The sequence below is a fragment of the Pristiophorus japonicus genome, chromosome 2 (genome assembly GCF_044704955.1).
Source record: "Pristiophorus japonicus isolate sPriJap1 chromosome 2, sPriJap1.hap1, whole genome shotgun sequence".
Lineage (NCBI taxonomy): Eukaryota > Metazoa > Chordata > Chondrichthyes > Pristiophoridae > Pristiophorus > Pristiophorus japonicus.
In genome coordinates, this window is record NC_091978.1 from 303,751,829 (window position 1) to 303,896,007 (window position 144,179).

General features: G+C 46.1%; 1 protein-coding gene and 1 non-coding gene across 5 annotated transcripts; one reads left to right on the forward strand and one right to left on the reverse strand.

The window, feature by feature from the left end:
• Positions 1–22: 22 nt before the first annotated feature.
• Positions 23–105, reverse strand: trnal-uaa (transfer RNA leucine (anticodon UAA)). The gene has a single exon. It is a non-coding gene; the product is annotated as a tRNA-Leu (tRNA).
• A 33,013-nt stretch (positions 106–33,118) lies between these two features.
• Positions 33,119–97,223, forward strand: tma16 (translation machinery associated 16 homolog). Of its 4 annotated transcripts, none has more exons than XM_070865167.1 (7): positions 33,119–33,223; positions 40,896–41,005; positions 48,397–48,434; positions 54,732–54,816; positions 85,385–85,533; positions 95,458–95,500; positions 96,591–97,223. In XM_070865167.1, exons 1-7 carry the CDS (start codon positions 33,179–33,181, stop codon positions 96,739–96,741), a joined length of 621 nt encoding a protein of 206 aa, XP_070721268.1. In that variant the 5' UTR covers positions 33,119–33,178; the 3' UTR covers positions 96,742–97,223. The 4 variants fall into 4 exon arrangements, with proteins under 4 accessions (XP_070721268.1, XP_070721287.1, XP_070721278.1 ...); XM_070865186.1 differs by lacking the exon at positions 33,119–33,223 and adding an exon at positions 33,259–33,587; XM_070865177.1 differs by lacking the exon at positions 33,119–33,223 and adding an exon at positions 36,368–36,423.
• The last annotated feature ends 46,956 nt before the right edge of the window (positions 97,224–144,179 follow it).

Consider the following 144,179-nt stretch of genomic DNA (forward strand, 5'->3'; position numbering starts at 1 on the left):
AATCTTTGTTTAATTAAGCAATTACCAGGAGTGGAGTACGAATCCACGCGGGTATAAACCCATTGGATCTTAAGCCCAACGCCTTAACCACTCGGCCATCCTGGTCCCGTTAGCATGATCTACATGAACAGGTAGAGAGCAGGTGGCTTCAACAATAGCGCAAATGTGTAACGCGAGATTGAAATCAATGATCCTGTATTTGTATTAAATTATGGACAAGGTCCCAAGTGGCTTCCCGGCACTGTCGTGGCCAAAGAGGGGAGCTGGGTGTTTTGTGTCAAATTTTCAAATGGACTCATTCACCGGAAACACTTGGACGAAATTAAACTCAGATTCATGGACTATCCTGAGCAACCCACCTTGGACCCTACCTTTTTTGATCCCCCAACATACACACCAGTGGCAACCGGCACCACGGTTGACCACGAAGCTGAACCCATCATCCACAGCATCCCTGCAGGGCCCAACACACCAGGCAGCCCAGCAAGGCCAGCTGTATAGCAGCCCAGCGAGAGCCCAACAATTGATTCAACAACATCAGCTTTCACACCAAGATGATTCACCAGGGGAAGAAGGGCCCCAGATCGACTCACATTGTAAATAGTTACACTATTGAATTTGCGGGGGAGTGTTGTTATATATGTATACTTGTATTTACTCTGTACAGCCACCAGAGGGCTCACCCCCTGGAGTCCCAAGGGATCCTAGGTATTTAAGGAGGCTTCACAGGTTGGAGAGGCACTCTGGAGACCTGCAATAAAAGACTACGGTCACACTTTACTTTGAGCTCACAATGTTCAGTCTGACTCTTTCTCCATATACTACAGTCTGGCCCATATGTGACTCTGGACCCACAGCAATGTGGTTGACTCTTAACTGCCCTCTGAAATGGCGGCTCTGGACCACTTTCTCAGGGGCAATTAGGGATGGGCAATAAATGATGCACTTTCCACAGGGGCAATTAGGGATGGGCAATAAATGATGGACGCCCACATCCCAGGAACGAATGTTAAAAAACATACAAAAAATGATGGACGGATAAAGACCCTCTGGTCCATCGAGCTTGTCCCTCATAATTGTGATACACAAGGTATCGAAATATATACACCCCACCCTACCCGAAACCTTGTGATTTCCCGGGAGAGGCAAAAAACAGATAAAAACCCAGAGCCAAGTTGATGGGGGGGAGGGTTTATTGGATATACCTCTCCGACCCATCTAGGCGATCGATGAGCAAGGGTCTAATGCTAAAACATCAGTGTTCTCGATCAGGCCAACATCCCCAGCATCGAAACACTGACAACACTCGATCAGCTCTGTTGGGAAGGCCACATCGTCCACATGCCCGACACAAGACTCCCAAAGCAAACGCTCTACTTGGAACTCCTACACAGTAAGCAATCCCAAGGTGGGCAAAGGAAACATTTCAAGGACACCCTCAGAGCCTCCTTGATAAAATGCAACATCCCCACTGACACCTGGGAATCCCTGGCCAAAGACCGCCCTAAGTGGAGGAAGAGCATCCGGGAGAGCGCTGAGCACCTCGAGTCTCGTCACCGAAAGCATGCAGAAAACAAGCGCAGGCAGCGGAAGGAGTGTGCGGCAAACCAGGCTCCCCACCCACCCTTTCCTTCGGCGACTGTCTGTCCCACCTGTGACATAGACTGTAATTCCTGTATTGGACTGCACAGTCACCTGAGCACTTCCTCGATTTCGAGGGACTGCCTATGATGATGATGATGATTGCTAGAACTCAAGCAACAGATTTTGAACATTATGTTAAATAGGCCAGCTTAACTACGATACTACTGAGAAACCACAAATTATGGAGAATCAAAGGTAATAAAATTGAACCAACAACAACTTGTATTTATATAATGCCTTTAATGTAGTAAAACATCCCAAGGAGCTTCACAGGAGAGTTATAAGATAAAAACAATTGACACCAAGCCACATAAGGAGAAATTAGGGCTTGATCAAAGAAGTAAGTTTTAAGGAGTGACTATGAACCAATGAAGAAAGGACCACAATAAGCATACTGATATTATTTTGTGGAGAAAAAGTTGCACCCAGTGGCCCTAATGGCATACCTACATCATTTTCTAAACAAAAATCTCTGTTAACTCAATGCAGCTCAGAATCACAAAAACTGTATTGCTGGTTGTGTGGAAAATGTAGATACAGTTCTCAGCAATTAAATAAATGTGGTCTCAATTGAATCATGATTTAATCAATTGCACAATAACAAGCATAGCAGGCTATCTTTCATTTGAAACAAATGTGGGTCTTAGGCATACATGTCAACAGTCCCAGGAGAGCAACAATTTGGAAGCATTCTTCCCACGCCAATGCCTCAGACCTAAATGGGATCAGATTAATTAAAAAAGTGCTAAGTGGGCTATTTGAGTCAGTTACAATCTACAGATGTGAGAATAAAGAAGTAGCAAATGGAACACAGATTTAACAAAACAGGATTGTAATTGTTATGTATTGTCCATGTACATTAAATGTATAGTTACAATGGTGCGCCACAAGGGGCACTGTGGTGGGAGACCCGAAAGTACCTGCGAGACAGAGTATAAATGGCTGCCCACCACACCTGAGGGGCACTCTGGAGTTACACAATAAAGGACCAAGGTCACAGCAGTTACTACAACACCAGACTGTGTGGAGTCAGTGATTTGAGTGCTACATACATCACAAATTGGCGACGAAGACACGGACGAGCTCTTCACGCAACCATGACTACTTTTGGCACGCTAAAGGATTTCACAGAGGGTAATGACTGGGATGCCTTTACGGAAAGGCTCGAGTACTATTTTATAGCAAACGACCTAACAGGGAACACGAACGCACTGATAGAGAAGTGTAAGGCGATATTGCTGTCCAGTTGTGGCAATGAGGTTTACCGTCTCGTCAGGGATTTGCTGGCACCCGCGAGCGCCAAGGACAAGTCATATGAGCAGCTGATTGAACTCATTCATAACCAACTGAAACCGAAGGCGAGCATCCTCATGGCCAGGCACAAATTCTACCACCACTGCAGACCTGAGGGCCAGGATGTCACAAAATATGCTGCGGACATCAGGAGACTTGCGCGGCATGCGATTTTGGCACTCACCTTAACGAGGCGTTGCGAGACGTCTTTGTTATGGGGATTGGCCATGAGGGTCTCCTTCACAAGCTGCTACCTACTGAACCTACAGTCAGCCTGCAGCAAGCCATCAACATCAGCCGGGCATTTGATGCACACGGTCTCGAACCCGGCAGGTACTATTCACAGGATAGCGCCCGTCACGGACAAAACTGCAGAACGTGGCTCTGCCCAGGGCAGAGAGCACGGACCTCAGGGTCCTGGAACTCAGAGGGGGGCTAATCGAGTAGCACCATGCTGGCGCTGCGGAGGAAGCCATGGGGCTCACCGGTGCAGGTTTGCGGAGTATACGTGCAATACCTGCCACACGAAAGGCCACCTTCAGCGTATGTGTAAAAGAAACACGACTCACCGTGTGGCTGAGGAGATGGTAGATGATCTGCTATCCAGTGAGGAGCATTGCGGTTTAGATCGACGGGAATCCCAGCCCCAGGTAGAAGAAGATGATGCGTTTGGACTGTATAGGTGTACCGACGATTCGGCCCCAGTGATTATGGAAGTCAAGATTAACGGAGTCCCAGTGAGTATGGAAGTGGACACGGGGTCGGGTCAGTCGCTGATGAGTCAGGAAACTTTTGATAAACTGTGGATCAACCCAGCTGCACGACCCAAGCTGGTCCCGGTCACGGAGAAGCTGCGCACCTACACCAAGGAACCGATACCTGTTCTTGGCACAGCGGATGTGCAGGTATCTCACGGTGGCGAGACGCACGGTTTACCTTTGTGGATCATTGCAGGCGATGGGCCGATGCTACTCGGCAGGAGATGGATGGGGAAGGTCCGTGGGAGCTGGGAAGACTTCATTCCTCCACAGACCGCTGACCCCGTGTTCACAGGCAGAGCAGGCCTCCACCTTCGGGTCGGATGGCAGCGAAGAAGCGTGTGTGGGGTTGGGCAGAGCAGTGGCGGCCGTCGACTCTGCCCTGCAAAGTCTGAGAGTGAGAAAGAGGCGCTGGAACCAGCAGCAGCGCCGAGCGAGCTGGAGAAGAGAGAAGGACTTCGATGGGCTGCTCCAGCAGGCACCATCAGCCCGCAGGCAGAGGCAGCCGTTCGCGGGGCTTGCAGCGGGAGGAGCGGTGAATTGGCAGTTTCGGGAGCGGGATTCACTCGGCGACGTTGTGAGGGCCGGTGCTCTGAGGAGCGGGGCTCGTCAAGGATTGGCTGACGCAGTGAGGAGGTCGGCTCCGGAGGACGTGTGTGTATGTGGCGGCTCCCGGGCAAAAAGGTCAGCTGCCTGGAGTGCTCCGGAGGATGCGGCGGTGCGGGGGCCGGTGCATTGCGGCTCCCGGGTGCTTTCAGAGTGTGGCGGCTCTCTCTCTCTCTCTCTCTCTCTCTCGAGAGAGAGAGAGAGAGAGTTCAAGATGGCGTCAAGCCTCGTGGCAGCAGAGTTCTACAGAGAGAGGAGGCAGGCACCAGCAGAGCACCTAAAATGGCGGCGAGTAGAAACCTCATGGGAAAAACAAAATGGCGTCTTAAAAGGGAAATTTACCTGGGAGTCTTAAAGGGGCCTTACCGTTGGCGGTCCCCACAAAGAGACTTTTGCAGGGCAAGAGTGAGTCAAAATGATTACTGTGATTGATATGATTGGTGAAAAGAGTTAATATCACAATGCACAGTTAAAAGGGTTAATGGATCTGTGACTAACATGACTAATGGATTAATGCGATTTCTGATTTTATGTGATTTATGCAATTGTTCAGCGGCTGCAGACAAGCCACAAAGGCAACTATTTTCTGAGAACAGAGGCAACGCACTAGTTGCCATACCCTGTCTCAGAGCAGCCCATTACCTCGGGCACAAAGGGGCAGTATGCCGCCACCATACCTCACCCAGTGGAGCTGGGATTTAATAACTGTTCAGTGTACCTGCAACCTTTTGATATAACTCTTCAACGCATCTATATGTATCATACAAATGTACTGTCTATGTGTACCTGCTTTCTACTGGAGATTATGTTTGTGTACTTGTATCACCCATGTAAGGACTGCAAATACCACATGCTGGCACCGGATCGCAAGCATAATCTCTACATGGGGGGGGGGGGGGAAGAGGGAAGTGGATGGTCATGGACTCCCATCGCAAATCAACCAGGCCGAACAAGGCCGAGGTTACCAGCAATTTGCTTTTGGAACTGGGGGGATGGGGGGGGGGAGTGAGATGTTATGTATTGTCCATGTACATTAAATGTATAGTTACAATGGTGCGCCACAAGGGGCACTGTGGTGGGAGACCCGAAAGTACCTGCGAGACAGAGTATAAAAGGCTGCCTACCACACCTGAGGGGCACTCTGGAGTTATACAATAAAGGACCAAGGTCACAGCAGTTACTACAACACCAGACTGTGTGGAGTCAGTGATTTGAGTGCTACATACATCACAGTAATCTGCAGCAAGACAAACAGATTCTGTATAAAGCCAATGTCAAGTCGGAACTTGACAGATTGCATGTTTGGGGTTTAGGACATGCGCTTAGAAATCTCGAACTTGCTGTGCATTTCCAAGGCAGTATAATGGCGTACTCTCAGTGTGTACCGTCATACACACTGCAAATTCTGGCCTATTATTTTATTGTGATTTTTGAACAATAATGCTAAAGATTATAGAAAAGGTTATTATAGAAGACAATCATGTACTATAATCTTACAGTCTAACAGTAAAAAAAAATGCTGGTCTTTCCAGACATAAAGCCAGGATTGTTTAGCTTTTTAGGGATGGTGAAGTGATAATTCTTATTTAGCCACACATTAATTGCTGGAAATAGCCAAGTTTAAGGCTATCTCTGATCACTTTAATAATCAGGATCGACTGTAAACCAATCTGGTCAGTATATTGTGTTTAATCAGTGTTTACGACAGAACAATATAACAGTTTGTTGTACAACTAATATAACACATTAGTTATACAACAAAAACATACGGTGGTAACAAGTAGTTGATACCGATCCGATCGGATAAACGGCTGGTGCAAGTGAGCAGTTCTCTGGCTTGCAGCCTCTTTCTCTTCATTTCGAGCTTCCTTCAGTAAAGCATGGGATCACTCAAAGAGCGTTCGACCAGTCTAACTTCTGTTTCGTTCTCCTCACACCGTTTGTGAGAACAGCCTTGAGGAGGCTTACTTTTACTCTCCTTTTTAGGGATGGCCCTGAAATGGAATATTGAGAAGACCTTTTGACCTATAGCGGTTTCCTTAAAACCTTAATACCCAATTAGGCCTCCATTCTTTGTCACGATTCTTGTGTCAAAGCCCTCCCTAAAGGTTTTGGTCACATGTCTTTCTTTGTTTCTACTTTCACACGGTTTCTTCCTGTGGAAATCATTTAATCTCTCTTGTCCCTATTCTCTCGGATACAATCATGAAGCTCAAAATAGAAAACTGCTCGCTTCAGAGTCGTTATCTCCTTTACGATGTGGAAAATGTTCACCATATTGTCTTAAAGATACATAAACAAAGTTTAAGTCTTAACTTGAAAACAACAGATAATGGTTGTCATAGTGCAGAATGCTATAACATCTCAGCAGGGTACCAAGAAAATTAGCATTTCAAAGCATCAGTCTGAGGAGATATTTCAGCTCCAATTCTAGCATAATGATTTAAACACAGTATTCTTCGTATCAGTTTTATACATTTTGAACCCCTGATTTCTAACATAATGGTGCATTGACTCCACTGAACATGTTATAAACCTATGAAGATATCAAAGAAGTTATTCTATTTGATCTAGATATTCGCTGATGATTCAGTTCCATTGGCAACTCCTCAGATAATGAAGCAGTCCATGCCCGCATGCAACAAGATCTGGACGACATTCAGGCTTACGCTGAAAATTGGCAAGTTACATTCTTGCCACACAAGTGCCAGGCAATAACCACCTCCAACAAGAGAGAGTCTAACCAACTCCCCATGACATTCAATGGCATTACCATCGCCGAATCCTCCAACATCAACATCCTGGGGGTCACCATTGACGAGAAATTTAACTGGACCAGCCACCAAGGACAAAGCAGCCCGCATGATTGGCACCCAATCCAACACCTTAAACATTCACTCCCTCCATCACTGGCGCACCATGTCTGCAGTGTGCATCATCTACAAGATGCACTGCAGCAACTCGCCAAGTCTACTTTGCCTCCCAAACTTGTGACCTCTACCACCTAGGACAAGGTCAGTAGACGCATTGAAACACAATCACCTGCAAGTTCTCCTCCCAAGTTACACACCATCCTGACTTGGACAGATAATACCATTCCTTCATCGTCGTTGGATCAAAATCCTGGAAATCCCTACTTAACAGAACCGTGGGAGTACTTTCACCACGTGGGCCGGTGGTTCAAGAAGGCAGCTCATCACCATCTTCTCAAGGGCAACTAAGGATGGACAATAAATGCTGGCTTTGCCAGCGATTCCCACGTGTTGTGCATGAATAAATAATAATAAAAAATTAATCATCTGGTATATATAATCAATAGATAGGAGTTAAGGAGATACTAAACTAAAGCATATAATTACATGTATATATATAACATAATTAGCCAGACTTTTAAGAAATTGATGGGACAGCTGAGCTTGCAATTCCTGTGCCATATGGGAACTCTGGAAGGCTTTGTGTGTCCTGGATAACCATGTGTGCAGGAGGAGCCTCCAGTTGCTCTAGCTCAAGCTGAGGGTTTCTGAACTTGAGGAACATAAGAACATAAGAAATAGGAGCAGGAGTAGGCCATTTGCCCGTTGAGCCTGCTCTGCCATTTAATAAGATCATGGTTGATCAAAGACCACCCTAAGTAGAGGAAGTGCATCTGAGAGGGCACTGAGCACCTCGAGTCTCATCGCCGAGAGCATGCAGAAATCAAGGGCTGACAGTGGAAAGAGCATGTGGCAAACGTATCCCACCCACTCTTTCCCTCAGCGACTATCTGTCCCACCTGTGACAGGGACTGTGGTTCTCGTATTGGACTGTTCAGCCACCTAAGGACTCATTTTTAGAATGGAAGCAAGTCTTCCTCAATTCCGAGGGACTGCCTATGATGATGATGATGGTTGATCTGATCATGGAATCAGTTCCTTTTCCCTGCCCGCTCCCCATAACCGTTTATTCCCTTATCTCTCAAAATTATGTCTATCTCAGCCTTAAATATATTCAATGACCCAGCCTCCATAGCTCTCTGGAGCAGAGAATTCCACAGATTTACAACCCTCTGAGAGAAGAAATTCCTCCCCATATCAGTTTTGAATGGGCGACCCCTTATTCTGAAACTATGCCCCCTAGTTCTAGATTCTCCTATGAGTGGAAATATCCTCTCTGCATCTACCTTGTCGAGCCCCCTCATTATCTTATATGTTTCAATAAGATCACCTCTCATTCTTCTGAACTCCAATGAGTACAGGCCCAACCTACTCAACCTATCTTCGTAGTTCAACCCCCTCCTCTCCAGAATCAACCGAAGTGATCCTTCTCTGCACTGTCTCCAATGCAAGTATATCCTTTCTTCAATAAGGAGACCAAAACTGTATGCAGTACTCGAGGTGTGGCCTCACCAATACCCTGTACAGTTGTAGCAGGACTTCTCTGCTTTTATACTTTATCCCACTTGCAATAAAGGCCAACATTCCATTTACCTTCCTGATTACTTGCTGTACCTGCATACTAACCTTTTGTGTTTCATGTACAAGGACCCCCAGGTTGCTCTGTACTGCAGCATTTTGTAATTTTTCTCCATTTAAATAATAATTAATTTTTTTAATTATTTCTGCCAAAGTGGATAACCTCACACTTTCCCATATTATACTCTATCTGCCTAATTTTTGCCCACTTACTTAGCTTGTCTATATTCTTTTGCAGATTTGTTGTGTCCTCCTTACAACTTGCTTTCCCACCCATATTTGTATCATCAGCAAACTTGGCTATATCACACTCGGTCCCTTCATTCCAAGTCATTAATATAGATTGTCAAGAGTTGGGGCCCCAGTTACAGTTACAGTTTGCCAACCTGAAAATGATCCATTTATCCCGACTCTCTGTTTTCTGTTAGTTAGCCAATCCTCTATCCATGCTAATATATTGCCCACAACTCTGTGAGCTTTTATCTTGTGCAATAACCTTTATGTGGCATCTTATAGGATGCCTTTTGGATGTCCAAATACACCACATCCACTGGTTCCCCCTTATCCACCTAGCTCGTTACATCCTCAAAGAACTCCAGCAAATTTGACAAACATGATTTCCCTTTCATAAAACCATGCTGGCTCTGCTTGACTGTATTATGATTTTCTAAATGTCCTGCTACTGCTTCATTAATAATGGACTCCAGCATTGACCAATGACAGATGTTAGGCTAACTAGTCTATAGTTTCCTGCTTTCTATCTGCCTTTTTAAAATAGGGGCATTTCATTTGCCATTTTCCAATCAGCTGGGACGTCTCCAGAATCCAGGGAATTTTGGTAGATTACAACCAATGCATCCACTATCTCTGCAGCCACTTCTTTTAAGACCCTAGGATGCAAGCCATCAGGTTCAGCGGATTTGTCCACCTTTAGTCCCAATATTTTACCGAGTACTGTTTCTTTAGTGATACTGATTGTTTTAAGTTCCTCTCTCCCTTATAGCCCCTGGATTATCTATTATTGGGATGTTTTTAGTGCCTTCCATCGTGAAGACTGATACAAATATTTGTTCTGCCATTTCCCTGATCCCCATTATTAATTCCCCAGTCTCATCCTCTAAGGGACCAATGTTTACTTTAGCTACTCTCTTCCTTTTTATGCACCTGTAGAAGCTCTTACTATCTGTTTTTATATTTCTTGCTAGTTTACTCTCATATTCTATCTTTTTTTTTTGTCGTCCTTTGCTGGTTTAAAAAAATTACACAATCCTCTGGTCTCCCACTAATCTTGGCAACGTTGTATGTCTTTGTATTCAATTTGATACCATGGATGGTTTTCCCTCTTAAAATCTTTCCTTCTCACTGGAATATATTTTTGTTGAGAGTTATGAAATATCTCCTTAAATGTCTGCCGCTGTTTATCAATTGTCTTACACTTTAATCTATTTTCCCAATCCACTTTAGCCAACTCTGCCTTCATACCTTTGTAATCGCCCTTATTTAAGCTCAGGACACTAGTTTGAAATCTGACTTTCTCACCCTCAAACTGAATTTGAAATTCAACCATGCTATGATCATTCTTTCCCAGAGGATCCTTTACTATGAGATCATTTATTAATGCTGTCTCATTACACAGTACCAGATCCAAGATTGCCTGATCCCTGGTTGGTTCTGCAATGTATTGTTCAAGTAAACCATCTCGGATACACTCTATGAACTCTTCCTCAAGGCTACCTTGGCCAATTTGATCTGTAGTGTGGTTGAGATGTTTAACTGCTCATCTGGACCCTACACTATAGAAAGGATGTGGTTGAGTGCAAAAAGGTAAACAGCTACAAAGATGATAAAGGGGTGAGAGGTTAAAATATATGAGGATAGGCTCAAAGAATTGGGACTCTTATCGGAGAGAAGACAGTTGGTGAGGCGCGAGTCCGGGGTCGGAGGCCTATAAAAGGCCCAGCGGCAGCGAGAGGCGGCGGCAGTTGGTGAGGCGCGAGTCTGGGGTCGGGAGCCTATAAAAGGCCCAGCGGCAGCGAGAGGCGTACTTGTGCAATTACCGGGAGAAGGCAAAAAAGTAGAAAGAAACAGAAAGGTAACGTCACAGCCAAGGGGGTAAGTGATTGGCTGGTGATTGGTGAGTAGTTTTTCTTTCTTCTCTTTTATAACAGCGAGTAAACTTTAACATTGTTGTTGCTTATCTAAGGGTTAAGTCATGACAGGACAGCTCGGTCACATGTTATGCTCCTCCTGTACCATGTGGGAACTCAGGGACGACTCCAGTGTTCCTGACGACGACGTGTGCGGGATGTGTATCCGCCTCCAGCTCCTGACGGACCGCGTTGTGGAGTTGGAGCTGAGGGTCGATTCACTCTGGAGCATCCACGATGCTGAGAATGACGTGAGTAGCACGTGTAGCGAGTTGGTCTTACTGCAGGTGAAGGGTCCACAGCCAGATAGGGAATGGAAGACCAGCAGGAAGAGCATTGCAAGGAAGGTAGTGCAGGGGTCCCCTGTGGTCATCCCCCTGCAAAACAGATACACTGCTTTGAGTACTGTTGAGGGGGATGACTCATCAGGGGAGGGCAGCAGCAGCCAAGTTCATGGCACCGTGGCTGGCTCTGTTGAACAGGAGGGGAGGAAAAAGAGTGGGAGAGCGATAGTGATAGGGGATTCAATTGTAAGGGGAATAGATAGGCATTTCTGCGGCCGCAACCGAGACTCCAGGATGGTATGTTGCCTCCCTGATGCAAGGGTCAAGGATGTCTCTGAGCGGGTGCAGGACATTCGAAAAAAGGAGGGAGAACAGCCAGTTGTCGTGGTGCACATTGGTATCAACGACATAGGTAATAAAAGGAATCAGGTCCTATGAAACGAATTTAAGGAGCTAGGAGCTAAATTAAAAAGTAGGACCTCAAATGTAGTAATCTCGGGATTGCTACCAGTGCCACGTGATAGTCAGAGTAGGAATCGCAGGATAGCGCAAATGAATATATGGCTTGAGCAGTTGTGCAGCAGGGAAGGATTCAAATTCCTGGGGCACTGGAACCGGTTCTGGGGGAGGTGGGACCAGTACAAAGCGGACGGTCTGCACCTGGGCAGGACCGGAACCAATGTCCTAGGGGGAGTGTTTGCTAGTGCTGTTTGGGAGGAGTTAAACTAATATGGCAGGGGGATGGGAATCAATGCAAGGAGACAGAGGGAAACAAAAAGGAGACAAAAGCAAAAGACAGAAAGGAGATGAGGAAAAGTGGAGGGCAGAGAAACCCAAGACAAAAAACAAAAAGGGCCACTGTACAGCAAAATTCTAAAAGGAAAAAGGGTGTTAAAAAAACAAGCCTGAAGGCTTTGTGTCTTAATGCAAGGAGTATCCGTAATAAGGTGGATGAATTAACTGTGCAAATAGATCTAAACAAATATGATGTGATTGGGATTACGGAGACATGGCTCCAGGATGATCAGGGTGGGAACTCAACATCCAGGGGTATTCAATATTCAGGAAGGATAGAATAAAAGGAAAAGGAGGTGGGGTAGCATTGCTGGTTAAAGAAGAGATTAATGCAATAGTTAGAATGGACATTAGCTTGGATAATGTGGAATCTATATGGGTAGAACTGCAGAACACCAAAGGGGATAAAACGTTTTGGGAGTTGTGTACAGACCTCCAAACAGTAGCAGTAATGTTGGGGAGGGCATCAAACAGGAAATTAGGGGTGCATGCAATAAGGGTGCAGCAGTTATAATGGGTGACTTTAATATGCACATAGATTGGGCTAACCAAACTGGAAGCAATACGGTGGAGGAGGATTTCCTGGAGTGCATAGGGGATGGTTTTCTAGACCAATATGTCGAGGAACCAACTAGGGGGGAGGCCATCTTAGACTGGGTGTTGTGTAATGAGAGAGGATTAATTAGGAATACCATTGTGCGAGGCCCCTTGGGGAAGAGTGACCATAATATGGTGGAATTCTGCATTAGGATGGAGAATGAAACAGTTAATTCAGAGACCATGGTCCAGAACTTAAAGAAGGGTAACTTTGAAGGTATGAGGCGTGAATTAGCTAGGATAGATTGGCGAATGATACTTAAGGGGTTGACTGTGGATGGGCAATGGCAGACATTTAGAGACCGCATGGCTGAACTACAACAATTGTACATTCCTGTCTGTCGTAAAAATAAAAAAGGGAAGGTGGCTCAACCGTGGCTATCAAGGGAAATCAGGGATAGTATTAAAGCCAAGGAAGTGGCTTACAAATTGGCCAGAAATAGCAGTGAGCCCGGAGACTGGGAGAAATTTAGAAGTCAGCAGAGGAGGACAAAGGGTTTGATTAGGGCAGGGGAAATGAAGTACGAGAAGAAGCTTGCAGGGAACATTAAGACAGATTGCAAAAGTTTCTACAGATATGTAAAGAGAAAAAGGTTAGTAAAGACAAACAATAGTCAGAATCAGGGGAAGTCGTAACGGGGAACAAAGAAATGGCAGACCAATTGAACAAGTACTTTGGTTCGGTATTCACTAAGGAGGACACTAACAACCTTCCGGATATAAGAGGGGTCAGAGGGTCTAGTAAGGAGGAGGAACTGAGGGAAATCCTTATTAGTCGGGATATTGTGTTGGGGAAATTAATGGGATTGAAGGCCAATAAATCCCCAGGGCCTGATGGACTGCATCCCAGAGTACTTAAGGAGGTGGCCTTGGAAATAGCGGATGCATTGACAGTCATTTTCCAACATTCCATTGACTCTGGATCAGTTCCTATCGAGTGGAGGGTAGCCAATGTAACCCCACTTTTTAAAAAAGGAGCGAGAGAGAAAACAGGGAATTAAAGACCGGTAAGCCTGACATCGGTAGTGGGTAAGATGATGGAATCAATTATTAAGGATGTCATAGCAGCGCATTTGGAAAGAGGTGACATGATAGGTCCAAGTCAGCTTGGATTTGTGAAAGGGAAATCATGCTTGACAAATCTTCTAGAATTTTTTGAGGATGTTTCCTGTAGAGTGGACAAGGGAGAACCAGTTGATGTGGTATATTTGGACTTTCAGAAGGCTTTCGACAAGGTCCCACACAAGAGATTAATGTGCAAAGTTAAAGCACATGGGATTGGGGGTAGTGTGCTGACATGGATTGAGAACTGGTTGTCAGACAGGAAGCAAAGAGTAGGAGTAAATGGGTACTTTTCAGAATGGCAGGCAGTGACTAGTGAGGTACCGCAAGGTTCTGTGCTGGGGCCCCAGCTGTTTACACTGTACATTAATGATTTAGACGAGGGGATTAAATGTAGTATCTCCAAATTTGCGGATGACACTAAGTTAGGTGGCAGTGTGAGCTGCGAGGAGGATGCTATGAGGCTGCAGAGCGACTTGGATAGGTTAGGTGAGTGGGCAAATGCATGGCAGATGAAGTATAATGTGGATAAATGTGAGGTTATCCACTTTGGTGGTAAAAACAGAGAGACAGACTATTATCTGAATGGTGACAGATTAGGAAAAGGGGAGGTGCAACGAGACCTGGGTGTCAAGGTACATCAGTCATTGAAGGTTGGCATGCAGGTACAGCAGGCGGTTAAGAAAGCAAATGGCATGTTGGCCTTCATAGCGAGGGGATTTGAGTAGAGGGGCAGGGAGGTGTTGCTACAGTTGTACAGGGCATTGGTGAGGCCACACCTGGAGTATTGTGTACAGTTTTGGACTCCTAACCTGAGGAAGGACATTCTTGCTATTGAGGGAGTGCAGCGAAGGTTCACCAGACTGATTCCCGGGATGGCGGGACTAACCTATCAAGAAAGACTGGATCAACTGGGCTTGTATTCACTGGAGTTCAGAAGAATGAGAGGGGACCTCATAGAAACGTTTAAAATTCTGGTGGGTTTCGACAGGTTCATTGCAGAAGAACGTTCCCAATGTTGGGGAAGTCCAGAACCAGGGCTCACAGTCTAAGGATAAGGGGTAAGCCATTTAGGACCGAGATGAGGAGCAACTTCTTCACCCAGAGAGTGGTGAACCTGTGGAATTCTCTACCACAGAAAGTTGTTGAGGCCAATTCACTAAATATATTCAAAAAAGAGTTAATGTAGTCCTTACTACTGAGGGGATCAAAGGGTATGGTGAGAAAGCAGGAATGGGGTACTGAAGTTGCATGTTCAGCCATGAACTCATTGAATGGCGGTGCAGGCTAGAAGGGCCGAATGGCCTACTCCTGCACCTATTTTCTATGCTTCCATGTTTCTAAGACTCAGATGAATATGTTTGTTTTCAAGACGAGTATTAGCTGAGAAGAGGCACATTGAGATAGGAAATATTACTCTACTGAGAGAGTGGTTTGTATTAGAGCAGCTCACCGAGGGCACAAGTAGTTCAGATCTTGAAGGTAAAATTGGACAAGTAGCTTGGAGAGAAACAGATTATCTGATACAACTGCTAGGGCAGCAGGAAGATGGACTAGGTGGATCTATGATTTCTTTTAGCCTTGCAAAGCAATTTGGTGTCCTATCCGTTTGAACAGTGCAATTGCCACATAATCTGCTCAACTGCCATCTTCAGATGTAGTGAACAGTCAGTTATAGTGATCATTTGGGGACCTGTCCAAATCAATTGTTTTAACTGAAATCCACTGTAATTATATCAACAGCTGGAATTTAAGTATATTCTGAATTTGTTGGTTTTGATTATTTCTCCTATTTCACGAAGACACAATTTGTGCTTGCAAGTCTTTTATTTATCTAATAACATTTTTTGCAAAGGAAGGCAGGTGTAGTGATCTAATAATATTATTTTGTTACATTGAAGTTCTTCCAATGAATGCAATATAATAACATTGCTCTTTCTGGTGCGACAATAGTTTCTGAAATGAGACTCACCTCCCCTTAAAAAAAACTTACAGATGAATGGAGCCCAGGGAGGAGATAGTGAGTGAGAGAGATTTGAAAGGAAGGAACAAGAGACTGTGACTGACAAAAGGAGAGTAAAAGAGTGTCAGGAAATGATAGGGCAGGAAGAGAGGCGGCAAGAAATACATAATGTAGAATAAAGAAACTGGAATACACATGGGGGTGTGGGCTGAAAGAAATGACTGAAATTATATGACGGTGCACTACTGTAATAGTTTCACTTCATCATATTCTGTATGTTTTAGCTACTGTGGTATAAAGCAGCTTACGAATCAAACCAGAAAATTGCCTCATCTAATGTTAACTCAGCCCACCTTCAGAGAGATTGAAGGTTTAATATGCTTGTGACACAGCGATCTGGTGCAGATCACAAGGGAGTTTCATTGTTAGACTTCCGGGTCCTGTAACCACACCAGTGGAAACAGGGCAGAGGAAGTCGACTTCCGTATAGAGCCAGGTGATCAGACCACTTAAGGGGGCGGCTGGTACTGCTGTATCTGAGTAGATTCCAGCGGCAGACTCAATTATTTCCAACACCACCACTCTTCCAACCCATGTCCATTATGTGATAACTTCTCCACTGCTCTACCATCAGCCATCAGGCCCCACACTCACTCCATAAACCTCCCATTTCCGTCTCCACCTTCAAAAGCCTCTTTACAGTTGATCTCTTCGACTGCACATCCCCTTCCCTAATTCCCGTCCACTTCTGCTTCAGTCTGTTGCCCAATTGTGAAGCTCTTCAGAACTTCTGCCCTGGGTTAGAAATACTGGATAAATTCAAACTGCTGTTTGCAGATTCAGAATATTGACAATGCTGCTGATATGCACCACTATTGGTAATGTCACAATGATTATTGATTCTGTAGCCAGTCCCTTATCATTGGTGATATCACAATCATGGCATAGAATTATAAGAAAGACTTACATATACATAGCGCCTTTCATGACCACCAGACGCCTCCAAGTGCTTTACAGCTAATTAAGTACTTTTGGAATGTAGTCACTGTTGTAATAGAAACATAGAACATAGAAATTTGCAGAGCAGAAGGAGGCCATTTCGGCCCATTGTGTCTGCGCCAACCGACAAAGAGCCACACGGCCTTCAGTCAGCAGCCCTGAAGGTTACATATAAACCTATGAACAATGGCAGACAGGTAAAGAGCACCCAGCCCAATCAATCTGCCCCACCCAACTGCGATACCCCATGTATTGCAACATTTTACACTCCACCCCACCCAGAGCCATGATATCTCCTGGGATAGGCAAAAAAACAGATATAAACCCAGGCCAATTGGGGAAAAAAATCTTGGAAAATTCCTCTGACCCATCCTGGCGATCGAAACTAGTCCAGGAGTTCACTCTGGCCAAATTAGATTCCATGATATACTTACCATCGTGTCTGCGCCAGCCAACAAGAGGTTATCTAGTCTAATCCCACTTAACAGCTCTAGGTCCATAACCCTGCAGGTTATGGCGCTTTAAGTGCACATCCAAGCACCTTTTAAATGTGGTGAGGGTTTCTGCTTCCACCACCCTTCCAGGCAGCGAGTTCCAGACCTCCACAACCCTCTGCGTGAAGAAGCTTCCACTCAAATCCCCTCTAAACCTTCCACCAACCAACTTAAACCTATGCCGCCTCGTAATTGACCCCTCCACCAAGGGAAACAAGCCCTTGCTATCCACTATATCCAGGCCCCTCAAACTTTTATACGCCTCAATGAGGTCTCCCCTCAGCCTCCTCTGTTCCAAGGAGAGCCAACCCAGCCTATTCAATCTGTCCTCATAGCTAAGATTCTCCATTCCAGACAGCATCTTCGTAAATCTTCTCTGCACCCTCTCCAGTGCAATCACGTCCTTCCTATAATACGGCGAACAGAACTGCATGCAGTATTCCACCTGTGGCTTAACAAGTGTATTATGCAATTTAACCTCCCTGCTCTTATATTCTATGCCTCAGCCAATAAAGGCAAGCATTCCATATGCCTTTTTAACCACCTTATCCAGCTGGCCTGCTACTTTCAGGGATCTGTGGACAAGCACTCCAAGGCCCCTTTGTTCACCTAGACTTCTAAGTAGCCTACTGGTTAATGTGTATACCCTTTCCTTATTAGCCCTCCCCAAGTGCATTACCTCACACTTCTCCGAATTAAATTCCATTTGTCACTGTTCTGCCCACTTGACCAGTAGATTCTTGAGTCCATGACTTTCCTCTTCATTATTAATCACACAGCCAATTTTAGTGTCATCTGCAAACTTTTTAATCATACCCCCTAAATTCAAATCTAGATCATTGATGTATACCACAAAAAGCAAGGGACCTAGTACTGAGCCCTGCGGAATCAACCATTACCCTTTGCCTCCTACCTCTAAGCCAATTTTGGATCCAACTTGCCACTTTGCCCTGAATCCCATGGGTTTTTACCTTCGTGACCAGTCTGCCATGTGAGACCTTATCAAAAGCTTTGCTAAAGTCGATATACACGACATCGTACGCACTACCCTCATTGACCCTCCTGGGTATCTCCTTGAAAAATTCAATCAAGTTAGTCAAACACGATCTTCCCTTAACAAATCCATGTTGACTGTCCCTGATTAATCCTTGCCTTTCTAAATATAGATTTATCCTATCCTTTTCCAATAATCTTCCCACTACTGAGGTTAGGTGGACAGGCCTGTATTTACTCGGTCTATCCCTTTCTGCTTTCTTGAACAGGGGTACCACATTAGCAGCCCTCCAGCACCATGTCTGAATCCAAAGAAGACTGGAAAATGATGGTCAAAGCCTCTGCTATTTCCTCTCTTGCTTCGCTCAACAGCCTTTCAAAGCTGCCATACCCCCCAATACCTCCTCTCTCACTATGTCTATTTCATCCAGAATTTCACACTCTTCTTCAATAGCAATATCTACATTGCCCCTTTCCTTTGTGAAAACAGATGCAAAGTATTCATTAAGAGGCATACCCACATCTTCTGACTCCACACGCAGATTACCCTCATGGTCTCTAATAGACCCTACCCTTTGTTTAGTTATCCTCTTAATATATTTATGGAACATTTTTGGGTTTTCCTTGATTTTACTTGCCAAGAATTTTTCATGCTCTCTCTTAGCATTCCTATCCTTTTTAATTTTACCTCTGAACTGCCGATATTCCTCCAGAGATTCTACAGTATTTAGCCGTCAGTATATGACATAAGCTTCCCTTTTTTCTTTATCCTCCCCTGTAAGACCTTAGACATCCTGGCAGCTCTAGAATTGTTATTCAAACCCTTTTTCTTTAAGGGCTCGTTTGGCCTGAGCCCTCCGGATTGCCTCCTTGAATGCCTCCCCCCTTCAAGTAGATGTTTCCAGTCCACTGTGGCCAAATCCCTTCTCAACTTAGCAAAGTTAGCTTTTCCTCAATTTGGGACTTTTATTCCTGGTCTATCCTTGTCCTTATCAATAACTACTTTGAATCTGACTGAATTATGGTCACTGGCACCCAAGTGCTCTCCCACTGATACCCCTTCCACCTGCCCAGCTTCATTCCCGAAAACTAAATCCAGAATCGCCTCCTCTCGTGTTGAACTTGTTACAGACTAAAAAAGTTCTCAACTGCATTTTAGGAATTCCGCACCCTCTATACCTTCACACTATATTTGTTCCAATCAATATGTAAGAATAAAAGTGTTTAGTAATGATAACATTGATTCTATATATATATATAAATGTTAAAAGTGTTGATTATATGGAAAGGCTGCAGTGTTAAAAGAAACAAAATTGATGATGTCCCCAAGTTCATGTCAGCATGGCTTTGAAACTCACCAAACTAGAAAAGATGTGTATTGGAAAGCCATTAACCTAATCAAGGAATGGTACCTGCGCTCCAGACAGACACATGTATGAGGAGAAGCCAATCTGGAATCGCCCTGGAAATCCTGAGGCTTGCTGAAATCCCCTAATATTACTGTCCTATGGTTTTTGGACTTCACAGAAATGTGCCTACATATTTGCTCCTCTATTTCCCTCCCACTGTTTGGGGGTCTATAATACATGCCCAGCAGTATGATCGCCCCTTTTTTATTTTTCAGTTCGATCCATATGGCCTCATTTGATGATCCCTCTAATATATCACCCCCCTTACAGCTGTAATAGTTTCTTTAATCAATACCGCGACCCACCCTTTTTACCCCCCTCTCTATCCTGTCTAAAAATCCTGCAACCTGGAATATTAAGCTGCCAAACCTGCCCCTCTTTCAGCCATGTCTCTGTAATAGCTATAATGCATACTCCCAAGTGTCTACCTGTGCTCTCAGCTCACCCACCTTATTTGCTATACTCCTTGCATTGAAGTATATACCATTTAGCACAGAAAGACCGCCTTGATTAATACTTACTAACCACTGTTTCCTCTGTTCTACAGATTCACTTTCTACATTCGTGCTTTGCAATTTCAGCTTTATTTCATTCCCTACTGAATTTGTTCTCAGGTTCCCACCCCACTGCCAAGGTAGTTTAAACTCTTCCCAATAGCACTAGCAAAACTCCCCGCGAGGATATTGGTCCCGGCGCTGTTGAAGTGCAGCCCGTCCGGTTTGTACAGGTTCCATCTCCTCCAGAAGTGGTCCCAATGCCTCATGAATTTAAAGCCCTCCCTCCTGCACCAACTCTCCAACCACGTGTTCATCCTTTCTATCCTTCTATTCTTGTACTCATTAGTACATGGCACCGGTAGTAACCCGGAGCTTACTACCTTTGAGATCCAAACCTTTAATTTTTCTCGTAGCTCCCTAAATTCTGCCTGCGGGACCTCATCCCTCTTTATACCTATGTCATTGGTCCCAATATGGACCACGACCTCTAGCTGTTTATCCTCTCCCCTCAGAATGCCCTGCGTCCGCTCTGTGACATCTTTGACCGTGGCACCAGGGAGGCACCATACCATCCTGGAGTCATGTCTACGGCCGCAGAAACGCCTCTCTATTCCCCTAACAATTGAATCCCCTACCACTACAGCTCTTTTATTCTTTGTCCCTCCCCCTGTGCAGCTGAGTCACCCATGGTTCTTTGGACTTGGCTCTGGCTGCACTCCGCAGAGGCCTGAAAAGGGATATAGACAAGTTAAGTGAATGGGCAATAAGGTGGCAGATGGAGTATAATGTGGAGTTATTCAATCTAGTAGGAAGAATAGAAACACAGAATAATTTTTAAATGGTGAGAATCTATTAAATGTTGGTGTTCAGAGAGAGTTAGGTGTCCTTGTACAGGAAACACAGAAATCTAGCATGCAGATACAGCAAGCTATTAGGAAGGCAAATGGCATATTGGCTATTATTGCTGGAGGGTTGGAGTACAAGAATAAGGATGTCTTGCTACAATTGTACAGGGCTTTGCTGAGACCACACCTGCACAGTTTTGGTCTCCTTATCTGAGGAAGGACATACTTACCTTAGAGGCTATGCAATGAAGGTTCACTAGATTAATCCCTGGGATGAGAGGGTTGTCCTATGAGGAGAGATTGAGTAGTTTGGGCCTATACTCTCTGGAGTTTAGAAAAATGAGATATGATCTCATTGAAACATAAAAGATTCTGAGGGAGATTGATAGGGTAGATGTTTAGAGGTTGTTTCCCCTGGCTCGAGTCTAGAACTAGGGATCATAAACTCCGGATAAGGGTTCGGTCATTTAAGACTGAGATGAGGAGGAATTTCTTCACTCAGAGGTTTGTGAATCTTTGGAATTCTGTACCCCAAAGAGCTGGGGATGCTGAGTCACTGAATATATCTAAGGCTGAGATCTATAGATTTTTGGACTCTAGAGGAATCAAGGGATATGGAGATCGGGTGGGAAAGTGGAGTTAGAATCATAGAATGGTTACAGCACATCGAGCCCGTGACAGCTCTCTGCAAGAGTACCTCAGCTGGTCCTTTTCCCCTGTCCTTTTCCCATAGACCTGCAACTTTTTTCCTTCAGGTAGTTATCCAATTCCCTTTCAAAAGCCATAATTGAATCTCCAGCCACCACCCTTTCAGGCAGTGCATTCCAGATCCTAACCACTCGCTACGCAAAAACGTTTTTCCTCAGGTCACCGTAGACATGACTCCAGGATGGTATGGTGCCTCCCTGGTGTCAGGGTCAAGGATGTCACAGAGCGGACGCAGGGCATTCTGAGGGGGAGAGGATATACTCTGTCCAGTCCCATAATTTTGAACACTTCTATCAAATCTCCTCTCAACCTTATCTGCTCTAAGGAGAACAATCACAACTTCTCCAGTCTATCATCCCTGGAACCATGCTTGTAAATATTTACTGCACCCTCTCTAATGTCTTCACATCCTTCCTAAAGTGCAGTGCCCAGAATTGGACACAATACTCCAGTTGAGGCTGAACCAGTGTTTTATTAAAATTCATCATAACTTCCTTGCTTTGCCTCTATTTAAGAAGCCCAGGATCCCGAATGCTGCTATGCCGCATTCAACGATTGGTGCACATATACCCCTAGATCTTTCTGTTCATGCACCCCCTTTAGAATTGTACCCTTTAGTTTATACTGCCTTTCCCCATTCTTCCTACCAAAATATATCAATTCGCACTTTTCTGCATTAGATTTCATCTGCCAGCCTGTCTTCTTGAAGTCTATCACTATCCTCCTCACTGTTCACTATACTTCCAAGTTTTGTGTCATCTGCAAATTCTGAAATTGTGCCCTGTACACCCAATTCTAAGTCATTAATATACATCAAGAAAAGCAGTGGTCCTAGTACCGACCCCTGGGGAACACCATTGTGTACCTTCCTCCAGTCCGATAAACCCCGACTCTCTGCTTCCTGTCACTTAGAAAATGTTGTATTTATGCTGCCACTATCCCTTTTATTCCATGGGCTTCAACTTTGCTGGCAAGCCTATTATGTGGCACTTTATCAAATGCCTTTTGGAAGTCCATGTACCTACATCAACTGCATTTCCCTCATCAACCCACTGTTACCTCATCAAAAATCTCAATCAAGTTAGTTGAACAAGATTTGCCTTTAACAAATCCATGCTGGCTTTCCTTAATTATTCCATACTTTTCTAAGTGACTTAATTCGGTCCCGGATTATCATTTCGAAAAGCTTCCCCACCACCGAGGTTAAACTCACTGGGTTTATCCTGACACCCTTTTTTGAACAAGAGTATAACATTTACAATTTTCCAGTCCAAGGAGGATTGGAGGATTAAGGCCAGTACTTCCACAATTTCCACCTTTACTTTCCTCAGCATCCTAGGATGCAACCCATCTGGTGCTGGTGACTTATCTACTTTAAGTACAGCCATCCTGTCCAGTAGCTCTTTATCAATTTTTTTATCCCATCCAGTATCTCAACTACCTCCTCTTTCACTGTGACTTTGGCAGCATCTTCTTCCTTGGTAAAGACAGATGCAAATTACTCATTTAGTACCACGGCTATGCCCTCTGCTTCCATTTTGGTCCCTAATTGGCTCCACCCCTCCTCTTACTATCCGTTTACTATTTATGTGCCTATAATTAAGGTCAAAGACCAGCCATGATCTTATTAAATGGCAGAGCTGGCTCAAAGAGCTGTATGGCATATTCCTGCTCCTAGTTCTGATGTTCTGAGACTATGCCCACTAGTTATGAACTCTCCAGCCAGGAGATACAACCTCTCAGCATCTACCCTGTCAATCCCCTTCAGTATCTTATATGTTTCAATGAGATTACCTCTAATTCTTCAAAACTTCAGAGCGTATAGGTCCAATCTACTCAATCACTTCTCATAGGTTAATCCTCTTATCCCAGGAATTAATCTAGCACTGCAAATTTTTCTTTTTCAAATATATATCTAATTCCCTTTTAAAAGTTAAAACCAGAACATGCTGGAAGCACGCGTCAGGCAGCATCTGTGGATACAGAAACAGAGTTAACGTTTCAAGTCATTGACATTTCCATCAACATTTTCTTTATACACAGATACTGCCTGATCTGCTGAGTGTTTACAGCATTTTCTGTTTTCATTTCATATTTCCAGCATCTGCAGTATTTTGTTTTACCCTTTTGAAAATGACTATTGGATCTGCTTCCACCACTCTTTCAAGCAGTGCATTCCAGATCATCATAACTCACTGCACAAAATGAATTCTCATCTCCCTGACTTTATTGCCAATTACTTAAATCTGTGTCCTCTGGTTACCAAGCCTTCTGTAAGTGGAGAAAACTTTTATGGCCATTCAGTCTATCATGTCTGTGCCGGTCGAAAAAAAGTTATCTAGCCTAATCCCATCTTCCAGCACTCCCGTAGCCCTGTAGATTATGGCTCTTTAAGTGCACATCCAAGTACCTTTTAAATGTGATGAGGGTTTCTGCCTATACCACCCTTTCAGGAGTAGGCTATCTGGCCCCTCGAGCCTGCTCTGCCATTCAATAAGATCATGGTCAATCTAATCGTGGCCTCAACTCCACTTCCCTGCCCTCTCCCCATAATCCTTGACTTCCTTATCCTTCAAAAATCTATCTATCTCCATCTTAAATTGATTCAATGACCCAGCCTCCACAGCTCTCTGGGGTAGAGAATTCCAAAGATTCACAACCCTCTGAGAGAAGAAATAATTCCTCATTTCCATTTTATTCTTATTCTGAGACTATACCCCCTAGTTCTAGATTCCCCCACAAGAGGAAACATCCTCTCTGCATCCAACCTGTCAAGCCCCCTCAGAATCTTATGTTTCAATATGATCACCTTTCAGTCTTCTAAACTCCAATGAGTATAGGCTCAACCTGCTCAACCTTTCTTCATATGACAACCCCTTCATCTCAGGAATCAAACTTGTGAACCTTCTCTGAACTGCCTCCAATGCATGTATATCCCTCCTTAAATAAGGAGACCAATACTGTACGCAGTACTCCAGGTGTGGTCTCACCAATGCCCTATACAGTTGCAGCAGGACCTCCTTATTTTTATACTCCATCCCCTTTGCAATAAAGGCCAACATTCCATTTGCTTTACTAATTATTTGCTGTACCTGCATGTTAGCTTTTTGAGTTTCATTTAAATAATCATTTGCTTTTTTATTTTTCCGACCAAAGTGGATAACCTCACATTTTCTCACATTATACTCCATCTGCCAAATTTTTGCCCATTCACTTAGCTTGTTTATATCCCTTTGCAGATTCTTTGCGTCCTCCTTACAACTTGCTTTCCCACCCAATGACATCTGTCATTGGGAACATGCTGGAGTCCATTATTAAGGAAGTAGTAGCAGGACATTTAGAAAATCATAATGCAGTCAAGCAGAGTCAGCATGGTTTTATGTTTGACAAATTTGCTGGAGTTCTTTGAGGATGTAACGAGCAGGGTGGATAAAGGGGAACCAGGAGATATCGTGTATTTGGGATGCTTTTAGTGTCTTCTACCATGAAGATGAATACAAAATATTTGTTCAAAGTCTCTGCCATTTCCGATTATTAATTCCCTAGTCTCATCCTCCAAGGGACCAATGTTTACTTTAGCTACTCTCTTCCTTTTTATATAGCTGTAGAAGCTCTTACTGTCTGTTTTTATATTTCTTGCTTGTTTACTCTCAAACTATCTTCTCTCTTTTATCATTTTTTTAGTCGTCCTTTGCTGATTTCTAAAAATTTCCCAATCCTCTGGCCTTCCACTGTTCTTTGCAACATTGTGTGCCTTTATTTTCAATTTGATACCATCCTTTACTTCCTTAGTTAACCATGGATGGTTCATCCTTTTCCTAGAGTCTTTCTTTTTCACTGGAATTTATCTTTGCTGAGAGTTATCAAATATCTCCTTAAATGTTTGCCACTGGTTATCTACCGCCTTACCCTTTAATTTATGTTCCCAGTTCACTTTAGCCAACTCTGCCTTCATACCTTTGTAACTGCCTTTATTTAAGTTCAGGATACAAGTTTGACACCTAGCTTTCTCACCCTCAAGCTGAATTGAAATTCGACCATGCTATAATCACCCTTCCCAAGAGGATCCTTTACTATAAGATCATTAATTAATCCCGTCTCTTTACACATTACCAGATCTAAAATAGCCTGCTTCCTGGTTGGTTCCACAATGTATTTTTCTGAGAAACCATCCCACATACACACTATGAACTCTTCCTCAAGGCTACCTTTGCCAATTTGATTTGTCCAATCAATATGAAGATTAAAATCACCTATGCTTATTGCCGTACCTTTCTAACAAGCCTCCATTATTTCTTGATTTGTACTCTGTCCTACAGTGTGACTACTGTTAGGGTGGCTGTAGACTATTTGCACCAGTAACTTCTTTCCCTTATTATTTCTTATCTCTACTCAAACTGATTCTACATCTCGATTTTCTGAGCCAATATCATTGCTCAGTACTGCACTGATCTCATCCTTTATTAACAGAGCTACCCCACCTTCTGTTCCTTTCTGCCTATCCCTCTGAAATGGCAAATACTCCTGACTATTCAGTCACTTTGCAACCATGGCCAAACTAGTGTTGTATACAGTTAAAGCATAATCTCCCTGCTCTTGTATTCTATGCCTCGGCTAATAAAGAAAAGCATTCCATATGCCTTTCTAACTATCTTATCAACCTGTCGAACCTTCGGAAAGATAGACAAAAGGGAAAGGAGGTGGGGTAGCTCTGTTAATAAAGGATGATATCAGGGCAGTTGTGAGAGACGATATTGGCTCTAATGAACAAAATGTTGAATCACTGTGGGTGGAGATTAGAGATAGTAAGGGGAAAAAGTCACTGGTGGGTGTAGTTTATAGGCCCCCAAATAAGAACTTCACGGTGGGGCGGGCAATAATCAAGGGAATAATGGAGGCATGTGTAAAAGGAACGGCAGTAATCATGGGGGATTTTAACCTACATATCGATTGGTCAAATCAAATCGCACGGGGTAGCCTTGAGGAGGAATTCATAGAATGCATACAGGATTGTTTCTTAGAACAGTATATTACAGAACCTACAAGGGAGCAAGCTATCTTAGATATGGTCCTGTGTAATGAGACAGGAATAATAAACGATCTCCTAGTAAAAGATCCTCTTGGAATGAGTGATCACAGTATGGTTGAATTTGTAATTCAGATTGAGGGTGAGGAAGTAGTGTCTCAAACGAGCGTACTATGCTTAAACAAAGGGGACTACAGTGGGATGAGGGCAGAGTTAGCTAAAGTAGACTGGAAACACAGACTAAACGGTGGCACAATTGAGGAACAGTGAAGGACTTTTAAGAAGCTCTTTCATAGTGCTCAACAAAAATATATTCCAGTGAAAAAGAAGGGCAGTAAGAGAAGGGATAACCAGCCGTGGATAACCAAGGAAATAAAGGAGAGTATCAAATTAAAAACCAATGCGTATAAGGTGGCCAAGGTTAGTGGGAAACAAGAAGATTGGGAAAATTTTAAACGTCTGCAAAGAATGACTAAGAAAGCAATAAAGAAAGGAAAGATAGATTACGAAGGTAAACTTGCACAAAACATAAAAACAGATAGTAAAAGCTTTTACAGATATATAAAACGGAAAAGAGTGACTAAAGTAAATGTTGGTCCCTTAGAAGATGAGAAGGGGGATTTAATAATGGGAAATGTGGAAATGGCTGAGACCTTAAACAATTATTTTGCTTCGGTCTTCAAAAACCATGCCAGAAATTGCTGGTCACAGGAATGTGGGAAGGGAGGACCTGGAGATAATCACTATCACTAGGGGGGTAGTGCTGGACAGGCTAATGGGACTCAAGGTAGACCAGTCCCCTGGTCTTGATGAAATGCATCCCAGGGTATTAAAAGAGATGGCGGAAGTTATAGCAGATGCATTCGTTATAATCTACCAAAATTCTCTGGACTCTGGGGAGGTACCAACGGATTGGAAAGCAGCTAATGTAACGCCTCTGTTTAAAAAAGGGGGCAGACAAAAGGCAGGTAACTATAGGCCGGTTAGTTTAACATCTGTAGTGGGGAAAATGCTTGAAGCCATCATCAAGGAAGAAATAGCGGGACATCTAGATAGGAATAGTGCAATCAAGCAGACGCTACATGGATTCATGAAGGGGAAATCATGTTTAACTAATTTACTGGAAATCTTTGAGGATATAACGAGCATGGTGGATAGAGCTGTACCGATGGATGTGGTGTATTTAGATTTTCAAAAGGCATTCAATAAGGTGCCACACAAAAGGTTACTGCAGAAGATAAAGGTACGCAGAGTCAGAGGAAATGTATTAGCATGGATAGAGAATTGGCTGGCTAACAGAAAGCAGAGAGTCGGGATAAATGGGTCCTTTTCGGGTTGGAAATCGGTGGTTAGTGGTGTGCCACAGAGATCGGTGCTGGGACCACAACTGTTTACAATATACATAGATGACCTGGAAAAGGGGACGGAGTGTAGTGTAACAAAATTTGCAGATGACACAAAGATTAATGGGAAAGCGGGTTGTGTAGAGGACAGAGAGAGGCTGCAAAGAGATTTAGATAGGTTAAGCGAATGGGCTAAGGTTTGGCAGATGGAATACAATGTCGGAAAATGTGAGGTCATCCACCTTGGAAAAAAATTGAATGGAGAGAAATTACAACATGCTGTGGTGCAGAGGGACCTGGGGGTCCTTGTGCATGAAACTCTTTTTGGAGTTTATCTGAAACACATAAAACATTAAACCGTGCCACCCGACCTGCATGACACACCAGACATTTACAAGGCCCTTTTTTTCTTTTTTGTGTTTTTTTTTTGTTTTTCTTTTATCTTTGTGTTTTTTTTTGGGCACTAAAATCAAATTTTTTCCAGTGCCCCCTATAAAAGGGGAGGGGGACACTAAAAGCACCGGCAATTAAAACAAATTAAACTTTAAAACATAAAATCAAATTAAAATTTGGTTGCCGGGCGTGATGATGCACTCCAGTCCCTCCGGTGCCCACCTCTCGCGGAAGGCCACGAGCGTACCGGTGGACACCGCGTGCTCCATCTCCAAGGACACCCTGGCGCGGATGTACGCGCGGAAGGGAGGCAGGCAGTCAGGTTGAACGACCCCCTCGACCGCCCGCTGCCTGGACCGGCTGATGGCACCCTTGGCCGTGCCCAGGAGCAGTCCTACGAGGAGGCCCTCGGACCTACCCGCTCCCCTCCGCACAGGGTGCCCAAAGATCAGGAGAGTGGGACTGAAGTGCAACCAGAAATTGAGGGGCAGCCCCTTCAAATAATAAAACAGGGGCTGCAACCTCGTGCATTCGATAAAAACATGGAACACGGACTCTTCCAGACTGCAGAAATTGCAGGCGGCCTGGGAGTCCGTGAACCGGCTGAAAAATTTGTTGCACGGCACTGCTCCGTGCACCACCCTCCAGGTCAAGTCCCCGATGAATAGTGGGAGGACTCCCGCATAGAGTGCCCTCCATCGGGGACCCCCGCCTCCTCCGGACGGCAAGATGGTACGCCATGGTGTGTCCGGACGGCCGGCGAGGATGGCAAAGTTGAGAGTGTGCAGGAGCAGCCCGTACAGGAAATCCCTCTGCGCGGAACTGAAAGGCACGGAGGGGATTTCCTCGAGGCGGCTCAAGTTGTGAGGCGCCGGCTCCCGAGGGAGGTTCCGGGGTTTGGCGCCGATGAGGAATTCCGTCCGGACGGGGGTCAGTTCAGACGGGATCTCCTCACGTGCTTGAGCCTCCTCGATGCACCTAACAGAGTCAGGGCCCAAAGCTGTTTTTAGCGACTCGATGGCTTCGGCCGCGCGGCGGACGTCTGCTGAATTTAGGCGCCGCGCCAGCGTGCCTGGCGCCATCCAGCCCGCTCCTCCGCCATCGAGCAGGTCCCTGACCCTGGTCACCTCACCAGCCACAGCCCTCTCTTCCGACCGCCACATAAAACCTCGGTCGTGGAGGTACGGATTCCCGAGCAGCGGCTCCTGCAGGACAGCCGCCACTCCAGCCGGCGGAGAGCTGCGCTTGGTGGAGACTTTGTTCCAGACCCTGATGAGTTCCTTGTAAAAGACAGGCAGCTCCTGGAGGGCGGTCCTGACACCCCCCAAGTTCACAAACAGGAGCTGCGTGTCGTAATTGAGGTCGCGCTGCTGGCGGAAGAAATACATCGCCAGAGCACACCACCTAGGAGGGGGCTCGACGTAAAGGTATCTCTGCAGGGTCTGAAGACGGAAAGTCGCGAGCTGGGCGCTGACGCACACCAACGACTGACCGCCTTCCTCAAGCGGGAGACTCAAGACCGCGGCAGAGACCCAGTGCTTCCTGTTGTTCCAGAAGAAGTCCACCAGCTTCTTCTGTATCTTGGCGACAAACGCAGGGGGAGGGGTCAAAGTGACCAGCCGGTACCACAACATTGCGGCCACCAGCTGGTTTATGACTAGCGCTCGACCCCTGTAGGACAGCACTCGGAGCAGTCCTGTCCAGCGCCCTAGGCGAGCGGCGACCTTGGCCTCCAGCTCCTGCCAGTTCGCCGGCCAGGCTTCCCCGTCGGGGCTAAGGTAGACTCCCAGATAGAGGAGATGGGTCGTGCTCCAGGCAAAAGGCCTGAGCTCCTCCGGCAGGGAGTCCACCCGCCACTGACCCACCAGGAGTCCGGAACATTTTTCCCAGTTGATTCTGGCGGAGGATGCGGCCGAGTAAATCTCCTGGCACTCACGCATCCTCCGCAGGTCAGCGGGATCCTCTACCGCGAGGAGCACGTCATTGGCGTAAGCCGAGAGGACGACCTCCACGCCCGGCCCTTGCAGAGCCAGTCCCGTCAACCTCGTCCGCAGGAGGCGCAGGAAAGGCTCCACGCAGATGGCGTATAACTGGCCGGACATGGGGCATCCCTGGCGCACCCCTCTCCTAAAGCGAAGGGGCACCATCAAGGACCCGTTAACCTTAATCAGACACTCCGCGGCGGCGTACAAAAGTCGGATCCGGGCGACGAAATGCGTCCCGAACCCGAAAGCGCGCAGAGTTCCGAGCAGATAGTCGTGATCCACCCTGTCGAACGCCTTCTCTTGGTCGAGAGATAGGAAGGCGACCGACAGACCAGCCTCCTGGGAATGATGGATGAGGTCCCGGACCAGATGGATGTTGTCGTGGATTGCCCGGCCCGGGACCGTGTAGGACTGGTCGGGGTGGATCATGTGGTCCAGCACGGTGCCAAGGCGAGCAGACATCGCCCTGGCGAAGATTTTGTAGTCCGTGCTGAGGAGGGAGACCGGGCGCCAGTTCTTAAGGAGGCGGAGATCGTCCTTCTTAGGCAGCAGGACGATGACTGCCCTGCGCCAAGAGAGGGGCATCTCCCCGGTCGCCAGACTTTCCCCCAGGACCCGCACATAGTCGCTCCCCAGGACGTCCCAGAACGCCCTGTGGAACTCCACGGTCAGCCCGTCCAGCTATCCCAGGCTAAGCAATGGTAGAGGGGTGCTTCAAAGGTGTGTGGGGCCTAGTTGTAAGCAAGGCCCCCACACACACACACACCCCCCGCGATGTTCCGGCCCCCGACTGGTCTTCTTTCCTCCCCCCACCGATACAGCAAAGTCTTTTAGGGACTGCACCAATACACCCACCTGTAGAATGGTAGAGTCTCCCTCCTTCCACACTGGATGTTGTTGTTGGTCTTTCCCCCTCTCTCCAACTCTTTGTAGAAATGGTGAAGTTGTTAAAGTTTTCTGCTTTTTCCTCCTCTCCCTCTGGGTGAAAGTTGGTGGTGAAGCCCCTTCCTTCCTTCCTTCTCTTCCTGGGCTGATTCACAGGCCCAGCCAGGAGCAAAAGCAGCAGCTCCTTCTCTCACTGCTCACAGCTCCAACTGTTTAGGCCACGCCTCCACTGCTCCACAATTGGCCCAGGTGCAGCAGGTAATCAGGAAGGCGAATGGAATGTTGGCCTTCATTGCGAGAGGGATGGAATACAAAAGCAGGGAGGTCCTGCTGCAACTGTACAGGGTATTGGTGAGGCCGCACCTGGAGTACTGCATGCAGTTTTGGTCACCTTACATAAGGAAGGATATACTAGCTTTGGAGGGAGTACAGAGACGATTCACTAGGCTGATTCTGGAGATGAGGGGGTTAACTTATGATGATAGATTGGGGTCTTTACTCGTTGGAGTTCAGAAGGATGAGGGGTGATCTTATAGAAACATTTAAAATAATGAAAGGGATAGACAAGATAGAGGCAGAAAGGTTATTTCCACTGGTCGGGGAGACTCGAACTAGGGGGCACAGCCTCAAAATACGGGGGAGCCAATTTAAAACTGAGTTGAGAAGGGATTTCTTCTCCCAGAGGGTTGTGAATCTGTGGAATTCTCTGCCCAAGGAAGCAGTTGAGGCTAGCTCATTGAATGTATTCAAATCACAGATAGATAGATTTTTAACCAATAAGGGAATTAAGGGGCGGGTAAGTGGAGCTGATTCCACGGCCAGATCAGCCATGATCTTGTTGAATGGTGGAGCAGGCTTGAGGGCTAGATGGCCTACTCCTGTTCCTAATTCTTATGTTCTTATGTCCTGCTACCTTTAAGGATCTGTGGATATGCACTCCAAGGTTCCTCTGCGGTATCTTACCATTTAATGTGTATTGCCTTGCTGTCCTCCCCAAATACATTACCTCACACTTCTCCTGATTGAATTGCATTTGCCACTTTTCTGCCCAACTGAGCCGTACATCGATATCTTCCTACAGTCTCATACTTTCCTCCTGTCAACCACATGGTCAATTTTTGTATCGATGACCTTATAGTCCTATTGACACCGCTCGATTTAGAGTTTAGGGTTGTGGTGATGATGAAGGAGTATATTTGGGTAGTAGTGTGTTAAGCTTAGGAATAGAAACACCTATTAACGACACCACTGTTACTAATGATGTCTCAACGATATCAACGATGTCTCTGCAAGATCCTACAAATCCCCTGGGAGGACAGACGCACCAACATTAGCATCCTCGACCAGGCCAACATCGAGGCACTGATCACATTCGATCAGCTCTGCTTGGCAGGCCACATAGTTTGCATGCCAGACATGAGACTCCCAAAGCAAGTGCTCTGCTCGGAACTCCTTCACGGAAAATGAGCCAACGGTGGGCAGCGGAAACGTTACAAGGACACCCTCAAAGCCTCCCTGATAAAGTGCAACATCCCTACCGACTCCTGGGAGTCCCTGGCCAAAGACCACCGAGCACCTCGAGTCTCGTTGCTGAGAGCATGCAGAAATCAACGCAGGCAGTGGAAAGAGCGGGCGGCAAACCAGTCCCACCCACCCCTTCCCTCGACGACTATCTGTCCCACCTGTGACAGGGACTGGTTCTCGTATTGGACTGTTCAGCCACCTAAGGACTCATGTTAAGTGTGGATGCAAGTCTTCCTCGATTCCTAGGAACTGCCTATGATGATGATACTAAACGTGTCCTTACACTAATTACTAAATTGAGCACCTAGCCCCTGCACCGTTCACCATCATCATGGTTTCGATACAGTTATTAACGTCCGGAGTCAATTCTGAGGAGAAGAAAATGAGCAACTGGCAGCAAAACAAAACATAAAGCGCCATCCTGCTCGCCGGACCTGTTCTCTCGGGCCAGCTGCTGCCGGGGACAGAGAACGAGTGATGCGCATCACTTCCGGCGGAAGGAGCGTGCTTGGTTTCAGCATGGTGAGTTTTAACTGTTTGAATTGGGTTTGAACTGTTGGTGTTTGTCCAGCCGCGGCTCGCGCCTATTGGCGCCACTCCCGGACCGCCGCCACTCCCGGACCGCGCCTATTGGCGCCACTCCCGGACCGCCGCCACTCCCGGACCGCGCCTATTGGCGCCACTCCCGGACCGCCGCCACTCCCGGACCGCGTCCATTGGCGTCACTCCCGGACCGCGGCTCGCGGCGGCCCGCACTGCCTGAGTATTTGTTTACCATAGACACATCCATCTGTTCAGTTTGCGTTGCTTATCTTAAACCCAACTCCCAGCTGAGTGAGACCGGGCACCCAGGGGCTGTGTTTATCTTGAAGAGGCACATCAAAAGGTGACATTTTATTCGGACCTAAGTGGGGCTCTGGCGATGGGTGTGAAGGTTTCCTGCCCAGGGAGCGGCTCTCAGTCAGGGAGTGAGTGCTGGCACTGCAGACCCACATTGCATGGCCCTGAGCTATTGATATAAATCCAGAGTGGGAGAGCTCGGAGCGGGTCATCTCAAATCACGTGTAGAAAAAGGCCCGTGTCAGCCGTAGCTCGGAGTTGCACCCTCACCTTAGTCAGAGTTCAGAGTCTTGAGCACAAAAATCTAGGCTGACACTTCAATACAGTAGACAGAGTGCTGCACTGTCTTAACATGTTCCAGCAATGTTTCTGCTCTAAAGATGAAAGTGTATGATCGTATTTTGGAGTCTTCCGGGCCAGCCCGGCAATATAAAGTTGCTTCCAAGTTACCTCTAGCATTTGGTTCCTTGTTCACTGCTGAGAAACTGCAGCTAGTGTTGGCACCTCTGGTAGGATGTATTCTTGGAGGTTTGATCATGTGACAGTTAAAGCAGCTGAACAGTCCAGCAGGGTCACGCGCAGAGTACTTGGACGCATTGGGATTCCCACTCATCACATTTACAATGGTGGGCAACAGGTCTGAGGAATTTCGGTCTCAGTAAGTCTCAATTTTTAATCGATCCAGAATGTGCAAGACTGCTGGGCAGAATTCCTCTGATTGCTTGTTTGAACCCTGGTAACCCTTGCATACTAACATGCAGTGTATCATCATCATCATCGACAGTCCCTCGGAATCGAGGAAGACTTGCTTCCACTCAAAGTGAGTTCTCTGGTGTTTGAACAGTCCAATACAGGAGCCACAGACTCTGTCACAGGTGGGACAGATATTCGTCGAGGGAAGGGATGGGTGGGACTGGTTTGCCGCGCGCTCCTTCTGTTCTCTGCGCCTGACCTCTTCACACTCATTGTGTTGAGACTCGAAGAACTCAGCGCCCTCCCGGATGCACTTTCTCCACATCGGGTGGTCTTCGACCAGGGTCTCCCAGGTGTCAGTGGTGGTGTCGCACTTTACCAGGGAGGCTTTGAGGGTGTCTTTGTAACGCTTCCGCTGCCCACCTTTGGCTCATTTACCATGAAGGAGCTCTGCATAAAGCATTTGCTTAGGGAGTCTCGTATCTGGCATGCGAACTATGTGGCCTGCCCAGCGAAGCTGATTGAGTGTGGTCAGTGCTTCAATACTGGGGATGTTAGCCTGGACGAGGACACTGATGTTGGTGCGCCTGTCCTCCCAGGGGATTTGCAGGATCTTGCAGAGACATCGTTGGTGATATATCTCCAGCGACTTGAGGTGCCTTCTATACATCGTCCAAGCCTCAGATCCATACAGGAGGGCGGGTATTACTACAGCCCTGTAGAGCATGAGCTTGGTGGTAGATTTGAGGGCCAGGTCTTCAAACGCTCTTTTCCTCAGATGGTCAAAGGCTGCACTAGCGCACTGGAGGCGATGTTGAATCCCCACATCAATGTCTGCCTTTGTTGATAAGAGGCTCAGTGTATACTGATTCTGTTATGTATGAATAAAGAGTCTGACTGGATACTGTGAGCTCAAAGTATTGCAGGCCTCCAGAGTGCCTCTCCAGCCTGTGAGGCCTCCTTAAGTACATATGCTCCAAAGAGATCATGGGATCCCTTGGGACTCCAGGGGATGAGCCCTCTGGTGGTTGTACAGGTTTACAACACTCCCCCGCCTCCCCCACCCCCAAAGTCAACAGTGTAACTATTTACAACGTGAGTCGACCTGGGGCCTTTCTTTCCCTGGTTGATCGTCTCGGTGCAAATGCTGGTTTTGGTGAATCGTTTGTTGGGCCCTCGCTGGGCTGCTGTACAGCTGGCCTTGCTGGGATGCCTGGTGTGGTGAGTCCTGCTGGACTGCTGCGGGTGATGGGGGTTCTGCTATGTGGCCAACCGCGGTGTCGGTTGCCACTGCTGTGTATGTTGGGGGGTCAAAGAAAGTAGGGTCCAATGTGGGTTGTTCAGGATAGTCCATGAATCTGAGTTTGATTTGGTCCAATGAGTCCATTTGAAAGTTTGACCCGAAACACCCTGCTCTTTGGCCACAATAATGCCAGGATGCCACTTGGGACCTTGTCCATACTTCAACACAAATACAGGATCATTGATTTCAATTTTGCATGACACATTTGCGCTATCATGTTATGTACTTTGTTGAAGCCGCCTGCTCTCTACCTGTTCATGTAGATCAGGGTGAACTAACGAGAGCCTTGTCTTAAGTGCCCTTTTCATGAGCAGTTCAGTGGGTGGAATCCCAGTGAGCGAGTGAGGTCTCGTGCGGTAGCTAAGCAGGACTCGGGATAGGCGAGTCTGCAGTGAGCCTTCAGTTACCCTCTTCAAGCCCTGTTGGATAGTTTGCATTGCTCTCTCTGCCTGACCATTGGATGCTGGTTTGAACGGGGCCGATCTAACATGTTTGATCCCGTTATGGGTCATGAACTCTTTGAACTCGGCACTGGTGAAACATGGCCCGTTGTCGCTCACAAGGCAGTCCGTGCGTGGCAAACATGACCCGCATGCTTTCAGTGGTGGCAGCGGACGTGCTTGCCGACATTATCTCACATTCAATCCATTTGGAGTACGCATCTACAACCACAAGAAACATTTTACCCAAAAACGGGCCTGCATAGTCGACATGGACCCTGGACCATAGTTTGGAGGGCCAAGATCATAAACTTAGTGGCGCCTCCCTGGGTGCATTGCTTAACTGCGAGCATGTGTTACATCTGTGCACGCAGGACTAAGTTCGCATCGATACCGGACCACCACACATGGGATCTGGCTATCGCTTTCATCATTACGATGCTTGGGTGAGTACTGTGGAGGTCACTGATGAAAGTGTCGCTGCCCTTCTTGGGGACCACTACCCGATTACCCCTCAGAAGGCAGTCTGTCTGTATAGATATTTCACCTTTGCGCCGCTGGTACGACTTTATCTCTTCCTGCATTTCCAATGGGACACTGGACCAGCTCCCGTGAAGCACACAATTTTTTATTCGGGACAGTAAGAGGTCCTGGCTCATCCAGGTTCTAATCTGTCGGTCTGTGACAGGTGATTGCTCACTTTCGAATGTTTCCATGACCATGACTAAATCTGTGGGCTGTGCCATTTCCACCCCCGTGGTGGGCAATGGCAGCCTACTGAGAGCATCGGTACAATTTTCTGTGCCTGGCCTGTGGTGGATGGCGTAGTTGTATGCGGACAACGTGAGCGCCCATCTCTGGATGCGAGCCGATGGATTCGTATTTATCTCCTTACTTTCGGAAAACAGGGATATTAGTGGCTTATGGTCAGATTCCAATTCAAATTTGAGCCCAAACAGATATTGATGCATTTTCTTTACCCCATAAACAAACACTGATGCTTCTTTTTTACTCATGCTGTAGGCTCTCTCAGCCTTAGACAGACTTCTGGATGCATAAGCAACCGGTTGCAACTTCCCAAATTCACTAGCTAGTTGCAATACACACCCGACGCCGTACGACGACACATCGCATGCTAGTACCAAACGCTTACATGGATCATACAAAACAAGCAATTTGTTTGAGTCTTAACAATTTTCTAGCTTTTACAAAGGCATTTTCTTGGCTTTTGCCCCATACCCATTTGTCTCCTTTACGCAGTAAGGCGTGCAGTGATTCTAACAGTGTGCTGAGACCCGATAAGAAGTCACCAAAGTAGTTCAGGAGTCCGAGAAACGACCGCAGCTCCGTCGCGTTCTGTGGCCTCGGTGCGTTCTCGATTGTCTCCGTCTTCAATTTGGTGGGTTTGATGCTGTCCACCGCGATTCTTCTCCCCAGGAGCTCCACTTCAGGCACCAGGAAAACGCACTTTGAGCGTTTTAACCTGAGCCCCACGCGGGTAAGTCGACTAAGAGCCTCCTTCAGGTTCTGTAGATGCTCCACTGTGTCCCGACCTGTAACGAAGATGTTGTCCTGGAAGACCACCGTGTACGGGACTGACTTTAGTAAGCTTTCCATGTTTCTCTGGAATATCGCCGCAGCTGATCGATTTCCAAATGGATATCTGTTATAAATGAAGAGACCTTTGTGCGTGTTGTTGCAGGTGAGGCCCTTCGATGATTCCTCCAGCTCCTGCTTCATGTAAGCCGAGGTCAAGTCCAGCTTTGTGAACGTCTTTCCTTCTGCCAGCATAGCAAAAAGGTCGAAGGTCTTTGGCAGTAGGTATTAATCCTGCAGGGAGAAACGATTAATAGTTACTTTGTTATCACCACAGATTCTGATGGTGCCATCTCCCTTGAGGACTCGTTGAATTCGATCGGCAAAATGATGCCCTCTCGTTGCAGCCGGTCCAGCTGCATCTCTACCCTTTCTCTCTCTCTCTCATCATGTACGCTACTGCTCTCGCCTTGTGATGGATGGGTCATACCCCCGGAATTAGGTAGTTCTGCACTTTTGCTCCTTGAAACTTCCCGATGCTGGTTCGACCTGCGAAGGGAACTTGTTTAAGATCTGGGCACACGAAGTGTCGTCCGTGGACGAGAGCACTCGGACGTCGTCCCAGTTCCAGCGTATCTTTCCCAGCCAGCTCCTGCCACGCAGCGTGGGACCAACGCCCGGTACCACCCAGAGTGGTAGCTTGTGCACCGCTCCATCGTAGGAGACCTTTTTATAGTAGCACTGCCGATTACGGGAATCAGTTCAGTTCTCAGTTTCGTACGAATGGGAGTCAAGACTGGCCTTGAGGCCTTGCTGCACCACAATTTATCGAAAGTCTTTTTGCTCATAATGGACTGGCTCGCGCCCGTGTCCAGCTCCATTGACGCCGGGAATCCATTTAATTCAAACTTCAGCATTATCGGGGGACACTTTGTGGTGAATGTATGCACCCCATATACCTCTGCCTTCTCGGTCTGAGGCTCTGGTTCGTCGTGATCTGCCGTGGATCTGTCCTCCTCTGCAACATGGTAGTTTGCAGGATTAACAGGGTTTGCAGATCGTCTGCACATATGTTGGAAGTGTCCCATTGTTCCACAGCCCTTGCAAACGTACCCTTTGAAGCGGCATGAATGGAAACGATGATCACCCCTGCAGCGCCAACAAGGTGTTAATGGCCTTGCATTCATTACCCTTGATGGTGGACTCAGACATCTGCGGACGTGCAGTTGCAGGCATGTGTGACCTGCCCTGTATGTTGCGATTTGAAAACAACATCGCTTTGTTCACAGTACTTGTAGCAGCACTCGTGTGCTGAGAGATTTGCTTAGTATTGTTACTGGTGGCAATGAACGCCTGGCCTACCGCTATGGCCTTACTCAAGGTTGAGGTCTCTACTGTCAAAAGTTTGCAAAGTATCACTTCATGGCCAGTGCCAAGTACGAAAAAGTCTCTGAGCATGTGCTCTAAATGTCCTTCAAATTCGCAATGTCCCGCAAGGCGTCTTAGCTTGGCGACATAACACACCACTTCCTGGCCTTCAGACCTTTTGTAGGTACCTCGCCATCAGAACGCTTTCCTTCGGGTTCAGATGCTCCCGAACCAGTGTGCACAAATTATCGTATGATTTCTCTCTGGGTTTCGCTGGAGCAAGCAGATTTTTCATGAGGCCATATGTTGGTGCCCCGCAGACGGTGAGGAGAATCGCCCTTCGTTTGGCAGTGTTCGCTTTTCCTTCCAGCTCGTTGGCCATAAAGTATTGGTTGAGTCGCTCTACGAACATTTACCCAATCATCTCCCTCCGAGAATTTCTCCAGGATGCCCACTGTTCTCTGCATCATTGGGTTCGTCATCTAGCTCAAAGTAATGTGTGACCTTGGTACTTTATTGCAGGTCTTCAGAATACCTCTCTTACTGTGAGACCTCCTTAAGTACCTGTGCTCCCAAGGGATTGTGGGATCCCTTGGGACTCCAGGGGATGAGCCCTCTGGTGTCTATACAAGGTATATACAGGTTTACATATATAACAGATTCACTGGATATTCTCTATATTGATTCACTGGATATCTCTGACTGGTGAGCACCACAGAATATTTAAATTTTCCATGATTTTGTTTGTCGGATTTTATTTTATTTTCTGTTGTTTTTTTGTTTAGACATCTCTTTGGTTGGGCCACTTCTTCCTCAAATTCTAATGGTGTCTCGTCTACGCTGTGGCAAGTAGCTGCTCTCCCTTCAGTCACTGGAGAACCGGCCACATTTAAAGGACCCATCATCCGCTAGCCCTCACCCCACTGTTGCCAAATTCAAATACCGATCCTGAACCCGAATCTCGCAGGCTGGTTATTTAGGGAACAGAGCTGAAATTCTCAGTGTTGAAAGCAGGCAGGGAATCCCTATGACATGTCCCACTCCACATTGTAACTTCGCTAGAAGTAACATGGTGACGGGATCAGGTGCGAAGTTCCGTGAACTTAAGGAATTTTGTCCTGTGTTGCTAATGGCAGCACTCAAAAGAGCAAACCTCAAATTCCGGGAGACTCCTGGACAATTTAGGAGGGTTGGCCACTCTAACTGTGCGTGTCAGTGTGGTATGAAAATGTCATATCAATGCAAGATGTGAAGAGTAACTGCTCCTTGAAACATTGATTGCCATATTATGGGGCGGACATGATGAGCCGAATGGCCTTCTTCTGTTCTGTAAATTTCTATGATTATCCAGGAGCTCACCAATTTGTGTACCCTGAATGATAATTGATGGGTCCTTACCTCTTGTTAATCTGATGGAACATGGATGAGAAATGTTTGTTCCCAATTGCTGATGGAAAATAGCTGTATCTATGTTGACCAGTTAAATATTGTATTAGTTAAAAGGTCGATTAATTGGAATTTCATTAACATTTTGTTAATCTACTTAGTGTCAGGACCAATAACCTGTTTATAGTAGGTATTTGGCTAATCTTGCTGCTATTTTTGTTGCTTCCAACTAAACAATCAGAGACAGATCTGTTTCAGGTATAATTAACTTTTTGTCGCCAATTTGATTGTATTTTGCATTTGGTGGTACAGGTATTTGTTCTTGCTTTGTTTGTTATGGTATATGGCACTAGCCAGCATGCACAATATTGTTGATACATTGTCCATAATGCTGTACTAATAAGAGCTATCTATTCTGTGAATGACGCACTGTAAAGCAATACTGCATAATCAATAATCGTCAAGGTATTGTGAGTGCTTTCTTAAGAGTACAGAAGGTCTCAGTTGGTGATAAACCACTTAGCAGATTGTACATCTCATGGGTTGAAGACCCTAAACTAAATATAAAGTTCATGAGCAAGAAAAAAATGTCAGTGCCTGTTTAAAAAAAATGTTTTTTTTTAAATAGCCGAAAGCACCAAAAGCTAAGAAAGGGCCGGAGCACAAGATTATCCATCCATATAGCAGAAAGGCTGCTCAGATGGTACGGGAGGCACATAAACAGGAAAAGAAGGACAAGTATGTGATTGTGTGCTGTTTTAAGAAGTCATTAAGACATTGCTATGTGAAACACCAGTGTGCATTTCTTCTATTGAAAGTGTTTTTCCTAGTGAAATCAGGAAAACTGACAAAACTTCAGCTCTTCCACAGTATTATCGCTGTTAAATATCCCATTAAAAGTTAGACCCTTTTGGATTAGGTGTAACTGGGTTTTAACAGCGTTTTGACTGTTAAACAAATGTTATGGCACCTGAAAAACTAATTTTAATTTTGTGGAGTGTCAAATTTATCCATTTGAATAAAAATTACAATTTTGTAAGAAACTTAAAAAAATATATTTTGTTTGAGTTTTCTCATCTTTATTTCAGGTTTACCTTTTGACCACCTGAGAGCCCAATCTTTGTTTTGCTCTCTAACATTTTTTAAAAAGTTAGAATCAAAGGAGCTTACTCACTTCCTGGTTATCAATCTGTGAAACTTCTGCATTGTGATTGGCTGCTTAGACAGCTTGTTGATTTCAAATATGCGTTGGAAACGCTGCACTTCTCGACACAGAGATAGCGAGATCTTTTGTGTGAAGCTTACTTCGGGGCCAGTGGTGAACGCCTTTGCTTTGCCGCTGACCGCAAATTACGGGCCATTATCTCGCATAACAACAGGGACATCACTTGACAAGTAATCCATTGGTGTGAAGTGTTTTGGGACATCCTAAGGATGTAATTAGGTGCTATATAAAAGCAGATTTGTTCTTCTGTCGAATGGTTCTTATGGAACTAGTTTCATTTTTTTTGTTTCTTGCTCTTGATGGAGAACTACCAATGCAAAGGAAGTAAACCCTTGATCTGAGACTCATGCCAGTTTTTAAAAAAACTGCTGTGTTTTTATATAATACCTGCACAACATAAGAACATAAGAATTAGGAACAGGATTAGGCCATCTAGCCCCTCGAGCCTGATCCGCCATTCAACAAGATCATGGCTGATCTGGCCGTGGACTCAGCTCCACTTACCCGCCCGCTCCCCATAACCCTTAATTCCCTTATTGGTTAAAAATCTATCTATCTGTGATTTGAATACATTCAATGACCTAGCCTCAACTGCTTCCTTGGGCAGAAAATTCCACAGATTCACAACCCTCTGGGAGAAGAAATTCCTTCTCAACTCTGTTTTAAATTGGCTCCCCCGTATTTTGAGGCTGTGCTCCCTAGTTCTAGTCTCCCCGACCAGTGGAAACAACCTCTCTGCCTCTATCTTGTCTATCCCTTTCATGATTTTAAATATTTCTATAAGATCACCCCTTATCCTTCTGAACTCCAACGAGTAAAGACCCAGTTTACTCAATCTATCATCATAAGGTAACCCCCTCATCTCCGGAATCAGCCTAGTGAATCGTCTCGGTACCCGCTCCAAAGCTAGTATATCCTTCCTTAAGTAAGGTGAACAAAACTGCATGCAGTACTCCAGGTGCAGCCTCACCAATACCCTATACAGTTGCAGCAGGACCTCCCTGCTTTTGTATTCCATCCCTCTCGCAATGAAGCCCAACATTCCATTCGCCTTCCTGATTACCTGCTGCATCTGCAAACTAACTTTTTGGAATAACAATGTTATTCACTAATTATTTGGCAACAATCACAATCCTAACCAATATTTTGCTCAAACACCACTCTGAGTAATACTGCGTCACTGAGTGAGAATATCATAGAAACATAGAAAATAGGTGCAGGAGTAGACCATTCGGCCCTTCGAGCCTGCACCATCATTCAATAAGATCATAGCTGATCATTCACCTCAGTACCCCTTTCCTGCTTTCTCTCCATTCTCCTTGATCCCTTTCGCTGTAAGGGCCATATCTAACTCCATCTTGAATATATCTAACGAACTGGCATCAACAACTCTCTGCGGCAGGGAATTCCACAGGTTAACAACTCTCTGAGTGAAGAAGTTTCTCCTCATCTCTGTCCTAAATGGCTTACCCCTTATCCTTAGATTGTGACCTCTGGTTCTGGACTTTCCCAACATTGGGAACATTCTTCCTGCATCTAACCTGTCCAGTCCGATCAGAATTTTATGTTTCTATGAGATCCCTTCTCATCCTTCTAAACTCCAATGAATACAGGCCTCGTCGATCCAGTCTCTCCTCATATGTCAGTCCTGCCATCCCGGGAATTAGTCTGGTGAACCTTCGCTACACTCCCTCAATAGCAAGAACGTCCTTCCTCAGATTAGGAGACCAAAACTGGACACAATATTCCAGGTGAGGCCTCATCAAGGCCCTGTACAACTGCAGTAAGATCTCCCTGCTCCTATACTCAAATCCCCTAGCTATGAAGGCCAACATGCCATTTGCCTTCTTCACCGCCTGCTGTACCTGCATGCCACCTTTCAATGACTGATGTACCATGACACCCAGGTCTCGCTGCACCTCCCTTCTCCTAATCTGTCACCATTCAGATAATATTCTGCCTTCCTGTTTTTGCCACCAAAGTGGATAACTTCACATTTATCCACATTATACTGCATCTGCCATGCATTTGCCCACTCACCGAACCTGTCCAAGTCACCCTGCAGCCTCTTAGCGTCCTCCTCACAGCTCACACCACCACCCAACTTAGTGTCATCTGCAAACTTGGAGATATTACACTCAATTTCTTCATCTGAATTGTTAATTGTTAACAGAAGAACCAAAGGCGACATGCGGAAAAGCATTTTTGTGCAACAAGTGATTAGGATCTGGAATGCACTGCCTCAAAGGGTGGTGGAGGAAGATTCAATTATGCTTCCAAAAGGGAATGCAGGGTACCAGCACTGAGCCCTGCGGCACCCCACTAATCATTACCTGCCATTCTGAAAAGGACCCGTTTATCCCGACTCTCTGCTTCCTGTCTGCCAACCAGTTCTCTGTCCACGTCAATACATTACCCCCAATACCATGTGCTTTAATTTTGCACATCAAACTCTTGTGTGGGACCTGTCAGTACCTCCAGGTCAGTATCTGTGACTTCCCCTACATGGTGAGATCCTGATTTCAATTATACCTTTGTAGACATTGTAGGCTTTGTTCCTCTGAGGGATGGTACAAAGGTGATCTATGGAAAACTATCATAGAATGAGAGAATGGTTACATCACAGAAGGCGGCCATTTGGACTGTCGAGCCTGTGCTGGTTCTCGGCAAGACTACTTCACCCAAATCTCAGCCCCCCGCCCTTTCCCTGTAGTTCTGCAATTTTTCCTTCAGGTACTTATCCGATTCCTTTTTGGAAGCATGATTGAATCTGCCTCCACCACCCTTTGAGGCAGTGCATTCCAGATCCTAATCACTTGTTGCGTAAAAATGCTTTTCCTCATGTCGTCTTTGGTTCTTCTGTTAATTACCTTAAATCTGTGTCGTCTGGTTCTCAACCTTTCCGCCAATGGGAACAGTTTCTCTTTATCTACTCTGTCTAGACCTGAAGTCCTTCATCCCTGGAACCATTCTTGTAAATCTTTTCTGCACCCTCTCTAAAACCTTCATATCCTTCCTAAAGTGCAGTGCAGTGCAGTGACTGTACAGTCACCTGAGAACTCGCTTTTAGAATGGAAGCAAGTCTTCCTCGATTTTGAGGGTCTGCCTATGATAGTGCAGTGCCCATAATTGGATACACTACTTTAGTTGAGGCCAAACCAGTGTTTTATAAAGGTTCTTCATAACTTCCTTGCTTTTGTACTCTATGCATCTATTTATGAAGCCCAGGATCCTGTATGCATTTTTAACTGCTTTCTCAACCTGTCCATAGCTTTGCTAGAACTCTTTCACATTCTCTTCATGCTGGGATAACCTTACTTCTTTATAGCATTCCCTTAATATACTTTTGTTGAAGAATTCCAAATTCACCAGCACCCCATACTGAGCAAGCTGTGAATGGAAGTCTAGAAGGAAATGGAACAACATAGCTGCCAAAGACTACATGAAAAGTAGAGGCAGGCCTCAAGTGGTCCTCGGGCCATATTATATACATCATAGGCAGTCCCTCAGAATCGAGGAAGACTTGCTTCCACTCTCAAAATGAGTCCTTAGGTGGCTGAACAGTCCAATACGAGAACCACAGTCCCTGTCACAGGTGGGACAGATAGTCGTTGAGGGCAAGGGAGGGTGGGACTGGTTTGCCGCATGCTCTTTTCGCTGACTGCGCTTGATTTCTGCACACTCTTGGCAATGAGACTCAAGGCGCTCAGTGCCCTCCTGGATGCACTTCCTCCACTTAGGGCAGTCTTTGGCCAGGGACTCCCAGGTGTCAGTGGGGATGTTACACTTTATCAGGGAGGCTTTGAGGGTGTCCTTGTAAAGTTTCCTCTGCCCACCTTTGGCTCATTTGCCGTAAAGGACTTCCAAGTAGAGCGCTTGCTTTGGGAGTCTCGTGTCTGGCATGCAGACAATGTGGCCTGCCCAGTGGAGCTGATCAAGTATGATCAGTCCTTCAATGCTGGGGATGTTGGCCTGGTCGAGGACACTAACGTTGGTGTGTCTGTCCTCCCAGGAGATTTGCAGGATCTTGCAGAGACATTGTTGGTGGTATTTCTCCAGCGACTTGAGGTGCCTACTGTACATGGTCCATGCCTCTGAGCCGTACAGGAGGGCGGGTATTACTACAGTCCTGTAGACCATGAGCTTGGTGGCAGATATGAGGGCCTGGTGTTCAAACACTCTTTTCCTCAGGCGGCCGAAGGCTGCACTGGCGCACTGGAGGCGGTGTTGAATCTCGTCGTCAATGTCTGCTTTTGTTGATGAGAGGCTCCCGAGGCATGGGAAATGGTCCACGTTGTCCAGGGCTGTGCCGTGGATCTTGATGACTTGGGGGCAGTGCTGTGCGGCGGGGACATATATACGCTATATTATATATACTACAATTATGTACATCAGGTGTTCTAAACCATTTTGCTTCTGAGGCCTCCATCCGTGTTATAAAAACTCCACAGACCCACTATAACACAACACAGCTATTTTTTAAGAATGGCTCCTGTCATGTGGTTTAAAAGCTAGCAGCAAATTTGCACACGGCAAGATCCCATAACAGAAAATCAGATGGATCACCTCCAGGCTCAGTTCCCAATGTAAAATGGTATATTTTTTTAGATATAACTTTCATGGCTGTCGCACCTCGCCTGCGTGATGCCCCGGGACTCAGATCCGGGACCACAAGCTCCGGCAGCGGGCAGTTTGATCAGCTGCCTGTGCCATGCTTGGCTCTGTAAACATCTGCCATGGGCAAGCAGCGGTCAGCCACACAAAGAGCGAAAGGTAAAGTCAGCTGAACATTCGCTGACACTCTGGTTAATTCTCTGCCCATTCCCCTAACAAAACAGACATCAAACCTGTTGCTCCGCCTACCCGATTTAAACATGGCGGGCAGGAGAATGCTGACGACTCTCATTAACCGATCTTTGGGAATAGAGGGGGCGGGATTTCCTTTCCTCCAACATCAGTGCTGGCAGTACATCGGCCCAACCTCGCATCGGTGCACTGAATTAAACTCTCCTTTTTGTTGGAGGAGGATTTTTTCCCCCTATTCCCCATCCGGAAGCCTGTAACTCTTGCTATGATATAGTTCCACGGGGACTGGCAGTCCTCTGGCCTATCACCAATGTGTTCATTCTTCAAGTTTGGGTTTGGACAGAGAGCGCTACCAGATTATTGGGCAGTATAGCTAAGCTTGATCTTGTCATCACCCAATGTTCTCACGTGCAGTCAATGGATATCAATATAGATTTGTGGGAATCCTGGATGATTGTTTTTTTTTCCCCTCGCCCTGTTGTAGCAAACCTATCACCTGGCTGAAGTTAACCAATTTAGCATAAAATGGGATGAAACCTCGAACCTTTCTGATCGTCTTAGCTCAGTTCCATACTAGACAGCTTACCAATTGAGTCATTATCGGGAGAGCTGTATATTCTTTTTTGATAACAAGAATCAAATAGTGTTTGAAAGTTCCTTTAGAATAAATGAGGCTTTTTCAGTTATACACGCACATGGCCAAAATTATTGGATTATTATTAATACACCATGCTTAACAAATTGCAATGTTGCTTCATTTTGGCATCAAGCATTTGAAATTGGGGATAGTGCAGCTTAGATTCAGAATTAACATTTTTACTATGCCCAGCAATGTGCCTTAGCCCCAGTGGATTAGTTTGCCAAAAAGGATTTGTAATGCTACAACAGCAACAACAAGTTGCATTGATACAGCGCCTTTAACGTAGTGAAACGCCCCAAGGCACTTCACAGGAGTACTATGAGATAAAAAATTTGACTCCGAGCCGCATAAGTAGAAATTAGCACAAGTGACCAAAAGCTTGGTCAAAGAGGTATGTTTTAAGGAGCGTCTTGAAGGAAGAAAAAGAAGCAGAGAGGTTTAGCTAGGGAGTTCCAGAGCTTGGGGCCTAGGCAACACAAAGCACGGCCACCAATGGTTGAGCGATTTATAATCAGGGATGCTCGAAGGCAGAATTTGAGGAGCACAGACATCTCGGGCGGTGGGGGTGGGGTGGGGTTTGTGGGGCTGGAGGAGATTACAGAAATAGGGAGGGCCGAGGCCATGGAGGGATTTGAAAATAAGGAGAATTTTGAAATCGAGATGTTGCTTAACTGGAAGCCAATATAGGTCAGCGAGCATGGGCGTGATGGATAAGTGGAACTTGGTCCGAGTTAGGTCACAGCCAGCTAAGTTTTGGATCACCTCTAGTTTACGTAGGTTAGAATGTGGGAGGCCAGCCAGGAGTGCGATGGAATAGTTCAGTCTAGAGGTAACAAAGGCATGGATGAGGGTTTCAGCAGTTTAAGAGCTGAGGCAAAGGCGGAGAGGAGTGATGTTACAGAGGTGGAAAAGGGCGGTCTTAGTAATGCTGCAGATATGTGGTCGAAAGCTCATTTCAGGGTCAAATATGACACCAAGTTCGCAAAACCTGTAGCCAGCGACCAGCAAAGTTGAAAACCGGTAGACTGAGTGAACTGGCAGCTGGTCGCAAGAAGCCAGCAAAGCTGATAAACCAGTAGAACAAGTTCAGTAGAGCCACAGCTGCAGTTAAAAAGAAAAATACATTTTTGAAGCAGTGGGTAGGCTTAGGGTATAGACCAGTGCAGAAACGTAGTCTAGCGATGTCCACCAAAGTCGAGAAAATCGGAAACCAATTTGACAGAAGAATTCAGAGCGAAGACTTGAAGCAACTGAAGCAGAGCAAAGCCACAGCCGATGAATCAAACCGTGTAGTCGGTAAAGCAACAAAGTCCTGTTCACGAGTGAAGGAAATATTTCTTCAGAACTCCAGCCGCTGCAAGCTCTGAGGCAAAGAAGAAATTATGTCATCACAAAATGTCTTAAGAAACCAGTGTCATTTTTCAATGTAAAACCATGTTTTTTTCATCTTCTATCCAGGATAAAGAGTGGAAAGGCTGCACGTCTAAACACAATTGGTGAGTTAAAAACATTGTAGTTACTATTTGGGGTTGAAAATGGGAGATAAATGTAATATCTGAAGTTGTGGAGCCTGCAGAAAATACAACCGTAAGACTTTTGGACGTTCAGCTTTATTGTTGCGGTCTATATTTGTTTATGGCTTGAGTGAACTATGGGCTCAAGTTTTGGACCCCCGCTAGAACGCACTCATCGGAGAGGCCCGCCTAATTTGTGGAACAGAACTTGCGCCGAATACTTGTCTCGCGATTCTCGGATATATGTCCGGCCGTTTCCAGCTCGTCGCGGCGCAGCAGGAGCTGCTGGGGGCGGAGCTACAGCCCTGCACCAAAAAGAGTGCCGGCAGCTGCGCGTGTGCGCAGTAGCTCCTGGCCCTCCCAGCGTGTCCGGGCGACGACCCTATCCCTGGCCGAAGGGACGTCGCCCTGATCCCAGGTCGAGTGGCCTGACTGTCTTTACCTCTTCAGCAGCGGGGCCTGCCCAGCATCTTGTCGAGGGCGGGCCACACCTGAACTCCTCTTAGGCGGCGGGGCCCACCCGACTGGCATCTCCTGGGGGCGGGCCAAGCCCAAACTTGTCATTGGCAGCGGGGCCCGCCCACCCGACATCTCCTCGGGAGTGGGCCCCGCCCAAACTCCTCGTTGGTGACGGGGCCCGCCCGACCGGCATCGCCTGGGGGCGGGCCCCGCCCGAACTCCTCTTCAGGGGTGGGGCCCGCTCGATTAGCATCTCCTGGGGACGGCCCCTACCCGAACTCGTCTTCAATGGCCGGACCCGCCTGACCAGCATCTCCTCGGGGGTAGGCCCCCCCCGAACTCCTCGTTGGCAGTGGGGCCCGCTCAATTAGCATCTCCTGGGGATGGGCCCTACCCGAACTCCTCTTCGACGACGGGGCTCGCCCAACTGGCATCCCCTGGGGGCGGGCCCTGCCCGAACTCGGCGGCGGTGGGGTTCGCCCAACCGGCATCTCCTCGAGAGCGGGCCCCACCCGAGCCCTTCATCGGCAGCAGGGCCCGCCCGACCGGCATCTCCTCGGGGGCGGGCCCCGCCCGAACTCCTTGTTGGCAACGGGGCTCACCCCACCGGCATCTCCTCGGGGGTAGGCCCCGCCCGAGCAGCTCTTCAGCAGGCTATTGGAGGGTTCCTGGTGCTGCAGTAGGTGAGTAGAATCTTCAAATTTTTTTATTTATTGATTGATTTTTTAATTTTTAAAAAATTATTTATTTTTTTTGATTGATTTTATTGGTTGATTTATTGATTTATTTATCATTGATGATGGCTCTTTATTGGTAAAATTGTAATGCTTTGTAAAATCCCCTAACTTCCCTTCCGCTCCCCCCCGCCCCCCCCCCCCCCATCTCTCGCTACCTGTGCTTAATTTATAAAGCATAGACAAGGTTTTTCTGAGCGCACAGAAATCGACACTTACTCCGTTCTAAGTTAATTTGGAGTAACCTTTCGCTGCCTAAATTTGCAAAACAGGCGTAAGTGACTAGTAACACCCCCTTTTCAGAAAAAAAACTGCACTAAAACAAAACTGTTCTAACTAGCTAGAACTGGAGCAAACTAAATGCCGAGAATTGCGAATTATAAGATACTCCATACTAAACTAGTTGCTCAAAAAAAATAGGAGCAACTTGAGCCGAAACTTTGGCCCAATCTAGCAAAGCTCCTCATGTTGGCAGAAACCAGAATTTGCATGGTACAATACTCAGTATGAATGTTTTTACATTATTGGATCCTGGAAAATAAGGCCTTTATTTTTGCTCACCTCCCCTTTCTCAAAACAAAATTATTTTTAACGTTAGAAAAGTTGATGAAAGCTAATATTCTAGCTTTAGAATATTAGGGCTAGTTTGATGAATTGAGCCAGCTGATATAGACATTCCGCATACTGTGTGCACGTTTTTCAAATCCAGTTCTCTAGATTCTTATCTAGTATTACGATAACAGGAATTTTACTATCTCTGTTGTGCCCTGCAGTGCTGTGGTTATGTTCAACTAGCTGATCCTTCTGTCAAAATGAATGCATTAACTTAATAATTTATACAGATGTCCCACGTGGTTTTTCATAATTGATTCACCCTTTTTTTTAAAGATGCAGTCTAATTTAATTCAATCTTTTAGAAAGGAATTGGATAATTATCCAGTTAGGAATAGGAATGGGGTAATAATGCTATAATTAGGCATATAGATAATTAAATAATATTTGAAGCATTGAGAGACATGTTATTGAAAGCATCTCTCGACCACTACACTGTTTCTAGTGTCAGATTGTTTGTCCAATATTTAATGAGCAGAATCTTCCTCCAACTAAATATTGGGAAGACCAAAGCTGTGGTGGTCATTGGTTCATGTCAAAAACCCTATTCACAATCCCTCTCCCTGGTGGGGCAGAACCTGACTGCTCACGACCTTGGTATCATATTTAACCCCGAGGTGAGCTTCTGACCACATATCTGTGCCATCACTAAGACTTCGCCCTGTCTCAGCTCATCTGTTGAAACCCTCATCCATGCCTTTGTACCTCTAACTTGAATATTCCATTGCACTCCTGGCTGACCTCCCATCTTCTACCCTCTGTAAACTTGAGGTCATCCAAAAACCCTGCTGCCCGTGTCTGAACTTGCACCAAGTCCCGTTCACCCATCACCCCTGTGCCCACTGACCTACATTGGCATATAGATAATTAAATAATAGCTAAGCAATGGCTCAATTTTTAAATTCTCATCCTTGTTTTCAAATCCCTCCATAGCCTCGCCCCTCCTTATCTCTGTAATCTCCTTCCGCCCTACAACCCTTCGAGGTATCTGCACTCCTCCAATTCTGGCTTCTTGAGCATCCCCGACTTTAATCGCTCCACCATTGGCGGCCCTGCCTTCAGATGCCAAGGCCTTAAGCTCTGGAATTCCCTCCCTAAGCCATTCCACCTCTTTACCTCTCTTTCCTTTTTTATGACGCTCCTCAAAACCTACCTCTCATCTGCCCATATATTTCTTTATGCAGCTCGGTGTCAAATTTTGCTTGATAACGAACCTGTGAAGTGCCTCAGGACGTTTTACTATGTTAAGGACGCTATATAAATGCAAGTATTATCCAAAGGATGTTCACATCCTTTGGCAAGATTCCTCCAATAGCAGAAATCAGAATTGATTCAGTACTCGGCAGCAATGTTCCTTCCAATTTTCTTTTGCATTGAACGAGCCATAAACTCCTTTGCGTGCAACCTTTTTGTCATGGGCAAAGTTTACTACAAGTGCAGCGTCCAAAATCCGGACTCCGGACCGATTGGTGGCAGGGTCGTCCGGAATCTGTAAAATGTTCCAGAATCGGACCTGCCGACCTCGAGGTCCCGCCGCTGCCTGACCTCGGGCCTCGCCTCGCCGCCACTGCCCTTGCCTCGGGGCCTCCTCGCGACCCGGCCAGCTCCTCCTCCTCAGTGGTGCCCCGCCCGGCCAGCTCCTCCTCCTCGGCGGGTCCCAGCCCGGCCAGCTCCTCCTCCTCAGTGGGGCCCCGCCCGGCCAGCAACTCGGTGGGGCCCCGCCCGGCCAGCTCCTCCTCCTCAGTGGGGCCCCGCCCGGCCAGCTCCTCCTCCTCGCCGGGTCCCAGCCCGGCCAGCTCCTCCTCCTCGGTGGGGCCCCGCCCGGCCAGCTCCTCCTCCTCAGTGGGGCCCCGCCCGGCCAGCTCCTCCTCGGTGGGGCCCCGCCCGGCCAGCTCCTCCTTCTCGCCGGGTCCCAGCCCGGCCAGCTCCTCCTCCTCGGCGGGGCCCCGCCCGGCCAGCTCCTTCTCCTCGGCTGCGGTCCCCCTGACCAGCTCCTCCTCCTCGGCGGGGCCCGCCCGAACAGCTCTTTGAGTTGGGCTCCATCCGACGACCTTATCCGGGCCGGCGGCCAAAACAGCTCCTTGGTGAGCACCCCCCCGCGCCCCCACTTCTGGCGCTCCGAAATATGGAAATACTTGAACCTGGGCTCAGGTGTTTCTGGATTCGTGATGTCAGAAAGACGTTCCAAAGTCCGGAAAAACGCGGAATCCGGAATGGCCTTGGTCCCAAGGGTTCCGGATTCTGGACGCTGCACCTGTACAACAACGACTGCAACACCAACTACTTAAAAGCATATATATAGTCATGCCGTATTGCCACCCCGTCATCTCAAATCATGAGACAATCAGACAAAAATCATGAAATCTGTTTTTATTGGTTTATAAACCTCATTCGTGGTTTTATGTAATTTCTAACAGGTCATAGTTCTTACACGAACTATATTAGTTGGGGGTAATATATTAGCATGGATAGAGTATTGGTTAACGAACAGAAAACCGAGAATCGGGATAAATGGTTCATTCTCTGGTTGGCAACCAGTAACTAGTGGGGTGCCGCAGGGATCAGTGCTGGGACCCCAAATATTTACAATCTATATAAATGACTTGGAAGAAGGGACTGAGTGTAACATAGCCAAGTTTGCTGACGATACAAAGATGGGAGGAAAAGCAATGTGTGAGGAGGACACAAAAAAAATGCAAAAGGACATAGACAGGCTAAGTGAGTGGGCAAAAATTTGGCAGATGGAGTATAATGTCGGAAAGTTTGAGGTCATGCACTTTGGTAGAAAGAATCAAAGAGCAATTTATTATTTAAATGGAGAAAGATTGCAAAGTGACGCAGTACAGCGAGACCTGGGAGTACTTGTGCATGAAACACAAAAGGATAGTATGCAGGTATAGCAAGTGATCAGGAAGGCCAATGGAATCTTGGCCTTATTTGCAAAGGGGATGGCGTATAAAAGCAGGGCATTCTTGCTACAACTATATAAGGTATTGGTGAGGCCACACCTGGAATACTTCGTGCAGTTTTGGTTTCCATTTTACGAAAGGATATACTTGCTTTGGAGGCAGTTCAGAGAAGGTTCAGTCGGTTGATTCCGGGGATGAGGGGGTTGACTTGTGAGGAAAGGTTGAGTAGGTTGGGCCTCTACTCATTGGAATTCAGAGGTGATCTTACTGAAGCATATAAGATTATGAGGGGGCTTGATAAGGTGGATGCAGAGAGGATGTTTCCACTGATGGGGGAGACTAGAACTAGGGGGCGTGATCTTGGAATAAGGGGCCGCCCATTTAAAACCGAGATGAGGAGAAATTTCGTCTCAGAGGGTTGTACATCTGTGGAATTCGCTGCATCAGAGAGCTGTGGATGCTGGGACATTGAGTAAATTTAAGACAGAAATAGACAGTTTCTTAAACGATAAGGGATTATGGGAAGCGGGCAGGGAAGTGGAGCTGAGTCCATGATCAGATCAGCCATGATCTTATTGAGGGTCCATATGGACTACTTCTTCTCCTAGTTCTTATGTTCTTATTACACGTGTCTCATGTTAGAACTTGCTGTGTCAGGTGTCCCATCAAAGTTAATCATAACATCTCAGGGTCATTGTCCATTTAGGATATGCATATATTGGAGATTAGTCTGGATAATGGGGGAGTAGTAGGAAGCAGACAGGTCAATAACATCCTATGCGAGGTGTTATTAGCGGATTGGCTGGAACAATGGAGGCACCGAAGCTAACACATGGCAACTCTTAGCAAGGTCACATTAACTATCTGGGATTGTCCAGGTCATTTCCTATTCCTTTGTAAATTCAAATGGGAAACATCAGGTTAAATTGATTAGTAGTTAAACCATCAAGGTGGCCATTACATCCTGGTCTGGAGGTTTGTTAAGATGGAACCTCGCTTCAATATACATTCTGGGCAAAGTCTCACACATCCCATGCTAGCTCTACTCACACATCCCATGCTACTTCTACTCGCAAAACCCAGTCTACCTCTATTCTCGCACATCCCATTCTGCCTCTCTGCACTCATCTCCCTCTCGCTTTGGCCGTTAGGTATTGTCCTCCTCCGCCCCCACCCCCCCCCCCCCCGCCCCATGTCCAAACTTTCTTGTGTTCTCAAAATTGGTATGCTGGAATTGTACATGTTTACTTATTCTGTGAATACATTCCTTGCACAAATCACAAACTTCCCATATTGCCTAGCTTTCAAAATGCATGATGCTGGATTTTACCACTGTTAACAATCAGTACTTGTTCCTGCTAAAATGTTCTGGGGCAAAATGCTAGCATATTCTACTGTATTCATTGTCAACTGAGTCAAGATTTTTTTTGTTTGTTGTAATTTTTTTAAATTAGAATTTAAATGGAGAGGGTGAATTACATTCACACAAGTGTACAAAAGTGCTGACTAAAATTATTGTGCAAGTTGGACTGCTTTCATAATAGGAAAATACTTTTTTTGTATAGGTGAAAAGCTGCTGTGGTTTCAAGACTATCTTGAGCCTAACAAGACTGAGTACAGTAAGCAGGAAGCCTGTGAGATTATAGAAAGGTAAGAAAGAATTTTGGAAAAAGTTTTGTAATATTTCTTCTGATAAAATTCATTTTTGGACTTGAAATGTGGTTTATTTTTATCCAGTTAATACAAAGGTACCCACAACTTGCAGCTTTAATTTACATTTCTATAGAACATGCACCTGTGTGTATTGTTAATCAGTTTTCACTTATAAGAACATAAAAGCATAAGAATCAGGAGAAGGAGTAGACCATATGGCCCCTCAAGCCTGCTCTGCCATTCTGTATGATCCTGGCTGATCTTCAACCTCAACTACACTTTCCTGTCCTATCCCCATATCCCTTGATTCCTTTGGAGTCCAAAAATCTATCTATCACAGCCTTGAATATACTCAACGACTGTGCATCCACAGCATTTTGGGGCAGAGAGATTGTTTCCCCTGGCTAGATTCAAAAGATTCACTACCCTCTGAGTAAAGAAATTCCTCCTCGTCTCAGTCTTAAAAGGCTGAACCCATATCCTGAGACTATGCCCTATAGTTCTAGACTCTCCAGCCAGGGCAAACAATCTTTCAGCATTTATCCTGTCAATCATCCTCAGAATCTTGTATGTTTCAATGAGATCACCTCTCATTCTTCTAAACTCCAGAAAGTATAGGCCCAATCTACCCAATTACTCCTCATTGGACAACCCTCTCATCCCAGGAATCAATCGAGTGAATCCTTGTTGCACCACCTCTAAGGTAAGTATATCCATCCTTAAAGAAGGAAACCAAAACTGTGCACAGTTGCTTGCTGTACCTGCATGCAAACTCTGTGTTTCTTGTACTAGGACACCTAAAGCTCTCTGAACACCAACATTTAATAGTTTCTCACCATTTAAAAAAAAAAACATTCTATTATTCTCCATCTGCCACCTTATTGCCCACTCACTTTAACCTGTCTATATCCTATTGCAGGCTCTTTGCGACCTCCTCACACCTTACTTTTCCACCTAGCTTTGGAGTTGTGTGGAGTTTTGGAGTTAGGATACTGGATAGTACTATAGTCATCACATTGTTTAAGTGAAGATTTCATAAAGAGCTTTAATTTCTTGGTATTCACAATCATCATGCAGGTGCTTCACTCCTTTCCTCCAAATCAGTTCATCAAATCTGTTAGTAACTTTCTAACATTAGGCAACTGAAGAAAATGACACTAAATTGAAACTATACAGGTTATTACAATAAAAATCCAGGCAGTATCTGATGTTGAAATCTCGACCACCGATAAACGACTCTGACACCTTCAGCTCCGGCAGAAGTTTCTTTAATTTACTTGCTAGCAAGGGAAAGGTCACACTCAGTCAATGGCTAAGTGAACACCTTCGCAATGGTACAATTTCACGAGATATTTATACAGTAAAACCCAAGTTATGGCCTCTTCCTGTGTATTGGCTCTGTCTCACAGGCAGTGAATACAGATAAAGAGTTAATTACTACATTCTTGTCCTGACATGGTTTCCATATTTCCTTTTGTCAGGGTTATTAGTTGGCCAGCTGGCCATTACTCGATGAGAGTGTGGTAATGAGCTATTACCTGCCTTGCATTGTGTCAGGATTGTCCAGTTTCCTGGTTAGTTATCTTTTTGCATCAAATGGATGAGGTCTGTACAAGAGATAATGGCTGGTGGTTTGAGTACTTCGAAAAGGGTGGGGTGGAGTGGAACTGGTATCGTATAGACAATAGGAGAGCACCATGGGGGGTACTTGTCTCAGCAGGACTTGCCTCCCAGCTGTCTGGTGGCTATTAGCCATTTCAAGCCAGGTTTAGCTGTTTATGCAAGCCGACTGCTCGTTGCAGAAATTTCTGGAAGGACCAGGACTCCATTTTGTTTTATATTAAAAAGGGCACAAAAATACATTTCCACATTCCCCCATTTTGTCCTTCATGAGGACAACTTAATCCATTCTGATCTTGTACAGTCTCTCTATTTCCATTTCCATACAAGAGCCTTCAGTAGTTGTTGCAACCATAACTCTAGCCGTGGTCTCGGTAGGTAACATGGTTTTTCCCACCCTGGCACAGCAACACTTAACCAAGACAAGTAATAGATATAGGGCGAAGACTATCAGCAGGAATATGATCAAACCCTGTACCACAGGTCTTCCTAGGGATCCCAACCATCCCGATGCCCAACCCCACAAGGTGATACCGTCCTGGCCAACTGTCTGTTATACTCTCTTACCTTTTTCCTAATGTATTCAGCTAGACTGCTGATTTCTTGTGATTTATCTGGGAAATACGTACAGCATTCTCCACCTATTAATGCGCATGTCCCTCCTTCCTTGGCTAGGAGATAATCTAAGGCCATACGATTTGAGAGCCACTGTTCGAATCGCTACCATTTCATCATTCACCCCTTCAAAGGCTTGGGAAGTTGCGTTGGCTAATGATTCGACTAAGTTAGCCAGTTCCCGTAACTGCCATTTGGTTGATGCTATTCCATAGGGTGGCACCATTACCTTGAATATTCCATTTAGTCATGTCAAATCCCGTTTAAATCTATGACTTCCATCGGCATCCCTTAGAGTCTTTATTGATCTGATAAAGGGTACCACATATCCTAAGTAACAGGACCCTGTCCAGTTGGCTGGTAACCATGGGTAGGCTTTATGGCCACAAATAAAGTAGGTGCAATTATCGAACGTCAGCTCCTGGTCCTTTCGCGCCATCCATACTCGAGTGGTCTCACCTTCCCACCCTTCACCTGGGGCTTTGTTATGGACCATTGTCCAGCCAACGGTTGTTATCTTTCTCCCATCAGTGGGATTAGTTGTGGCTTGCCATTTAGTCATTTGGGAATACTTGCTGCGTCCCATTTCTGGTCCTTTAGTCTCATTACTCACTAGGCATATTATACCCTCAGGATTTCCTATTCCGGGAGTAATACTTGGGAAGGGAGGCTGACGGTTATTATTATAATAGGGCTGGTACCATCCCTGGAAGGTTGTAAGTTTATACCCTGCTGAACTCCATTCTGTTTGCTCCTTCGTTTCTGACACCTTAGTGCAAAATAGGACAAAACTAACCATCAACCATTCTACCATTTCTGATTCGCTAAAGGGGACAGATCTTAGGGGAATACCCCCTTCGGAGTGGACAGGTACATGGGAACATATCCAACAACTCGACAAGTTTCTTTCTTGAGCATACTTATGACTCAGTGCCATAAATATGTTTACTTGCAGTTCCCTTCGGTAGCGTGTCTGTACCCCTGGTATAATCAAAAATGCAAAGTAAAACCCTGTCAAGCCCAGCACTATCAGTCCCCAAAGTCCATACAGCTCCTTATTCAGTCTTTTTCTGTTCCTCTGGTTCCTTCCCTTCCTGCTGGTCGGGTGCCCTTTTGCAATGGGACGCATGGATCCATGTTGGTCTTTCCTTTACCTTGATTGCAGTATTAGTTGCCAGAAAGACCTGGTATGGTCCTTCAAATCTTGGCTGTAGACTGCTTTTTCTTTTAAAGATTTTGATGTAAACGAATTCCCCGGGCTCCAGATTATGACACTGCCCTTCCGTTGGCTTGACTTGAGCTTCCTTTACCTGTGAATGAAAGCTGGAAATACATTTGGTTAGTGCAATACAATAATTCAACATATTTTCCTCCATTTTGTGGATGTCCATTTGTTTTGCAGTAAATGGTGCTGTAAAAAGTAGTCGTTGGGGATGTCCCATAACTATCTCATGCGGTGACAGGCCCGTTGTTCTGTTGGTTGCAGATCGCATTACCATCAAAGCTAAGGGCAGCAGTTCTGTCCATTTCAGTCCAGTCATTGCATAATTTTGGCAGCTTATTTTTAAGCATTCCATTATATCTTTCAACAAGTCCAGCTGATTGTGGATGATAACTGCAATGAAAACATTGATTAATCTGTAAAGCTTTACACATTTCTCTTATAACAGTTCCCGTGAAATGTGACCCGTTATCACTAGAAAGCTTAGCAGGGAGTCCAAAGCGCGGTACGATTTCTTTTAACAAACATTTAGCAACAGTAGTGGCATCGGCCTTTTTACATGGAAAGGCTTCAATCCATCTAGAGAACACATCTACAATAACTAACACATACTTGAATCCCATACACATAGGTAATTCAATAAAATCCATTTGTAAATATACAGAAGGCCCCACTGGATTTGGGTGGGAGGCAGATTCTACTTTTTCCGTCTTACCCGGATTCATTGTCTGACAGGTAACACAATTTTCACAGATTTGTTTTGCAATTGCCGAAATACCTGGTGCATATCAAGTTGCCAAAATATAATCTGCCATCCCCCCTTTGCCTGCATGTGTGAATGTATGAACACATCGGGCAATCCATGGAAGTAATGATCTGGGCGCCACCACGAGGCCGTCGTGGTGAACCCATATTCCTTCTGGATTTTTATAACATTGATCCTTCGTCCAGGTCACCACCTCCTCCGTACTGGCCTGTGTCTGGAAGGCCAGCACGTCATTAGTGGCGGATCTGAGCAATTATTTTTCCTTCGTGGGAAAAATGACATCTGCATCCCCCCTTTTGACAGAGCTGCTGACTTAGCTACATTATCAGCTCTGGCGTTCCCAAGTGCCACCTCATTCGACTGGCCTGTATGTGCTTGGCATTTGATAATGGCAAGTTTCAAGGGGCATTGAATGGCTCGCAGGAGATTTTTCACTTGTTCTGCATTTTTGAAGAAGTCAGGTACCCGCGAATCTTCCAAATTTGTCCACAGTCATGTGATGCCCCAAAAGCATACCTGGAGTCGGTGTAGATATTAACTGTTTGTCCTTTAGCAAAAATACAGGCTCGAATTAATGCAAACAATTTGGCTTGTTGGGCTGAAAAGGAGTCTGGAAGAGAGGCTGTTTTGACAACATTAAAACTGGGTTACAATTGCATAAGCTGCTCTAGGTTGGCCCCTATCATTTCGTAAGGCTGATCCTTCAACATAGTACACTAGATCAGGGTTACACATTGGTACATCTGTTAAATTGATACGTGGTTTGGGGTTTGCCGTCTTCTTCCGTGGGGAGTAGAGTGGCTGGATTTAAGGCAGTACATCTTTTAATAAGGTTAGGATTGGTTAACAGTTCAACTTCATACTTAGTGGTTCTTGCAGAAGTTAGGCGTGGGTTGGCACATTTAGTAAGTAAAATCTCGACAGAGTGTGGGATATATAAAACGGGTTTGATGATTTAGAGCTATTGTCTGAGTCTGTTGTACAGCGTAATAAGCTGCTGCCAAAGAAGGAAGACATCCTGGTAGTCTGCATGCCACTGGGTCTAGTTGGGTACTGAAATACGCTATCGGTCGCTGCCTGTCCCCATGTAACTGTGTCAAAACAGGTTGTGCAAAACCCGACTTGTGATGAACAAATAAGTTGAATGTCTTAGTGTAATCTGGTAATCCCAAGGCTGGTGCTGAAGTGAGGGACTGCTTAAGAGTCTGGAAAGCATTCCGGGATACTTCATTCCAAATCCTTCTTTAAGCATTGTGAGAATATAGTAGATTCATTCACAGCTCGTAGGTAGGTCTTGGACAAACCTCCATTTGTCACTATTGGGCTTCTGAACCGGAAGAATCGGTGTGTTACACGGACTTCTCATTTATGCTTGTAGTGATTCACAGATCACAGAATGTAGAGTATTTGTTTTATAATTTTATTAAAAGGCTTCCAAACCCAAGATTTTTCCAATACACCCAAAATATTGATCAAGGAGATCACCTGAAATATCTCAAAAGCCCAATTCAAATATTGTACTGTCATTCTTTTTATCTAAAAAAAAACCAAATCTTCTTACTGAGCTAGAAGATTTTACACAAAGGACAATGGGAGCGTACTCTCCCAGCCTGCAGCCTCGAGAGACCCACGAAGGCTTTTTTTAAAAAAGGCATTACAACTTCCCTTCCCCGTTCTTTATCTCACTCCGAGCCTAAATTTATGTCTTTCAACCCAATGTAATCAATGATTGCATGTCTTCTTTCGACAAGTAAGTGAGCGTGTCAAATAAATTCTCTTTTTTTTTAAACCGGGACCATGTCTCAACAAACCTATCCTTTGTGCATTTCCTAGCTCCGTAACTTCTCATCCGAATAAATCCACACCTGCGTTTCTAACTTAAAATGTCTTAAACTTCCCACATACAGGACAACACTACGAAGGGTTTAAAAAAAAAACTTCACTCTGTTTGAAAAAGTGGGTGGAGCTAAAACAAACAGGCAGTTGCACCACCTTTCCAAACAGGCTTCCAGACACATGAGGAAAAAAAAACACAGAAGCACTCTCATTCAACGACAGACATTCATAAAAGTCTCTCTTCATTCAATAAAGCTTTTTTTTGTTGGCCAGTTTTATTTTTTTTGAATCCATAAGTCACTATCAGGTTCTCTTTTTTTTTACATATTGATTTACTTCCTCTGTTAATTTTACATGGGCTTGAAGAATCGGAACCCAGGCCTTTTCTATTACTTTCCTTTTTTTTTCTTTACCTCTTCTGCCTGGATCTCTGTTTATAAGACACTCCTCTAGACATGTTGTTCTCTCTAAATTAAATGAACCATCGGGTGGAAATGGCCTGTTTTCACCCTTAGTCCACTTTACCCATTTTGTTTTGGTGGTCAATTGAAGACTGACCACAATTCTGGAGCATAAAATAGGCTGATGTGCCCATTTGTGTTGTTTTAACTTGCCCCGGCACCCATTCTGGATGATTAAGATTTTCCACAGTTTCTGATCTCACAATCCTTTCGGCCAACCGAGTTCTCTACGCCCACTTCTCCTGGCCGTTACGTGGCCTGAAAAGGCTCTTAATTCGGGCTCAGTCTGGGTGTGTGAGAGATGTTGGCACGAACCAATCGTAGTTGATCAATCAGTTACTGTTTCTTTTCTTAATCAATCCTTGTTTTTCCGAATCACAATTTTCCCTCGTGACTCTTCCCGTTACTCTAATTGCAATGTCGCTCAAAGGTATTGAACACAACAGTATAACAAGGACAACTAGGACAAACAATATTCATGCGAGTATACAAATCATAACCTTAAACTCTATCTAAACAAATAATCAATTCTCAGTGTGTTGTACGCCACTACAGACCGAGTCCTTAACTTATCCTAATAAAACTTATGGTCCCATTACCTTAACTCTTATCACATAAGAACTTTCGATCGATTAGCGCCTTTTTTTTTTCTAATCTTATCACATAAGAACCTTCGCTAGCGCTCTTTTTACCTTTTCCTACTGAAATCTTCCCCGGGCTGTTTCAAGATATTTCCAGAACCAGATCTCTTCTGCCTGCAAGCTGAGAAAGAAATGATCATAAAAAAATAACTTTAGCTTTTAAATGTCGAGTCTCGTAGATTGCAGTACCTCCCCTGTGGACAACAGATTACATATGCGATTCAACAGTGAAGAAACCTCTTTTGAGCAAAAGGCTCACCTTGTTTTGGCCAGTGAAGCCTTTCACTGGAGAGACACTATGCCTGTATCCGTTTTACTCACAGGGCAGAGTGTATGCCTCTCGGTGGAACCTCCAAGAAATAACTGTCGAAATCTTGACCTCCAATAAACGACTCCGACACCTTCAGCTCCGGCAGAAGTTTCTTTAATTTACTTGCTAGCAAGGGAAAGGTCACACTCAGTCAATGGCTAAGTGAACACCTTCGCAGTGGTACAATTTCACGAGATATTTATACAGTAAAACCCAAGTTATGGCCTCTCCCTGTGTATTGGCTCTGTCTCGCAGGCAGTGAATACAGATAACTAGTTAATTACTACATCCTTGTCCTGACATGGTTTCCAGACATTTCCTTTTGTCAGGGTTATTAGTTGGCCAGCTGGCCATTACTCGATGAGAGTGTGGCAATTTTCCACATTGAAAACACCTCAACCCACTTCGATGGGCTATCAGTCACAATGAACAATTGTTGTCCTTCTAACTCAGCAAAGTCATTATGTAGCCTTTGCCACACCCTGGGAGGGCATTTCCATGGCTGTAATGGTACTGGTGGTGGTTGCTTGCTTACCGATTGACATGTCGTATACTGACTCACGATGTACTCTATATCTTTATCAAGACCTGGCCACCATAAATAACTGCATGCAAAACTCTTGGTCAAGCACATTCCCAGGTGCTGGTTATAGAGGTCTCCTAATAATTTGGACCTGAATTTATTTGGTATAACCACTCTTGCACCCCACACGATACAATCTTTATTGACTGATAATTCATTCCTACGAATGAAGAATGGATGTGTATCTTTGTCTGTAACTTGGTTCGGCCATCCATTTGCAATATACTCATACACCTTTGACATCACTGGGTCATGTTTGGTTGCTCTACCAATCTCTTCAGCTGTGACTGGCAGTTCATCAATGTATGAAAAATAAAACACTTCTTCCCTATCGGGTGTAACTTGTGATGGGGAAAGGCAGTCTTAACATTACATCAGCATTACTGTGATCAGCTGATCGTCTGTATTCAATAACATATGCTGACAAAATCAAAGCCCATCTCTGCATTCGGGCTGCAGCTAATGTTAGAACTGGGGACTTTGGATGGAGGATTGCTGTTTGGGACTTATGGTCTGTAACGATAGTAAACTTGCGACCATACAAGTATTTGTGAAACTTCTTGACCCCAAAAATTAATGCCAAAACTTCCCTTTCAATTTGCGCGTAATTACTCTCACAGCCACTGAGAGTGCATGAAGCAAAAGCAATTGGCCTCTCCTCTCCCCTACTTAATACATGAGAGATTACTGCCCCAACTCCATACGGAGAGGCATCACATGCTAGCTTAATCTCCTTAGATATGTCATAGTGAACTAACATGGTACTCTCTACCAATTTGCTTTTACACTCCTTGAATGCTGTATCGCATTCTTTTGACCACTTTCAATGGACCTGTTTTTTCAAAAGTTCATTCAGTGGATGTAATACTGTAGCCAAATTTGGTAGGAACTTCCCATAATAGTTCAAAAGACCCAAGAATGAACGAAGTTCAGTGACATTCCTGGGAGTGGGTGCATTTCTGATCGCATCCAATTTTTCCATGGTTGGATGTAAACCATCTTTGTCTACTCTGTACCCTAAGTACTCCACTGAGTTTTTAAATAACTCACACTTATGAACAGACACTCGTACTCTGTGCTTCTCTAGCCATTTGAGGACTTCATTCAATATGTTATTATGAATTTGCCTATTTGGTGCTGAAATTAGAATGTCATCCAAATAACATGCTACCCCTTCAATACCTTGCAAAATCTGGTTCATTACCCCTTGGAATATGGCAGGGGCGGAAGACACTCCAAATGGTAGCCTATTAAATTGATATAGGCCTAGATGAGTATTTATAGTCAAACATGACTTGGACTCCTCATCTAGTTCAAGCTGTGTAAGTAGGCATTCGTAAGATCCAGTTTTGAGAAGATCTGACCACCTGTCAGTGTTGTGAACAAATCTATATTCGGCAATGTATTGGGGACATTACCCTCTAGAACCTAGTTTACAGTTACCTTATAATCACCACACACTCTTACCTTACCATCGGACTTGGGTACAACAACATAGAAACATAGAAAATAGGTGCAGGAGTAGGCCAGTCGGCCCTTCGAGCCTGCACCGCCATTCAATCAGTTCATGGCTGAACATGCAACTTCAGTATCCCATTCCTGCTTTCTCGCCATACAACAATGGGTGTAGCCCAATTACATCGATCTATCTTACAAATAATGTTCTCAGTCTCTAGTCTTTTGAGTTCTTGCTCAACATTCTCCTTGAGTACATATGGTACGGAACATGGCTTGTAGTAAACCGATCTAGCGTCCTTCTGTACCCTGACACTCGCCTTGAAGCCTTGGATCGGACTGCCCGTTTCGCAGAACACCTTTGGATACTTCTTGATAACCTCATCCGTTGATGAAAATCTCGCTTCCACACAGAAAATCTTACTCCAATCCATTTTCAGTGAGCTCAACCAATTTCTTCCTAGTAAGGCAGATTTGTCTCCTTTCACTACTATTCGAGGCAAGTTCTGAAATTGATCTCTATATTTCACCGGTACGGTGATACGACCTACCACAGGAATTTTCTCTCCCGAGTAGCCTCGCAGCTCTAGGATTTCTCCAGTTGAAAATCACGCAATTTGTCGTGGTATAGTGACTCCGGTACTACACTCACGGATGCACACATCAATTTCAATTGGTATCTTGAATCCCGCAACATCTATGTGGATTTTGATGCTTTTCGAATCGCTGTCCGTTAACCTCATGCTCCTGATGACGTGTAACTCTAACATCTCCTCATCCTGTTTTTGTTCTTCTATGCTATGTAGTCTCTTGGGATTTCTACTCATAGCTTTGAACGCTGGACTCATAGCTTTGGAAGCTGGTTTACTCTTCAGTCGGCATGCCTTTGCAAGATGCCCAGTCTTTCTGCAGAAGAAGCACTCTGCCTTCACGTATGGACAACTTTGAACAATGTGTTGTCCCAGGCACCTATAAGCACGACTTCGACGCTCTGATGGAATTTCCAGTTTCTGAGACTTTGGGCCCCCACCGTCTTTTACTTTGAACCTGCAGGTGATTCACCTCAGTTGACTGACGACCGTGATTATTATTTAATTCTCAGGAATATTGTTCGGCCATGCGCATCGACCTCGCTGTCTGACAAGCAATCTCAAAAGTCAAGTCATCCGTCGTTAATAACTTCCTTCTGATCGCATCATTTTTCACCCCATAAACAAAACAATCCCGTAATGCTCGGTTTTGAAAGTTTCCAAAATTACAGCGCGCCGATAGCTTTTTTAATGCTATGATGTAATCACTGATACTTTTATCAGCCTTTTGATTCTGGATCCCGAAACGCTAACTTTTAGCAATTTCTAACGGTTTGAGGTTATAGTGCAGCTCCAGCTTTGTTAAAATCTCTAAGTGTTTCTGCCCTTTGGCTCGTCAGGCGCAAGCAGATTTACAAGGGTTTCGTACAATGCCGGACCCGCCACCGATAAGAAGATCGCTTTCTTACGTTCCAACACAGCCTGATTCTGGACTGCATTGTCTGTGTAAGGGGAAAATGGGAAGGCTTCTCCTTCCACGAGTGGGCCCCCTGATCTAGAGGGTCAACGCTCGCCCCAACCTGCGTAACAGCCCCCAGAGTTAGCAGACAGAGACTAATGGCAAGGTATAACAATCTTTTATTACGAATGTCCGGGAACACCTCTCATCACAGCCACTTGTGAGTGGAGATGCTCCCCGAACAGCACAATCATACAACTTTTATACATTTCAAAAACCCCTCCTTTCCCTGGTAAGACCTCCCTAGATCTCTAATTGGATTACCTTATTCGTGCTACTTTGAATTGACAGGACAAGACCCTCGTGACCACCTTAGGCCGTGACTAGAATGACTTCATTAGCTCAGAATTTGTTGATTCTCCTTGATGCCCGTGAGTCTGCCTCGAGCCTCTTCGCAAGGTCTTATCAATGTCTGTTTAGGTTCTCACATCATATCCTGTCAGAATATTATTGAATTAATAACTTCTGGAGCCTTGGTGCTGGAATGTACAAGGCCAAAGAGAGGCCTTTTACCTTCTTATGGGTCGGTGCACGAATCAACACTTTAACCCTTGTCCCGCTGGTACCCCTAATGCCAAATTTTTCTCTTACATTTCCCCCCTTTTGGCCCTTGGCTATACGCCAAGCTGGCCATATTTCCCGATAACTATCTCCCTGTAGGCAAGTTACAGATAGGTCCGTTCATCTGGGTGGCCATCTCCCAAGCTTCGGGACCTCCTGAGACCTTTCCCGCAGAGTTATATAAGGTAAGTCCTTCCTTTAAATTTTCACCCCTTGTGGCCTTAATCATAGTGTTTGCCCTGACTTATCGTTTGGCCTGTTTAATTCGTGCACAGGTTAGACTACCAGTACCTCAGGACCAGGCCTTGTATTATTATAAGTGCATGTGTGTTAGATCTCTTAATTTTCAATGAAATGCGAACTTCGGTTGTAGGTTTAACGTAATTTTATTCTGGCAGCTGCAACAAGCTCTTGGCTTTAAGCCAGGCCTTTGTCCTTCTGAGAACACATGGCAAAACATGGCTGTTCTTATACCTGATCAATTTATAGAAAAGAACTTGCCGCCTTTGACCTTATTGGCTCATTTGATATTCTGTTAACCTTTAATTGGCTCGCTGCCAAAGGTCCTGAAATGTCAAGTTGATTGATGACTTAATGCAACATGCTCCCACTCACGTAGCAGCTCTGACTGGGGGCGGGGGGGGGGGATCTGTGCTTTCTCACCGACTGCTTGTTTGAATTCTCTATCAATTCCCCCTTTGATTCTTTCACAAACTGAATCATAAAACATCAGGTATCACTGGTTAAACATTCTACAAAATAATTTCATAGTTTCCTTCGAAAATTTGTTGATGTGTTTCGCCATATGTCCGGACTAGTAACTTACACACAAATTTACACCAACCTGAATTCCATCGTGGCCACAATTGAAGTCTGGTTTTAGTAGGTTAATTAGCCTTATTCCAATTTAATTCAAATCAATATCTTAATTCAACCAGTAAACAGCCTTCCCTTAAGCATAACATACCCTGTGCCACGTACAGACAATCTGCTGGGACCTGCAAGGTGTCTCACCTGCGGGACAGCAGCTACAGCCGCCTGGTTGCAACAACATTTAATCAACATAAACAAACAATAGAAAAGTAAAATAATTGCAACAAATAGAATTAAACCTTCCACCAATGAAGTTCCTATTGAACCTAGCCACAAAGTGACTGATGGGGGTCGCTTAAGTTTTTCTACCTCCTTTTGGATATGCTAAGTGGGTAATTTTTGTACCTCCTTTTGGATATGCTAAGTGGGTAATTTCTTCGGAGCTATCTGGGATATATGTGCAACACTCAGTTCCGAGTAGGGTGCAAGTATCTCCCTTTTCAGCTAGGATGTAGTCAAGGGCCAGTCTATTCTGTAGGGCTACTGTGCGGATTGCTACCATTTCTGCATTGATTTTAGCTAGGGCCTCTGAGGTATCATTGACTACCCGTTCCACAACGGATACCATGTTAATGGATTTCCTTGCCAGTCTGGCGGTCCCATACCTGGGGATCAGAATGGCAAAGAACCTCTCTGTTTCTGTGATAGCTCTCTTAGAATAGTGTAAATGTTCCGACAGTGACTTTATATGATACATATATGGCACAATATAGGCTAAATAGCAGGATCCCGTCCAATTCTGGGGCAGCCAAGGGTAGACCTTGTGGCCACACACCCAATAGGTGCCATTATAGGCAATGAATGTTAGCTGTTTCTTTGTCAGCAACACTGCAGGGCCTGTCGAGGCTTTTCCATCTGTTTTATTCAGAATCCCCGTTACATTAAAAACTCCCACATCGGCCCAGTTTGGACGGTTCCGTGGCATGATTATATTATAAGTCCGGGAGCAGTTACTATACCTCCTTTGTTTTTGGCCTCCTTTGATGTTTCTACTCAGACAGACCGATTTCCCCCGGTCTTCCTATCCCTGATAACAAAAAATGGGGGCCGTTTGGAATTATTGTAGCGTGTTGTTGGTATCCCCCTTCAAAGGTAGTCAGATTATAACCTGCTGACTTCCATTTACCTGCCCAGTTTTCCGTATCCTGAAATGCATTGCCTGTTTTTTTTTGATTTATTATCCACTCAGCCATTTCCGAGATATTCAAGGGAACTGGCCTCAAGGGAATCCCTCCCTTTGAGTGAATAGGAACATGCACACACACCCAACAACTAGAAATGTTACCTTGTTTGGCATAAATGTATGACATATATTAAAAGGTATTTACATGTAATTCCCTTGCTACCCTACTATTTCCCTTTGGTGCAGAGGGTCGGCTAGTAAGAAGTAGGCATATGCCTAGAATACCTACAGTCAGTAATACAGTAAATTTATACATTTTGGCAAAAAGTAATTGTCCTTATTAGATTTCAGCTTCAGTTATGGGTGCTCGTTTTAACGTGCGAGGTGTGGATCCAGGCTTTCTTTCCTTGGACTTTGGTCAATAACACTTGATAAGGTCCCTCCCACTTGGCACCCAAAGGTTCTTCATGTAACTTTTTCACATACACCCAGACTCCCGGGATTATGTCGTGTCCTCCTTCGGGTGGATGACCCCAAGCTGCCGATACCTGTCGGGAAACAGAACTAATAGCATTGGTTAGGTTCTGACAGTATGATAACAAAGTGTCACTCATTAAGTGAGCATCAGCTTTCCGTAAATCAATAGTTCCTGGCAGCGACATGGGTCTTCCTGTTATAATTTCAAATGGGCTTAGACCTGTAGTTCTGTTTGGGGTTGCCCTAATGCTACATAGCACTATTGGTAGTGCCTGGGGCCATGGTGTTCCTTCTTGGTGATATTTGGCAAGCCGTTGTTTCAGAGTTCAATTCATTCGCTCTACTTGTCCTGATGATTGTGGATGAAAAGGACAGTGTAAATCCCACGTAATGTTCAGTAACCTACAGACTTCTTGGCAGACAGCACCTGTGAAGTGTGTTCCTGATCTGAGTCAATGCTACTCGGGACTCCCCATCGGGGAATGTAATCCTTACACAAGACCTTTGCAGTGTGATTGGCTGTGGCTCTTTCAGTTGGGACAGCTTCTACCCATCTAGAGAATCTGTCGACTATGACAAGAATGTTAGTTTATCCTTGACATGAAGGAAGAGATATATAATCAACCTGCAGATGCTGGAATGGTCCGACAGGGGCAGGGGGCCTCAGTTGGGGCATTACCGTGATGGGTCCAGAATTATTTTTCTGGCAGACCACACAGCGGTCTGCTACCAACTGGGCATGTTTTTTAAATCCCCGACCCCACCAGCTTTCCTGGAACCATGCCATCATCTGTTGTGAGGCCAAGTGTCCCCACAAGTGGATCTGTTGGGCTAAAAAAAGGCATAAGTGCTTGTGGCGCGACTGGCTTGTCGGTAACTCTTTGTCTCCAGACACCATCTTCACATAGCTTACTTCCTGCCTCAATCCATGTCCATTTTTCCTCTCTGGAGCACTCGCCTTGCATTGTTTGAAGGTCTTGTTTCAGAGTCCTGAATGCTTTCAATCTGCACATCTGTGTTGGTTCTTCTGGGGGAGCATCTTTAGCTGCCTGGTCGGCTAGGGCATTTCTCTGTGCTTCCGTGGTGTTTTCCTTAGTATGGGCCTTACACTTCAGGATGGACACTTCCTGAGGTAATTGTATGGTCTTTAGTAAGTCTCGGACTTCTTTTCCATTTCGGATAGGTGTACCAGCAGCAGTGAGGAATCCTCTTTTCCGCCATACCAGACCAAAGTCGTGAGCGACTCCAAAAGCATAACGTGAATCTGTATAGACATTAGCTGCCTGTCCTTCTGCTATTCGACATGCTTCTGATAGCTCGGCCTATTGTGCTGACGTTCCTGAGGGTAAACATCCTTTTGCCACTACCTCAGATAAGGTTGTAACTGCCCATCCTGCTTTTCTGGTACCATTGTCAACAATGGAGGAACCATCTGTAAACAGGATGAGTTCTGGGTTGTGCAGAGGCTCCTCTGCTGCTAAGGCTGCTTCTTCTGTTTCTTTTAAAATCTCCACTCAGTCATGCTCTTCACATTCTCCCCCCTCTTGCTCCCTCGATTCTGACATCGGGAGCATAGTTGCGGGATTAACCGGGCTGGCCCGGACGATATGGAGATTAGGAGCTTCCAAAACTGCTGTCCAGCAGGTCCATCTAGCTGCCGTCATAGACAGCAAAGCGTGTACGGTGTGGGTACACTTGGCAATCAGCTTTTGGTCGAGGACTAGACCCGCTGTGGTAATTACTGCTCGACATGTAGCTTCCATAGCCCTTAGGCAACTTCCCCATCCGAGGGCTACCGCATTCAGTTTTGCCGAATAATAGCCAATAGGTCTTTGCTGATCCACATCTTCTTGTGTCAGTATAGCTATCATGTATCCTTCTTTCTCATGGACAAGCAGGGTAAATGGCTTACCACTGTCGGGGATTCCCAGAGCCGGTGTCGAACACAAAGCCTTTTTCAAACTCGGGAAGGCCTCTTGCTGTTCCTTAGTGAGGGTGATGGCTTCTTTAGAGGTACGTTTCCTCTTTAAAATATCATTCAGTGACTGAGCAAGCCATGTGAAGGAGTCAATCCAATTTCTGTTAAAGTTACACAATCCCAAAAAAGACCTTAGTTCCTGAATAGTGGTGGGTTTTTTTAGTAGCCTGAATGGCTGCAGTTCTATCCTGGGTACTTACCTTGTGAATTCTTTTGTCCCAGGTATACAACCTCTTCTTGGGATATTTGTGCTTTGTCGATGCTGGCTTTCTGTCCTTTCAGCCAAAGGTGGTCCAGCAAAGCTCGTAAATCTTGTTCATGCTGTTCTTCCGTGTTTGAAGCTAGCAGGATATCGTCTACATATTGGATGACTGTGGATGACAGGGAGGTAATTCTCGCAAATGGCTTTGTAAAGCCATGTGGAATACCGTAGGGCTGTTGTGGAAACCCTGCAGTAACCGGGTTCAAGTATACTTGGACCGTGAAAGCAAACCACTGTCGAACCTCCGGTGCCAGAGGCACCAATCAAAATCCATTGGCCATATCTATAACCGAGAAATATTTATGTTCCGGTTTGAGGGCATTAAAAATGGTGGAGGGATCTGCGACCAAAGGAGCTTTTTGATCAATACACTGGTTAGCTTTCCTATAATCGACAGTCAAATGCCAAGTCTTATTAGATTTCTGTACCAGCCACACGGGGCTATTGGAGGAGCTATGCGTTTTAATAAACACCCCTTGTTTCTCCAATTGCTGAATAACCGGTAAGATTCCCACGTTGGCAGTTAGACTGATGGGATACTGTTTAGTGCATGGAGGCTTGGTCCTGGTAAATGACGCAGGCTCCATCTGGAGTAGGCCACAATCGTTCTTATCTTTAGCCCATATCGGGTGTTCCTTCAATTCTTCTTTCTTCAAAGTTCTAATTGACCATGTCACCCGACCATCCTCGAAATGCAACTATGAATCTACTTGGATTAGAATGTCCATTCCCAAAAGGGGTTGATCTACTGGGCCTATCCAGGTCGGTGTGGTTAGTTCATGTGGACCCAGCCCTATAAGTACCGGTGTTGTCCTTTTAATTTCCATTTTATGGCCCCCAACTCCACAGGCTGTACGTGCCCTACCATCAACAGCAAAGAGTCTCCATATTGTAGGGGTAAGCATGTGAATTCCGCCCCTGTGTCTAAAAGACAGTCCACATCCTTATCGCCCACCCTCACAGTTATATATAGCCCATCTCCCCTCTGTTGTATTAGCGTGAGGAGGGGGGCCAAGGCGGGCTCTAATCGTTTTTTGCTATCCCAAGTAACTCCTTCTGTTGTTGTATTGTCAGTCGCTTAAATTCTTCTTTGAGGTCGTTATCTTGTGACAAGCCTGGTTTGTTGGCTGAATTGTATCCCTGGCTGCGTCCTCTTCTCCGGCTGCGACCTTGCTGTTTTGTCCTGCACGTCTTGGCCCAGTGACCTTTTCCACAATAATGACATTTTCCGGGTAATTTTCCTAATAACTTTATCGGAATCCTGGGATTTCCATCCCACAGCCTGCAGGGCTCGGACTTTAGCTCCCATATCCCGATCTAATTGGTTACATCGATCCACTAATGCTACAAAGGTTGTTCCTCTACCTTCCCAGTCCGGTAAAACTACCTTAAGCATTTTGGACAGCTCTGGCTTTAGACCTGTCACGAAAGATGCTTTTACGGATCCAAACACTTGTTCATCCATTTCCTCATCCGTATTATCGTCATACTCCAGGACCTCCTCTGTTCCTTTCTGTTGGCAGGCTGCAATTTTCCCCCAGTCTGTCTTAGCTGGACTGAAGGCTTGCAGCCAGTGTTTAATCGCCTCCCACCCTGCATTTAATTCTTGCTCATCCTGCCCCAAAGCTTCTTCTACCTTGTCGTGCAATTTTCTTCCCTGTGTTTTTAGCACCATTATGGTCAAAATTTGCACTCCGTCCCAGGGCTGAAATTGATATATATTTCTTAAGCGGTCCAATTGGTCCCACGTTTTCACTCCCCCTTTCTTTGGATTGGGCAATTCCTTGGACCATTTATCAATTTTCTCTGGGTCTACCGGATTATGAACTAAATATTTTGCATACACCCTTTTCTTCGTTGTTTTGGTTCCGTCCTCATCCGCAGTCTCTTCAGATCTGACTACAACTCTTCTTTTTTTAAAAAGGGGCAAAGCGCACCCCTAATTCTTCATCCTCTGACCCTGTATCGTCAGAGGATTCCGAATCCGTATCTATTCCTTGGTCGTGTCTTCAGGTTTGCGCTTTTAATTTATCCAAACATGGGTACCCTGGGAATTGACCGATACATTTTCCTTTTCCTATTACTGTCTCTTGACCTAATGATTTTTTCCATTCTTTAATTTCACCTTTAAGATCTTTAACTTCCGCTTCCGACTTTAAGTTCAAACCTTTTCTGTCTCAGTTGTTCACAAAACAGCTTGCAATTGGTCCTTTGTACTGGTCAGGTCCCTATCATATTGGGATCGCGTTATAATTTAATTCCGCTGTCGGATCTGTCCCATAATGGCTAGGGACCATCTAGTTCGCTCTTCATTTTTCATATGGGTCGTTTTTCCCCAGACCCTTTTGATCTCGTCCAAGGACCATTGTCCTTTGGAGGTACCGTATTTTTGTTCGATCTTAATACAGGTTTTAGATAAGTTGAATTGTTGCTCTATGTATTCTTTCAACTGTTCGAGGATTTCATCTATCGAAACCTCAGGTGGTGCCTGCCCACTTTTAACAGTTGTAGGCAATTCTTTGCTCTTATCTCCTGCTGCCATTATACTGATTTCTTTACTGGGGTCTCGAGTCATAGGCTTTCCAGCCGATCAGTGGGTCGGTGATTAATTAACTAACACACCGCCGAAGTTTAGACATCTATGGGAACTCGAGCCGACTACCAACCGGAGGATTCGCAAACCGGAGGCTTTCGGAATCGCATAGAAGGGGAGGCGAATTTAGACTTTTGACCGAGGACTTTTATAAAGAGGAGTCCTTACCTGAGTATGTAGGTCCGATGTCCAAAATTCAGTTTCTTCCCTCAGCGATCCTGTTCGTGACGCCAAAACTGTTAGATCTCTTAATTTTCAATGAAATGCGAACTTCGGTTGTAGGTTTAATGTAATTTTATTCTGGCAGCTGCAACAAGCTCTTGGCTTTAAGCCAGGCCTTTGTCCTTCTGAGCACACATGGCAAAACATGGCTGTTCTTATACCTGATCAATTTATAGAAAAGAACTTGCCGCCTTTGACCTTATTGGCTCAATTGATATTCTGTTAATCTTTAGTTGGCTCGCTGCCAAAGGTCCTGAAATGTCAAGTTGATTGATGACTTAATGCAACATGCTCCCACTCACGTAGCAGCTCTGACTGGGGGGGGGTCTGTGCTTTCTCACAGACTGCTTGTTTAAATTCTCTATCAATGTGATATAATTCTTATCCATGGGTGGATCTGAATATTAAGTCCAATGTTCCACAGTTTTGAGTACCAAGGCTGGTTGGCCAGTATCGCGTTAGTGTCTCTTTGTAGGTTTGTCTATTTCTTCCATCAGCTGGATATTGCACCAATCGTTCCTCACTTAATTCGGGTATCTGTTTTTCTTGCAGTTCCCATTCTGCCTCCTTGTACCCTTCTCGGAGGGTATCCGTGACCGTTCCGTGGATGATTTCCGTTGTCTCGGAATGTATGTGGTATCCATTTATGTCTATTTTTCCCATGGGCCTGAAACAGAAGTTAGGGTTGCTGATGACACAGGAGGTGACTCCTCCCCTGGTCTTAATCGTCAGGTTGGCTGCTCCTGTGCTCACGCACCAAATCTCCATTCTCTTTTGGAGCAGCGATTGTTTCGGAATTGTGTTCGAGAGGAGTGATACTCTGCATGCATCAGTTTGTTTGGTGGAATCTGTAATCATCATTCGTCATTTGTGGCGTACCTCGACATAAAATCACTTGATTATTTTTATAGCAATAGGTTATGTCAACGCCTTTCGTACTAACTTAATTTTAATCACCCGTATGGCAGGCTGATGGTAACGCAACTGTGTTCGGTTTCTTCACCGATACTGTCGGTTTGGTATAAGGGGTTTCCCTTTGTTACGTCATACTGTGGTATTGCGCCTGTAGGGCTTGGTTATCCATGTCCCTCCCCAGTAAACCCCTTAAGATTTGCGTTACGTTGTTAACCCGGTCATCTGTTGCATACAGGTCTATGGAATTCATCATCGTAACCCCCGCCGCATAACCCATGCCTAGTGTTTCCAGTATTCCCCTTTTTGTTTGACCTTGTCCTGTTCCCTTTCTGACATTAAATCTCAGGGTAGTGGATTCCGGGCCTTCGAGGATCCGTTGTCAGGTTCTGGTATAGACTTATAGTTTCATTCTTACAGAAATTAGGAAGAATGAGTAGTCGCTGACTCACCCCAAATTATATCCTTTCTTTAGATTCTTTCATTACTAGGCCCCCTTTGGCTTCAGTCTTTATGGATGGGCTTATGGGGGGACTTGCGTGGCTGTGCTGGGAAGAATTGTTGTCCCCTTTTGGTCCTATGAATTTGCTCCTGTCCTCGGAATCTTTGATTTCTTACTTCACCGATATTATCGATCTGGTATAAGGGGTCTCCCTGTGTTACATCATACTGTGGTATGGACAACACTAATCCGATCATACTCACCCGCCCAGTAATACATCTGAATTTTGGCACCCCTGCGTGACTATTCCTTCGTATCTCGCATGTGTTATTCATTGTTAAGTATGCTGTTCGGGACCCAATCTGGTATGTCCCCATTCTGGAGTTGCTCCAAGTTATGTTGTACTTCACTTAATATCCAGGCCCCATACTTTGAGCAAACTATCTCAGCTTGTAATCGTTTACTTATGTCGTTCCCCATTGCGTGGATCAAATTTATTGTCTTGGCATGCTTCTGTAATGTATGGGCCACCTGTAACAGTTCCCCTTCCGCGCCATCTCCCAACCGCGCTTGTAAGGCTTGGTTATCCATGTCCCTCCCCAGTAAACCCCTCAAGATTTGCGTTAAGTTGTTAACCTGGTCGTCTATTGCATACAGGCCTATGGAATTAATCGTTGTAACCCCTGCTGCATAACCCGTGCCTAGTGTTTCCAGTATTCCCCTTTTTGTTCGAACCATGTCCTGTTCCCTTTCTGACATTAAATCTCAGGATAGTGGATTCCGGGCCTACGAGGATCCGTTGTCAGGTTCTGGTATAGACTTATAATTTCATTCCCACAGAAGTTAGGAAGAATGAGTAGTCGCTGACGCACCCCAAATTATATCCTTTCTTTAGATTCTTTCATTACTAGGCCCCCTTTGGCTCCAGTCTTTATGGGGGGACTTGCGTGGCTGTGCTGGGAAGAGTTGTTGTCCCAAGGGTGGTTGCCGGGGCAGCGGTAGGGCTTCCTTTGGGCGTGTTTGATGTCCCTGCCGGACCTTTATTTCGAGTCCACTACATTGTCATCTTTCCTCCACACTCCATCCACTCCCCTTTTTAGGTTGTATTCCTTCTTGTTTCCGCTGCGCATGATCAATACCAGCTTCTCCGTGTTGCTACCGTGTCATGCTTCGGGATATGCACCTTATATTCCAGCGACCTCCTTTGGTCTTCATTTTATCCCACTGGCCAGTTTTCCTAAACATCCTGGGGTCCCACCTACCTTTTTTTGCTCCGTTCTGTTCCCACCCTTCTGTTTCTTGCGGGGTGGATTTGGCTGCTGGGATGCATATTTCGTCAGTTAAATTAAACAAAGCCCCATAGTTCATGTAGTTGTGTCTTTCCTGCGTGTGCTATATCTCTCGTAGTCCGTCTGTATTATCCAATGCTTGCGTGGGCCTTAATGTTCCCAGTATCATGAGTCTCCAGTGTCGAATCTCGGTGAGTGTTTTATCTGCAAATTTTAAACAGATAGCCTGGTCGTCACCAGGTGTTAGGTTCTGGTCTCCTCATCTTTTATCCATGCATGTCGAGGTCATTCTGTGAAATCGGAGATATGGGTTAGGTTGGGTTTGTGGACTACACTTGCCCACCGTGGGGTACATTGGCTCTATTGCCATAGGTGATGATGCGATGGCTGCGCACTGCACTATCCGTCTGGTCCTGTTTTTAAAAAATCTCTTCCAGCTTATTTATCTTAGCTTTTAACTCTTGAATTTGTTTTGTTTGAGTATCTTTCTTTTATTTGTATCAGGCGAGTATTATTACATAGACTAGTTCTGTTTTATTTTTATTCTGACTATCCCACCATTTCCTCTCTGTCAGGTGAGTCTTTTATTCAGAAATCCAAATTAATAATGTCCAGTATAAAACAGCTGTCAATGGAAAGGGTTAACTCCTTTACAGGTTTGTAAGAAGGCCTGATGTCATTACATGACTTCACGTAATCATCCAAAAACATTTTTTTAAGTCTTTGTGCCTTCAAAATTGCTTAGAAATTAGGAATCTGTTAAAACAGCAGAAATCATTAGTAAAGCCGTCATAATAAAAGTCTTCTCATCATGAACGACAGCATTTTAGATTAAACTCCAATTTTTTCTAAACTTCTAATTCGAATACTTGCCAAAGAATTTTTTTTTTGATTTAAAATGAGACATTTTTAATAGCTATTTTATTTACTGAAATCCAATTTTAAAATTCAGTAAGATTTTCTAATTCCCAGTTTTTTTTTCTTTCTGTGCTGAGTTCGCATAGCTTAGATCTTTTCTCTTCGTTATTTTCAAAACCCTCCTGCTTGTTTAGACTGTTCGGGACTTTTCTTGATAAACAACGTCCATTTTGAAAATCTTTCAAACTGCAGTGAAACTTTCTCGTAACTTAAAATCATTATCAATGGAGAGTGTCTTTTACCTCTTCAAATTATTTTTTTTTCAATTAAACCAATATCTTTTTCACAGCCGATATCAACTAGTATTTAGTAAGTTATGACCTTTTCCATCGCAAACACCCTTTTTTTTTTTAGCGCCTATTTAGTACATTACGTATTTTTTTTTTCAGATCTCCTTTCTTCAAACTAGATTTTGTATTTTACATGGAGGGCTCGTGACTCCGTAAATTTGTTAATTTAAAATCATCAGACAATCGAAGACGCTTTTTCTTTCAAATTCGTTCAATTTGTTTTCTTTCAAAGTTGCGTTTTTATCTTTTTTTTTCTTTTAGAAACATAGAAACATAGAAACTAGGTGCAGGAGTAGGCCATTCGGCCCTTCTAGCCTGCACCGCCATTCAATGAGTTCATGGCTGAACATGCAACTTCAGTACCCCATTCCTGCTTTCTCACCATACCCCTTGATTCTCCTAGTAGTAAGGACTTCATCTAACTCCTTTTTGAATATATTTAGTGAATTGGCCTCAACAACTTTCTGTGGTAGAGAATTCCACAGGTTCACCCCTCTCTGGGTGAAGAAATTCCTCCTCATCTCGGTCCTAAATGGCTTCCCCCTTATCATTAGACTGTGTCCCCTGGTTCTGGACTTCCCCAACATTGGGAACATTCTTCCTGCATCTAACCTGTCTAACCCCGTCAGAATTTTAAACGTTTCTATGAGGTCCCCTCTCATTCTTCTGAACTCCAGTGAATACAAGCCCAGTTGATCCAGTCTTTCTTGATAGGTCAGTCCCGCCATCCCGGGAATCAGTCTGGTGAATCTTCGCTGCACTCCCTCAATAGCAAGAATGTCCTTCCTCAGGTTAGGAGACCAAAACTGTACACAATACTCCAGGTGTGGCCTCACCAAGGCCCTGTACAATTGTAGCAACACCTCCCTGCCCCTGTACTCAAATCCCCTCGCTATGAAGGCCAACATGCCATTTGCTTTCCTAACCGCCTGCTGTACCTGCATGCCAACCTTCAATGACTGATGTACCATGACACCCAGGTCTCTTTGCACCTCCCCTTTTCCTAATCTGTCACCATTCAGATAATAGTCTGTCTCTCTGTTTTTACCACCAAAGTGGATAACCTCACATTTATCCACATTATACTTCATCTGCCATGCATTTGCCCATTCACCTAACCTATCCAAGTCGCTCTGCAGCCTCATAGCATCCTCCTCGCAGCTCACACTGCCACCCAACTTAGTGTCATCCGCAAATTTGGAGATACTACATTTAATCCCCTCGTCTAAATCATTAATGTACAATGTAAACAGCTGGGGCCCCAGCACAGAACCTTGCGGTACCCCACTAGTCACTGCCTGCCATTCTGAAAAGTCCCCATTTACTCCTACTCTTTGCTTCCTGTCTGACAACCAGTTCTCAATCCATGTCAGCACACTACCCCCAATCTCATGTGCTTTAACTTTCCACATTAATCTCTTGTGTGGGACCTTGTCGAAAGCCTTCTGAAAGTCCAAATATACCACATCAACTGGTTCTTCCTTGTCCACTCTACTGGAAACATCCTCAAAAAATTCCAGAAGATTGGTCAAGCATGATTTCCCTTTCACAAATCCATGCTGACTTGGACCTATCATATTACCTCTTTCCAAATGCACTGCTATGACATCCTTAATAACTGATTCCATCATTTTACCCACTACCGATGTCAGGCTGACCGGTCTATAATTCCCTGTCTTCTCTCTCCCTCCTTTTTTAAAAAGTGGGGTCACATTGGCTACCCTCCACTCCATAGGAACTGATCCAGAGTCAATGGAATGTTGGAAAATGACTGTCAATGCATCCACTATTTCCAAGGCCACCTCCTTAAGTACTCTGGGATGCAGTCCATCAGGCCCTGGGGATTTTCCGGCCTTCAATCCCATCAATTTCCCCAACACAATTTCCCGACTAATAAGGATTTCCCTCAGTTCCTCCTCCTTACTAGACCCTCTGACCCCTTTTATATCCGGAAGGTTGTTTGTGTCCTCCTCAGTGAATACCGAACCAAAGTACTTGTTCAATTGGTCCGCCATTTCTTTGTTCCCCGTTATGACTTCCCCTGATTCTGACTGCAGGGGACCTACGTTTGTCTTTACTAACCTTTTTTTCTTTACATATCTATAGAAACTTTTGCAATCCATCTTAATGTTCCCTGCAAGCTTCTTCTCGTACTCCATTTTCCCTGCCCTAATCAAACCCTTTGTCCTCCTCTGCTGAGTTCTAAATTTCTCCCAGTCCCCGGGGTCGCTGCTATTTCTGGCCAATTTGTATGCCACTTCCTTGGCTTTAATGCTATCCCTGATTTCCCTTGATAGCCACGGTTGAGCCACCTTCCCTTTTTTATTTTTACGCCAGACAGGAATGTACAATTGTTGTAGTTCATCCATGCGGTCTCTAAATGTCTGCCATTGCCCACCCACAGTCAACCCCTTCAGTATCATTCGCCAATCTATCCTAGCCAATTCACGCCTCATACCTTCAAAGTTACCCTTTTTTAAGTTTTGGACCATGGTCTCTGAATTAACTGTTTCATTCTCCATCCTAATGCAGAATTCCACCATATTATGGTCACTCTTCCCCAAGGGGCCTCGCACAACGAGATTGCTAATTAATCCTCTCTCATTACACAACACCCAGTCTAAGATGGCCTCCCCCCTAGTTGGTTCCTCGACATATTGGTCTAAAAAAAAAAAACATCCCTTATGCACTCCAGGAAATCCTCCTCCACCGTATTGCTTCCAGTTTGGTTAACCCAATCTTTCTCCATAACTAAAACGGAGTATAGCATGTAGGCTTTGAGGGCTGCTTTTCATTATCTCAAATGTTCCAATTTCAAGGCCGTTACAATGTCCTTTCTTCTAAACTGCTAAAGCTTGCCGTTTTAAAATTTTTTTTTCAAAAGTCCCTTTTACACCTTCGCAGATAGCTCGCCACTTGCCCAGGAGTTTGACTTGATCCCTGAAGGTATTTCTATATTGTTTCCAAACCTTTTAGTTTTATTTCCTCTTTTTAAAGAGATCAGATTTAATTTAATTTTTTTTAGTTTGAATCCATCTCAGTATTTTGCTGTGCCTTCTCTTATCATCCGAATAAATCCACACCTGCGTTTCTAACTTAAAACTTCCTACATACACTACTAGATTAAAAAAAACTACAAAAGGTTAAAAAAACTTTCACTCTGTCTGAAAAAGTGGGTGGAGCTAACAGACAGACAGCTCCCCCATTTTTCCAAACAGACTTTCAGACACAGGAAAAATTCATTCCGCAGTCAAAAAAATCACACAAGGACTCTCACTCAACGACACATTCACAAGTCTCTTTATTCAACAAAGCTTATTAATTGTTTGGCCGGCTCTCTTTTTTTTTGGATCCATATGTCACTTAAGATAGTCACTATCAGCTTTTTTATGGCATTATGTAGTTACGCAAGTTACAATTAATGATTGGTTTTATTCACCTTTTTAATAGCCGTGTTACCCATCTTCTTCGGGGCTATGACGGTCTTGGGCACTCCCATTAATTCGTGTTAGGTTGCAGGACGTTATTTATATCTATATGTCTTCCCTTGGCGCCACACACTCGTACTGCCACGCTTTGGGTCAATATGTCTCGTCCCTGCACCGTGCGCTCGTACCGCTTTGGACCAATAGACCTTCCCCTATATCTTCCCTTGCGTCGTACCCTCACACTGCCGTGCTACCTCCACGCGCGCGTTTTAGGATGCACCTTTTGACCCCCTTCCACCCCTAGATCGTCCCTGTCCTCCATCTCCGTCCCTCCTGGATCTGCTACAAATGGTTCTTTGTACAGATGTCCTTCCCTTGCGGTTTACAATGCCACAGCTCTAACTTGAAGGTGGTAACTTAAAACATACTCACCCCAACAGCTGGGTCATTGTTCCGTTCGGGAAGTCCGTATCCTGCTCGCAGCGCCAAATGTAAGGGGAAAATGGGAAGGCTTCTTCTCCCACGAGCGGGCCCCTTGATATAGAGGGTCGACGCTCGCCCCAACCCCCGTAACAGCCCCCGGAGTTAGCAGACAGAGATGAATGGCAAGGTATAATCTTTTTATTACCGAACGTCCAGGAACACCTCTCATCACAGCCACCTGTGAGTGGAGATGCTCCCCGAACAGCACAGTCATACAACTTTTATACATTTCAAAAACCCCTCCATTTCCTGGTAAGACCTCCCTAAATCTCTAATTGGACTACCTTATCAGTGCTACTTCTCTAATTGGACTACCTTGTTAGTGCTACTTTGGATTGACAGGCCAAGACGCTCGTGACCACCTTAGGCCGTGACTAGAATGATTTCATTAGGTCAGAATTTGTTGATTCTCCTTGATGCCCGTGAGTCTGCCTCGAGCCTCTTCGCAAGGTCTTATCAATGTCTGTTTAGGTTCTCACATCATATCCTGTCAGAATATTATTGAATTAATAACTTCTGGAGCCTTGGTACTGGAATGGCCAAAGAGAGGCCTTTTACCTCCTTATGGGTCGGTGCAGGAACCAGCACTTTACCCCTTGTCCCGCTGGTACCCCTAATGCCAAATTTTTCTCTTACAATATGGAACTTCGATTGTGTTATTTGCAGTGAAATACATTTCTAGCCGATCCACATACGCTTTAAAACGTTCCCGGTCGTGTCTATATTCCCCCAAATGTCCCATTACACCTGCCATTTTAATCTCTAGCTGTTCACACCGTGTGCTGTATTTTACCTCTGATTTTTGTAGCTTTTTCCAAAGACTTCCAAGGTCTCTGTCGGCTGGCTGAATCCTTCACCAACAAAATTTAAACTTTAAATCATCCGAAAAATCCCATCTCAATCGCCAAATGTGATACATTCACAGAGCACAAGCACACACAGCTTCCAACATAGCAGGCAGCTCTCTCGGAAGCCTTCGGAATCTGCCTGGTTCTGTTTATTATTAAGCCTGCACCTGCAGTACACAATACATCAACATCCACAGTGTGGAGCTACAAACATTACAAGCTTACAGACATTACAGTATGGACCCGGCGAGGCTGCAATTTCTGGGCCAATGTTTAATTTTTGAAAAATTTTCCAACAATAATTAAAATCTGAAGGAATAAGACACCGCACTGGTAAAAGTTAATCTTCAGTACCAAAGAGTTTATTTTAAAGTAAGTACGATTTATCACGATTAAAAAAATCACTTACACCTGATTGCACCAGCCCGAACTTATTCTGGCATGTTTATTGAATAAGCACTACAACTTCACACCCGTCATATATCTCGGCAAGGTGAAGCTTGTGGAGGAGCAGGACAACTCGGACAGCAACTTCTGGAATTCTGCGTTTAACTGCACATGTGCGGACGCTGGAAGTTGCTGTCCAATTTAGTCCATAATACCGGTGAGCGCTGATAACCTCACCGTTATTCTTAACACAAAATCCGGGCCAGTGTCTTTTCAGCTTCTGTCATGTCCCCAAACCTCTACACATATGTAACCCCTATTCCAGACTGTACTGGTAAGGTCTATTAAGATTGTTGAATTACTAATACAGGGACATAGGGGGGAAGAGAGGTAAAGTAAGAGGGTTTTGGACAGTTGGTAGTAGGAATATGCTCCTTGTCACGAACTTTTTATCTTACTCACCATTCACAAGAACAACTACTTGTCTTTATTTCGTGCCTTTAACATAGTAAAATGCCCCAAGGTGCTTCACAGGAGTATTATAAGACAATAAATTTGACACCGAGTCACATAAGGAGAATTTAGGGCAGATGACCAAAAGTTTGGTGAAAGGGCTGGGTTTTAAGGAGTGTCTTAAAGGAGTAAAGAGAGGTAGAGCGAGACAGAGAAGTTTAGGGAGGGAATTCCAGAGCTTGGGGCCTAGGCAGCTGAAGGTATGGCCACCAATGGTTGAGCGATTATAATCAGGGATGCTCAAGAGGGCATAATTACAGGAGTGCCGATATCCCGGGGTGAGGGGGTTTTGGGGCTGGAGGAGATTATAGCAATAGGGAGGGGGAAAGGTCGTGGAGGGATTTGAAAACAAGGATGAGAATTTTAAAATCGAGGCGTTGCTTAACCGGGAGCCAATATACGTCAACGAGCACAGGGGTGATGAGTGAACAGGACTTGGTGCGAGTTGGACATAGGCAGCCAAGTTCTGGATGATCTCAAGTTTACGTAGGGTAGAACGTGGCCGACCAGCCAGGAGTGCATTGGAATAGTCAAGTCTAGAGGTAACAAAGGCATGGATGTGGGTTTCAGCAACGGATGAGCTAAGGCAGGAGTCAAGGTGGCAGATGTTACGGGGGTGGAAAAGGCAGTCTTAATATGCCACGGATATGTGGTTGGAAGCTCATTTCGGGGTCAAATGTGACATCCAGATTGCAAACATGGAATGGGATGCAGTCGGTGGCTAGGGAACGTAGTTTGTTGCGGGGCCGAAGACAGTGGCTTTGGTCTTCCTAATATTTCATTGGAGAACATTTTTGCTCCTCCAATACTAGATGTCGATCATGCAGCCTTGACAATTTAGAGACTGTGGAGGGGTCAAAAGAAGCGGTGGTGAGGTGAGTAGGGTGTCATCAGCGGAAATGTGGAAAGTCTTTCCCAATTTTTATTTCACTTTCGGCACATAATTTAAATCTAATTTTACGTCTTGCTTTATAACTTCCTGGTTTAGTCTCTGGACTGGATATTTGCTTGGAATTGGGGTGGGTGGGGCTACTGTTTGAAGTTTGGAAACCCGGAAGTACGGGTTTCCCAAATTCTTAAAAAAAAAAATGTCCCGCCTGTGACGGGCTGGTTGCTTGTTGGGCAGGTAATCCTGCAGCAGAAGGCTGCAGCCAAGCTGGACTGAGTTGGTGGGGTGGGGTGGGGTGGGCTCCGATCGAGTGGGAGGGTACCAATCATGGACAGGGAGCAGATGGCATTCTGGGGGACAGGGGTTGTTGTTTACTGTGTAGTGTGTTGGGCATGGAGGAAACACTCTTGCTTCTGGCCCACAGGCAATGCTGTAAAGGTACTTACCTTTTGGATTCAACCTTTCCCGCCTCCTCTCAGCTGCCAGATTTCCTAAGATTAGGAAACCCAGATGCTTGTGGTTAAAAATAGAATCACTGTTAAAATGAAGGCACACAGCCTCATTAAAATATTTAAATGACCAAACAACCTCATGTAAGCAGATTGGTCGCCCGACCTCGTCCCAAATCCGTTAAAACCGCAAGTGGCCAGATTCGAGGCGAGCTCGGCTCCTGTTTCAAATTTCTGTGGTTTCATCCAGTGGGAGTTTAAAAAAAAAAATCAGTTTTTGAGGGTTAAAATTCCCTCGAGTGTCTGAGGATTGTTCAATCCAGTTGGTTGAAGAGCCTCACTGCTTCTGCTCACACCACAGATCCCCTTTTAGAGGGAGGCAACACTGAATCAGACGTTGGATTAGAGCAAGTCTCTGCTCAAAAGCCCTCAAATACTTTGTGGGAAGCTGTCAGCAAGGTGAATGGCGTTCCTTCACCGCTGACCGCAAAGTCTGGGCCAAAGACTTGGAACTTTTATTGTGGTGTTTGCATTTATCATCCCTGGAAATCTGATTTCTGTCCCTCTACAGGTATTTGCACAGGTTCGATATTGAGTTAGAACAAATTGAATTGACGAATAGCATCAAAGGCAGACAAGGAAGACAGCACGAGGCTCGGGAAGCCATTCTCAAACAGAGCATTGAACGTGAGAGGCTTCTGTATGAAGAAAATGGAATAGGTATGAGTGCTTAATTCATTACATTACCAGTCTCCTTTGAAAAAGATTCTAACGTATTATTTCTTGATAAGTGCTGTTAAGGTGTATAACTGTTAACGTGAGCTCCAAAGTTCTTTTTATAATCTAGACACACACCAATTAATTTCAGATGTATTGATCAATTCTTGATCTTGATTTGTTGGAGTATTGGAAGGAGAGAGTGATTTTCATTTTGTTTATCTCTTAAACTCGAGTACATCATAATTTATTTTAATTAACAAAATAGCAACAGGGTAGGCCATTCAGCCACTCAAGCATATTCCACCATTCTGTTAGAACATGGCTGATCTGCACATCAACTTTATTTACCTGTCTTTTCTCCATATTCCCTTTATACCCTTACCTAACAAAAATTTATCAATGTCAATCTTGCAAATGTCAGGGGGCTGGTTTGTCCTGATGTGCATGCAAAGTGTCTTCAGTACTACAGCCTTTGGGCTGAAAATTCCGGCCTCGCTGGGTCTACAAAGTGCCCATGGACCCGGCGAGGCCTCGCAAAAGCCGGTTTTCAGGGCACGATGCGCATGCACTGAAAACCGGCTTTATTGATCTGTCAAGATTTCTCTAGACAGATCCTCTGCATCCCCGGGAGAAGGACGTCCGCGCTGGAGAGATTTGGCTATTTTCCCAACTCGTATCCTTCAAACTCTTACGCCTGGTAAAAGCAGGCGCATAACACTTTAAAAACATAAAAATTAAATTTAAACACTAATTTTTATATTAAAACCCTGTCCATTAAGGTAAGTTTATTTTTAACCCTATTAAAACACATTCAAAAACATTTCAAAAAATAAGAAAAAGATGTAATTACATTTAATTTCAATTAATTTTAAATATGTGTAAGATTTAGGATCACAAGTACTCACAGATACCCAAAGGGTCTTGGGAGTTATAAGGCAATTTATTAAAGGGACCGATAGTTCAAATATAGTCAAACACAACACACAATCAGGATAAACATAGTAGACATACAGCCGTGACAAATAGCTGTTATTAGTCCCGATCAGACAGACAGCTGGTGGTACGAACAGTTCTTATCTTCGCCGTCTGCCCTGAAACGCCTTCTGGGTCTTTCTTTTATTTTCTTTTTAGGGGGTGTGCCTGGTGTAGGATATTGGCAGGGCCATTTAACCTATGATATATTGGGTTCTTCGTCTCAATTTTTGGGTGAAACCCTCCTCTTCACATCCTCCCACGATTGGAGTCAGACATGCCATTCTTGGCCTTCAGATGTTTGGAGCTGCCTGTTATCGGTTATTTATGTTCACGCTGTTCAAGTAGCTTTAGCTATTGTACCATGGAATGAATCCTTCAAATCTAACACCAGTCTGAAGAGACATCTTGGTCTCAAGTTATTTCTTCCAATTCTCAATTTCTTACATATGTGATGTTTTATTTATTTATAATGCTAGGCTCCACTATGGTTGAGGATGGAGATGTTCATGGCGCCTCCACCTCTTATTAGTTATCTTTTTGTGCATTACCATTCTCAATTGGATGTGATAGGACTACTGAATTCGGGTCTGATCAATTGGTTCTGGGAATGCTTAGTTCTGTGTCTAGTTTGCTGCTTTCACATTTTGCATGCAAGTGGCCCTTATAGCTTCACTGGTTGGTGCTTCATTGAAAGGTAAGCCTGGTGCTGCTATTAATATACCTTGCTACACCCCTATAAATCAGAGTTGATCTGGCTTAATAGATCTCCTAGAGTGAGGGATGATCACGGCCATAAGGTTACATATTGTGATAGTATACAATTCTGTATCTGCCCATTGTATCTCTCAAAAGCCCAGTTTTGGGTTGCTAGATATGTCCGTAGATTTGTTTCCATTTAGCACAGAAGTAGTTCCACACTACACATTGGACAGTGTCCTCACTGTGAAAACGTTGTCTTCGCAATGACAATGAGCAAATATGTATGCAAATTTCTGAGAATGCAAAAACTATAGGGCAGCAATAGAAGGGGATTTAGACTATCCTAATATTAACTGGGATAACATTAGTGTGAAGGGTTTAGAGGGTGTGGAATTTCTAAAATGCATTCAAGAGAACTTTTTTAGCCAGTAAGTAGCAAGCCCAACATGGGTGGGAGCGGTTCTGGATTTAGTTTTAGGGAATGAAGATGGAAGAGCATTTAGGTGCAAGTGACCATAATTCAGTTAGATTTAAAGTAGTTATGGAAAAGGACATGGATAGACCAGGAATAAAAAGTTCTAAGTTGGCGAAAAGCCAACTTTGCTAAGCTGAGAGATGATTTAGCCATAGTGGACTGGAAACAGCTACTTGAAGGTAAATCAGTGTCAGAGCAATGGGAGGCATTCAAGGAGGAGATCCGGAGGGTTCAGGCCAAATATGTGCCCTTAAAGAAAAAGGATAGGTCTAATAAATCTAGTGCCCCATGGATGTCGAGGGACATACAGGGTAGGATAAAGAAGAAAAAGGAGACTTATGACAGATACAGAGGGCTAAATACTACAGAATCTCTAGAGGAGTATAGAAAGTCCAAAGGTGGAATTAAAAAGGATATTAGGAAAACAAAGAGAGAGCATGAAAAATTATTGGCAAGTAAAATCAAGTAAAACCCAAAGATGTTTTATAAATATATTAAGAGCAAGAGGATAACTAAAGAAAAGATAGGGCCTATTCGAGATTATGATGGTAATCTGTGTGTGGAGGCGGAAGATGTGGGTATGGTTCTTAATGAATACTTTGCGTATGTTTCACAAACGAGAGGGGTGATGCAGACACTGCTATCAAGGAGCAGTGTGAAATATTAGATTCAATAAGAATAGTGAGAGAGGAGGTATTAAGGGGAATAGCAGCTTTGAAAGTGGATAAGTTTCCAGGCCTGGTTGAAATGTATCCCAGGCTGTTAAGTGAAGCAAAAGAGGAAATAGCAGAGGCTTTGACCATCATTTTCCAATCCTCTCTGGCTTCAGGTGTCGTGCCAGAGGACTGGAGGACTGCTAATGTGGTACATTTGTTTAAGAAAGGAGAAAAGGATAGACCGAGTAATTTCAGGCCAATCAGCCTAAACTCAGTGGTGGGAAAATTATTGGAAAAAATCCTGAAGGACAGGATAAATCTACATTCAGAAAGACACGGATTAATCAGAAACAGTTAGCACGGATTTGTTAAGGGAAAGTCGTGTCTGACTAACTTGATTGAATTTTTCGAGGAGGTAACCAGGAGGGTCGATGAGGACAAAGTATATGATGTAGTGTATATGGATTTCAGCAAAGTTTTTGATAAAGTCCCACGTGGCAGACTGGTCACAAAAGTAAAAGCCCATGGGATCCAGGGCAAAGTGGCAAATTGGATCCAAAATTGGCTCAGAGGCAGGAAGCAAAGGGTGGATGTGTTTTTGTGACTGGAAGGATGTTTCCAGCTGGGTTCCGCAGGGCTCAGTACTAGGTCCCTTGCTTTTTTTGATATACATCAATGATCTAGACTTGAATATAGGGGGTATGATTAAAAAGTTTGCAGATGATACTAAAATCTGCTGTGTGGTTAATAATGAAGAAAGCTGCAGACTGTAGGAAGATATCAATGAACTGGTCAGGAGGGCAGAACAGTGGCAAATGGAATTTAATCCAGAGAAGTGTGAGGTAATGCATTTGGGGAGGGCTAACAAGGAAGGGAATATACATTAAATGGTAGGACACTGAGAAGTGTAGAGGAACAAAGGGACTTTGGAGTGCATGTTCACAGATCTCTGAAAATAGCAGGCCAGGTAGATAAGATGGTTAAGAAGGCATATGGAATGCTTGCCTTAATTAACCAAGGCATAGAATACAAGAGCAGGGGGTTTATGATTGAACTGTATAAAACACTGGCTAGGCCACAGCTGGAGTACTGCGTGCAGTCCTTAGCTATGAGGACAGATTGGATAGGCTGGGTTTGTTTTTCTTGGAACAGAGGAGGCTGAGGGGAGACCTCATTGAGGTGTATAAAATTATGAGGGGCCTAGATATAGTAGATAGAAAGGGCCTATTTCCCTTAGCAGAGGGGTCAACAACCAGGGGGCATAAATTTAAAGTAATTGGTAGATGGTTTAGAATAGATTTGAGCAGAAATTTATTCACCTAGAGGGTCTGGAACTCACTGCCTGAAAGGGTGGTAGAGGCAGAAACCCTCACCACATTTAAAACATACTTGAATGTGGACCAGCCTCGGGTCTCCAGCTTCTGGCGCATGCTGTTTCTATTTCAGACCCGAAAACCAGCCCAGACTAAATTCTAGCCACAATATCTACACAAACAATTTAATTCAAGAGAATATATAAATTGAAGCCGCCATTTTAAATGGGATTCTCCTGAACGCTGGTGGTATTAAAATCAATTGCTCTAAAATTACAAGTCTACATTTTTGAAATTTCTACTTTAGATCATTTAACAGTAATCTCAACAAACAAAAGACAAACTCTCTCACCTTGAGGCCTTGAAATTTTGTTCATGTATCCAAATGTTTAGACAGTTAAAACAATTGTAGATACTACTAGTTGGTTTACAGTACTAATACAGCTAAAACAAAAATGTAAATTATTGTTCATTGTGACTGAGATAAATTTGGATTGTACTGTCTGAACATGTTAAGTGTAACTAATTTTCCAGGATGAGTCCATACCAATGGCTAACACATTTGCAGCTGTTGGTACTATTTTTGAAGTCTCATGGCTTCAGGTCAATCTTGGCCAGTGAAAATTTGTACCTACCACACCGTTCAACTGACAAATCAGTATTCCTCCAGATTTACCACCTGCTTGCCCACGCCCATGCCAACCTACCTGTCGCAGACACCGCTATCAGTTATATTGGGCCCAAGTTTCCACAGGATAAAAAACGGGCGCCCCCTCCGAGCTGGGCGCCCGTTTTTCGCGCCTAAAACGGCGCCAAAAAAAAAACGCGCTATTCTTGAGCGCTTTGCAGCTCCTTGTCTATTTGGCGCGGAGCCTACACTCGCGCCGATTTTGTAAGTGGGAGGGGGCAGGTACTATTTAAATTAGTTTTTTTCCTTCCGGCAACACTGCGCGTGCGCGTTGGAGCGTTCGCGCATGCTCAGTGTGAAAAAAACATTGATACTCGGCCATTTTTGTAGTTCTTTGTAGCTGTTTAATTTTTGAAATTTTTTTAAATAAAAGCACATTGCCATCAGCACATCAGCACTTGCAGCCTTCTCACTGTTTCCTTCCCCTCCCCACCCTCCACGGCAACAAACCGCTGTTTCCTTCCCCTCCCTCCCCTCCGCGGCGGCAAACCACTGTCTCCTTCCCCTCCCTCCCCTCCGCGGCAACAAACCGCTGTCTCCTTCCCCTCCCTCCCCTCCGCGGCAACAAACCGCTGTTTCCTTCCCCTCCCTCCCCTCCATGGCAACAAACCGCTGTCTCCTTCCCCTCCCTCCCCTCCATGGCAACAAACCGCTGTCTCCTTCCCCTCCCTCCCCTCCGCGGCGGAAAACCGCTGTCTCCTTCCCCTCCGCGGCAACAAACCGCTGTCTCCTTCCCCTCCCTCCCCTCCGCGGCAACAAACCGCTGTCTCCTTCCCCTCCCTCCCCTCCGCGGCGGCAAACCGCTGTCTTCTTCCCCTCCACGGGAAAGAACGGGCACCTCCTCTCCCCCCCCCCCCCCCCCCCCCCCCCCCGCGGGAAGAACGGGCGCCTCAGGCTGACTGCAGAATTCTCCGTGCCTGAAGCACTTTCACACAGGTAGGAAGATGGTTTATTTAATCTTTTCTTTGCTTATAAATGTTTATTCAAGTTGGATTTATTTGTATAATATTTGTAGAAGTATAAATAAGGATTTATTGTAGAATTTAATGAGTTCCCTTCCCCCCCCCACCCCTCGTTCTGGACACCTAATTTGTAACCTGCGCCTGATTTTTTGATGTGTAGAACAGGTTTTTTCAGTTCTACAAAAATCTTCACTTGCTCCATTCTACTTTAGTTTGGAGTACGTTTTCACTGTGGAAACTTTGAAATCAGGCGTCAGTGGCTGGACACGCCCCTTTTGAAGAAAAAATTCTGTTCCAAAGTAGAACTGTTCTACCTGACTAGAACTGCAGAAAAAAAAATGTGGAGAATTGCGATTTCTAAGATAGTCCGTTCTCCACCAGTTGCTCCTAAAAAATCAGGCGCAAATCATGTGGAAACTTGGGCCCAATATTTGTCGAAGTTACCACTGTATAGTTATCATAGAATAGAATCATGAAAGTTTACAGCGCGGAAGGAGGACATTTCGGCCCATCGTGTCCGTGCCGGCTAACAAAAGGCTATCCAGCCTAATCCCACTTTCCAACTCTGGGTCCGTAACCCTGCAGGTTATGGCACTTCAAGTGCATATCCAAGTACTTTTTAAATATGATGAGGGTTTCTGTCTCTACCAACCTTTCAGGCAATGAGTTCCAGAATCCCATTCTCCTCTAATCCTTCCACCAATTACTTTAAATCTGTGCCCTCTGGTAATTAACCTCTCTGCTAAGGGAAATAGGTGCTACCTAACTACACTATCTAGGCCCCTCATAATTTTATGCACCTCAATTAAGTCTCCCCTCAGCCTCCTCTATTCCAAGAAACCAACCCCAGCCTATCCAATATTTCCTCATAGCTAACATTCTCCAGTCCTTGCAATATCCTCATAAATCTCCTCTCTACCTTCTCCAGTGCAGTCACTTCTTTCGTGTAATGTAGTGACCAGAACTGTATGCAGTACTCTGGCTATGGCTTAATTAGTGTTTTATACCGTTCAAGCATAACCTTTCTGCTCTTGGATTCTGCACCTTGGCTTGAGACAGTTTTAATTTAGTAATGTTTATAATTAATAATGGGGCTGAAATTCCCCTATTATGCACTTTCCGTTGCTGCCTCTGGGGGAGGCGCTAACTGGGCGCAAAACTGTTTTTGCCCGAAGAGGTGGGGGGGAGGGGGCACTACGGGAGTTAGGGGAGACGCGAATGCAGTTGCGCCGCACCCCTGCTTGCAACACCCCGAGCCACTGCATCTCCGGCGATGACATCATTGCTGTACGCGCCGACCCCTATTCGTCCTGCGGCAGAAATTGGGCAGTGTCCCATGAGTCCGTCGCTCCATGATGCGTCCGGGTAGTGACCCCGATCCCGCCCCAAAACGATGTGGAGTGCGCGATATTGCGCTCCACTTCCTGTGAAGGTTGGTAACCGGAATTTCACTTCCAGGGTGGGACTTGTGCGTCGGTCGCAGAAAATCTGGCCCCGGAGAGGTTACCGCCCTCAACCGGGGCGATAGGGAATTTCGGCTCCAAATATTTCTAAACAATATAGTGCTGAATAGTTCTGCAGAATATACTTATCAATTGGTCGATCAAGAACCAGCAAAAAAAGTCTATTTCATTAAGGCTGTGAGCTTCATGTTAATAAGTTGCCTTAAAATCAATAAATAGTTGACCTCCATGCTCTTGACCTTCTATGATGCCTTGTATAATGAATGGCAACAAAATTTTTCTTTTTCCTTACATTTCATCTCTCTCACCATAAATCTGACCAAATGCCACCCAAGAGCAAGGGACTTTGCTTTCTGATAAATCAGCTACACTTTCTCTCGCACTTGTCGTCCTCCATAGTGTCGTAATAAAATTTGTAACTTGAAAGAGATTGGAGAGGCAGTAGGGAAAGACAGGAGAGAAGACTGATGTTTCTCATTATTTTTCTCAAAACAGTACTCTCTGTTTGCCATTCCCTATTGGTCTGGACTCAGAAATTAACTTTTTAGTCTGTTATCCTGGCTTGTATATGGAATTTAATTGAAATTTGTAACACATATACTCGGGCCTTGAGAACCACTTAACAATGATTGAATGCTCTTGTGTTCTGACAAAATATATTTAAATATGCAAAGGAAATATTCTATTCTTTGATGAGTCAGAATTTATTCTTCACTAAAAGCTGCATAGAATTTTACTCATCAAATATTAATGGAAAATCTCCCTTTCTGGGTTACTGTATGTATACTGGAAAAGGGCAGCGATGAGCAATCCTCCTTTGAAATACTACCTGCCTAATGCACTTCTATTTTCGGTAGGTAGCATAAGGGATTTCTAATTCCATTGTGTTTACTGAGAAAGAATGCTTGAGTTAACTGTGCTGCTCTTTTTTCAAGTGTGCATCTGCTAACTCAGGCATCAGATGGCTTTCCAGAATTAAATTTCTGCCCTAACTGGTAAAAGCCAAAAGGAGCAGCAGTATAGAACTAAACCACCTTCTCTGGATATTTATATTTATATATGTTCTCTTTCTGTGCCAAAAGAGTGGGAGGTGATTTAATCTCGAACTTCTTTAAATGTTGTTCTCTAGGCGGCTTCTATGAAGTAGTCAAAGTTGATTCTTTTTTTCCCTTTCCTTTCTTGGGAGAAATAATTCACCACCATTGAGTGGGGAGCCTACTTTGACGCTTCTAGTCCACAGCTATACTTTTATTAGTCTGCTTAAAACAATTTTTAGGAATATGAAAAATTGTAGGATCGCAGTATGTTTGGACGGTCCCAAAAATCAAATCCCTCTTAATCACCCATTCTCTCAAATAATTATTCAATTCTGCCGTAAATGTTTCAATACTCTCTGTCTCCATTGCCTCCTTGGGCAGTCCATTCCACATACTCTCCACCTTCGTGTGAGGTCATGAACTTTGGCAGAAAAAAATCAAAGAGCAAGTTATTATTTAAATGGAGAAAGATTGCAAAGTGCTGCAGTAAGTGGGACCTGGGGGTACTTGTGCATGAAACGCAAAAGGATAGTATGCAGGCACAGCAAGTGATCAGGAAGGCCAATGGTATCTTGGCCTTTATTGCAAAGGGGATGGAGTATAAAAGCAGGAAAGTCTTGCTACAGCTATATAAGGTTTTGGTGAGGCCACACCTGGAATACTGCATGCAGTTTTGGTTTTCATATTTACAAAAGGATATACTTGCTTTGGAGGCAGTTCAGAGAAGGTTCACTAGGTTGATTCCAGGGATGAGGGGGTTGACTTATGAGGAAAGGTTGAGTAGGTTGGGCCTCTACTCATTGGAATTCAGAAGAATGAGAGGTGATCTTATCGAAACGTATAAGATTATGAGGGGGCTTGACAAGGTGGATGCAGAGAGAATGTTTCCACTGATGGGGGAGACTAGATCTAGAGGGCATGATCTTAGAATAAGGGGCCGCCCATTTAAAACTGAGATGAGAAATTTCTTCTCTCAGAAGGTTGTAAATCTGTGGAATTCGCTGCCTCAGAAAGCTGTGGAAGCTGGGACATTGAATAAATTTAAGACAGAAATAGACAGTTTCTTAAATGATAAGGGGTTATGGGGAGCGGGCAGGGAAGTGGAGCTGAGTCCATGATCAGATCAGCCATGATCTTATTGAATGGCGGAGCAGGCTCGAGGGGCCATATGGCCTACTACTCTTCCTATTTCTTATGTTCGGCATAATCTGATTAAATCGAAACTATCTGTGAACCTTCTTTAAAGCTTGACTTTGTGTCCCCTGGTTTCAAGAGTTGTGTGATATTGAACATCTTGTCATGTTCAATTTATTTATTCCCCAAGGATCTTCAATACTTGAATGATATCTCTTCCAAACTTTCTGCTCTCCAAAGTAAACAGTCCCAGGCTCTTCATCCTTTCCTCATAGCTCCGATGCCTTTAAAATATCAGTTTGGCTTCTGTTTTCTTGACTGCTTCAAATGCCTGGATATCCTTACCACAGAATGATGACCAGAATTGTACATAGTACATCAAGTGTGGAGTTTAGAAAGGCAACTGTAGGATTTGGTGGTGATAGGGTAAATGTATTAATAGTTTTGCTGGGAAAAAAAAACAACTTCTTGTCATTGCAGAAAGCTTTTTAATGTATTCAATTCATTACTTTCCTTCTGCAGAGATTCCAGATATTATCAATACAAAGCACCTGAAAAGCTTTAGGTAAGTTTGTGCTGTATTTGGTTTTGTTTCCTCAATTTCCATCCAAAACATTTAGAAGCAGCCCACAAGCATTGAGCATTAGAACAATGAACTTGTGTTTTTGCTTCACTATGTACAGTATGCCAGTTTTGAAAAAAAAATCAATGGGTTAAAATTTACTATACTAATATTTATTATTTTGTATTTGATGTATCTTTTCAGATCTTGGTAGGTCAAAAAGATGACCGAGATTTGATCTTAATTAGCCATTTCCTAATTGGGTTAAATGACCTGCCTTTGTAATGAGAATAGATATGGAAAGAGTGAAGGTTTAAAGGGTTTATTGGGCCTGTAATTGGAGCCACCTAATTCAAAATTCAGTCAAATGCTTGCATGCTTTGCACTCGCTCTCGCTCATCCACTTTTAATTTCTAGAATGCACACTGCCCACACAGCCAAAATAATTCATGGCAATCTTTTTCTTTCCATAAGTGAATAATTAGACAAATTACTGAATTTGTTATTAAATTGTGATTGTATGGTAGTGAAAAGGAAATCATGTGTTGATACAAAACCTTATCACGCTTCTCAGAAACTACCCAAAGCACTTCATATACAATTAACTGCTTTGATATACAGTCACTGTTGTGTAGACAAATATGGCAGCCATTTGGAGCATAGCAAAATCCCCAAACAGCAATGTGATGGATGTTAAATTACTATTTTTAGTTATATTTGAAGGAGAAATGTTGGCCAAGACTCCAGGAGAAGTCATTGATGTTTGAAATATTGCTGTTGGATCTTTAATGTACACCTGTACAGATTAACAGGGCCTTTAGGGTTTAATGTCTGATCTGAAGAACACATTTTCCAATAATGGAACATTCCCTCAGTGCTGCACTGGAGTATCAAACTAGATTGTGTGCTCAGTTCCTGGAGTGGAACTTAAGCATACAACTTTATGATCTCGAGGCAAACATGTTACTAACTGAGCCAAACTAGTGCTCAATGAATAGTGCATACTGCGGAAAACCAGTTGTCCAGTTTGTTTGTATTCAGTATTTGTACTGTGTTTTAGTTTTCACGATTCATTTATTTTTTTACTCTCAAGGGAATGGGATGGAGATCTAAAGAAGCTTCCAAATGTGAAAATGAAAAAACTCTCAGTAAAAGATTCAGTTTCCATCAAGAAAGAAAGCAAAGATGGAAATGGAGCAGACTTGCAGAATAAGATGGATCAAGAGCATATATCAGAATATTAAGCAAAGAGAAATAGAAGAAGAAAATATGCTAAATTTTCATTGGGGGGGAAAAAAGCCACGATCAGCTGTTGAGCAACATGATCAATGTATTAGATGCTTGAGATGATACATGGTGACGATATTCCCTTTTTGGACATCTACTCAAGGAAATGCACAACAAGCCTGAATATTGTATTCCTTTAAATATACCTTGTATATAAAAGTAGTTTCTTTCAGAATCTGGGACTAATAAGAGTATAATTAGCAATTATCAAAAATATTTTGTATATTTACAAAAGAAAGCTAGTCTAGAAAATAATATTTATTAAAACATGAAAGTGCCAGCAAAACAAGTTTAAAATGACTTTCATTTTTGTTCCTGTCAACCCTGCCCCCCCCCCCGCCCCCCCCCAATCTGTTGTTGAGAATAATCTCTCCATTCAGTTTTTCCCAACATATGATGTATTCTGAACAAATAAATTTGCAGGATTACAATTTTTAAACTTGCTGTTTCTCCTCATCTCACCACAGTTTGATAAAATGCAAGGCTTTGTTTACGATTTTATATGTGACTTACTGTTATTTTGATGAAACAGGGATGAGATTCTTAGTTTGCTCAATAGGAAGTAGAGAAAACCGGAGAAAATTTGTTCATCTGCACAATAGCCTGGATTTTCCGGTTCACATTGGGATAGAATTTGCAGTTGGTATGAGCCGTCATACCGCGTTTGAAATGGACAGCATGTTCTGGATTTCCGCTTGCGCATTGTCTAAATCCCAAACTTGCGATCTGTAAAGATCCGATTTGACAGGTGATGTGTTGCGACTGTCAGTCCCCATTTGGAAATGATGTGCTGGTGCAGAGTTGGGCTAATTGCCCATCTGCTGCACATTAATTACTGTGAAATTTACTGGAAGAGAGTCTTGCAGGCATTTTAACTGCCAGGAAAGACTGAAAAAGAGGTAATCATTTTTTTGATTCTATTAAAACTGACTGTTTAAAAATTATTTTGGTCATATTTACATGACTTTTAAAAATAATTATTCCAGAATATATGAATGTTTAAATTTTAATAACGTTTAAATGCTGTTTAAAATTTTCACATCCGTATGACTTTGTAAAAAAAAAAAAATTGCCCTTGAAATGCGTCTTGGGAAAATTGGTGCAGGAGTAGGCCATTCGGCCCTTCAAGCCTGCACCACCATTCAATCATGCATCTGTAGTACCCCATTCCTGCTTTCTCTCCATACCCCTTGATCCCTTTAGCCGTAAGGGCCACATCTAACTCCCTTTTGAATATATCTAACGAACTGGCCTCAACAACTTTCTGTGGTAGAGAATTTCACGTGCACAATTCTCTGAGTGAAGAAGTTTCTCCTCATCTCAGTCCTAAATAGCTTACCCCTTAGCCTTAGACTGTGACCCCTGGTTCTGGACTTCCCCAACATCGGAAACATTCTTCCTGCATCTAACCTGTCCAATCCCGTCAGAATTTCATATGTTTCTATGAGATCCCCTCTCATTCTTCTAAATTCCAGTGAATATAAGCCTAGTCGATCCAGTCTTTATGTCAGTCCTGCAATCCCGGGAATCAGTCAGGTGAACCTTCGTTGCACTCCATCAATAGCAAGAATGTCCTTCCTCAGATTAGGAGACCAAAACTGTACACAATATTCAAGGCGTGGCCTCACCAAGGCCCTGTACAACTGCAGTAAGACCTCCCTACTTCTATACTCAAATCCTCTCGCTATGAAGGCCAACATACCATTTGCCTTCTTCACCGCCTGCTGTACCTGCATGCCAACTTTCAATGACTGATATACCATGACACCCAGGTCTCGTTGCACCTCCCCTTTTCCTAATCTGTCACCATTCAGATAATATTCTGCCTTCCTGTTTTTGCCACCAAAATGGATAACCTCACATTTATCCACATTATACTGCATCTGCCATGCATTTGCCCACTCACCTAACCTGTCCAAGTCACCCTGCAGCCTCTTAGCATCCTCCTCACAGCTCACACTGCCACCCAGCTTAGTGTCTTTTGCAAACTTGGAGATATTACATTCAATTCCTTTGTCTAAATCATTAATGTATATTGTAAAGAGCTGTGGTCCCAGCACTGAACTTTGCGGTACGCCATTAGTCACTGCCTGCCATTCTGAAAAGGACCCGTTTATTCCCACTCTTTGCTTCCTGTCTGCCAACCAGTTCCCTATTCACGTCAATACATTACCCCCAATACCATGTGCTTTAATTTTGCACACCAATCTCTTGTGTGGGACCTTGTCAGAAGCCTTTTGAAAGTCCAAATACACCACATCCACTGGTTCTCCCTTGTCCACTCTACTAGTTACATCCTCACAAAATTCTAAAAGATTTGTCAAGCATGATTTCCCTTTCATAAATCCATGCTGACTTGGACCGATCCTGTCACTGCTTTCCAAATGCGCTGCTATTACATCTTTTAATAATTGATTCCAACATTTTCCCCACTACCGATGTCAGGCTAACTGGTCTATAATTCCTTGTTTTCTCTCCCTCCTTTTTTAAAAACAGGAGATGTGTTGCTGCTGCAATATGTCGGAGCTTCTGGACGTTTTGGCCCAGGGCAACTGCATCTGCAGTAAGTGTCTGCGGCTTGACTAACTTCGGCTCCGAATTGAGGAGCTGGATTCAGAGCTACAGACATTGCGAGACATCAGGGAGGGAGAAAGTTACCTGGACCCTTTGCTCCAGGAGGCAGCCACACCCTCTAGATTAAATACTTTAGAATTGACACGTGGTCAGGGACAGGAGGGTGTGACTGTGAGTGAGGCAAGTACGGGGATCCAGGAGGTAGTATTGCAGGAGCCTTAATCCCTGCACTTGTCCAATAGATTTGAGGTTCTTGCAACCCTTGAGGACAAGTGTGCAGACTGCAGGGTGGATGAGCAGACTGACCAAGGCACAGTGGTGCAGAAAGCCATTCAAGTGGAGGAAGTAAAGAGGCAGGTGGTTGTTGTATGGGACAGTATATTTAGGGGGATAGATAGGGTTCTCTGCAGCCGAGAGCATGCGACCAGAGGGCTGTGTTGCCGACCACCGGGATAAATGACATCTCCAGGCTGGAGAAGAACTTGTGGGAGGAGGAGGATCCAGTTGTCGTACACGTAGGTACCAATGCCATAGGTAGGACTAAGAAAGGTTCTGCTGAGAGAGTTTGAACAGCTAGCGACTAAATTGAAAAGCAGAACCACAAAGGTCATAATCTTTGCATTATTACCTGAGCCACGAGCAAATTGGCATAGGGTCAATAGAATCAGGGAGGTGAATGCGTGGCTCAGAGGTTGGTGTGGGAGAAGTGGGTTTCGATTCGTGGGTCACTGACACCAATACTCGGGAAAGAGAGAGTTGTTCCGTGGGGACAAACTGCACCTGAACTATACTGGGACCAGAGTTCTAGCGAACCGACTAACTAGGGAGGTAGACAGGGCTTTAAACTAAATAAGGGGTGGAGGGGGGAAGGGTGGTTGCAATGGAGAGCAATCTAGAATGCAAAAGAGAAAAAAGAAAGCAATGCAGGAAAGTGATTGTGGTAAGGATAACCAGATTATGTCAGCAAGGGACAGAGCATACAAACAAGAGTGCACTAACAAATATAGGGTCCAAATAAGAAAAAAAATAGCAATAAGACAAATAGGGCTATTGTACAAAATAATGTTAAGATGTCTAATAATAAGACAAATTTAAAAGCATTGTATCTGAATGCACGAAGCATCTGTAATAAGGTTTACGGATTACAGCGCAAATAGATGTAAACGGATATGATATAGTTGGAATTACGGAGACATGGTTCCAGGGTGACCAGAGTTGGGAACTGAATATCCAAGGATATTCAATATTTAAGAAGGACAGACAAAAAAGAAGAGGGGGTGGAGTGGTGGTGTTAGTAAAGGATGAAATCAGAGCAATAGTCAGAAAAGATATTGGCTCAAAAAATCAAGATGTAGAATCAGTCTGAGTGGAGCTAAAGAGCACCAAGGGGCAGAAAACATTGGTGGGAGTTGTCTATAGGCCTCCAAACAGTAGTGGTAGTGTAGGGGACGGCATCAAACAAGAAATTAGAGATGCATGTAGTAAGGGTACTACAGTAATCATAGGAGACTTTAATCTACATATAGACTGGCCAAACCAAATTAGTAATAATACTGTGGCAGATGAATTCCTGGATTGTGTACGAGATATTTTTTTAGACCAGTATGTTGAGGAGCCTATTAGGGAACAGGCTATCCTAGATTGGGTATTGTGTAATGAGTAGGGGTTAATTAACAGTCTTGTGTGGGGTCCTTTAGGGAAAAGTGACCATAACATGATTGAATTCTTTATTAAGATGGAAAATGAAGTAGTCCAATCGGAAACTAGGGTCCTAAATCTAAACAAAGGAAACTACGAAGCTACAAGGAATGAATTGGTTATGACTGATTTGGGAAGATTCATTAAAAGGCATGACGGTGGATAGGCAATGGCTAATATTTTAGGAACGAATGCATGAATTGCAACAGTTATACATTCCTTTCTGGCATATATAAACAAAAGGAAAAGTGGCCCAACCATGGCTAACAAAAGAAATTAAGGATAGTATTAGATCCAAAGAGGAGTTATACAAAGTTGCCAGAAAAAGTAGCAAGCTTGAGGATTGGGAGCAGTTTAGAATTCAGCAAAAAAGGACCAAGAGATTGATTAAGAGGGGAAAAATAGAGTATGAGTGTAAACTTGCAAGGAACATAAAAACCAACTGCAAAAGTTTCTACAAGTACGTAAAAAGAAAAACATTAGTGAATAATGTAGGTTCTTTACAGACAGAAACGGGAGAATTTGTAATGGGGAACAAGGAAATGGCAATTAAATAAATACTCCGGTTCTGTCTTCACGGAAGAGGACATAAATAACGTCCCAGAAATGCTCGGGAACCAAGGGTCGAGTGAGCAAGAGGAATTAAAGGCAATGATTATTAGTAAGAAAATAGTGCTGGAGAAACTAATGAGACTGAAGGCAGATAAATTCCCCAGGGCCTGATGATCTGCATCCCAGAGTACTAAACGAGGTAGCCATGGAAATAGTAGATGCTTTGGTTGTCATCTTCCAAAATGTGATAGATTATGGAACAGTTCCTGCAGATTGGAGGATGGCAAATGTAACACCACTATTTAAAAAAGAAGGGAGAGAGAAATCGGGGAACTACGACCGGTTAGCCTAACATCAGTAGTAGGGAAAATGCTGGAGTCTATTATAAAGGATGTGATAATGGCACAATTAGATAATATCAATGGGGTTAAACACAGTCAACATGGATTTATGAAAGGAAAATCTACTGGATGCGACTGATAGAATAGATAAGGGAGAACCAGTGGATATAGTGTTTTTGGATTTTCAGAAGGCCTTTGATAAAGTCCCACATAAGAGGTTATTGTGCAAAATGAAAGCACATAGGATTGGGGGTAATGTATTGGCATGGATTGAAAATTGGTTAACTGACAAAACCAAGAGTAGGGATAAACGGATCTTCAGGGTAGCGGGCAATGCCTAGTGGGGTACCACAGAGATCAGTGCTTGGGCCCCAGCGATTCACATATATATTTTATATATATGATTTGGATGAGGGAACCAAATGTAATATTTCCAAGTTTGCTGATGACACAAAACTAGGCAGGATTGTGAGGAGGATGCAAAGACACTGCAAGGCGATTTAGATAGGTTGAGTGAGTGGGCAAACACATGGCAGATGCAGTATAATGTGGATAAATGTGAAGTTATCCACTTTGGTAGGAAAAACATAAGGACAAAGTATTATTTAAATGGAGATGGCTTGGGAAGTGTCGAGGTACAGAAGAACCTGGGTGTCCTTTTACACTAGTCATTGAAAACAAACATGCAGATGCAGCAAGCAATTAGGAAGGCAAATGATATGTTAGCCTTCATTGCAAGAGAATTTAAGTACAGGAGCAAGGATGTCTTACTACAGTTATACAGGGCCTTGGTGAGACCACACCTGGAGTATTGTGTGCAGTTTTGGTCTCCTTACCTAAGAAAGGATATACTTGCCATAGAGGGAGTGCTGTGAGGGTTCACCAGACTGATTCCTGGAATGGTAGGATTGTCGTATGAGGAGAGATTAGGTCGACTAGGCCTGTATTCACCAGAGTTTAGAAGAATGAGGGGATCTCATTGAAATGTATAAAATTCTGATGGGGTTGGATAGACTGGATGCAGAGAGGATGTTTCCCCTGGCTGGGAAGTCTAGAGCAAGGGGTCACAGTTTCAGGCTACGGGGTAGGAAATTTAGGACCGAGATGAGGAGAAATTCTTTCAGTGAGGGTGGTGAACCTGTGGACTTCTCTACCACAGAAGACTGTGGAGGCCCAGTCACTGAATATATTTAAGAGGAAGATGAATAGATTTCTAGACACAAGACATCAAGGGGTCTGGGGAAAAAGGCGGGAATATGGTGTTGAGAGAGGATCAGCCATGATCGTATTGAATGGTGGTGCAGACTCGAAAGACCGAATGGCCTACTCCTGCTCCTATTTTCTATGTTTCTACTCATGACGCCTTTGTTCTCCGGCACTCAAACTTGCAGGATCTGGATGGATATTGGGCATCAATGGCTACCCGCTGAAACCTTGGCATACCGCAGGACCAATAATAAAGTACAGGAAAGTTACAACCGTGCAGACATGTTCATATGCCAAGTGGTGGAGAGGAAAATCAGGGTTCTGGAATCACACTTCTGGACAGGTGGAGGGGACTTTGCAGTACTCAACTGTGAAAGTGTCAAGGATTGTGGTGGCCTGTTGCGCTTTGTTCAACTTTGCCCTGTGGGAAGGACTGACCCTTAACCCTGCAGATGAACAGCTGGTGGCTATTACATTTAGGTGCTGAGAGTGTCAAGGTGCTTCCCCTCCCCAGGAAGGCACACAAAAGAATAGACAAGATTTAAAGTGAAACATTGAACTTTTATTGTAGCAACACATGCTCTTTGCAAGATTTTTGAGGTAGTTATTTTATGTTCTTAGTGCCAGACTTTAAATACAAATTGTTATCTAACTATTTTCTGCTTTGTAAACAGTTGTAATATTGGTGGTTGATAAAAAAAAACAGTTAAACGCTTTAATGTAACTGCAGACTAAACATCGAAAACAAAATGGGTAATTACACAATCATTCACAAATATACATTTCAATAAATAACACAACACTAATATTTCAATAATAGCAAACATAAAAAAACAAACAAGCCCCATCCGTGTCTGAGCAGTGAAGGAGGTGGATTCTGCAAGAGGTTGTCCTCTGCCTTGCCCTTCCACGTGACTGCATCTCTCTCATGCCAAGGGCATGACCACAGTATGCTATCTCTTGCCCTTCAGCAGTTGACTCATAGCTGGGTTGTTGCTGCTGAAAGGCAACATTTGGTTCATACATTATCGGCACAGCTGCTGGCTCATCGGTCTGCGCTAGGAGCAGGCAAGGGGAGCTCAGTGAACGATAGCTGAACCTGCTGTCTGCAATTAAAATAATTGAAGGAGAGACTCGTTAACCTGACTTTGCAAGATGTATCAGGGCCAACTGATCAGAAATGCTCCGTGAACCAATGGCGAGCATCTGAGTAGTTATGGCCAATTGATTAGTAATGGTCTGTGTGCCTACGGCCAACTGATTACACAGATTGCTCCCATGATCCTTTATCTCCTTCCTGATAGAGGCTGAGTGAGCATTGTTCGCATCAAGCCTTCCACCTCTTTCACCTGAGCGTCAAAATCAGCCTGTTGTGTTTCCCATGTTACTGGTTCTCCTAATGGAGACATTTAAGGAGATATTTCATAACGTTCAACAAAAATATATTCCAGTGAGAAGGAAAGATTTTAAGAGAAGGGAATACCATCTGTGGCTGATTAAGCAAGTAAACAATGGCATACAAAGTGGCTAAGATTAGTGGGAGGATAGAGGATTGGGACATTTTTTAAAAAACAGCAAAGGATGACTAAAAAATAATACAGGGGAACGATAGATTAGGAGAGTAAACTAACAAGAAATATAAAAACAGATAATAAGAGCTTCTACTGGTATATAAAAAGGAAGAGAGTGGCTAAAGTAAATGTTGGTCCCTTAGAGGATGAGACTGGGGAATTAATAATGGGGAACAGGGAAATGGCAGAGAATTTGAACAATTATTTTAAGAACATAAGAACATAAATAAGAACAGGAGTAGGCCATATGGCCCCTCGAGCCTGCTCCGCCATTCAATAAGATCATGGCTGATCTGATCATGGACTCCGCTCCACTTCCCCGCCCGCTCCCCATAACCCCTTATCCCCTTATCATTTAAAAAACTGTCGATTTCTGTCCTAAATTTATTCAATGTCGATAGCACATTTAGTGAGTTGGCCATACTGCAGGTACACAGCCAGATAGGGGATGGGTGACCAACAGGAAGAGCAGTGGAAGGAAGGTAGTGCTGGGGGCCCCTGCGGTCATCCTCCTGCAAAACAGATACACCTCTTTGGTTACTTTTGAGGGAGATGACTCATCAGGGGAGAGCAGCAGCAGCCAAGTTCATGGCACCGTGGGTGACTCTGCTGCACAGGGGGGCAGGAAAAAGAGTGGCAGAAGTATAGTGGTAGGGGATTCTATTTTAAGGGGAATAGACAGATGTTTCTGCGGTCGCAATCGAGACTTCAGGATGGTATGTTGCCTCCCTGGTGCAAGGGTCAAGGATGTCTTGGAGCGGCTGCAGGACATTTTGAAAGGGGAGGGTGAACAGCAGTTGTCATGGTGCATATAGGTACTAACGATATAGGTAAAAAATAGGATGAGATCCTACAAGATGAATTTAGGGAGCTAGGAGCTAAATTAAAAATTAGAACCTAAAAAGTAGTAATCTCATGATTGCTACCAGTGCTACGTGCTAGTCAGAGTTGGAATCACAGGATAGCTCAGATGAATACGTGGCTTGAGGAGCGGTGCAGAAGGGAGGGATTCAAATTCCTGGGGCATTGGAACCGGTTCTGGGGGAGGTGGGACCAGTACAAACCGGACGGTCTGCACCTGGGCAGGACCGGAACCAATGTCCAAGGGGGACTGTTTGCTAGTGCTGTTGGGGAGGAGTTAAACTCATATGGCAGGTGGATGGGAACCTATGCAGGGAGACAGAGGGAAGTAGAATGTGGGCAGAAGCAAAAGATAGAAAGAAGAAAAGTAAAAGTGGAGGGCAGAGAAACCCAAGGCAAAAAGCAAAAAGGGCCACATTACAGCAAAATTCTAAAGGGGCAAAGTGTGTTAAAAAGACAAGTCTGAAGAGTCTGTGTCTCAATGCGAGGAGTATTCGGAATAAGGTGGACTAATTAACTGTGCAGATAGCAGTTAATGGATATGATGTAATTGGCATCACAGAGACATGGCTCCAGGGTGACCAAGGCTGGGAACTCAACATCCAGGGGTATTCAACATTCAGGAAGGATAGACACAAAGGAAAAGGAGGTGGGGTGGTGTTGCTGGTTAAAGAGGAAATTAAAGCAATAGTAAGGAAGGACATTAGCTTGGATGATGTGGAATCGGTATGGGTGGAGCATCGGAATACCAAAGGGCAGAAAACGCTAGTTGGAGTTGTGTACAGACAACCAAACACTAGTAGTGAGGATGGGGACAGCATCAAACAAGAAATTAGGGATGCATGCAATAAAGGTACAGCAGTTATCATGGGCGACTTTAATCTACATATTGATTGGGCTAACCAAACTGGTAGAATGCGGTGGAGGAGGATTTCCTGGAGTGTATTAGGGATGGTTTTGTTGACCAATATGTCGAGGAACCAACTAAAGGGCTGGCCATCCTAGACTGGTTGATGTGTAAAAGAAAGGACTAATTAGCAATCTTGTTGTGCGAGGTCCCTTGGGGAAGAGTGACCATAATATGGTAGAATACTTTATTAAGATGGAGAGTGACACAGTTAATTCAGAGACTAAAGTCCTGAACTTAAGGAAAGGTAACTTCAATGGTATGAGACGTGAATTGGCGAGAATAGACTGGCGAGTGATACTTAAAGGGTTGATGGTGGATAGGCAATGGCAAACATTTAAAGATCACATGGATGAACTTCAACAATTGAACATCCCTGTCTGGAGTAAAAATAAAATGGGGAAGGTGGCTCAACCATGGCTAACAAGGGAAATTAAGGATAATGTTAAATCCAAGGAATAGGCATATAAATTGGCCAGAAAAAGCAGCAAACCTGAGGACTGGGAGAATTTTATAACACAGCAGAGCAGGACAAAGGGTTTAATTATGAGGGGGGCAATAGAGTATGAGAGGAAGCTTGCTGGGAACATAAAAACTGACTGCAAAAGCTTCTATAGTTATGTGAAGAGAAAAAGATTAGTGAAGACAAATGTAGGTCCGTTGCAGTCAGATTCAGGTGAATTTATAATGGGGAACAAAGAAATGGCGGAAAAGTTAAACAAATACTTTGGTTCTGTTTTCACGATGGGAGACACAAATAACCTTCTGGAAATACTAGGGGACCGAGGGTCTAGTGAGAAGGAGGAACTGAAGGAAATCCTTATTAGGCGGGAAATTGTGTTAGGGAAATTGATGAGATTGAAGGCTGATAAATCCCCGGGGCCTGATAGTCTGCATCCCAGAGTACTTAAGGAAGTAGCCCTAGAAATAGTGGATGCATTGTTGATCATTTTCCAACAATCTATCGACTCTGGATCAGTTCCTATGGACTGGAGGGTTGAATGAGGGAGAGACAAGGGGGTGAATGGGAGGGGGGGAGACAAGGGGGTGGGTGGCGGGGAGTCAAGGGGGTGGGGGGGAGACAGGGGTAGAAACACGGGGGTGGTGGGGGAGATGGCGGGGGGAGACAAGCGGGTAGTTGGGAGAGACAAGGCGGGCAATGGTTAGGAGAGACAATGGGCGATGGGTGGGAGAGATAAGGGGAGACGGGGTGGGAGCAACAAGGGGAGATGGGGTGGGAGTGACAAGGGGACACGGGGTGGGAGCGACAAGGGGAGATGGGGTGGGAGAGGCAAGGGGAGATGGGTGGGAGAGATAAGGGGAGATGGGTGGGAAAGACAAGGGGAGACGGGGTGGGAGCGACAAGGGGAGATGGGTGGGAAAGACAAGGGGAGACGGGGGTGGGGTGAGACAAGGGGAGTCGGTGGAGGGGTGAGACAAGAGGAGACAGGGGGGGTGAGACAAGGGGAGACTGGGTGAGACAAGGGGAGATGGGGGGTGGCGTAGAGACAAGGGGGGATAGGGGGGAGGCGAAGGAGTAGGAGGAGGGACTGGGGGGTGAGGGACACAGTGGGGCGGGGGCAGAGACACGGTGAGATGGGGGGAGAGCCAAGGGGTAGAAGGGGGGGTGAGACGGGCCGGGGGTGGGGGAGGGGGAGAGACAAGGGGAGACCAGGCGGGGTGACGGGGGGAGACGGGGGAGAGACAAGGTCATGGGGGGGGTGAGACAGGAGGGGGTGAGACAAAGGGATTGGGGTGGTCGAGACAGGGGGGAGAGACAAGGGGGTGGGGGGCAATGGGGGAGAGAGAAAAGGAGATGGGGGGAGATGGGGAGAGAGACAAGGGGATGGGGGAGTAGATGGGGGGAGTGACAGCAGGGATAGACATGGGGGCGGGGCGAGATGGGGGGAGAAACAAGGGGTGAGGGGAGAGACTGGGGTGGAGGGGAGAGACAAGGGGGTGGGGGGGAGAGAGGAGGGGTTGGGGGGAGGAGAGATGAGGGGGTGGGAGGGAGAGAGGAGGGTATGGGGAAGGAGAGATGAGGGGGTGAGGGGAGAGACAGGGGGGTGGGGGAGAGACACGGGAGAGATGAAGGGAATGAGACAAGGGGGAACGGGGGTGGGGGGAAGAGACAAAGGAGCAGAGACATGGGGAGGGGGGGTGGAAGAGACAAGGGAGTAGGAGGGGGGAGACAGGGGGGTAGAGACAAGGAGGTTGGGGGGGAGATGGGGAGAGAGAAAAGGGGGTGGGGGGAGAGACGAAGGGGGTCGGGGGGAGATGGGGGAGAGACGAGGGGGTGAGGGGGAGAGAGGAGGGGTTGGGCGGGAGATAGGAGCGGGAGGGGGGGAGAGAGGAGGGGGTGGGGGAGAGAGGAGGGGGTGGGGGAGGAGAGATGGGGAGAGACACGGGGTGGGGGAGACGGTGGGGGGAGATAAGCGGGTAGTGGGGAATAGACAAGGGGAGACGGGTGGGGGTGACAAGGAGAGACAGATGGGAGAGACAAGGGGAGACGGAGTGGGAGAGACAAGGGTAGATGGGTGGGAGAGACAAGGGTAGACGGGTGGGAGAGACAAGAGGAGACGGGTGGGGGAGACAAGGAGAGACGGATGGGAGAGACAAGGGGAGACGGGGTGGGAAAGGCAAGGGGAGACGGGGTGGGAGAGATCAGCGGAGATCGGTGGGAGAGACAAGGGGAGACAGGGTGGGAGAGACAAGGGGAGATGGGTGGGAGATACAAGGGGAGACGGGGTGGGAGAGACAAGGGGAGATGGGTGGGAGAGACAAGGGGAGACAGGGTGGGAGAGATCAGCAGAGATCGGTGGGAGAGACAAGGGAAGACGGGGTGCGAGAGATCAGCAGAGATGGGTGGGAGAGACAAGGGGAGACGGGGTGGGAGAGACAAGGGGAGATGGGTGGGAGAGACAAAGGGAGACGGGGTGGGAGAGACAAGGGGAGATGGGGTGAGACAAGGGGAGAAGGGGAGTGGGGTAGAGGCAAGCGGGACAGGAGATGAAAGGGTAGGAGGGGGGACGCGGGGGCTGAGAGACAGTGGGGCGGGGGGAGAGACACGGAGGGACGAGGGTGGGGAGCCAAGGGGGTAGACGGGGCGGGGGGGGGGGTGAGACGGGCCCGGGGGGGCGGAGAGACAAGGGAGTGGGGGGGGGGGGGGGGGCGGAGGTGAGAGACACGGGAGTGGGGGTGGAGAGAAGGGGGTCGGAGGGGGAGTCGGTGGGGGGAGCGAGAAGGGGGGGAGAGACACGGGGGACAGGGGGGGGGGAAAGAGACCGGGCGGTTGGGGGGGGGATAGACAGGTGTGAGAGGAGGTTAGGGGGAGACGGGGGGAGAGGAGAGGGAGGGGGAAGACGGGGGGGTAGGGCGGTGGACAGGGAGAAACAAGAGGGTTGGAGGGGGGTGAGAGGGAGGGAGTAGATGGGGGTGCGGGGAGGCTGCGTGGAAGAGACAAAGGAGAGACCCTGGAGGGGAGACAGAGGGGGAGTGGGGAGAGACAAGGGGGAGACCAGGCGGGGAGAGTGAGTGGGAAGACGGGGCGGGTGGGGTGGGGATGGGGGTGTAGAGCGACAAGGGGGAGATTGGGGGAAGGGAGAGGGAGGGGGGAGATGGGGAGTTGAGAGACAGGGGGAGATGGGGTTGGGGGAGGGCAGGGATAGAGGGGAGAGACACGGGGGGACGGGGGAGAGCCAAGGGGGTAGGCGGGGCAGGAGCGGGGGGAGGTGAGATGGGCCCGGTGGGGGGGGGAGAGACAAGGGGAGACCAGATGGGGTGACGGGGGGGAGGTGGGAGTGGGGAGGGACAAGTGGGTGGGGGGAGACGGAGGTGAGAGACATGGGGGTGGGGGGAGAGAGACATGGGGGACCCGGGGAGGGGCAGGGTGGAAAGAGACCGGGCGGCTGGGCGGGGGGGATAGACACGTGTGGGAGGGGGCGTGGGGGAGTGACGGGGGGGAGAGGAGAGGGAGGGGGAAGACGGGGGGGTGGGGCGGTCGTAGAGAGACAAAGGGGAGACCAAGGAAGAGGTTGAGCGGAGAGAAGCAAGGGGGAGACCAGGCCGGGAGACGGAGTGGGAAGACGGGGCTGGGGTGGGGGAGGCGGGTAGAGTGACAAGGGGGAGATTGGCGGGTGCGGGGGAGAGAGAGGGAGCAGATGGGGGGTTTGAGAGGCAGGGGGGAGACGGTGGGGGGGGAAGGGAGGGAGGAGGGAGGGGGGAGCCTGGGGTTTGGGGATGTGGGAGAGACAAGGAGGTAGGAGGGGGGTGAAAAGGGGGTGCTGAGAGACAAGGGGGAGACCAGGCAGGGAGACGGGGGGAGGGGGTGGAGTGAGACAAGGGGGTGGCAGCAGACAGAGTGGTGAGACAAAGGGGTTGGGGGGGTAGAGACAGAGGGGAGAGACAAGGGGCTAGGGTGGGTGGAGACAGGGGCGGGGGGGTGTGTGGAGATTGGGGGCGGGGGAGTGGCAAGGGGGAGGGGGAAGAGAGACAAGGGGATGGCAGAGGGAAAAGACAAGGAAAGGCGGTGGGGATGGGGTGCGAGAGACACGGGGGGAGAGATGAGGGGAACGAGACAAGGGGAGAATGGGAGGGAAGAGACAAGGGAGGAGAGACACGGGGAGGGGGGGAAGAGACAAGGGAGTAGGAGGGAGGAGACGGGGGTGGGGAGAGACAAGGTGGTCGGGAGGGGGGATGGGGAGAGAGAAAAGGGGTGGGGGGAGAAACAAGGGGATGGGGGAGAGACGGGTGTGGGGTGGAGATGGCGGGGAGAGACAAGGGGGTGGGGGGAGGAGAGATGGGGAGAGACACGGGGGTGGGGGGAGACAAGCGCATAGTGGGGAATAGACAAGGGGAGACGGGGTGGGAGAGACAAGGGGAGACTGAGTGGGAGAGACAAGGGGAAATGGCGTGAGACAAGGGGAGAAGGGGTAGAGACAAGGGGGACAGGGGGAGATGAAAGGGTAGGAGGGGGGACACGGGGGCGGGTGGGGAGAGACACAGTGAGGCGGGGGGAGAGACACGTTAGGATGGGGGGAGAGACAAGGGGAGACCAGGTGGGGTGACGGGGGGGCAAGACAAGGGGGTGGGGGTGTGAGACGGTGAGGCGGGGTGAGACAAGTGCATTGGGGTTGTAGAGACAGGAGGGAGAGACAAGTGTAGGGTGGGTGGAGATTGGGGGGGGCGAGAGAAAAGGGGGTGGGGCGGGACGGAGATGAGAGACACGGGGGTGGGGGGGGGAGAGAAGGGGGTTGGAGAGGGGAGCCGGTGGGGGGAGCGAGAAGGGGGGAGAGACATGGGGGACGGGGAGGGGGGGGGGAAGAGGCCGGGCGGTTGGGGAGAGGATAGACAGGCATGGGAGGGGGGAAGGGGGAGACGGGGGGGCGAGGAGAGGGAGGGGGAAGATGGGGGCAGGGGGGCGGCGTAGAGAGACAAAGGGTAGACCGGGGAAGGGGGGGAAGGGGCGGCATGGGGTGGATGGAGAGAAACAAGAGGGTTGGAGGGGTGTGAGAGGGAGGGTGGAGACGGGGTGGTGGGGGCAGGGGGGCTGCGGGGAAGAGACAAGGAGGAGACCGGAGAGGGTAGACAGAGGGGGAGCGGGGAGAGACAAGAGGGAGACCAGGCGGGGAGTGGGAAGACGGGGGGTGGGGTGGGGGTGTAGAGCGACAAGGGGGAGACTGGGGGGGGGTGGGAGAGAGGGAGAGAGGGGATGGGGAGTTGAGAGACAGGGGGGAGATGGGGTTGGGGGAGGGTGGGGACAGAGGGGAGAGACACGGGGGGACAGCCAAGGGGGTAGGCGGGGGGCGGGGGGGGCGGGTGAGATGGGCCCGGGGGTGGGGGAGAGACAAGGGGAGACCAGGTGGGGTGACAGTGGGGGTGGGAGTGGGGAGAGACAAATGGGTGAGGGGAGACGGAGGTGAGAGACACGGAGATGGAGGGTGGGGGGAGAGAGAAGGGGGTCGGAGTGGGGAGTCGTTGCGGGGAGAGAGAAGGGGGAGAGACACGGGAGACGGTGGGCGGAAAGAGACCGGGCGGCTTGGCGGGGGGGATAGATACGTATGGGAGGGGGACAAGGGGAGAGACGGGGGGGAGAGGAGACAGAGGGGGAAGATGGTGGGGGGGTGGGGGGGGGCGGTCCTAGAGAGACAAAGGGGAGACCAAGGGAGGGGGTGGGCGGAGAGAAACAAGGGGGAGACCAGGCGGGGAGACAGAGTGGGAAGACGGGGGCGGGGAGGTGGCGGGTAGAGCAACAAGGGGGAGATTGGAGGGTGCGGGGGAGAGGGAGGGGAGAGACGGGAGGGTTGTGAGACGGGGAGGAGACAGTGGGGGGGGAGGGGGGGGACTGGGGGGGTGGGGACGTGGGAGAGACAAGGGGATAGGAGTGGGGGTGAGAAGGGGGCGCTGAGAGACAAGGGGGAGACCAGGCGGGGAGACGGGGGGAGGGGGGTGGGGGGAGAAAAGGGTGTGGGAGAAGACAGAGTGGTGAGACAAGGGGGTTGTGGGGGTAGAGACAGGGGGGAGAGACAAGGGGATAGGGCGGGTGGAGACAGGGGCAGGGGGGTGGGGAGATTGGGGGGAGGGAGTGACAAAGGGGTGGGGGAAGAGAGACAAGGGGATGGCGGAGGGAATAGACAAGGAAAGACGGTGGGGGTGGGATGAGGGGAATGAGACAATGGGAGAATTGGAGGGAAGGGACAAGGGAGGAGAGACACGGGGACTAGGGGTAAGAGACAAGGGAGTAGGAGGGGGGAGACAGGGGTGGGGAGAGACAAGGGGGTGGGGTGGGGGGATGGGGAGAGAGAAAAGTGGGTGGTGGGGAGAGACAAGGGTGTGGGGTGGAGATGGGGGGGAGAGACAAGGGGGTGGGGGCAGGAGAGATGGGGAGAGACACGGGGGCGGGGGGAGACGGTGGAGGGAGACAAGCGGGTAGTGGGGAATAGACAAGGGGAGACGGGTGGGAGAGACAAGAGGAGATGGGTGGGAGAGACAAGTGGAGACGGGTGGGAGAGACAAGGTGAGACAGGGTGGGAGAGGCAAGGGGAAATGGGTGGGAGGGACAAGGGGAGACGGGATGGGAGAGACAAGAGGAGATGGGTGGGAGAGACAAGGGAAGACGGGGTGGGCGAGACAAGGGGAGATGGAGTGGGAGAGACAAGGGGAAACGGCATGAGACAAGGGGAGAAGGGGTAGAGACAAGGGGGACAGGGGGGAGACCAATGGGTAGGAGGGGGGGCGCGGGGGGGTGAGAGACACAGTGGGGCGGGGAGAGACATGGTGGGACGGGGCTGGAGAGACAAGGGGACACCAGGCGGGGTGACGGGGGTTGGTGGGGGGGCGAGACAAGGGGGTGGTGGGGTGAGACGGTGGGGGGGTGAGACAAGGGCATTGGGGTGGTAGAGACAGGAGGGAGAGACAAGGGTAGGGTGGGTGGAGACGGGGGTGGGGGAGAGACAAGGGTGTGGGGTGGGGGATGGAGGTGAGAGACACGGGGGTGGGGGGGGGAGAGAAGGGGGTCGGAGGGGGGTGTCGATGGGTGGAGAGAGAAGCGGGGAGAGACATGGGGACGGGGGGGGAAAGAGACTGGGCGGCTGGGGTGGGGGATAGACAGGTGTGGGAGGGGGACAGGGGGAGACGGGGGGGGAGAGGTAATCCAGTCGTGCCCCGGTAACTGCCCCCAAAGGAAGTGGAGTGTGGGAAATTGCACTCCGCTTCCATTGAGGGGTGGTAAGGCCAATTCAGCGGCAGGAGCAGGACTTCCACGCTGGGGGCTATAATTCCCGGCCCCAGAAGGTTACCGCCCCCAAGATGCGAGCCTGTGCGGGGAGGCAGAGGGAAGTGGAGGGGAGATGGGGGCGGGGAATGTAGGGGAGAGTGGTGGAGGTGGGGGGGCGGATAAACCTAGGGCTTGGGACAGGAGGGGCCACACTGCAGCATGGGTCTGGGGGGGGCGAAGTGTGTTGGAGGGGCGGGCCTGGGGGCTCTGTGCCTCGGTGCAGGGAGTGTTCAGAGTGGGGTGGATGGGTTGACTGCGCAGATGGCGATTGGTGGATGTGGTGCGGTTGGCGTCGCGGGGGCGTGGCTCCGGGGTGGCCGGGGCTGGGGGCTCGACATCCGGGAGTGTTTAGCATTTGGGATGGGACGAGACGGGTTGGGTGAGGGGGGAGTGTTCCTGGTGTTGGGTGGGTCCGGAGCCGGGGGGGGGGGGGGCAGGGGTCATGCTCTTGGGATGGGGGGTGGGCTGTTTGGGGCTGGGATTGGAGGAGACTTCTTCACTCAGGGAGTTGTTGGCCTGTGGGGTTCCCTGCCATGGAGAGTTGTTGATGCCAGTTCATTGGATGTGGTCCTTGCGGCTGGGGGGGGGGGGGTCGGAGGGTGTGGAGGGGGCATGGGGAGGAGGTGCTGGGGTGGGTGAATGGCGGTGCAGGCTCGAAGGGCCGAATGGCCTACTCCTGCACCTATTTTCTATGTTTCTATGTTTCTATGTTGGAGGGGGGTGAGAGGGAGGGAAGAGATGGGGTTGGGTGCGGGGAACAGACAAGGAGGAGACCGGGGAGGGGAGACAGAGGTGGAGCAGGGAGAGACAAGGGGCAGACTAGGCGGGGAGAGGGAGCGGAAAGACAGTGGGGTGGGGTGGGGGTGGGGGTGTAGAGCGACAAGGGGGAGGCTGGGGGTGGGGGAGAGAGGGAGGGGGGAGACGGGCAGTTGAGAGACAGGGGGGATGTGGGGTTGGGGGAGGGCGGGGACGGAGGGGAGAGACACGGGGGGACAGGGGGAGAGCCAAAGGGGGTAGGCAGTGTGGGGAGGGGTGAATGGGCCCGGGGGGGTGGGAGGGGGGAGAGACAAGGGGAGACCAGGCAGGGTGACGGCGGGGGGGGAACTGGGGAGAGACAAAGGGGTGGGGGGAGACGGAAATGAGAGACACGGGGGTCGGGGGGGAGAGAGAAGGGGGTCGGAGGGGGGCGTCGGTGGGGGGAGAGAGAAGGGGGAGAGACACGGGGGACTGGGGGGGTGCGGAAAGAGACCGGGCGCCTGGGGGGGGGGGGGGGTTGGTAGACAGGTGTGGGAGGGGGACAGGGAGAGAGACAAAGGGAAGACCAGGGGAGGGGAGGCGGGGGCAGGGTGTGGGCGGAGAGAAACAAGGGGGAGACCAGGCGGGAAGACGGGTGTGGGGGCGGGGAGTGTTGGATAGAGTTACAAGGGGGAGATTGGGGGCTGCGGGGGAGAGGGGGGAGACGGGGGGTTTGAGAGACAGGGGGGAGACGGTGGGGGTTGGGTAGAGAGACAAGGGAGAGACGGGAGACCGGGAGGGTGGGGGACGGGGGGGAGGAGGGAGGTGGAAGACTGGGGGGGTGGTGATGTGGGAGAGACAAGGGGGTAGGAGGGGGTTGAGAAGGGGGTGCTGAGAGACAAGGGGGAGACCAGGCGGGGAGACGGGGTGGGGGGAGACAAGGGAGTGGGATTAGACAGAGTGGTGAGACAAGGGGGTTGGGGGGCGGGGGGGTAGAGACAGGGGGGAGAGACAAGGTGATAGGGCGGGTGGAGACGGGGGTGGCGGGGGGGAGATTGGGGGGGGGCGAGTGACAAGGGGGTGGGGGAAGAGAGATAAGGGGATGGCGGAGGGAACAGACAAGGAAAGGCGGTGGAGTGGGAGAGACACGGGGGAGAGATGAGGGGAACAAGACAAGGGAGGAATGGGGGGGAAGAGATAAGGGAGGAGAGACACGGGGAGGTGGTGAAGAGACAAGGGAGTAGGAGGGGGGAGACGGGGGTGGGGAGAGACAAGGGCGTGGGGAGGGGGGATGGGGAGAGAGAAAAGGGGGTTGGGGAAGAGGCAAGGGCGTGGGGAGGGGCGATGGGAGAGAGAAAAGGGGGTGGGGGGAGAGACAGGGGTGTGGGGTGGAGATGGGGGGGAGAGACAAGGGGGTGAGAGAGGGAGACAAGGGGGTGAGAGGGGGAGACAAGGGGGTGGGGAGGAGAGACAGTGGGATGAGAGGGGGAGACAAGGGTGTGAGAGAGGGAGACAGGGGGTGAGAGAGGGAGACAGGGGGGTGAGAGAGGGAGACAGGGGGGTGAGAGAGGGAGACAGGGGGGTGAGAGGGGTAGAGATAAAGTGGAGAGACAAGGGGTTGGGTCGGAGAGACATTGAATCTACTTCCACCACCCTTTCAAGCAGTGCAATCCAGATCATCATCACTCACTGCGTAAAAAAGAATCTCCTCATCTCTTTGTTTTTTTTGCCAATACCTTAAATCTGTGTCCACTGATTGCCATGCCTCCTGCCAGTGGAAACAGTTTCTCCCTATATACTCTATCAAAATGCCTCATAATTTTGTATATTTCCATTACATCTTCCCTGAACCTGCTCTGCTCTAAGGAGGACAATCCCAGCTTCTCCGATCGCTCCACATAACTGAAGTCCCTTATCCCTGGTACAATTGTAGTAAATCTCCACTGCACCCTCTTCTGGTCCTTGACATCCTTTCTAAAGTGCAGTGCCCAAAATTGGACATAATAATGTTCCACTCAACTAAGGCATGGATAGATGGCCAAAAGAAAAATCAAACCACAGCTGGTCCTACAGAAAATTAAAACACTAACATTTACTCAATATGCTGAAGTTCACTGTAAGTCAGTGCTAAATTCAGTGAGTTCTGGCCTTGGCTCCAACATGTCGTTACATAATATTCCTGTCCAACTGGCGCCACAGAAATGTAATATCACTGGAAGGTCTAATTGGTTGCCCAATCTAATACAAATGAACAATTGAACAAAAGAATCCCACCAATGCAGTCGCAGGGATAATATTTTACGCTACTTTCGTCCATCAACCAACGCCATCAAAAAACAGATTCAGCGGCTATTTATCTCATTTGCTTTTGATGAAATCTTGCTGTGCTTGAATTGGAAGTCATGCTTGCTTACATAACGATAATAACTACACTTCAAAAGTAATTCATTGGCCATGGCCGCGAAACACTTTGGGGCATCCTGAAAAAGTAAAAGGCTATTTCAATGAAAGTTCTTTCTTCAGCATCAACAAGCCTGATGCTTGGTATCAAAATTCAGTTATGGGGCTTTTTAGCTTTAAATGATCACTGTGAGAGGAATATGCAGAAGTTCACAATACATTAAATAGTATATATAAGGTTAACCTGCAGCATTATTTCAAGGTGCACCAGGGTAAAAGATTATGGAGACATAGGTTAAAATGAGTGAAAGGTAAGTTTAGGAGATATCAGGAAGAACATTCTTCACATAAATGGTGCTTATCACTTGTGATGGTCCTCCAGGTTTAATAATAGAGGTAAAAATCTCAAGTCATTCAAGAATCAGTTAGGTAATCCGTGATTATTTGCAGCATATTTTTGACACTCTGTGCCTGCGTGCCCGTTTGGTACCGTGCAGTGCATTCGATATGGTGGCCCATGCACAGTACCACGGCAGCTGCGATCACCTCACTTGGCTCCGTGTGGACAAGCTCGGGGTTGAATTGGACTGAGGAGAGGAGATAGGAAGGAAAGAGAAGGGATCAAAGGGGGGAGAGAGGGAAAGGGATCGAATGGGGGAGGGTGGAAAGGGATTCGGAGGGGAGAGAGGAAAGGGAATCGGGGGGAGAGAAGGAGGGAGAGGAGAGGGGATCGGGGGGAAAGAGGGTATTGGAGGGAGGTGTCATATATTCTTTATGATATCACAAACACACACATACAAGATGGCGCTACAGGAACTTGTCAGCTGACCTTGTCATCTGATGCTTTTATTGTATTTACATGAGCATTACCACAGTAGTCCACAAGGTGCAGCAGTAGTCCACAAGGTAGAGCTCTATATTCTCCTTCTCCCTCCTTAATGATGAAGTAACATAACAAATAATCATTATACATAACTTGCATGGTTATACAAAACAAAAGATATAGACTTATTTTGCCATATTTACAAATCAAACTTAACCACTGGTTTTCAGCTTTGAAGAGGATACCTTCGCTCTTGAACAGAACCTCCAAAACTTGGTGTCGAACTTAGACTCATTCTAGACTGAGCCTGACATGAGTCTCTTGATCTACATTTGAACTCTCTACAACTTCAGACTGTTTATGTGCCTGACTCGGACGCAGACTTAAATTCTGACTTTCTCTTGGACTTGGTTCCAGTACATAAGAGATCACTGGCCCAACTCCATACAGAGAGGCATCACATGCTAGCTTGATCTCCTTAGACACGTCAGAGTGAACTAACATGGTGCTCTCTACCAACTGGCTTTTACATTCTTTGAATGCTGTGTCACATTCTTCTGACCACTTCCAATTGTCCTGTTTTTTCAACAGCTCATTCAGTGGCTGTAACACTGTAGCCAAATTTGGTAGGAACTTCCCATAATAGTTCAAAAGACCCAAAAATGATCGAAGTTCAGTGACATTCTTGGGAGTGGGTGCAGTTCTGATTGCATCCAGCTTTCCCTTGGTTGGATGTAAGCCATCTTTGTCAACACTGTGCCCTAAGTACTCCACTGAGTTTTGAAATAACTCACACTTACGAGCAGTTACTCGTACTCTGTGCTTCTGTAGTTGTTTGAACACTTTATTCAACATGTTATTATGAATTTGCCTATTTGGTGCTGAAATTAGTATGTCATCTAAATAACATACTACCTTGCAAAATCTGGTTCATCACCCCTTGGAATATGACGGGGGCGAAAGACACTCCAAATGGTCGCCTATTAAATTGATATCGGCCTAGATGAGTATTTATAGTCAAACATGACTTGGACTCCTCATCTAGTTCAAGTTGTAAGTAGGCATTTGTGAGATCTAACTTTGAGAAAATCTGGCCACCTGTCAGCATTGTGAACAAATCTTCTACATTTGGCAATGTATTGAATAGATTACCCTTTAGAACCTGGTTTACGGTTACTTAATAATCACCACACAACCTTACCGTACTTAGGTACAACAACAATGGGTGCAGCCCAATTATTCAGATCTATCTTAGAGTTAATGTTCTCAGTTTCTAGTCTTTTAAGTTCTTGCTCAACTTTCTACTTGAGTGCATATGGTACGGGACATGGCTTTCAGTAAACTGGTCTTGCGTTCTTCTGCACTCTGACACTCGCCTTGAAACCTTGGATCGGACTGTCTGTTTCACGGAACACTTTTGGATATTAGTTGAGCAAGGCATTGAAGGGGTAGTATGTTATTTAGATGACATACTCATTTCAGCACCAAACAGTCACATCTTTTGATGCAAATCTCGTTTCAACACGAAAAATCTCATTCCAATCCAGCTTCAGTAATCCCAACCAATTTCTACCTATTAAGGCAAGCTTATCTCCTGCCACTATTAAGAGAGGCAAGATCTGAAACTGATCCTTGTATTTCACTGGTACGGTGATACATCCTACAATAGGAATTTGCTTTCCTGAGTAGCCTCGCAGCTCTATCTTCAACTTCTCCAGTGGAAAATCACTCAACTTGTCGAGATATAGTGATTACGGTACTAAGTTCATGGAAGCACCAGTTTCGATTTCCATGAGTATCCTGCTTCCTGCAACATCTACTTGGATGACGATACTTTGTGAATCATTGTTGGATACCCTTGTGCATCTCCAAAACCTCCTCGTCCTGTTGCTTCTCGTCAATGCTATGTAATCTCTGGTGATTTCTTCTTATAGCATTGAACATTGGTTTATTCCCCAGTTGGCATGCCTTCACAAGATGCCCAGTTTTCTTGCAGAAGAAACACTCTGCCTTCATATATGGGCAACTTTGAGCAATGTGTTGTCCCAGGCACCGATAGCACGACTTCAATGAACCTTGGCCAGTTGCTGAGGCCTTGGAGCCCAACTGTCTTTTACTTTTAACCTGCAGGTGATTCACCTCAGTTGTCTGATGACTGGAAATGGCACGAAATTCTTGAACATATTGGTTGGCCATATCAAGCGACATAGCTGTCTGATAAGCTAAATCAAAAGTCAAGTTAGGGGGTTGTCAACAACTTCCTCCTGATTGCTTCATTTTTCATCCCACAAACAAAGTGGTCACGCATTGCTTGGTTCTGAAAGTTTCTGAAATGGCAGTGAATGGATAACTTTTGTAAAGCTACAATGTACTCACTGATACGCTCGTCAGTTAATTGATCTCGTATTCTGAAATGATAACTTTCAGCGATTTCCAGGGGCTCAGGACTGTAGTGCTGTTCTAACTTAATTAGAATCTCTGTCAGTGGCCTATCCTTCGGCTTGATGGGAACAAATACATTTTTCAGGGTTTCATACACCTCGGGGCCTGCTTCAGTCAGGAAAATAGCCCGTTTTCTTTCTCACACCACCCGGTTACGGTTTTCATCATCTTCGACGATACTATTTGCAGTGAAAAACATTTCTAGCCACTCCACATATGCTCGAAAAGTCTCTCGGTTGCGCTGGAACTCACTCAAGCACCCTATTATTCCCACAGGCGTGGCTATCTGGACTCTTCAGTTCAGCCAAGTGTGCTTGGAATTTACCTTGGATTTTTAGCTGTTCTGCAAACAAAGAACCTCTCAAAGTATCTCTGTCAGTTGGCCGAATCATCCACCAACAAAAATTCCAGCCTGGGGATCCAATAATCCTATCATTTGCCAATGTGCTATTTTCTTTATGACATCACAAACATACACATACAATATGGGTCTATAGGAATTTGTCAGGTGACCTTTTTGCTTTTATTGTATTTACATGAGCAGTTGCAATATCATAGTCGTCCATTAGGTGGCGGAGTAGTCCACTCGATGGAGTTCTATATTACAGGGGGACAGGAGGGAGAGGAGAGGGGATTGGAGGGGGAAGAGGAGATGGGATCGGAGGGGGGAGAGGAGAGGGGATCAGAGGGGGGTGAGGAGAGGGGATTGGGTGGGGGGGAAGAGAAGCTCAGAAAGGGAGGAGAGAGGAGCTCAGAGAGAGAGGGAACGGAGGTGAGGAGCTCGAGGAGGGGTCAGAAACTTGTTGGGGTGGTGCTCGGTAAGAATAGAATGTGAGAGCAAGAATGTAAGCCAGATAGGAAGATAGATTACATTCTCTCACCCTCTATTAGGCTTGGAGCACTTTCTTTACACTTGCACCACGATCTCCCTCTCTTCCCCCCTACGCTCCCCAGAGTGCCTCAGTTCAAAAAGGCAGCACACTACCAGCCTCTCAAAGGCAACTAAGGATGGGCAATAAATAAATGAATTCTAAAAAATGTGAGCGGATTCTGTGTCGATCCTACAACAGGAATAACATTACATTTATATGTTATTTACCGGACTGAACTATAATGTTCTCCTGGGCAGCCTCCCCATCTTCCACCTCAGTGAACTTGAACTCATCCAAAATTCTGCTGCATGTATCCTAACACGCAGCCATCACCCCTGTGTGCACTAAGCTGCCTGGCCACACAGTTGTCTGAAGGTCCCATGCAGCCTGCTAAAGGGACCACGCACCCCCCAAAAATTAGGAGGAACATTGTCCACCAACACCTTGATTTAAAAATTCTCATCCTCATGTTAAAATCACTCATGGCCTCATCCCTTCTTACCTGAACTTGGCAGTGTGAGCGCTGTGAGTGCTCCGAACCTGGGAGGGTGAGCCCTGTTTGTTCTCTGAAAGCAGTAGTGTTGGCAGCACTTGTGAGTTCTGCAGCCTGGCTGTTACAATGAAAGGATCAAATTACACTTTCAAAGCTCTTGATTACTCAGGCAGGAATTAATTAAATATTCCACACAAACTGCTGGGTGTGTCTCGTCCTCCAAGGGGACCAATCAGAACTTGGGTAATATGGCGAGAATGAGATATTTTGTACAAGATGGACATGCTAAGGTGGGCCATATAGGCTCCTTCAGCTGAACCTATTTTGTGAATACCACTGTTAGATTCAGCAAAATATTTTTACGAAGCTTCCCCCTTCCCTGCACCCTCCCAATAGAAACAAATAAAGAACCCTTTAAAATGTTTTTTTGGAACAATAAAACATTGTCAATTTAATAAATTATTTTTACAGACCATCAAAAAGTGCACAAGTGTTTACAAGGGTGTGTTTATACATTCTGATAGAGTATCGTTTCTTTGGAGCTCTTCCCTCAGATTTCCATTTGTCGCTTTTACCTTGTTCATCTTCATTGCTTTCTATTTCCCTTCTCGTGTTTGATCAAGTATCTGCCAAAACTCACTTTCACAGCCACATCTCTTTCTTCAGCAACTGTCTTTGTCTCCGACTTAATCCACTTGGATTCCACCTGAAATTCCACCCTTTATGTTTTGGAGTAATATCGCCGAGATATTCAGCGTTCCTTGAACCACTGCTCTCACTGCATCCTGAGATTGAAACATAGAAACATAGAAAATAGGTGCAGGAGTAGGCCATTCGGCCCTTCGAGCCTGCACCGCCATTCAATAAGATCATGGCTGATCATTCCCTCAGTACCCCTTTCCTGCTTTTCTCCATACCCCTTGATCCCTTTAGCCGTAAGGGCCATATCTAACTCACTCTTGAATATATCCAATGAACTGGCATCAACAACTCTCTGCAGCAGGGAATTCCACAGGTTAACAACTCTCTGCGCGAAGGAGTTTCTCCTCATCTCAGTCCTAAATGGCCTACACCTTATCCAAAGACTGTGTCCCCTGGTCCTGGACTTCCCCAACATCGGGAACACTCTTCCCGCATCTAACCTGTCCCATCTGTTCAGAATCTTATACGTTTCTATGAGATCCCCTCTCATCCTTCTAAACTCCAGTGTATAAAGGACCAGTTGATCCAGTCTCTCCTCATATGTCAGTCCAGCCATCCCCGGAATCAGTCTGGTGAACCTTCGCTGCACTTCCTCAATAGCAAGAACGTCTTTCCTCAGATTAGGAGACCAAAACTGAACACAATATTCTAGGTGAGGCCCTGTACAATTGCAGTAAGACCGCCCTGCTCCTATACTCAAATCCCTTAGCTATGAAGGCCAACATGCCATTTGCATTCTTCACTGCCTGCTATACCTGTATGCCAACTTTCAATGACTGATGAACCATGACACCCAGGTCTCGTTGCACCTCCCCTTTTCCTAATCTGCCACCATTCAGATAATATTCTGCCTTCGTGTTGCCCCCAAAGTGGATAACCTCACATTTATCCACATTATACTGCATCTGCCATGCATTTGCCCACTCACCTAACCTGTCCAAATCACCCTGCAGCCTCTTAGCATCCTCCTCACAGCTCACACCACCACCCAGTTTAGTGTCATCTGCAAACTTGGAGATATTACACTCAATTCCTTCATCCAAATCATTGATGTATATTGTAAAGAATTGGGGTCCCAGCACTAATCCCTGCGGCACTCCACTCATCACTGCCTCCCATTCCGAAAAGGACCCGTTTGTCCCGACTCTCTGCTTCCTGTCTGCCAACCAATTTTCTATCCACACCACTACATTACCCCCAATACCACGTGCTTTGATTTTGTACACCAATCTCTTATGTGGGATCTTGTCGAAGACCTTTTGAAAGTCCAAATATACCACATCCACTGGTTCGCCCTTGTCCACTCTACTTGTTACATCCTCAAAAAATTCCAGAGGATTTGTCAAGCATGATTTCCCTTTCATAAATCCATGCTGACTTGGACCAATCTTGTCACTGCTCTGCAAATGCGCTGCTATTTCATCCTTAATAATTGATTCCAACATTTTCCCCACTACTGTTGTCAGGCTAACCGGTCTATAATTACCTGTTTTCTCTCTCCCTCCTTTTTTAAAAAGTGGTGTTACATTAGCTACCCTCCAGCCCATAGGAACTGATCCAGAGTCGATAGACTGTTGGAAAATGATCACCAATGCATCCACTTTTTCTAGGCCACTTCCCTAAGTATTCTGGGATGCAGACTATCAGGCCCCGGGGATTTATCAGCCTTTAATCCCATCAATTACCCCAACACAATTTCCCTTCTAATAAGGATATCCTTCAGTTCCTCCTTCTCACTAGACCCTCGGTCCCCTAGTACCTCCGGAAGGTTATTTGTATCTTCCTTCGTGAAGACAGAACCAAAGTATTTGTTCAATTGATCTGCCATTTCTTTGTTCCCCATTATAATTTCACCTGAGTCCGACTGCAAGGGACCTACGTTTATCTTCACACACAACGCTCTGCACCACCACATGCACACTCTCGACCTCGGTCTTCAGCAGCACCGATTCATTATCTCTAAGCTGTCATGGTCCGCATTTCATCCTTCGCCACATCCGGCGCTTTAACAATAAACTTTTTTCCTTCCTTTCAGGTGTCCACGGTCGGTCGTAAGCTTCAACAAATCTTGAACACCAACATCTCTTCAGAATCTTCTTCACCTTCACTTCCCTCTGATCCCATCTCTTCCTCCAATCTTGCCCCCTGCTGAGTTTTCACTATCCCCTCTGACCTTCCCCTCTCTGACCCCGAACAATCAGTCCTCAGCAAAGGCCTGAGCTTCATCCTCTTACCTCAATGAGCTTGGCATGATGCTGAGTTCTTCCTCCGCTGCCTTCGCCTCCGTGCCCATTTCTTCGACCAGAAATCTCCACCCCCCCCCGCACAGCTGACCCTTTTGCCCATTTTCAGAATTGTCGCTCTACTTGGATCCCTCCCTCTGGCCTCTTACCCACTCTAGATCTTTTCATTGCAAAGTGCCGATGGGACTTCGGCCATCTCAACTTCTCTGCTCCCCTCACTCACTCCAAGCTACCTTCTTCTGAACTTGCAGACTCCGCTCTCTCAAATCTAAAACCATGTCATTAAACCTGCTGATAAAGCTGGTGCTTGTCATGTATTCTACTGTCATTGTAACCCATGTATAAACTGACCTAAGTTGTACACCGTGAGAACACTGACCACTAGGTGGTGAACTTGTGGGAGACACTCCTAACCTGGACTTTCAGGTATAAAAGGGAAAGCTCCACCCATCTTCTCCACTTCAGTGCTGGCGAATAAAGGTTACTGGTCACAGAGTGACCTTCTCTCTATTTATAGAAACATAGAAACATAGAAACATAGAAACATAGAAAATAGGTGAAGGAGTAGGCCATTCGGCCCTTCTAGCCTGCACCGCCATTCAATGAGTTCATGGCTGAACATGCAATTTCAGTACCCCCTTCCTGCTTTCTCGCCATACCCCTTGATTCCCCTAGTAGTAAGGACCTCATCTAACTCCTTTTTGAATATATTTAGTGAATTGGCCTCAACAACTTTCTGTGGTAGAGAATTCCACAGGTTCACCACTCTCTGGGTGAAGAAGTTCCTCCGCATCTCGGTCCTAAATGGCTTACCCCTTATCCTTAGACTGTGACCTCTGGTTCTGGACTTCACCAACATTGGGAACATTCTTCCTGCATCTAACCTGTCTAACCCCGTCAGAATTTTAAATGTTTCTATGAGGTTCCCTCTCATTCTATTGAACTCCAGTGAATACAAGTCCAGTTGATCCAGTCTTTCTTGATAGGTCAGTCCCGCCATCCCGGGAATCAGTCTGGTGAACCTTCGCTGCACTCCCTCAATAGCAAGAATGTCCTTCCTCAGGTTAGGAGACCAAAACTGTACACAATACTCCAGGTGTGGCCTCACCAATGCCCTGTACAACTGTAGCAACACCTCCCTGCCCCTGTACTCAAATCCCCTTGCTATGAAGGCCAACATGCCATTTGCTTTCTTAACCGCCTGCTGTACCTGCATGCCAACCTTCAATGACTGATGTACCATGACACCCAGGTCTCGTTGCACCTTCCCTTTTCCTAATCTGTCACCATTCAGATAATAGTCTGTCTCTCTGTTTTTACCACCAAAGTGGATAACCTCACATTTATCCACATTATACTTCATCTGCCATGCATTTGCCCACTCACCTAACCTATCCAAGTCACTCTGCAGCCTAATAGCATCCTCCTCGCAGCTCACACTGCCACCCAACTTAGTGTCATCCGCATGGGCCTTGTGTGCATTTGTACTGTATAGTGAGGACATATTATTGGCGATGAGAACTGGGATTTAAACCACGCGAGCATGGCCACTAGCAGCACAGACGAGAGGTACTGTGTTGGTGATGATTGGGACGATTTTATTGAGAGACTACAGCAAAGTTTCATCACTAAGGAATGGCTGGGACAGGATTCGGCCGACAAACGCAGGACTCATCTCCTGATGGTTTGTGGATTCAGGAAGTACTCCCTGATGAAGGACTTCTTGCGCCAGAGAAGCCGGCGGACAAGACTTTTGAAGAGCTCAGTAAGTTGACCAGGGAACACTTTAAACCAGCGAGCAGCATGCACATGGCGAGACACCGGTTTTACACGCTCCGGCAGCGAGAAGGGCAAAGCGTTCCAGACTTCGTGGCAGACCTCCGGCGACTGGCGAACCTATGTAAGTTCCCAGATGCATGCAGAGCGGAGATGCTGCGAGACTTTTTTATTGAGGGCATCGGGCAAGCTGGGGTTTTCAGGAAACTGATTGAGACCAAAGACTTGACCCTGAAAATGGCGGCTTTGATGGCCCAGACATTTATCTCAGGGGAGGAAGAGACCAGAATTATGTTTGACAAAAATCTTGGTTTAAATGCAGCAAATGGACAGGGAGTCAACATTGTTAATGCGGCACACAGTTCTCCAGGCAGACAGGGGCAATCGGATATGCCCGAGCATGTAGTTGAACCCAAAGGGGGAATTCAACAGAGACAATGGCTAGCTGAACGGCAATTCATGCCATCGCAAGGGACAATGCGGACAGTAATGGGGCCATCAACACCTGTCAAGTGTGCGTTTAAGGACAGTTACAGCGACAGTCAGAGACGATCGACTGGCAATGGACCTTTTGTTTCCAACAATGGCTCATGTTGGAGGTGTGGAGGCAAACATGCAGCCAGAGCTTGCAGGTATCTGCAATATATCTGCAGAAATTACAACATCAGCGGTCACTTGGCGCGTATGTGCAGGAAGCCTGCAGCCAGATTGATGTACGAGGAGGACGGGCCCGATGTAAGCCCTACAAGGCCAAATGAACACTGGGGGAAATCGCTGGAAGCTGAAGTTCAGCGAGTTCATGTGGAGCATATATACAGTTCATACACCAGGACGCCACCGATAATGATGAAAGTGCTCCTCAATGGCATCCCAGTATCAATGAGCTAGACACAGGGGCCAGCTAGTCCCAGATGAGTATCAAACAGTTTGACAAGTTGTGGGCGTCCAAGGCCAGGAGGCCAAAATTAGTGCCGATTGACGCACAGCTACGGACATATACAAAGAAGATCATTCTGGTGCTAGGCAGCGCCATGGTAGTCGTGACCCACAAAGATTCAGAGAACAGGTTGACACTCTGGATTGTCTCAGGAGATGGTCCCGCACTGCTGGGGAGGAGTTGGCTTGCTGGAAATGGGGCGATGTCAATGCAATTTCTTCTGTGGAGCGAATATCATGCTCACAGGTCCTGGACAAATTTGACTCACTATTTCAGCTCGGCATTGGCACTTTCATGGGGACCAAGGTAGTGATTCACATAAACCTGGACGCCAGGCCCGTACACCACAAGGCCAGAGCGGTGCTGTACGCGATGCGAGAAAAGATAGAAGGCGAATTGGACCGCCTGCTGAGGGAAGGCATCATCTCGCCAGTCGAATTCAGTGACTGGGCGAGCCTGATTGTGCCGGTGCTCAAGGCGGATGGGTCGGTCAGGATATGTGGTGATTACAAGGCCACCATCAATCGGGTCACTCCAAGACCAGTACCCGCTACCGAGAGTGGAGGACCTCTTTGCTACGCTAACCGGTGGCAAACTTTTTTCAAAATTGGACCTGACCTCAGCTTACATGACCCAGGAGCTGGCGAGTGAGTCGAAGAAGCTGACCACCATCACGACACACAAGGGGTTGTTTGAGTATAACAGATATCCGTTCGGGATTCGCTCGGCCGCCGCAATCTTTCAACGAAACATGGAAAGCCTCCAAGTCGATTCCAAGGATGGTGGTTTTTCAAGACGACATCTTCGTCACGGGTGGCGATACTGAAGAACACCTCCACAACCTGGAGGAGGTGCTACGCAGACTGGCCCGAGTAGGTCTGCGACTGAAAAAGGCGAAGTGCGTCTTCCTAGCTCCAGAGGTAGAATTCCTGGGGATGAGGGTAGCAGCAGACGGGATCAGACCTACTGCGTCCAAAACAGAAGCGATCCAGAGAGCACCCAGACCCCGTAACACGACGGAGCTGCGTTCGTTCCTGGGGCCCCTGAACCATTTTGGTAACTTTCTTCCCAAATTGAGCACGCTGTTAGAGCCGCTACACCTGCTCCTATGCAAAGGTCGCGATTGGGTCTGGGGGAACAGCCAGGAAAGGGCTTTTGACAGAGCACGCAATTTCTTATGCTCCAACAATCTGTTAACACTATATAACCCATGTAAGAAACTGGTGTTAACATGCGATGCGTCGTCCTATGGGGTCGGGTGTGGGTTGCAGCATGTGAATGCCAAGGGTCAGTTATAGCCGGTAGCTTATGCCTCCAGAAGTCTGTCCCAGGCAGAAAGGGGCTATGGGATGGTAGAAAAGGAAGCGCTTGCATGTGTATATGCAGTAAAAAAAATGCACCAGTACCCGTTTGGCAGGAAATTTGAGCTGGAGACAGATCACAAACCCCTAACGTCCCTTTTGGCCGACAACAAGGCCATAAATGTAAATGCGTCGGCCCGCATACAGAGGTGGGCACTCATGTTAGCCACCTATGACTATACAATTCGGCACAGACCGGGCACTGAAAACTGCGCCGATGCATTCAGCAGGCTCCCACTAGCCACCACTGAGGGGGCAACCGAGCATGCTGCTGAGATGGTCATGGCTGTTGAAGCTTTCGTAAGCGAAAGCTCACCCGTGACAGCCCGTCAGATCAAAGTCTGGACAAATAGAGACCCGCGACTGTCTTTAGTCAAGAAATGTGTCCTGAATGGGGACTGGGAAGCCATGTACGGGGCATGCCCTGAGGAATTTAAATTATTTCACAGGCGCAAGGATGAACTCTTGATTCAGGCCGATTGCCTACTATTGGGAAACCAAGTAGTTATGCCCCAGATGGGCAGAGAGGCGTTCATCCGAGAACTCCACAATGAGCACCCAGGCATTGTCATGATGAAGGCAATTGCCAGGTCACACGTTTGGTGGCTAGGGATAGATGCAGACCTGGAACTTTGTGTTCGCAGGTGCAACACGTGTGCTCAGCTGGGCAATACGCCCAGGGATGCCCCCCTTAGCCCCTGGTCCTGGCCCGCCAAGCCATGGTCACGCATCCATGTGACTACGCAGGTCCTTTCATGGGTAAAATATTTTTGGTTATAGTAGACGCCTACTCCAAATGGATCGAGTATGACATTCTCAATTCAAGCACATCCTCTGCCACGGTAGAAAGTCTACGGGCAATGTTCGCCGCCCATGGTCTACCGGACGTCTTGGTCAGCGACAATGGCCTGTGCTTTACAAGCATTGAATTCCAGGACTTCATGGCAAGAAATGGTATCAACCATGTCAGAACGGCACCGTTCAAGCCGGCCTCAAACGGCCAGGCGGAACGAGCAGTGCAGATAATCAAACAGGGGATGCTCAGAATCCAAGGGGGTTCCCTACAAAGCCGCTTATCACGCCTCCTGTTGGCCAATAGATCCTGACCACACTCGCTCACAGGGGTTCCACCTGCAGAGCTGCTAATGAAAAGGACGCTCAAAACCAGGTTATCCCTTATACACCCCACCATGAAAGAAATTGTTGAGAGCAGGCGCCAGTCACAATGTGACTACCATGACGGGAATGCGAGGGCGCGATGTATTGATGTCAATGACCCGGTCTTTGTCCTCAACTACGTTGCAGGGCCCAAATGGCTCACAGGCACTGTGATTGCTTAAGAGGGGAATAGGATTCTGGTAGTTAAACTTACCAATGGACAAATCTGCCGCAAACACGTGGATCAAACAAAAAGGAGGTTCAGCAACCCCATAGAAGAAGCAGAGGAAGAACACGATGTAGAGTTCACTCCACCACAGGTGACCGAACACCGGAACCAAGTGGAGGAGAGCCCAGTCACTGTGGGCAGTCTGGACAGGCCTGAGGGACTGCAAACAGCAGACACTCAGGCCAGCGCCCAACAACCGGAGCCCCAACTCAGGCGCTCTACAAGGGAGCGTAAACCACCAGAGAGACTTAACCTGTGATCCCAATTAGACTTTGGGGGGGAGGTGATGTCATGTATTCTACTGTCATTGTAATCCATGTATAAACTGACCTAAGTTGTACACCGTGAGAACACTGACCACTAGGTGGTGAACTTGTGGGAGACACTCCTAAACTGGACTTTCAGGTATAAAAGGGGAAGCTCCACCCACCTTCATCACTTCAGTGCTGGCGAATAAAGGTTACTGGTCACAGAGTGACCTTCTCTCAAGCATGGGCCTCGTGTGCATTTATACTGTATAGTAAGGACATATTAGAGCTGTTGTTGTTTGGTGAACCGACCTCTACCTTGCAGAGGCTGATCGGCAACCTCCTCCTACCTCCCCCTGGACCATAACCCCACTACCGAACATCAAGCCATCATTTCCCAGACTGTCACTGACCTCATCTCCTCTGGAGATCTTCCCTCCACAATTGCCAACCTCATAGTTCCCCAACCCCGCACAGCCCGCTTCTACCTCCTTCCCAGGATCCACAAACAGGACTGCCTTGTAGACCCATCGTTTCAGCCTGTTTTTGCCCCACAGAACTTATTTCTTCCTATTTCGACTCTTTTTTCTCCCCTTGTCCATGACTCTTCCGATGCCTTTCACCACTTTAACAATTTCCAGTTTCCTGGCTCAAACCATCTCTGTTATGTCTTTAATATACTTATGAACGACTCCACCAAGTCTAGTATTGTACTTGAGCTGTTGTGATCTTAGTCCCATTTATTGTAACTCCAGAGTGAGGCACAAGCATGGTGGGCCCTGCACACTTATGCAGGTGCCCCTCAGGTCTCCCACCGCAGTGCCCTCTGGTGACACACCTTATGTGATTATACAGTTAGTATACATGGTCTACATACATGACATCACTTCCCCCAAGTCTTTAATGCAAATTGACTCGTACATTGACGGTGACCTGGGCTTTGCTCTTCCTGGTTGACCATTGGAGGGTCGCTTCTAGCTTGGGTGGGTTGGTAGTGAGATTTGTTGCCAGTGGAGGTCCCGGTGGTTTCTGGTTGTGAGTTCATGACTACTCCATTTTCCCCCCACACAGAGATCATGCTAATGGCCTGTTACATGAAAGTTGCATTCAAGTTCATCACATGGGTTTTACATTTACATCTTGGTACATTTGTTGGGTGGATTACAGTTGCGTTTCTTTTTGTGTGGTACATTTACATGATCAGTTCAGGTATATCAGTACAGGTACACAAGGACAGTCTAGTTCCAGCACGGCCGGATGAGATCTGGGTCGTCTGGTGGCAGCGCAGCGCCCCATGCTAGTGGGTCTGTGGGCGAGGTGAGCTCATTTTACTCGAGTTGCCGGAGCTCAGGGCTCTTGCCGTTACTCCTAGTGTCAGGCAGGCCCAAAGACAGCTGATGTGTCTGTGACCGCCATGTCCTTTTCGTTTGCACAGTGTCGCCGCTGCTCCCTGGGAAGCAGTCTGAGCGAGTGAGCATTTCGTCTAAGTGATGGTGGGGCTGCCTCGTCTTATCTAGCAGTTTACAGGGGACTGCTGACTCACTTTCCTTGAGGCCACCGTTGTGAGCACTCTCTGGTTTGGGATCCTGGCTGGTCCAGGTCCCGTTCGGAGGAGCCGTTGCGGGTGACCCTTCGCTCTTGGGCATTGCCGTGGTGGCGAGTGGGTTTGTGGGCTGCGCCTTTTCCACCCAGGTGGTGGGCGATGGTAGCCGACTGCGAACATAGATGCAGTTTACTGTTTCTGGCCCGTGGCGGTTCATGTCATTGGGTGCCTGCAATGTTAAACTGATCTGAGGCAGGGTATCGCTACTGGTGCCTCTGCTCTCCGGGGATCGTTTACTCTGCGGCTTGTCTACTTCTGTCAGCTGTGAAGATACTTTATGATACATCGTTCTGGTCCCGGGCATTGGGCATGACCTTTAGGTGTTCGCCTGCTACATTGGCTGATTGCTATTTGCACCCGACATCACTCAACAACATTTTGCTCGTTACAGCTGGATTTTTACATTGGTTTCCAATTTCAAGCAGTTCATTCAAAAATGGCGGGTTGCTGGCCTCCTTTAAAATGGCCTTAGTACTTTTACCCCAATCGTCTTCCTTGCGTGGAACCTCGTGTCGTTGCTCCATTAGCGCTGCACCTCGTGGTTTGGACACCATCTTTTCCCAGTCCATGATGTCGACTGCCGCGATCTTCTTTCCCAGGGATTCTGCCACTGAAGCTGGGAAGCGCCCTCGGATCCAATCTTCCTCCCCAGGAGTCCTGTCACTGAAAACGGGAAGGTGCGTTCGGGTCGTCTCGGCCGGATCATCGCCACGCAGTCGTGATGAGCGGTCTGTGCCTCGGGGGCTGCGGGATCTGCTCTCCAGTGCCTGGCCCAACCGAAGGTGGGGGCTTGTTCTGCCTCTGAGCACGAGGGACGTCGAGCGCTGGAGGGATGAAGTCTTCCCAGTTCCAATGAATCTTCCCCATCCATCTTCTTCCAAGTAGCGTTGGTCCATCACCTGAAACAATCCACAATGGTAAATTGTGCACCGCGCCATCATGGTATACACTAACATCCGCACTACCAACAACTGATATCAGTTCCTTGATGTAGGTGTGCAGCTTTGCCTGAACCGGGACCAGCTTGGGTCGTTCAGCCTCTCAAAGGCTTCCTGGCTCATTACTGACTGACTTGCCCCAGTGTCCACTTCCATGAAGACTTCCATTTATCTCGACTTCCATTATCACTGGAGGACAATCTGTGGTGCAGGTATATACTCCATACACTTCGTCCTAGGACTGAGCTGCCTCTCTAGCCATCTCCTTGTAATCTGCGCTGGATTCACAGCCATCTGCTGACTCCTCTTCCACATGGTGAATCACAGCTCTTTTACACATTCGCTGAAGTTGGCCCTTTGTGCTGCAGCCTTTGCACACATAGTCTCTGAACCGACACTGATGAGCCCTGTGATTACCTCCGCAACGCTAGCATGGTGCTACTTGACTTACGTTTGCACCCCTCGGCGGACTCTGAGTTAAAGGACTCGGGGGCCTGTATGTTCACGTTCAACAGTTCTGCCTGTGAAAGGTGCCATTCTATTTACAGTACTTGCCGGGTTTGAGTCCTGAGAGTGAGTCATCATCTGCTTGGAGCTGCAGCTTGAGGTCATGAATGCCTGGCTGATGCTGATGGCCTTCTGCAGAGTGATGGTGGTTTCGGCAGACAGTAGTCTGTGAAGAAGGGTCTCATGACCGATGCCAATTATGAAGACGTCCCGCCATGCATCAGCGAGTGATGCGCTGAATTCACACAGTCCTGCCAGCCTCCTGACGTCGGCAGCGTACTTTGCGATTTCCTGGCCCTCGGGGCGGTGGTGTGTATAAAATCGATGCCTGGCCGTGAGGATGCTCTCCTTCGGTTTGAGTTGGTTCCGAATTAGCACTTTCAGCTCCTCGCATGACTTGGTCATTGTTTTCTCTGGTGCAAGCAAGTCTCTGACGAGGCCGTAGACTGGGGGCCCATAACTGGTCAACAGGATAGCTCTGCGCTTATCTGCCAGCGTGGCCAGATCATTGCCTACCAGGTTGTTTGCTACGAAATATTGGTCGAGCCGCTCCATAAAGGCTTCCCAATCTTCACCCCCTGAGAACTTTTCTAATGCCCCAACGTTAGTCATTTTTGCGTGAAAGTTCATAATCTCGTCACCAGTTGTTATGTCTTTAAAACTCTTATGAATGACTCCACGAGATCTAGTATGGTACTTGAACTGTTGTGACCTTAGACCCATTTATTGTAACTCCAGAGTGAGGCACAAGCATGGTGGGCAGCCTTTTATACTGGGCCCTGCATACCTATGCAGGTGACCCTCAGGTCTAACACCGCAGTGCCCTCTGGTGGTACACCTTATGTGACTATGCAGTTAGTATACATGGTCTACATACGTGACAGTCTCCTTTTCACTATGGACATCCAATCCCTCTACACTTCCATCCCCCACCAGGATGGCCGGAAGGCGCTCCTTTTCTTCCTTGTGCAGAGGCTCAGTCACTCCCCATTCACCACCACCCTCCTCCGCCTGGCTGAACAACTTCTCCTTTGACTCCATTCACTTCCACCAAATTAAAGGTGTTGCTATGGGAACCCCCATGGGTCCTAGCTATGCCTGCCTTTTTGTGGGATATGTGAAACATTCTTTGTTCTAGTCCTATTAAATATGTGCAGTAATACCTCTGCTATCTTTTAAAATGCATGGATGGAATCCATCCAGACCAGGGATTTGATCCTCTGTGAGTTTGATTAGTTTGTATATCCCCTCTTTTTATTTTAAATGCACTTATCTCATTACTAATCTCATCATCCAATGTCATGTCCACCTGTTTTATCTCCCTAGTAAATACTGAAGCAAAATAATTATTTAATATTTCTACCATTTCTCTATCGTTACCTGTGGTATTATCCTGTCTATCCCTTAATGGCCCTATTCCCATCCCAACCTTCCTTTTTTATTGATGTGCCTGTAAAATATTTTACTATTTTGTTTTATGGTCCTTGACAATTTAATTTCATTAGTTCTTCTTTGTCTTCCTAATTGTTTTTTTGACTTCTCTCCTAATCTTTTCATATTCTCCCTTATCATGCACCCCTGCTGTCTATGTACTTAATGTATGCCTCTTTCGTTGCCCTCACTTGTTCCCTTATAGCTTTATTCATCCATGGAGTCTCATTAGCATTTAGTTTGTTCTTTCCTTTTAGCAGAATATATTGTTCCTGCATTCTGTTGAACACCATCTTAAATGTTTGCCATTGTTGTTCTACACCATTTTTTGCCAATAATGTTGCCCATTTTATTTTTCCAAGTTCTATTCTCAGCCCCTAGAAATCAACTTCCCTCCAATCTATTACCCTGGTTTTCATCATACATATGTTCTTCTCAATTATCATCTTAAAGCATATTATATTATGGTCACTATTGCCCAGATGTTCCCCTACTTATACTTCTCTTATCTGCTCTGGTTCATTCCCCACTACTAGATCCAAGAGTGAATCCTCCTTTGTTGGGCTTTTTGCATATTGGGTTAGAAAGGAGACATTGTAGGAACTCCATTTCCTTATGCCCTTTACCTACCTCTTCTGTCCAATTAATGTCAGGAAAGTTGAAATTCCCCCATGTTTATTATTCTATGTTTTTACTAATTTCATTATTTGTCTGCATATTTCTTCCTCCATCTCCCTTCCACTATTAGGTGGTCTGATGACTCCACCTATTAGTGTGATTGATCCTTTATTATCTTTTATCTCTATCCATATGGATTTTATTATTGTCTTGCTGATCGCTGCATCACTTTTTTCTACTGCCATTAGGTTATCCCTAATAAGTACAGCTTCTCTACCTCCCCCTCCTCCCCCCCATCCTGCTTTTTCTGTAGCCATGTCTCAGTAAGAGAAAAATCTTAATCAATAAAAGTAATTGATTTCTGTTTACTTGTAATGGCTATTCATGGAAATAAAAATATATATTATCTGGGAAAATTATATATCTTATCACCTGTTTTTTCACTTAGTCAATATCACCTTCAAACTTCATATATATATATATTATTGAAGGAAAATTTGCAGAAGATGACACAAGATTCAGCAGAATTAATCAGCAATCAATTGTAGCTTTAGATGGGACACAGACAGGCCAGAAAAGAGCAAAATCAACTGCCATTGACAAAAAATATATTTTGTCTCTTATATGTCTCTCATTTAATGACTCACAAGGTTCCTACAGTTTCTGTACCAGATATTGCTGAGATTGGACAAAGATTGGATCGGAAAAGCAACGTCTGGGCACATCTAGAGCATCAATTGAGAAGGGAGTTCAAAATTGACTTGACCTGACTTGGGAGTCCAGAGCTCTGTCACTGCGGACTATCTCACTACATCCTATTTTACCCCCAGTTATAACAAAATACAATATAAATAGGTATGAACATAAACTAGATGTCACTGCCATTAAAACTTGTCTATGCACTGAACATGCTGAACTAAAATAATGTTTATATATATTAACAGTCTGATACCACTGCATCTGTTTTCCTTCTGTTATATAGATGGAAAGAATGAGTTGACAAGAAGTAAACGTTTAAGAAGCACTAGAACAAGTCAGTAGACCTTTTGCCTAACAAGTGCTCAATAATCAACCATGACAACTAATTTAGAGGAAAAAAAACTACATAAACCTAAAGACCTGTTATTTCCATATTAGGGAGTTTGTCTGAAGGACTGTTTAAAAAACCTTCTACAAACACAGCGATAATTCCTTGTTGGCTGTCAAGGCAAGTTTGTACTATAACAGATGATTCAGTACAGACTTCTGCAATGTGTGTGTTCCTTTTGGTGCTATTTTAATTTTTTTAAGTATTTCAGGGCAGGGTGCAATCAACAAAATCATTGTATGACCAAACTTGTCATTAGTCATTAATCATTCAACTGATAATAGGTCCAAAGAAATTCAAATGTGTACATTGTCAGCTCATCCACTGTGTTGCTGAAATAAACAATAACAGGGCTAAAAATTTGCTTAGGCCCATTTCCAGGCGTAGATTGGCACTTCCAGTGTGCACCAGAAGCTGGACACCAAGGCTTACATGAAATTGGGCCTCATTTCAATATTGAAAGTATCTGTGCTGGAAATACCAGAGAGGAAAGAGAAACAGCAGGCCATCATTAGGAAGACATCATCGCTAGGGACGCCTCTGGCTACATCCATTGTTGTGCCACCAAATAGAAAGGTCTGGAAACTCCATGAAGATTCCCCAAACTCGTGCCATAGCCAGCGGAACCATTTTCAAGTGTTTACGCCATTTCTCTGCAGATTCCACCAATCTCCCATCGGAGAAACAGCAGGAAATCAGGGGATCCACATGGAATCTGAGCCATATATTTTAAATCTCGATGGTGAGCTACGGGGCCTGCCATGTTATAATCTGTGCCCCAGCGCAGTAGGACACAGGTCTGTGGCCAACCAGCAACTTCCTGACTTCAGCTGTGCTGCTAGATGTAAGTTTAGAGTTGAAGACAAGAGCTTTCCCAAAGAGAGGGACAGAAACTTAGAGCAAAAGTGAGCTGGCCCTGCTCACAAATCATAAATACCTTTAGGCGCCTCCGAATTTAGGCTGGGAGTAGATTTACTGCCTGTCTGTTAAAATTAGATTACATGTGCGATTATGCATAACTTTGAAAGGAAAAATGTGATAATACACAAAGTAAGATAAACTGAGTGCAGCAAAAAAGAAAATATCTCTGCAATCCATTTACAAAGTATTTCTATCTGTAGAAATAAAATACATTTTACTGGAAGCTCTAAAAATATTTAGCAAGTCATGCAGGCCAACAGTCAGAAAGTAATTTGCAGTTCGGCCTCTGCCACAGTGCTGAAATGGCTCTCATCAAAATCACAAATTACATCTTTGCGACTGTGCCAAAGGCAAACTATCCCTCCTCGTTCTTCTTGACTTGCCTGCAGCCTTTGACATGGTTGATCACTCTATCCTTCTCCAGCATCACTCCTCCGGCCAGCCAGCTGGGTGGGACTGCACTCGTCTGGTTCCATTCTTATCTATCTAATCTTAGCCAGAGAATCACCTGCAACGGCTTTTCTGCCCACCCCCACATCGTTACCTCTAATGTCCCCCAAAGATCTATCTTTGGCTCCCTCCTATTTCTCATCTACATGTTGCCCCTTGGCGACATCATCCGAAAACACAGCATCAGTTTCCACATGTACGCTGACGACACCCAGCTCTACCTCACCACCACTTCTCTCGATCCCTCCACAGTCTCTAAATTGTCAGACTGCTTGTTAAACATCTAGTTCTGGATGAGCAGAAATTTTCTCCAATTAAATATTGGGATGACCGAAGCCATTGTTGCCTAGGCCCTAAGCTCTGGAACTCCCTGTCTAAACCTTTCCGTCTCTCCACCTCTCTTTCCTCCTTTAAGACGCTCCTTAAACCTATCTCGTTGTCTGTCCTAATTTCTCCTATGTGGCTCGGTGTCATATTTTTTTGTCTCATAATACTCCTGTGAAGCGCCTTGGGACGCTTTACTATGTTAAAGGTGCTATATAAATACAGGTTGCCGTTGTATTATTTGCATGGCTGCATTTGAACTCTTTCCTGTGCTGGGAGTGAGAAGAGAAAGATCAGTACGCATGTAGCATGTCAAATATAGATAATGGATTCAATAAAAGCTTTGCTGTCATGTAACTTCAGCTTGCATTTGACATAGTGAAAGCACAAAATTGAGCATAATAGACATTAACCCTCTGATGAAGCTTTTTTTTGGGGGGAGGGGTGAGACACAAACATAGGAATTGCTAGATAAAGAAAGACCATCTAGTTCACCTTCTACCATTCAGATAGTTGCATGATTCTCTTTCTGTCTTAATTGTATCTCTTCTACCGACTGTGCCAAGTTCGGCTTTAACAACGAGAACCTGGTTCGTGGCTGTCGTTTGAGAAACAACTCTACTGGTGTTCGACCAGTAGTTGTATGAGTACTACAATAAATAATTAGAACATTTGCCAATTTATAGTCCAACGACAACTGTGGTTTCTTTAGATTTGGATCCAACATTTGCTTGATGAGAGCACGTTTTACAATTTGTACTGTGCACTCTGCTGCACCATTTGAAGCAGGGTGGTATCGTGGAACTTTGGTATGTTTCATACCATTTCTGCTCATGAACTGTGCAAATTCTTCAGAACAAAATTGTAGCCCATTATCAGACACAATTTCTTCTGGGAGGCCATATGAAGAAAACAATCTTCGCAAATTGTCTAGTGTTTTACTTGTTATTTTCTGCATCGGAAACACCTTTACCCACTTCGAATGGCTATCAATCACAATGAACAATTGCTGTTCTTCCAGCTCAGCAAAATCTACATGTAACGTTTGCCACACCCTGGGAGGCCATTTCCATGACTGTAATGGTACTGATGGTGGTTTCTTGCTTACCGATTGACATGTTGTACACTGACTAACTATATCTTTATCTAGACCTGGCCACCATAAGTAACTGCGTGCAAAACTCTTAGTCAAGCACACTCCCAGATGCTGATTATGAAGATCTCTAAACAATTTGGACCTGAATTTATTTGGGATAACCTCTCTTGCACCCTACATGATACAATCTTTATCCATTGATAATTCATTCCTACGAACGACGTATAAATGAATATCTATCTCTGATACCTGGTTTGGCCAGCCATTTGCTATGTAATCATACATCTTCGACATAATTGTGTCACGCTTGGTTGCTCTGCCAATCTCTTCTGCTGTGACTGGCAATTCATCAATGTATGAAAAATAGAATACTTCTTCGTTATTGGGTGTAACTTGTGATAGCAATCGCAATCTAGACATAGCATCAGCATTACCATCTGACTTAGGTTCAACAACAATGGGTGTAGCCCAATTGCTTAGATCTACCTTAAAGGTAATGTTCTCAGTTTCTAGTCTTTGCGTTCTTGCTCAACTTTCTCCTTGAGTGTGTGTGGTACGGAACACAGCTTGCAGTAAACTGGTCGAGCAACCTTCTGTACTCTGACAATCGCCTTGACTGCTTGTTTCACAGAACACCTTCGGAAACTGTTTGATGACATCATCCTTTGATGCAAATCTTGTTTCAACACAAAAAATCTCATTCCAATCCAGATTCAGTGATCCCAACCAATTTCTACCTATCAAGGCAGGCTTATCTCCTGCCACTACTAAGAGAGGCAAGCTCTGAAACTGCTCCTTGTATTTCACTGGAACGGTGATACATCCTACAATAGGAATTTGTTCTCCTGAGTAGCCTCGCAGCTCTATCTTCAACTTCTCCAGTGGAAAATCACTCAACTTGTCGAGATATAGTGATTCCTGTACTATGCTCATGGATGAACCAGTGTCAATTTCCATGGGTATCCTGGTTCCGCAACATCTACTTGGATGACGATAATTCGTGAATCGCTGTGAGATAAATTTGTGCTCCTGATGACGTGTATCTCCAGAACCTCCTTGTCCTGTTGCTTCTCTTCAATGCTATGAAGTCTCTGGCGATTGCTACTTCTAGCATTGAACATTGGTTTACTCTTCAGTTGGCATGCCTTTGCAAGATGCACAGTTTTGTTGCAGAAGAAATACTCTGCCTTCACATATGGACAGCTATGAGCAATGTGTTGTCCCAGACACTGATAGCACAACTTCAATTTCCTGATACCCTGGCCAGTTGCTGAGGCCTTGGGGCCCACCTGTCTTTTACTTTTAACCTGCAAGTGATTTATCTCGGTTATCTGACAACTGGAAATGGCACGAAATTCTCAGGAGTATTGGTCGGCCATATCCATTGACATAGCTGCCTGACAGCCTAAATCAAAAGTCAAGTTAGGGGCTGTCAACAACTTTTTTCTGATTGCTTCAATTTTCATCCCACAAAGAAAGCGGTTACTCAATGTTCGGTCCTGAAAGTTTCCAAAAGGACAGTGAATGGATAGCTTCTTTAAAGCTGTAATGTACTCAATGATACTCTCATCAATGAATTGATCCTGTATTCCAAAACGCTAACTTTCAGTGATTTCCAGGGGCTCAGGACTGTAGTGCTGTTCTCTATCAGTGGCCTGTCCTTCGGCTTGACGGGAACAAACACATTTTTCAGGGTTTCATACACCTTGCTTCAGTCAGGAAAATAGCCCATTTTATTTCTTAAACTACCCAGTTATGCTTTTCATCATCGGGGACTTCGACGATCTTGTTCGTGGTGAAAAACATTTCTAGCCGCTCCACATACTCCCATGATGGAACTCACCCAAGCACCCTACTATTCCCATAAGCTCAGCCATCTGGACTCTGGCAGTTCAGACAAGTGTGCTTCAAACTTAACTTGGAGTTTTAGCTGTGCTGCAAAACAAAGAACCTCTCAAAGTCTCTGTTGTTTGGCAGGAATCATCCACCAACACAAATTTCAGCTAGGGAATTCAATTATCCTATCTTCATTGCCAAAGTGATATATTTTTACGACATCACTAAAGCACACACATACAAGATGGTTCCATTACATCAGGTGACTTTTATTGTATTTATATTAGCAGTTGCATTACCACAGTCGTCCACTAGTTGGAGCAGTAGTCCACTAGGTAGAGCTATATTACAGCGACTTCCTTACTTCCGTGCACATCTGGCGTGGCCAGTACTGGTCGCCACCTTGATGAGGGCGATAGTGCGGGCAGCACATATGTGCACCTGCAGTATGCAAAGTAGGCAGATTGTGACATCAGTCAGTGTGTAACGCTGATTTGATGCATAAGCTGCCATTTTGGACGTTGCCGTTCCAAACAACGCTCTCTCCTCAACACACATAACTGAACAAGCGCTCAGTCCCCCATCAACACAATTTAAAGGGATACATCCAACTTGCAGGTAAGATGATTTTTTTCTCTTCTTCTGGCTCATGCAGATTTATATCAATATTGCCTTGCTGGAAACATTATAGCATTGTTAAAGTGTGCAGGGAATGCAGCTTGACAATGGAAAGGCATTGGCTGCAACTGGAACGCCGCTGATTACACCACTTCATCCCAGACATGGGGGCCCTAGTTCCAGTCCTCCTCACACTGCACTATGACAGGGAGATGGAGCAGAGGCAGCAAAGACAGGCTTCTCACAGAGGGAGGAGGATGTGGGGCAGGAGGGCTTTCAGCAGGACCTTCAGGGAGCACGTCTCCTACTTGCACCTAAGGAGGAGCAGTGTATTCGGTGTCTCTGCTTTACCAAGGAGGTGGTCACAGAACTCTGCCACCTCTTGGAACCAGACCTGCAGCCTCAGAGCTGGTGCCCACGGCTCTGGCAATAGTTACAGCCCTAAAATTTTTCACCAGCGGATCCTTCCAGGCTGGAACAGGCAACATAGCAAACTTCTCGCAGTCCGCTGTCCATCTAGGAGGTCACAGAGGCTCTGTACTCTAGAAGAAGTGACATTATTATCTTCTCTCTAAATAGAGAGAGTAGCATGAGCAGCATGCCAGGTTATCGGGCTTCCCCATGGTGCAAGACACCATCGACAGCACACATGTCCATTTGCGGGTACCACATATCAATGCTGAAATATACCCGTAACCGCAAAGGGTGCCACTGACTTAATGTGTAGTTGGGGTGCGACCATGGCCAGCACATCATGATGGTGAATGCCCAGTATCCTGGCAGCAGTCATGATACCTTCATCCTGCGCCAGTCCGCTGTGCTCGGAGACAAGGGCTATCTGCTCCACACCTGGCTGATGACTCCCCTCCGCAACCCCAAGACTCGTGGTCAGCAATCATAAAATGACAGCCATGTTGTCACGAGAAACTTATTGAGCAGACCATCAGAATGCTCAAGCAATGGCTGCCCTGCTTTGACTGCTCGGGAGGGGCTCTCCAGTACTCACCGGAGCAGGTATTCCAATTCGTGATGGTCTCCTGCATGCTCCACAACTTGGCCCTCATGTCGCCACAGCCTTTGCCAACAAGGGTTCTGCGGCCACCACGGGTTCTGCAACTATCACGGGTTCTGTGACCACCAGGGGAGGAGGAGAAGGAGGAACAGGAAGAAGAGGAAGAGGAAGAGAAGGTTGTAAAGTCCTGACCCTGCAGTACAGACTTAAACGAGGCACATGCTGAAGTCAAGGTCACTCTGGACCTGCACCTTTATTTCACAGCTCTCGAGTGCCACACTTGCCTGAGACCTGCCTTTATATACCTGTGTGGAACAGGAATGCAGTGTCTCCTGCAAGTGCACCCCTGGTGGTAAAGTATGCTTGTGGTTACAGGTCATATCTAGTTACAGTCATGTATAGCATGGTAAGATACAGTTATGTACAGTAATGTGAGATACATAACAAAGGTGGAGTAGGAGGCGGAAAGGAGGAGGCAACCTGTAAATCCCTGTTCTGGACAGGCTGTCCGTGAGCACATCATCAGACTCTGGTTCCCTGATACCCGTTACTCAACACATCACCTTACCATCCATCTGTCATGGAACATCATGGTGTCCTCTTGGGGCACAATGCTGAAATGAAAGCCGCTACAAAACAAATTTTCCAAACATAATTTATAAATGATTCAATCTAATACTACATAACAAAGTCAATCTCCTATGCATTCCCTTAGTGTCTGTTTTTCATGTGCCTTTGACTATCCTAGTGCTCCTACAAAGTGCTCCCCCAGCAGCTGTGATATGGCTGGTGGAAGGCTGCTGACTGTCCATGGAGGACACTGCAGATGGCTTTGCAAGACAACTGCGAACAGTTCTGGGCCTAGAAGGCCTGACTGTAGTCTGCACTGCCTCGGCATGTGTGGCAACAGTCTGGGTTGGCTGGCTGACTGGCAACAGCAATGGCACTGGCGGAGTGGCAGGGATGGAAGTACGAATGCTGTCAGTCTGAGAGAGGACAGCAGGTTCTAGCTCCAAGGAGTCACTGCCACTGCCCCGGGGTGGTGCCTCAG

Excerpts from the sequence above, each read along its gene's own strand:
- tma16 (XM_070865167.1), top strand. The coding sequence starts at position 33,179 with ATGCGCATCACTTCCGGCGGAAGGAGCGTGCTTGGTTTCAGCATG. Across the intron at positions 41,006-48,396 it reads AAACAGGAAAAGAAGGACAA|GATAAAGAGTGGAAAGGCTG; the intron begins GTATGTGATTGT and ends TCTTCTATCCAG. Across the intron at positions 85,534-95,457 it reads GTATGAAGAAAATGGAATAG|AGATTCCAGATATTATCAAT; the intron begins GTATGAGTGCTT and ends TTCCTTCTGCAG.